The following is a 144,179-nucleotide window of genomic DNA, read 5'->3' on the forward strand; positions in this document are numbered from 1 at the left end:
AATCAGCAGCCCGTTGCATTTTTTAGTAGAACTTTAAATCAAACACAAAGAAATTATTCCGCGACTGAGAGAGAGGCACTTGCACTTCTGTTAGCAGTGCAAAAGTTCCGAGTCTATTTTGGAAAGGATCCAATAACAGTGTATTCTGATCATGCGGCGGGAACTAGATTGTACTCAGGGAAAAACTTATCCCCAAGGCTAATAAGATGGGCACTAAAGTTACAAGAGTATAATCTGGTAATTAAGCACACGCCCCGGAAACGAAAATATCGTAGCACATGCCCTATCCAGAATAAAAATAGATGAAGAAGGTAATACTGTAAAGGTGGCAATGCTCACAGCATGTAAGTTACATTCCCGAGAAACTGTGATAACCGAACTGAGTAAGGATCCTGAATTTAAAAATATTTATGATTATTTAAAGGATCCTGAAAATTTTAGCCACCAAGATATTGTGGCGATAAGAAATAGGGCGGCCTATTACGAACTAATAGATGGTCTATTATTTTATACAAAAACTACGAATTCTAAAAACGAATTTCGACCTGTTATCCTAGCTAGTCTTAGATTAAATATACTGCAGGATTTACACGACTCCCCTTTAGCTTCTCATGCTGTTATTCGAAAAGCCTTCCAACGCGTACGCGAAGCAGTTTATTTTCCTGAGCTGCAAAAGTTAACAAGGGCGTATGTCCAGTCCTGCCCAACATGTCAAGCAGTTAATTATATTAATTTCCGCCCGGCCGGGTTTCTAAATAGTATTAAATCGGAATTTCCAAATGAAATAATTGGCATCGATTTATTGGGCCCTTTCCCAAAAAGTCAGTTAAATAAATGTCGCTATCTCCTTGTTATGGTTGATCATTTTAGTAAGTGGATCGAAATTGTTCCTTAAAACGAGCCTCCGCGAAATTAGTTACTGATTCTATTTTAAATAAATATATTTTAAAATACGGGGCGCCCCTAAATGTAATATCGGATAATGGTCCTCAACTTGTAAGTAATATATTTGAAGACATGTGCCAAAAACTGGGCATACGTCATTTAAAAATGGTCCCGTATCGGCCGCAATCAAATATAGCGGAACGGGTCAATAGAAATATAATGAAAATTGTCCGTAGTTATGTTAAAAATTTTCATAAAAGCTGGGTTAACTATGTCAATGAATTAGGTTTCGCCCTTAGGACCGCAAAACATGATACGACGGGCAAAACTCCTGCTGAGTTATTTTTAGGCAGAAAGATTATAACGCCGTTAGATAAATTATTTTATGTTCAACAAAGAGCCCCAGAATTTAAAATGGGCAATATAGAAAAATAAATTAAAGAAGCAAAAAAGAACACTGAAGTAGCACAGAGAAAACAGAAGCTTTATTATGATATGAAACGACGGGGAGTAACTTATAAAGTAGGAGATGAAGTGTTAAAAATTAAGCATTAACTTTCTTCAGCACCAGAAGATAAAACTGCCAAATTTTATCCACGATTTGAAGGACCATATGTCATAGAAAAAGTAACTCAGGCTTAGTGGTGTTAAAAGCCAGGAATGGTGAAATCTGCACCGCAAACGTAGACCAGATAAAACCATTTTAGAATCGTAATAAAATGCCAATATTTCAAGATCTTTTGCAGGATCCGGCACGGCAGGCACAAGCTCCAGAGGTGGAACAACGACAATCCCAAGGGCAAACCATTAGTAGACAGGAGCAATTGAAAAGAAAGTTCCCCCGTTGGAAAACTGAAGGTAACAAGAAAAAGAAGTCGTTCCACCGACCAGAAAAGAGAGGGCACGACCACCCCCAGAATGAAGAAGGGAGAAGTACGACTAATGCAAAGAAAGCCAGGAGAAATGACAGCAACTATAACACGGCTCCAAAACAGAAGATCTACCCATCGGATAGGAGTCTACGCAGCAAATGTCGACGAACTGATGAAGGAAGACCAGCTGCAGATGCAAAGACACAAGAAAAATTTGAACAGCCAGCAACGAGATCCAGGCCACAACGAGAGACAGTTGTCCCGGTTCCGCCAAGACCAGCTGCCATCAAACGGCCGAGACCACAGGCAGATGCTAAAAAGAAGGTCTTAAAGGGTGACCGAACTGGAAGAAAAAGAAAGCTCATGGAGGAAGGAACCGAAGGGCGAACCCGCACAACAAGGAAGATCAACCAGACCGTAGTCTTCGCTACCTTCCAGGACTGGGCAGAAAAAAGGATGTCTGAATATCACAAAGATAAGTAAAACTTTATGTTACTTTGAAACCATAAGTTAATTTTTCAATCTTACTGCAAGTGACAGAATTCAAGAATTTTTACCTCATGTGAGTCCTACCTTTGTCGCCAAAAAGGCGAGAAAGGAGTTGTTACCTATTTTGGTATTGTTTTTCAATTACTCGCGAGTAAAACTAAAATTAATGTATAATAGGAATGTGTAAAAACTTGAATATTGAAAAAGCATTGATAATCTTTGAGAAAGGTACCTTAAGAAAATTGTAAAAATTATTGTATAAAATTTTATTTACAAGATTCTGGCAAGAAAGAAGTTTTAATCTGAAAGACTTTTGAAATGTAGAATTTCAATGCAGAAGAATTGGCACTTGCTTGGAAAAGAATAGAAGTTAACAATGTACTACTAATGTATGTTTTAAAATGCGTAAAATTAACGGCATGTTAATATGTCCTTATATACAATGTGAACTGTTATCTTAAAAGTTAAGAAATATTGTGATATGTTAAAAGTAAAAATATTAGAGTAATGCCAAAAATTTTAACTTATTCGTGTGACTGTAAAAAGAGCAAATTATTGTGAATATGTTATTAGGTTGAATGAATAAGGTTGAATGAATGTAGTTAGGCTCTCTGACGCTACACTTCAGAGTTAGCCACTTTTCAGAATAGTACCTCAGGGTTTAGAGATGAATATAAGGTGTGTTCTGAGGTCTTGTTATGTTGAATTTTAACACGTTAGAGTTTTGATTGCAGGCGGTAGTGTTGAACACTTGTACATAGACACGCTCGTGTTTGGTGTTTTTCTTTACAACACAAGTCAGAGAGCACGGGGAGATAATTAAATAACGTCATGAATGGAATAAGAATTTTAAAGGCGAAATATAAATATTCATGTTACTTGCCATTTGATTGTGTAACATTTCATTAAACTAGTTTTCCTTCCATAAGGAACCAGATTTCAACTAAGAAACTACTGTTTATAGATGCAGTACAGATGAAAATACTTGTCCATAGAGATGATAATGTAAAAACGACTTTTTAATATCCAGTTTCTAGAGAGAAATGTTTGTAAAAGATTGGCCTCGCGTTAGATTCTAGAGCTAAAAGTTTTCAACAAGGTCGTTTTAGACCTCAGTTTCAAACTAATTAACTCTGGCGGGTAGCATGTAAGGATCCTAAGTTTTACTAACGTTTTTGATGTCATTTAAAACGCTTAATTACAGGGCCGTAGTACAACACACAACCCCCCCAACCCCAGAAGTATAGCGATATACAATAGTGACGTGATCGAAGATTCTTTGGAAATAATCGTTGTCATCGTATGACATGCATATTCTATTTAAGTAATCGCAGTCATCGGCTTTTAATATTCTTTGCAAATGATCATTGTCATAAAATAATCATTGTAAAGAATCATTCTCATCGGATAATCATTGAAAATAATCCTTGTCGTTACATAAAGGGGCATAGTAGCTGATGTATAAAGAATTGTACTCAAATTCTAATCAAAAGAATCGCATATGTATGCAATTTATCATATGATCATTATTTACAGCAATGATTCTTATATGTTTTCGACCTACGGCTCCTAATGACGCCGCGGAAAACTTGCGCAACAGTGACAAAAAGAATATTTAAAAATACAATAAAAGCTTGAAAGCTAGGGAAAATGTGTGAATTTATTTTCCTTTTATTTAAATGAAGCTTAATGTTTTTAAAGGAAATTGAATATTGTAAACAGGAATCAGCAGTTTAAATATATGTGGGATTTTGCCTCTTTTTTTTTTTTTTTCTTCGTAACATCATATCCTCCGGAACGGGGGGGGGGAGATTTGAGTTTAAAAGGAGGTACCCTCGGATTTCAAAAATTCTTGGTAAAACTTTTCGACTATTGTTATCTTCCTACGACTATCACTCGAGATGTTATATAAAATTTCGGAAAGCGCTGGAGATCAAATTGCTTTATTTAGAAAAATGATGGCACTTCTCACTCTCAAATCGTATTGTTTAAGAGAAATTTTTAAGTTAAAAAAATATGAAATAAATAGTATTGCCAAACTCGAAACTTATTGTTATTATTTACGGTTATATTCTGAGTTGAAGAAAGCACGTGATTCCATATAACGTCACTGTATGTCGAAAAATATTTCGTTAATTTCAGTATTTTAAATGAATAGCTGCTTTTGGCAACTTTTATGTTTCACCTTTAGATACGTGACACGATATGCTATCGCTACGTTAATTCTTTTATTGAGATTTTGCAAATTTGTTATATAAAAATTAATTTAAATCATAACTTCAAATGTATTACCCCAAGTGTCAAAGGTCTTTGTTTCCTGACTTGGCAAGAAAAATTTATTTACGAATAGCTGGTTGCTAGGAAAGAATGAATACATTTTCTTCATAATGAAATGTTTCTATGCATTTTATGCTATTCTAATTTTATTTATAAAAATTTAATTTCTTTTATTGTATAATTCCATTCTGAGTAGAAGTTTAAACTTCTGTAGGTATTTAACATATTTTAGATGCAATGTTACTTTACTACAGTTACATATTTTTTTTTTCAATTTACTAAAATGTCTGAACGCAAGAAGACAGCACAAACGTTACAGCGAGCTACAGAAAAAATGAAGTAAATAGCACTAGGAGACTCAGCAGGCAAATACAAGAAATTTGTTGCAAGTAAACGAAGGATACAAGACTGCCGCGTCATCGTCAGATTCGACAGGAAATACCAGAACAGCTCAAGAAGCTGCATAAACAACTCAAGACGCTGCAGATTACGGACAATTTCGGTTCGAAGAGGCAGAGCTCATACGAGGAAACAAGCTTCGTATGAACCCATCACGACATACACGTAGTACTCTTCACAATGGAGGAAGTTTACTTTGAGCAAAACACTGTATACGTAGAGCTCGTAGACATGTATAGTAAAGATTTTGCTTTGTCAACAGCCCCCTAGTAAAATCTATGAAGTTTATATTGACATCTCACAATACCTGAAAGAAATTTTTCTATTTACTTCTTCATTTACTATTTTCTTAAATTTCTTATCAGTAATCCTGTCTATATATTATAGATATCAAAATCAGAAAAAATTAATTAATTATCTTTAAATGTATCTAAGTGATGAATACTTCGCCCCTGTTCGTATCGAAACAACACGATGTAATTGTAGATACCTAGAAAGTAAAATGTATTCAGCATGCTGTACAGCAAGTGACAACTATAAATGGTGATAACACAAGAATGTTATATAATGTTATATACTGGCAGAATTTAAAAAAAAGAACATATACATCGGTGTTTTAAAAATACGAATTTTGCATCAAATTGCAAAACAAATATCTTAAAATCTGCCTTTCCATGCATAAGAGTTCAGGATTTGGAAAATTATATTTTCGTAAACGGTTTAGCAAAAATAACAAAAATTATTGCCTTGAGAAATGGATAATCTTGGTATGAATACGAATTATGCCAAGACTACTCGTCAATGGTTGTTTTGAACACGCCCTTAATGTATATATATATAATCCTTAAAAAACGTAAAGTGAGTGAATCTCCTATTCGAGTGTGTCTTTATATCTTGAGTATTTAAGAAATAAGAATTGCATTTATCTATCTCGATAAAGCTAACGCTATTGCCCGAATAACAAAGTTTATTTAACACTTGATATAACCAACTTCATATATATCTTGAAATAAAACATAAATTTCCTAATCAGATACTACCAATTGCAGAAAAAATACAAAAATAATGGAATTTCTAATAACACTACAAGTAACATACCGAGGAATAAATTGCGCTGCAAAACTGATGCAATCTACAATATGTAAACCACAAAATTTATGTTACGCTATAGAAATGCAATAGAATGAGAAATGAAACTGTGATGAGATTTATAATGAAAAATTTACCATAAACTATTAGTATATGATATAAGTAAATATATACTTTTAATACTATTCATTTAAATATGTTCAAACGTTCATAATATTCATTACTTACAAACGCTTCTTCATCCATCGAAGCATAGCACAAGCCATTCTCAATTCAGTGCTGGTGCACGTCAATAAAATAAGGATAAATCCAAATTTTTACAAAAAATCAATCGCTTTGACTCGTTTCTCAAAAAACGTATATCTACAAATGCAGTATTAATATATCACATCAATATAATTCGGGATCATAAAATCACCAAACAACGCATTAAACGCAAAAAATCGCATTAAGACAGAATGAAGAATTTTCACTCTTACAATGACTTTTACAACAATATATAATAGAATCGAATTTCTAAACTAAGTGTTCATTGTTACACCATATTTCATTCTTGGGGAACCTTTCATGGTTGTTCAGTAATTCTAACTGTTAACTGGTATAAAAAGAATTATGATTTCATATATATGCACAGACTTATATATGTATTATATTAATACGTATCTGTAGTAACATACATCATCTTATATTATATGTATTCGCATAATTCTAAATTAATTATACTAGTCAACATAATTTGTATATTGATAGCAGCACAGTTTTAAAATTATTTATTACTATCTGCTTGCTAACGATTATATAATTAAGTACAGTGGTACCTCGACATACGAGTTTAATATGTTTCGTAACCTTGCTCGTATCTCAAAGCAATTTTCCGCATTGAAAGTAATCGAAATGCCATTAATCCGTTCCAGCTCCCAAAACACGACCTCAGCTGTTTTTTTAAGTGTTTTTGAATAAGAAAAATGTAGTTTCTTATTCAAAAACAAGAAGAAACATTTATTTATAAATAACAAATACATATTCTATAAAAACATAATTAAAAGAAAAAGTGCCTACGGAAGCGCTTAATTTTTGTCACTGGTCTTCGCTCTTTTTGTCATGATCTGCTCATTTTCACCCGCAGATCGTTTAAAAAAACTGTCCAAGGATGTTTGTTTCTTCCTACCTGTCAAGGTATTGCGGAATCGAGTTAGGCAAGTTTCGTTGAACAACTCCGATTTAGGACTAGATGCAACTTTTTCGCGGTCATTTTTATCCACGAACTCTACATCTTTATCCCACATTCTCAAGATGTGTTTTATATCTCTTGTAGGGATAACCTCCTCCATCTCTGCCTCCTCTTCAAAACTAATTTTTCGTTGAACCACCGTATGCTGCTGCAAATGCAGATCGTGTAACTCCTCGGTTGTCAGCTCCTGAGACTGTTCCTCTACGAGTTCGTTCACATCTCTCTCCTCCACCTCCAGACTCATGGATTTTCCCAAAGAAACAAGCTCCTCTACCACTGACACTTTGGGTTCCAATCCTTCGAATTCTCTTTCAGCTACAGCCTCAGGCCACAGCTTCTTCCATGCAGACGTTGTAACACCCAGCCAGGCCTGAACAATAATTCTTAGGCACATCACGATGTTAAAGTGGTTTTTCCAGAACTCTCGAATGGTAAGGTTTGTGTTCTCTGTCACCTCAAAGCAGCGGCGGAAAATGTGCTTGGTGTACAAATTCTTAAAATTAGAAATCTCCTGCTGATCCATGGGCTGCAGGATAGGAGTGGTGTTGGGTGGTAGGTAGGGAAATTTTATATACTTGAACTCTTCGAGTAAATCATCTTCGAGATTTGATGGGTGAGTAGGGGCATTGTCGAGGCCAACACCAGAACAGAACACCAGAATTATCCACTCCACAAAGAAGTTCATTCTGTCCCACGCCTTCGGATTTGCCCTCCACATATCTTCTTAAAATTATAACTGGCAGGTTTTCTTTTAAAATATTATATGACTTAAAGCCTCTGGGGTTTTCCGAATGGTATACTAGCGGAGGCTTGATTTTACAGTCGCCACTCGCATTGACGCAAATTGCTAGATTTAATCTATCCTTAATGGGTTTGTGACCTGGCATCTTCTCCTCTGCCGTTATGTAAGTTCTATTCGGCATCCTTTTCCAGAAAAGCCCTGTCTCCTCACAGTTGAGGACTTGCTGGGGGGGGATGTATCCTTTGGCTACTATCTGTTCGGAAAACATTTTGATGTAAACATCAGCTGCCTTTACATCCGGATTTGCTGCCTCACCATGCCTGACGACGGAGTGAAGGTCGGTCCTTTCCCTAAAGTTGTCAAACCAGCCCCGACTGGCTTTAAACGGGTGTTCCGATTCCACGTTTGTAGAAGTGTGTGGGATCTTCTTTAGAAAATAACCGTAAATCGCTCGTAAATAACTCGTAATAGTGCCTTCTCACATATGATGCTTTGTGTTAAGTTTCCTCCTTGAAGCTGTTTCTCTCTCACTCACACCATCAGTAGTTTCTCCATGTCTTGACGGAGAGAAGTCGGAGCTTAAAAGTTATTGTAACGCCCTTAGTTGGCGTTATACTTTATAAACTCCTTTTGTTCAAGCACAGTAAATATCATTGATGTGTTACGCCCGTACATCGTCCCCAAGTCAATTACTCGCACACCTTGCTCATGGTTTTCTATTATTTAACGCTTTAATTCAATAGACATCATCATCTTCTTTGGACCCAGGGTTATAAAAATAAATATGATAATGTTTTCTAAATGTACAAAAAGCAAAAAACGCGAACGCAACTTACAAAAAATGCTTCCAAAACGAGGGAAACAAGCACTCAGACTGAGGACTAGTCTGAGGTGGCAGAAACTGTTAGACGCTGCACACGACACCTACATGCGCGCGCATGTTGCGGTCGTGTACAGCGGTGTAGTGTGCGATTCCTCGTATCTCAAATCTTGCTCTCGTCTCAAAGCAAAAACATCGCTCGCTCGGTAGCTCCTGCCTCAAAACACTCGTATGTTGGGGTACTCGTATATCGAGGTACCACCGTAAATACAGTTTATAGTTTTTTTAATGTGACAATCATTATAAGCCATGTAGATTTTTCCTTGTGGCTTCATTTGTTTTCTCTTCCAAAATTTCGGACGTCCAACAGTTTTGTCAGTTTCGGGCTTTTGGTATGGAGAGTGAGAAAATGAGATAAGACCAGAATGAACTTCAGTTCTGAACTTTGCAGTTCAGCATAGAGTAAGGAGTATTGACAGATTTATGTTCGCTCTTTACGTGCGCTTTTCATCGTATTTTCTTCATCATTCTCAGCACATTAAAGTGATAACTACTAGCAGTGTTCCTTTATATTTCGTATATTTTTGGAATTATATTTTTTTACTCGTACTTTTCGAAAAACTCCAGAATTGTTTAGTGTTTTTTCGGGACAAATAAATTCTAACAAGCTACCAGCTCTTCCGCATGCTTTACGAACCTATGTGCCAGGAACAATTTTGGGTGTTAGAAGTAGGACAGAATGCTAGTGACAAGAACAATTGAGGAGCATCTGAGGCAGTTTGTGACAGTCTTTGCTGCGTTCCAGGAAGATATAAAAGGAGAGGTTGATTCCTTTACAGAAGAGATAAATGCGTCCAACAAAAGAGGGAAAGCTGAAATAATACCAGTTCAAGGAAAGATGGAATCTATCCAAATTTGATACTTAAGACTGTCAAGAAGAAATAAAAGACAACAGTAGAAGATTTTCGAGGATTTTGAAAGCAGAGATAACATGGTCGAAAGGAGAGTTAGAGAAACTGGAGAACGTGTTTCTGTTGTCAAACAGCAAATCAAAGAAAGAGTTAATGCTGTCAAACTACAAATGAAAGGAAGAGTTTCTGATGTCGAACAACAAATCGATGACAGAGTTTCTGCTGTTGTCGCCAAAGAATCTGACAGCTTGAACACATTCTTAATGCAACTGGAGACGATTCTGATACCTTTAAATTGGTACCTATGTTTTCCAACCCATTTCTCATGCTTTCCACGTGTGATGGAAAAAACATTTGGCATATGTACAAGGCTCAGTTCTGTATAGCTCCAAATGAAATGGGTAGCATTCCGAAGACAAACCTGTAATTTCGCAGCTTCTCTGAGAATAGAAGAAGACGATATCGATCCCACTCTTGTAGAAAACCAGAGGCTAGATTTTGATGCTGTACCCGGTACGCGAAAGCTCTACTAAGAAGAGTTTAAAAGGCTACAGAAGGCTGCAGTTAATATCTCGATAGCAGAAGCACACCAAAATAATCCAGATGCTCGCCACTGATATCGAAATGCTCTCCCATCTCTCCTTTTTTTACTGCTCAACAGAAATACGTGAAGTACAATCCATGAAATACTTCCTCGGTGGCATACGGGAACCTGAGGTACAGAAACAACTGCGAATAGTGGATATCAAGGATTTAAAAAACGCCTAGAGTGTACGCCATGAAAAACGTGGCAGTCCTTTCAGAAACTTGCACACACCATTGCCCAATCGGAACTACTCCAATCCAGAAGCTAGACGACAAGTGACAGCTCGTCCAGGCAGTCTACCCACTTAAGTAAGTGCCTTGAGGCGGAACAGACGTCAGACGAAAGCGACCTTAGTATGCTAGAACTGCAGTGGTAATGAACACTTACGAAAGAACTGCAAAACACATTAGGACACAGAAGATAATGCTTCTAATCAGCAAGAAGTCACGAAAACAAATCGTGGATGTTGAGCGGAATTTGCCAGAGATTGCCAGATATTGAGAAGTCCCACATAAAATCCTTTCAGATTTCGGTTATGGTTGGTGGCAATAACGGACTTTTCAATCATGAGGCATACAAATAGAGTTCCCTTAGTATAACAATCGATACATGAGTAATTTACCATCATTCAAAACCTCAAGTCGAGATGATAGAACCAGCATGAACAGAACTTTTCCTTCAAGGATTATAGCTGAAAACAGAAATTTCCGGTAAGGCATTATGAAATATGCTAAGAACGTTAAGAGCACGAAATGAGTACTAATAATATGTTTTTTCGTTGAATTATCAAGGCCGTCATTCCGGTGACGGTTGAAACGTAAGTGCCAAAGCTAAAGTCATTGGGGAATGCGAAGTGGTTGCATCACGTTCTCCATTGAACTACGTTAAGGGGTCTCGTACACCTTAGAACCCTCAAAACCTCTGAGTATGATCCTGTTGTAAGAATTGGGATAACATATTTATTTTTAAAGCTATTACTTCCAGTTTTTTACAGCTCACTACATAGCACAGCTGAATTAGTAAGCAAATAGTTTGTGTTGCCACAAATGCTTTTATAATTCATCTTCTTTGTGAGGTAATTTTTTATATGTTCACGTAATACTCCCACTTTGCGTGCACAATTTAAAACATTCTGTTATATATTTTAACTTCATAGTTAATATACAGCTTGTATAGCATCTAAAGACTACTGTGAACCAAAAATCTTAAGCATTTCATGTTAAATTCTCATTTTATTTTGAACTAAATTTATACAATGCATTTTAATAAAAAGTTTTTAATATTTCCATGCGTAAAATTTTTGACTATTAAAATATTCAATATATTTTTGGTTCAGTTAGATGATAATACTCATATAAAGAAGTCCATTAAATTTAAAGTGTGTAAGCAAGAACCGTTTTTTAAATATCATGCGCGCAACAGTGAAAATTTATGTTTTGAGATAATCAAGTTTTAATGTAAATATTTTTTTAAATACTTCTCTTGTTATAAAATATATAAAATGCTTATTTTCTGAGAGATATTGTAATATTATACAATTTCCAATAGTTGGTATAAGCATAATTAATGTAAAATAAGCTGCCATCATCAAAGTATAACATATCAACTAAAAATGATTTGAAACTTCTACGCTATCAATGATACAACTAAAATTTTTCTTACAAATTGGAACTTACTTATAGGCAAATGTTTCAAGTAAAGTTCTCTGTAATGTATTACTGTATATCAAACATATAAATCATTTAATAGTTCTTCCACAGGGTAACTTTAGCATACTCTAAATGCTATGTATACAACTGGGAAAAAATGCATTTTAAGAAAATCGAGTTTGGATGCAAATATTTCAGTATACAACTTTCTAATAATAAAGTGCATAGTATATTTATTTTCAAAATGATATATTTAAAAAGTATAAATCCTAATAAATTGCATAAGCTTTTGTCAATATGAAACACATTAAAATTACCATACTATATAAAATACCATGACAGAATGATAGCCGTGTATTAAAATACGTGTAGCATATTTGAACAAATAATTTATTTTTACATAACCACATCAGTTGAGTACTTTCAAGCATTTAAGCATATGATATGTATCATATTATGCAATATTATTTAAACATAGGTGGGAAAAAACCTTTACGACTTATTTGAAATTGTATGCTAAACTGCTACAGTCATCGAAGTATAACATATCGACTAAGAATGATAAAACTAAAACTTCCTTACAAATAAGAATTTACTTATAGCCAAATGTCTTAGCTAAAGTTCTCTGTAATATATTACTGTATATCAAACATATAAAACATTTAATAGTTCTTCCATAATGTAACTTTATCATACTTTAAATGCTATGTATAAAACTGCGAAAAACCGTATTTTAAGAAATTTGAGTTTTAATGCCAATACTTCAGTATATAACTTTCTAATAATAATGTGCATAGTATATTTATTTTCAAAATATATTTAAAAAGTATAAATCCTAATAAATTGCAGAAGCTTTTGTTAGTATGAAACACGTTAAATTTACCTTGCTATATACATTAGCATGACAGAATGATAGCCGTATATTAAAATACATGTGGCATATTTGCACAAAAATTTATTTTTACATAACCACTTTAGTTAAATAAACTCAAGCATTAAAGCATATGATATGTATTATATTGTATAATATACATACTGTTTAACATGGGTGAAAAAATCTTTTACGACTCACTTCAAATTGTATGCTTAACTGCTAAAATTTTATTTACAAATTAAAACGCACCAGCACAATAAACATCCCCATCATTTTTATGAAGGCCTGCACTTCTGACATTTTTTGCTGCCTTTCAAGCTTAGCTGTTGTTTTGTTTCTGACAAGCCTTTCTTTTCTGCGTTATCTATTCTCTTGTTATCAATTTGTAAAAATCCTTCAATAGAAAACTTACTTCTAAAAAGCTGTAGCTCATTCATTACAGAATGTCTACCAACAGACCTTTCGTTAAAAGTAATTACTGCTTCATTTCCAGCAATTTGAACTATCCTACTACCAGCACGACATGTCTTTGGACAAAATTTCCAAATTAAGGAATTAAATAATTCATTATTATTTTGTGTTTTGCCGCCAAGGCAACGTCTATATAACGAAGGTTGTGACAAATCTATAAAAACTGGCTTTATTGCCTCCATTACAGTGACTGGTTCAGAATTTATATGCTTATAATCAGCTTTATTTAGCTTAGCTTTACTGTATTTGCACCATGTGGTTTCATTTGTAGGACAAACGTCATGAATCGGCTTTTCATCACTCGATATTTTGTGGTAGTAAATTGCCCAAATGGCTTTTCTCATATCACTAACAGACTCATTATATTCTCTAATCACATTACCATAATACGAAGTTATTTCATTTATTAACTCATCTGTTAGTCTCCCTTTTCCAGACAGATTTTACCGTCATTTAATTTTACTTTTTTTCTTTCAAGTTTTAATTTGCGTAGGCATATTCCCATTCGTTTTTGAATATGTCCAACACACTCAATTTTTTCTATATTTAATGAACCATATGGTTTGGCGTCAGTTATACCTGCAAATGGTTTTGCATCACCTATGTAAGGATCTTAAGTTTTACTAACGTTTATTTTATTTTAAATCTTTACTATCACTTCTTATTTTCTACTTCCGGCCAGAATTAAAAGCGTTAACTTATTTATGCAAAATTTGTCTGGCGAAAGCCAAGTACTTAAGTTGTGGCTTTTTGCCAAGCGAGAGAGAGGATGGAGTTAGTCGAAGCAGGCCGCTTACCTTAGAAGTTTTACTCAGTTGCTGGTTGCCTTCCAGGCCAGAGTTTTAATCCTCGTGATAATTTTTAAACGTATTGTAGTGTTAACAGTTCTCTGTACTACATACGGCTTCCTGTTAATATAAGGCCAATCTTCCACGTTTATTATTCCAAAGTTAAGTTAGAGTTTAGTTAAATGTTTTTATATTCTTACGTTTAGACCACAAGTCGTGGGACTTTGTATTCCGAAATGCGGAAATTATTGTAAAGAGAGAAAAATAAAGGGTTTGTATACCTTTCTTGTGTATCCTGTCTACTTCCCACAGTTATTGAACATAGCTTTAGTAAGCTCTCTGTTCCGAGTCAGGTCCTTGCATATTCCCGAAGAAAGTAAGACGGAACATTGAACCTGATAGTGGCGCCCAACGAAGAAGAATAACCATGGCCGAGTTTCAAGAAGAACCTGTGCTGCCTGCAGAAGCGGCTCAGAATCCAGAAATGCCAGCTGCCGCCCTGGAAAGATTTGGTTACAACGTCCAGACCATGCGCGCTTCGATGAAACCAGAAGCAACATTTAATGCAAACTCACCGGTAACCTATTTTTTGGAAAAATTGGATGACCACTTCATGCTCTACCCCGTGCACGAATTTCAAAAAGTTACCTTAGCTACCAGCGTTTGAGGGGCCAAGCGCTTAATTGGTTCAAATGTATAGGCAGAAGTCTCTTGGGTCAAGCAGGAAGTCCCACCTATACTTACGAGAATTTCAAGACTGCCCTAGTAAAAGCCTTCCCTGTCGTAAGGGATCGTGCGAAATTAGAAACGGAACTTTTCAGCATATATCAGCAAAGAATCGAAAATCTCTCAAGCTGTATTTTAAGAAAAATTCACGTCTTCAAAATCTTGTATGGAAACCGTCCGGATCCTGAGATAATTCAAGTGATTTTACCGAGGTTACTGCCCGAAGTGCAAGACTTTATTGAATTAAGAAATCCGTCTACACTGGAAAAGTTATTTGAGCTAGCAATCCAGTTTGAAAGTAGAAGAACGGCGGACATTGAAAGAAGACGCCAATATCAACAGCGAAACCAATTTGGTGCGCCAAGACTACAGCAAACTCAAGCACACGGCTATGGAAGCAAAGCGAATCAGTGGGCAAGGAAACCCGAGCATTCAAAAAAAGCCGGCGAACGTCGACAGTTCAATAGCAATCCAGGAAAAAAGTCTCAAGGCCAGTGGAAAAAGAAGGAAAGCACGGAAATGAAAAATAATTTAAACTAAAACGGATTTCTGCTGATTGGAGGGTGCGAAAATCCGAAGGCCACGAAAAGCCCTATTCCTTCAAGTTAAATACAGTAATGGTGAAAAATTTGAAACTTCCGAAGATTGAAGTGTTGGTGAATAATATCCCAGCCACCGCACTCCTGGATACAGGCGCGCAGTGTTCCTCTGTGGCAGAAGATTTTTTTAGGAAGTATTTTCGTAAATATCGTATATATAATTCGGATAATACGACAGTGTTAGCTGCGCAAGGAGAAAGATGTAAGTGTATAGGTAAATTACCGCTGTATGTCCGTATCAAGGACGAAAAAGTAAAGGTTATGTTTTTCATAGTAAAGAATCTGCAAGCACATATTATCTTAGGAATAGATTTTCTTTCAGAGGCACAAGCAACGCTAGATTTTAATGAAGCGTCTCTTAAGCTGACAATGAAACCAGTTCGTGAAGAGAAGGCTGAACCGCCGATGTTAAACCATGACCACCTGCCTAATGAAGAGCAACAAAGAATCCGACAAGTGGTAAGTGAATTTGCTTCGTTATTTAGTGATATTCCAGGATTTACTCAGGTTACTAACCATAGTATTGAAACCGGAGATTCAATGCCAGTTCGCCACAAAGCATACCGGTATGATAAGAATAAGGAAAAAATTATAGAATGGCATATCACCGATATGCTACGTAAAAAGATCATAACGCCCATCTGAAATAGTTATGCTAGCCCGGTGGTTTTATGTAAGATAAATAATGACTATCCACTGACACATCCAAAAAGGAGGAGATTCGCAATTGACTACCGTATATTAAACTCCATAACTAAATATCCGGTATATCCGTTACCTATTATTGAAGAAATTCTAAGGAACATAACATCCACCAAATATATGTCGACTTTAGACTTAACGACTGGTTATTTTCAAATAGGGATTAGGCCTGAGGACGTGCCTAAGACTGCTTTTATAACCAAGTCTGGCACTTATGCATTTCTGGGCATGCCGTTTGGCCTTTCAGGGGCACCGGCAACATTTCAGCGATGCATGGACATTGTGTTAAGGACTGTTCATGGAAAGTCCACATTTATCTATTTAGAGGATATCATTATTGCTAGTGATAATCTCGACCAAAATGTACAGGATTTAAGACAGGTGTTTTCTTTATTAAATGAGGCCGGTCTAAAAGTTAATGTCGAAAAGTGCAAATTAGCAGCACTTGAATTAAAATATTTAGGTTACAAAATATCTCAGAAAGGAATAGAGACAGACGAATCAAAAATAATCGCTGTACAAACGTATCCGACTCCAAACACGGCGAAGAAGCTCTCTTCCTTTCTAGGACTTTGTTCATATTATAGGTCTTTTATAAAAGATTTTGCAGCTATTGCTGAACCATTGTTAAAATTAAAAAGGAAAAAGGCAAGATTCTCGTGGACGGCCGAAGCCAATAATGCTTTCGAAAAATTAAAACAAGCATTAACGCAAGCCCCTGTGCTGAAATTTCCTGAAAAGGATGAGAATTTAGAAATTTCAGCGGATGCTTCGGATTATGCGGTAGGAGCGCTACTTTCGCAAAATCAGCAGCCCGTGGCATTTTTTAGCCGAACTTTAAATCAAACACAAAGAAACTATTCCGCGACCGAGAGAGAGGCAATTGCAGGTCTGTTAGTAGTGCAAAAGTTCCGAGTCTATTTTGGAAAGGCGCCAATAACAGTGTACTCTGATCATGGGCGGTAACTAGATTGTACTCAGGGAAAAACTTATCCCCAAGGTTAATAAGATGGGCACTCAAGCTACAAGAATATAATCTGGTAATCAAGCATACCCCCGGAAAGGAACATATCGTAGCAGATGCCCTATCCAGAATTAAAATAGATGAAGAAGGTAATACTGTAAAAGTGGCAATGCTCACAGCATGTACAATAAATTCCCGAGAAACTGTCATAACCGAACTGGGTAAGGATCCTGAGTTTGAAAGCATTTATTAGTATTTAAAGGATCCTGAAAATTTTAGCCACCAAGATATTGTGGCGATAAGAAATAGGGCGGCCCATAACGAACTAATAGATGGTCTATTATTTTATACAAAAACTACGAATTCCAACAACGAATTTCGACCTGTTATCCCAGCTAGTCTTAGATTAAATATCCTGCAGGAGCTCCATGACAGCCCTTTAGCTTCTCATGCTGGTATTCGAAAACCTATCCAACGCGTACGCGAGGCAGTCTATTTTCCTGAACTGCAAAAGTTAACAAGGGCGTATGTCCAGTCCTGCCCAACATGTCAAGCAGTTAATTATATTAATTTCCGCCCGGCCGGGTTTCTAAATAGTATTAAATCCGAATTTCCAAATGAAATAATTGGCATCGATTTATTGGGCCCTTTCCCAAAAAGTCAGTTAAATAAAAGTCGCTATCTCCTTGTTATGGTTGATCATTTTAGTAAGTGGACCGAAATTGTTCCCTTAAAGCGAGCCTCCGCGAAATTAGTTACTGATTCTATTTTAAATAAACATATTTTAAAATACGGAGCGCCCCTATAAGTTATATCGGATAATGGTCCTCAATTTGTAAGTAATGTATTTGAAGACATGTGCCAAAAACTGGGCATACGTCATTTAAAAATGCTCCCGTATCGGCCGCAATCAAATATAGCTGAACGGGTGAATAGAAATATAGTGAAAATTATCCGTAGTTATGTTAACAATTTTCATAAAAGCTGGGATAACTATGTCAATGAATTTGCTTTCGCCCTTAGGACCGCAAAACATGATACAACGGGCAAAACTCCTGCTGAGTTATTTTTAGGCAGAAAGATTATAACGCCGTTAGATAAATTAATTTATGTGCAACAAAGAGCCACATAATTTAAAATGGGTGATATAGAAAAACTAATTAAAGAAGCAAAAAAGGATACTGAAGTAGCACAGAGAAAACAAAAGCTGTATTATGACTTGAAACGACGGGGAGTAACTTATAAAGTAGGGGATGAAGTGTTAAAAATTAAGCATTCACTTTCTTCAGCACCAGAAGATAAAACTGCCAAATTTTTTCCACGATTTGAAGATCCATATGTCATAGAAAAAATAACTCACGCTGTAGTAGTGTTAAAAGCCAGGAATGGTGAAACCTGCTCCGCAAACATTGATCAAATCAAACCCTACTATGATCGTAATAAAATGCAAATATTTACGGATCTTTTGCAGGATCCGGCACGGCAGACACGGCGGGCACAAGCTCCAGAGGTGGAACAACGACAAGTACAAGGGCAAGCCATTAAGAGGCAGGAGCAAGTGAAAAGAAAGTTTCCCCGCGGAAAAATTAAAGGTAACAAGAAAAAGAAGCCGTTCCACCGTCCAGAAAAGAGAGCTCACGAACACCCCCAGAATGAAGAAGGGAGAAGGACGACGTATGCAAAGAGAGCCAGGAGAAAAGACGGCAACTATAATCCGGCTCTAAAACAGAAGATCTACTCATCCGACAGGACTCTCCGCAGCAAATATCGCCGAACTGCGGAAGGGCCACCAGCGGCGGAGGAAAAGTTACAAGGAAAATTTGAACGGCCAGCAACGAGGTCCAAGCAGGAACGCGAAAGAAGTCTCCGGGTTCCTCCAAGACCAGCTACCATCAAACGGCCAAGACCACAGGCAGAGGCGAAAAAGAAGGTATTCAAGGGTGACCGAACGGGAGAAAAAAAGAAAGCTTCTAGAGGGAGGCACTGAAGGGCGAGCCCGCACAAGAAGGAGGATAAATCAAACGAGAATCTCTGCTACCTTCCAGGACTGGGCTCAGAAAAGAATGTCCGAATATAACAAAGATAAGTAAAATTTTATGTTACTTTGCAAACTTAAGTTAATCTTTCATTCTTACTGCAAGTGGCAGATTTCAAGAAGTTTTACGTCATGCGAGGTCTACCTTTATCGCCAAAAAGGCGAGAAATGAGTTGTTACCGATTTTGGTATTATGTTTTTCAATTACTCGCGCGTAAAACTAAAGTTGATGTATAATACGAATATGTAAAGACTTAAATATTGTAAAAGTTACTGTATAAATTTTATTTAAAACATTCTGACAAGAAAGAAGTTTTAGTCTGAAAGACTTTTTGAAATGTAGTATTTCAATGTAGAAGAATTGGCACTTGATTTGAAAAGAATAGAAGTTAACAATGTGTTACTAATGTATGTTTTCAAATGCGTAAAATTAACGGCATGTTAATATGTTCTTATATACAATGTGAACTGTTATTTTAAATGTTAAGAAATACCGTGATATGGTAAAAGTGAAATTAATGTTAAATTTTTTTTTTATTCGTGTGACTGTAAAAAGACCAAATCATGGTGAATATGTGTTAAAGGTTGAATGAATGTAGTTAGGCTCTCTGACGCTACACTTCAGAGTTAGCCACTTTCAGAATAGTACCTCAGGGTTTAGAGTTGAAGTTAGGGTGTGTTATGAGGTCTTGGTATGTTGAAGTTTTAACACGTTAGTGTTTTGATTGTAGGAGGAAGTGTTGAACACGTATACATAAACACATTCGTGTTTGGTGTTCTTTTACAAGACATGTCAGAGAGCACGGGGAGAGATAATTAAAATAAAGTCATGAATGAAATAAGAATGTTAAGAGAAATATAAATATGCATGTTACTTGCCATTTCATTGTGTAACATTTCATTAAACTAGTTTTCCTTCCAGATCTCTGGAAGGAACCAGATTTGAATAAAAGCTCCTATTTAGATGCAGTACAGATGAAAAATTGCGTGTCCTTGGAGCTGCTATTGTAAAAACAAATTTCTTTCTTTCTTTCTTTTTTTTTTTTTTTAATTTCTAGTTTCTAGTGAGAAATGTTTGTAAAAGACTGGCCTCGCGTTAGATTCTAGAGCTAAAAGTTTTCAACAACGTCGTTTTAGACCTCAGTTTAAAACTAATTAACTCTGGCGGGAAGTATGTAAGGATCTTAAGTTTTACTAACGTTTATTTTATTTTAAATCTTTACTATCACTTCTTATTTTCTACTTCCGGCCAGAATTAAAAGCGTTAACTTATTTATGCAAAATTTGTCTGGCGAACGCCAAGTACTTAAGTTGTGGCTTTTTGCCAAGCGAGAGAGAGGATGGAGTTAGTCGAAGCAGGCCGCTTACCTTAGAAGTTTTACTCAGTTGCTGGTTGCCTTCCAGGCCAGAGGTTTAATCCTCGTGATAATTTTTAAACGTATTGTAGTGTTAACAGTTCTCTGTACTACATACGGCTTCCTGTTAGTATAAAGCCAATCTTCCACGTTTATTATTCCAAAGTTAAGTTAGAGTTTAGTTAAATATTTTTATATTCTTACGTTTAGACCACAAGTAGTTTGTCTTTGTATTCCGAAGTACGGAAATTATTGTAAAGAGAGAAAAACAAAGGGTTTTGTATACTCTTCTTGTGTATCCTGTCTACTTCCCACAGTTATTGAACATAGCTTTAGTAAGCTCTCTGTTCCGAGTCAGGTCCTTGCATGTTCCCGAAGAAAGTAAGACAGAACATTGAACCTGATACCGTCACCAATATAAGAAGTATATTTTACACCTCTTTTTTCCATGGAACATGAAAAATTGTTTATCTTTCCATTCATTTCCATTTTTCCTGAAGAACGAGCATGATTGTCTAAACAGGCCTTGTGTTCACTTACGCCATTTCCTAGAAATGACTCGCAACCTTTGCAATATAAAGACAGTATTTCTGTATCGATTACTGTGTTGCTTTCTGACCCTATTACGGAACAGACTCCAACCAAAGACGTATGTCCTCGAGTCTTCCACGTACCGTCTCCACTTACAGTCACATATAACGACGAATTTGAAAGAACGATGTGCAATCACAGGAGGGAGATCCATAACGCAGCAGAATTTCTGCATAGCAGCTTTCCCTTGACCAAGAGTTCGCATTGCATACGTAAATCTTCTGTTTAGCTCTGATATATTTTTTCGGACACCCATCATATTAGAGTTTCTGAAAGTTCTTTTACATGAACACTTTGAGCATAGTAACTCAAATTTTGAGCTTAAACCATGATGAAATAGTTCACTTAAATGAACATTACAAATTTTACAACATAAATTATTTTCAATAAATTGAAATAGGATATCCAAATCAAATAGTCTATAACCACTAAAATTAGACTCTAAAGTTATCTTTATCTCTTGGTGGCAAAACAGTGTCACTATTTAATTTTTTAAACGAAGAACTGACACCACACTTCTTATTCATTGTATCATTATGCTGATTTCCCTGGAACTTTCTTTTCTTTGGTCGATGACCAAAAGATCTTTTATTTTTTACATCTTCCTCACAATTTTCCATAATTATCAGGTGATAAAAATACTAAAGAAAAACTGCAATGTTATAATAAAAACACCTTCAAAAAAGTCAAAAGAAATTTAGAAATCGCAAAAGAGCTTGTAAACAATCACGTTTCACGCTAATCCAAAGCTGGAGTAAGATTTCAACACATGCCTATGTTAGATGCCTATGTTAGAATAGTGCTATGTATAAATCTAATATATTCCTAAGTCGCGCTTTCGAGACATGAAAAACGCAGTTTGAGTTTTGTCAATCGGCCCAGTAGAACGGGAGATATAGCACAGTCCTCCCCCCCTTTTTTTTTTTAGCTTGATAACACATCAGCACTGTTTTTCCTCCATCTCAAAATAAATTATGAAGATTTGTGCTTTTGCAACTAGTTGAATTTCAACAGAAATACACGTTCATATGAAAACGTTGAAGCTCTTTTAAGGGGCCGGTTTTATACGTTTATGCAAATGTAATTCTACCGCATATAGCAGTACTTCCCTGTTAGCTGAATTACTTTCACACTGAGTCTTCCGATGAGAATTTTCCTAATTAAATACCAAAGGATGAATGATTATAAATTTCAAAGCATCTACTATCTTAACGATCGTTTCACTCAAAATCAAATATTCGAAAAGTGAGCAGAAAGGCAAAATAGACAATAGCTAAACATGGGAACATTGAATGTGAATAGCACTTTATTGTTGGTCTGCTGCCTTTTACCAGCTAAGATAGTACTTGCCAGAAACCGAAGATTATCCAACTGTGGGCATTGTGGTAAGAAGTCCTTTACTGAGTTCTCCAGCCGAGTAAATGTAAATGCGATTAACCTCTCGAAGCCGGCTCGTACAGCAGTTGTACAAGGAGAATGACTTTCTCAGACGCCAGCATTGGTACAACTGTCGTACCATCCATGCCCTCCCCATTTTAGAGAATCGCCTATCTGTAGATCTTTGGGTGGTCCATTGTCGCTGCTCAGAGTAGCCGCTGGCTACGCATTATTTCCCTCTTATTATCAGTTTAGCTACATTTTGGCAAAAACCGCAATTTTCGTCTCGCGCCAATATACTTGAAAGTTAAATAGAGGCCATCTCTTTCTCAATCTGTCTCATAATTTTAATGCTACATTTTTTAGTACTGACTTTTGCTATGATTAAAACGTCAGCGATTTTGCACGCTCTTTAAGCATACCATATTTAATGTTCTTTAATCATAACAAATAAGAATAGATTAATATTTTAGATTTAATGCCCTTCTAGAAAATAGGTAAAACCGTTTTTATCGTTTACTCGTTTACTTCATTTTCATACTTATGAATAATAAGATTTTATTTTGATATTGTTTTGTGGAGTGCATAAAACCCTTAAGAACTGTCAACTCTTTCAAAGTGCTTCTATTATGCAGGCAATTTTGTCTGATTTATCAGGAGATAAATAAGAGACAATTGTATGCATAATAGTTTTTCTGATTTTCATTCATTCAGTGATTGCTTTCAATGATTTTCATTGATTGTAAATTAAATAAAATCAATTTATCTTTACACCCTATTTTAGGATGAGATCTGCCAAAAAATATTTAAATATCAGTAAAGCTCACGTTACTTCTAAACTGAATCAAAACATCAGTTAAATGTTATAAAATTTTGGCCAGTTTTATTTGCTGAAATTCTTATACTCTTCAAGAGATAAAGGGAATTCAGAAAAGTTAATAAAAAAAATATCTTTAAAAAATGTTGTTATTTTGTCTGTAATAAGGTGTATGTCAACTTACTACTAAATGTATGAAAATTAGGATTGGATTACGGAAAAGCACGCGAACGCTATCTGCTTAAGGGAATGGATGCTTTCGTGTAAACCTTTTTAAGAGAAACTTGCTCGCATTTAAATTCCTGGTGGAAACCTCCACATGTAATCAACCCGTTCTTCGGTATTGATTGGATTGATTTGTTCGCTTACTGAATTACATCAAAGCACCCAACGATTACCTGTATAAGGGGAGTTATGTCTTCGCGGAGGACTTTCTAAGAGAAGCTGGCTTGCATTTACGTTACACAAAAACCATGAATCCAACTATTTATCCGGGATTCAAATCCAAGCGAGCTATAAGTGTTCAGCCACCTTTACCGCTTTACTGAAGAGCAGGTAAAAATATTGATAAAGGAAAAGTATTGAATTAACCGGTTTAATTTACTAACCTATATTTCTCAATCGGCAGTATATAAATTACGTATATGAGGGGGATTATTTGTGAATAAATAAACTGTATTGGACTTTTATCCACTATGTCATATTACAATGGAATTATTGCATTTCAAAGTTATTTCTCATGAATTAATTTTGCTCTTCATGATTTTTGATATTTTCAAAGAGAAAATTCCACACTTTAAATAAAAATATACACGAGAAGATACTTTATGCAAAATTTGGCGTAAACGGTTTTCTTAATTTTGCTTTGAAAATATTGCAGGGTAATCGTTTTCATTACTGGAAGAAATATAAAAAACAAATTTACTACATGGTATCAACACCCAATATTTCCTTATTCTTTTGAAAACGTGAAAGATTACTCTTTCTAAAATAAATTGGAAAATATATTATGTGCAAATAGAATATTCGTTGAAAATGAAATAGACTTCAACTTTTGGATATAACGATAGTTTTAGACGAAATTTCTACCTATGGAAAGAAATTGACGTATAATTAATTCTTCATGAACATTTAAAACTGTTCTCAAAATTCTTTTGATGATTGCATGTATAAGTCACGAATTTGTTTCTCGGCTAACATAAACAAAAGCCAATTTTACAAAGAAAAATTCTCGTTAAAGATATACCTTCTTTCCCTGATAGTCCAATGTAATAATTGTTAAAATTAATTATTAAACGCAACCAATGTATCTCGGATTTTGATTTTTATATTATAATAACAAAATTATCGAAAAAAGCAGATTTAAATCTCTGTTATTGTTATGTAAAGCTTTATTATTGCTGTCAGTTCATCTCAAAATCTATTTGTATTGAATCTCATTCTAATCATCTAATGGTAATAAATATTATTATTATTATTTCATTAAATTAGTCATACCATTATTTTATTAATGAAAATATGTTATTAAAAATCGCATTCCGGCCTGCAGACTTACAGATCTAGTCTGTATTTACTATATTTTGTTAAATTTTGTTCTCGCTTTCTAATTTCTAATACGAAAATACGCGAATATAAATGAAGAGTGAAAACAAAGTTAAAAAATTCACAAATTATTTACGAGATTAATTAGAAATAATGAATGAAATATAAACATTGCATACATTTTGTTCTAAATAAAGTGTGCACTGGATATGCATCCAGTACTGCACATTTATTTATGCACTATTTATTTAGAACTTTATTTAGAACTTCATTTAAATGAAAGAAAAATAATCATCGAAAAAATTGCAAATCTAGCAACTCCTCTACTATGGGACGTAAGCGTCCGACAAACATGTAAATTTTACTTCATCCATGGAGTCAACTGACGACTTTTCTCATTAGGAAAATGTCAAAGAGGGGGCAAAACTGTTTCGGATCGCGCTGGTCTGAAAGCTATAATATGAGAATTTCGGCTCGGTTTTAGAAGGTTAAGAGGGTAATGCTTGAGAACCTATTGTAATAATTTTGTGGAAACATTTATTTGGAAGAACGTTTATAAATGTATAAAGAAACATTACAATGAGAGAGAAAATATAAATTATTATCAGGTTTTAGTCAAATTATCTGTATATGAAACGTCGAAATGGTAATATGAGGAGGATTTTATTCATTTGTGTAAGCATTTTATTTACTTGCATACCAACGAGTTCTGACGAAAAGTCTGCATAGATTTATTACCTAATTATTGGCACTTCTTGCAGACGCAAATGAGATCTAATCAGAAAATAACCAAGCATCTGAATCAGTCAATCATCAACACGCACATTCTAAATCAGATTTCTGAATTACTTTCTTGAAGAGTTTACGGTCCAAATAAAACTGAAGAAACATTTTAAACACAAAACAAAGCAGCAGAAGTGTGAGAAGTATATATTACTATAAAGCCAACACTCTGTCAGTTAAAGACAAAGTAGTTTGATTAAATAAACAAGGTGAACAGAGACACAGTTGTAGCCGTTTGTAATTTTAAAGTACATAAAGCGCAGGAGTATATGAGAAAACCAGTGAGTAGCACATTGGTTACAATTTTTATTATAAACATGCTGAAACTGTGAATATAATTTCAAGCATCGGTGGCAACATCGAATGGAGACATGCTTCAGTGTCAGATGTATTTCATTAAAAGATATGAAATATTTTTAAACGTTTAAGAACACAGTTTCTGAAGTACTTGACAGCTCACACTGTATAAGCTTCATTCCTTTGTTTAAAAGTCGGTAAAGAGTTATCACAGATTTTCTTAAAAATTATCGGTGATCAATACTGGTATTGATCAATCATAACGACAATAACATACATTGTTATGGAAAGAGAGAAAGTACTTGTGAGGCTTTCTGAAAGACCGAGTCTCAGTTTTAATATTTTAATATTAATCTCTACAAGTCTGACCTAACTGACACTACTGAAATAGTTACGAAAAATTGATTCCCACTGTTAAAAAATTGATCTGCTTTTTTTTCGTAAATTTTATTTTTTTAAACAACATGTCTGTAATCAATGTGCGCACCGCATTGATGCTGGAAAAACACTAAAATTTGAATCATCGTTGTACAAGCTAAAGAAAAAAAAACAATATTTAATTGTGAGAATAAAATATTCTAACGACTATAATGATAAGTCAAGAATAAAATCAAATCTGTAGCTGCAAGCCTTTTTTAGCGTTATGGTGGTTAGGGAAAACTGAGTGCGATACCGAAGGGCTCGGGTTCGAATCCCGGAGAAGGCATGGATGTAAAATTGTATGTCCCTTCATAGGAGGCAATGATGGCCCGCCTACTAGGCGCTCCATGATAAAGAGACTACCGATCTGGCCTTAGGGCAGGACGATGCCGACATAGGCAAGTGCCAACCATAAGAAAAAAAATTTGATTGTAATTTTATTCAAAAATTCCTAATTATAAGACGCAAATTTTTAGACACCTTTCTCATGTTCGTTTTTAATGGTAATCAAACTAATATGAAAGTGGACTGAAAAGTCATTTTTAAATGAACTCCATAATCTTATACGTCTCTGTACATTTGCATAAATCCATAATAAGCCAGGTATTATTTTGTCGAAGGACAAGAGTCTAAATGGAACGATTACGTCGCTTGCTTGCGAGTGAATTCTAGGAGGTCCGACGAAGACATCGCGGACGAAAACGTAGCGGAGAAAACAACGTAAGACGGAAACTTCGTTGTAGAAAACATGTGGGAGAAAAGAAGGCAGGAAAACATATCGTAAGTCTAAAACATCATCGAAGAAAACAATCGTGGTACAAAACATCGACGAAGAACAGAAAGCGGTTGCAAAACTTCGCAGTTTAAAAATATCGTCGTGGAAAATATATTCCTATAAAAGAGAGTAAATAAAATAATCGCATGACGATTATTCTGCAGATATATCTTTTCTACTTTTAAAAGGTGCTGGTGCGTATTCGAATAATGAATTCTAGGTGCGAGTAAGAATGAGGAATATTTTTACCTCTATATTTCATATATTTCCTTTCATTAATAATTTTTTGCTAAAAATCCAAGAAGGAACTCTTGCATTGAAAAGTTGAAAGGAAGTAGAAAATTAATGATACGTATGGGAGTACTACGCAGTTTTTTATTTTTTATTTTAAGAGAATTTTAAATTTATTTACTTAACTATTAAACGTTATTATTTAATTAAGTCATTTCATAAAGTTGTATTGGCAGTTCTTCATGAACAATATATTTTTAAAAAATTAAAAAAGGGAAAAGGAGCATTTACTTTAGATTAAATGTATTTAAAAGTTTTATGCATGTCTGAAATTTCTAATATTATGTTCTTTGAATAAAATTAAGACTTCTTTTGTTCTTTTTCCTTCAGCTTCTTCAAAGTAATCCTTTTATATGAGTATCCTTTGCATGTTGCGATTCGTTAGTTGTGATGACACAAGTCAGGATGAACTACGTAATATTTCAGTACCGTATTTATATTTATTGGATTATTGGAAGAGCACGTTAGGGCTCGTTTCCTAAGGGGAGGGAAGCGTTTGGGGAGGACTTTCTCAGGAAAAGTTTCGTACGCACATTACACATTAGAAAAACCACAAAATTATCAAGCAGCGTGTTTTTGTGCTGGGTCTAGGTACCAGCGTTCAACGACTTTACCTCTGGACCACTGCAGCCAGATAGAGTTATTAACGGAATAGATTATTAACGGAAATGCATTCATTTTCACACTATTTTTTTGAGAAATATCAAATTTAAATTTAGATCTAGAAAATGTAAACGCAGAATTTTACAAAAAGAAAACATAGGTACAATAAATCCTCTTGTCGATTACCATCCTAAGATGACCGATGTTTCCGAGAAAATAAGTAAATATAGGTTTTTCACAATGTCTCACTAAGATGACCGCATCAACGGAAGACTAAAGAGATATGGAATCGTCAACGATCGCTTTGAAACGAATATTTTATATTTAACTTTACATTTATATATTTTTATAAATGATACTAAAATATGGTTCAGCTTTTGTGTCTCAGTGTGCCACTACATGGAACACCCAAATTGAATCGCTTCGAAAGCCTCTAAATTCAACCGTAAATAGATAAAAATTCTTTTATAATATACTTTGAACTTTTCTTTTTAAACCGTAGATAGCAGCATATCACAAGGAGACACATAACTTTAATTTATTATGTGTTATTAAAATCCATTTTTTCAAGTAATTTTCTCTATTTTTTTAATGATATAAAAATTTTATTTGGAGAAAAAATAGGCATAATTTTGCTGGCTGTACTCCAAATTATTTTTTTAATCTTTCATACAAAAATCATACGCAGAATCATTGAATAAAACCAGGTGTTCCATTAGCGGGAACACTGCGCCTTTAGCAATCTCATGCTCTTACTAATCAGAACATCTGTGCTCTTAGGAGAGAACATCCGTTGTTTTCGTTTTCTGTTTCCGTTGATTTTTTTTGGGGAGGGAATGAATTCAAACAAAGCAGCATTGAGGGGCGAGGTGGTTTTTGTGTTATGAAAGCATTAATATTGGCATCTCGAAATTTTTGGGGGCAATTTTTAGGCGGGAATTTCATTAGTAGCTTGACTCATCTTTACTTAGACCTACGCGAATTTTTTGCTGTCTTTTTAGTCTCATTCCCGTTTATTTTCAATAATTGTGTAGATATATTTCGTGTATCTCTATATTATAAGCTTATTTTTCTTTTTTGTTAATATTAATCGTAGTTAATTATTTTAATCTTAGTTGGTTTGTGCTTCCATCAAAAAGGTGTGACTTGCTTTGAACAATTTCACGAAGCTATGAAATAGGAAAATTTATAAACATTTTTGTATATAGGACTTGTGTATATAGATATGTATCTCATTTATCCGTATATATTCAAGAATATTGTGTATATCCAGGGAACCATGTATACAGCCATAATACAGAGTTTTTTCATTCTTATGCAAACGCTTCTACTCATTTTCGTGCTTCACTGCAATGCTCGCTTAGTCGCACTTTTAAAAGCTCTGGCGGCGCAGTGTTACACCTCATGGAACACCCACAGAATTAAAACGGTAAGTGCAATTTTTACAATATTTTACCTGTATACTTATTTAGGACTAAATAGACTGAATACAACGTTTCTTGCTGAAATTCCGACTTTAACGTATAGTGCGCCGCAAAGGATTAAATATTTTAGTTCTATGTTACGCAAATTGTATTTCTCTCTTTGTACCGAGGAGAGGCGCAGACACAAATTTGTTAGGATCGTAAAGCTCGGGTTTAGAGCTTTTAATTTGCGGTGAGTTTCAACTAAGACGAGGTTCTCCTGAATTTACTTGGTGAGCCGCTACTGAAGTCGGAGATTTCAAAGTGTTCTTCGCCGTTCCTCAGCCAACTTAATGTTTGAAAGCCAATAAAGTAGTTTCGGTCAACATTATGACTCTGAGGTTTCTTGGGTTCTACACTGAGGGAACATCAAGTGAATTTACAGTCCACTACTTTTGAACGACGGGACATACAGTTTTCACACACAATTTATTCGAAAATGTTTTAGTTATTGCTTGAATGTTTAGAACGAAGTTCTCAGCGAACCACTTTTTTTACGACCACTTCTTAAAACTATAGCTGTGGAATTCTGGTACTAATTCTCATCTTTTTAAGATTTCCCATTTAGGTAATATTTTATTACTGTATTTTACAATATAAAGGAAGTATTATAATTACGAAAATTTTTAAATATCACATTTCAGTGGAAATATCCATTTTGTCCATATCTGAATCCATTTGGATGATTTTTGTGCGACATCTCATACGGACAGAATAAAGACATCTTCCTTTTCATAATATATTTTATAATGCATTCAAAAGGGATTTTTTCGTGTTCTCGGTATGTATGTAGATATAATCTATGTGTGTATGTATCTCGCATAACTCAAAAACGTTTCGCCGAAGAATATTGAAATTTTATAAAGAGTAGGCTTGCTTCTCTCTTTATATTGCAGGTTAGCTGTACCAACCGTATATGTATATGCTCACGTATATGTACACCAACATCCTTTATCCGGCTTAAAAGTCCCTACACGACCTTTATTTTTGCAATCGTTGCTTGTAGTAATATACTTCCAGTTATCGAAATGTTTTTAAATCACGAAAATATTCATGTTTTGGCGATGTCAAATTTTAAAAAAAATTCTTTTTTGACAAATAAGTAAATCCAAATTTTAATACAGTCTCGCGGTTCGTATACTTACATTTGGGAAAGTTTCATACTTGTTATCTATATAGTATATAAAGAAGAAAGTTTGAGTGTTTGTCCTCTCATAACTAGGTCACTACTATAGCTATCAGCACCAAACTTTCTACAATTCTTTTATCGTTCCCGGAATAGGTCGACGTCACTTTTCTCCAAAAAAAAAAAAAAAAAAAAAAGAAAAAAAAAAAAAAAAGTAGCTAAAATCAGAGCTATAAATTAAAAACTCGGAAAAACGATAATTTTCTTTCTCATTTTTCGAGTGGCAACAGTCTCGCAAGCTGGAGACGAATATCTGCTTTATTTCGAAAGTTGTTACCATTGCTCTCTTTCAAATCCTCGAGTTTGTTAAAATACGAAAATAGACAAAAGATGAAATAAAAATAGCTTTCCCAAACATTAAATACGTTATTCCCGACTCCGAAAATTCGAGGGAAGCCATTTCGACTATTCTCATCTTAACCACTTTCATGAGTCAAAATACTAATTAAAAATTCTGAAAGTTCTAATTTTCGCACTCATTTTTCCTAGTGGTAACAGTCTCGGGCGTTGGAGATAGAATTGTTTTATTTCGAAAAGTGTTGGTACTGCTCGCTTGCAAATCGTACATTTTGTTAATAAAAAAATTTGTAAATTTTACATAACCTTTATATATAAAGAAGAATGTCTGTTTGTGTGTTTGTTTGTTTGTTTGCGTTATTGATTTCTGATCAATTATGATAAATATTTTGCGACATTGAATCGACTAAAGTCGAATATAGGTGAAAAATTGGATGGAACTTGAGCTGTTATGGCCATTTGATTAGAAAGACGAAAATCACTAAAAGCTGAGTGACATTGCTTCTGATACAATGAGAGAGAATTATATTTTTCTATCGAAATTTTTTATGTGGGGTTGCATATCGCACCAGACTGAAAAATGTATAACTATGAATCGTATTTTTTACATCGTTAGAGAAGGATTACAACGGTATCGTTCTCTCTGTTGTTAGATACATTGCTTTCAATCTAACTTAATTGACATCGGGTACTTCCGCTAATAAAGAAATAAAATTAGAAAAAATTCATAAACGCACGACCAAAATTGTGCAGTATACGTAATTTCAAAATCAGCAACTTTCTTTTAGGAATCGGGTATTCAAGTTTGAAAGAGCAATTCGAAGAAATAAATTTAAATGATCAGCAGCAAAAAGTGTGTATAATTTAATAGGCCTTATAAGGAAATTCACATAACTTATAAGGAACAACACATAAGGCCTTACAAGGCCTTATTTGTTGTTCGCCTGAGATTTTTCATTTTAGTAAGCACATAATTTTTCGATTTTTTTCATTCGAAAAAATATGCGTCTGTTTCTCGTACTTTTCTAATATACAGTGAATTATTTCATAAGGGCATTACGCGGAAGTTTCTAATTATTAGTTTATATATAGTATATAGACATTGTCAAACATTCGTTTCCTCCAGATGTAAACCATCTGTTTCTCGACCTGGCCCAAACAGCTTTTTACATATTGTTAACTGCAAACAATCATTCGATTTACTGCATAGTTAAATGGAATGTATTCTGAGAGCTGAAAAATGTCATCTAAGCAATTTGCAATTTGATTCATTACTAGTAAATCTGAAATCAGTTTCGTTCTTTTAACAAGAAAGGGTATTTTTATGCATAGTGCTGGAAATAGAATAAAGATTTAATAAAAATTAAATTTTAGGTTCGAGTTCCATTTGACGAAAATCAAAATGTTTTCCTTGAAATATTAATAAAAGTTTTTTGAAAATAGGAATGTAATTTTTAATTATTTTAAATCTATTTACTCTAAAGCAAAATGCCGTTACATTAAATATCAGAGGCACAAGTAGAAGATATAGAACTGGATATAGATGGCTAGAAGTAAGAAACAAACAGAAAAGAAAGATAGAGATCAGAGTAAAATTATTCATGTTAAATTCAAATGGAAAGAATTTGAAAATGCTATATTTCAATAGCTAAGATTTAGTTAACTCTAACAGGGAGAAGTACCTCATATGGGCATAGTATACATCATAAGTGAAGTGGTGAAAGCATACGGTATCGTGTTTTTACTATTTGAACACTTTCGAAGATCTGAATGATGAGTTTATATATGTCAAATACTCTATTAATTACTTATCTCTATCTATCTCTAATTTTACACGTACTGTCCACCAATGAATGCTCGATGTATAGGTCACAGCCACTATCCCACCAAAAGAGAAAACTTTCATTTATGAAACTTCCTAGTACGTCTGCCAGGGAAACGAAAACTGGCTTTACATCTAACATTATCCTGCACATTTTTATGAAACATTAACATTTTGATTCGACTCTTTTGTTTTATTTTGTTTTGAGTTTTGTTCAAGCAAACGTTTCGAAAATCATTCCTACTTGTAAATACCTGTTTGTTTCTTGTATGTTTGGGGCACCATTGGTCATGTGGTTAGGATTGCAGAATACTGAGAGTTTTATGGAACTTATCATCCCAATTGTAATTTCCATTATTTATATACAAAAACAATATAGGAGCATGAAAAACACCAATATGGATAGTTTAATAAGACGAAACTTCAGCTCGTAAGTGCTGATAAAAAACAATGTACAATAACTAAATGTTACTGTAGGATGTTTATTATAGCTTAAATAAACAATATTCTGTTTTTGCTCAAACACAGCGTTAAAAATATCAAGTGGTTGACACGAAGCCACATAAATTTCGTTTGACTAATTATTAATATATTATTATATCATAATATTAGTTAGCAGTGGTAAATCTAGGTATTAAAAAACCGTAAACACGAATTTTTGAAAATTTTAATATTTCTCCTTTGACCACGTTTGAATTATCCATTTGAAGGTGGCAAGGGGCCTTCATTTTCAAGGAATGATTTCTACCGGCAGTAATTTTACAATAATATTATAAGATTAGACATAATAAATCTGACAGCATGAATGCATTATATGAAAAAAACCAGGAATTTGCATTATTTTGCTGTAGAATGTTATACTAATTCTCGATTATCCGTGTGTGGAATACCCGTCTTGCAATTTGGAACTAGGTACCGTTGAAGCAATTTTAAGCGACCAGCGAATATATTTTTCATTTAGTCAATTTGTCGAAATTTTAATCTTTTTAATTGCAGTTTTACATATTTTGATTACCATTAAAAACGAACGTGAGTAACTCATCTGAAAATCTATAAGCTGTGAGAGAAATCATATTGAATGATCTGAGCATACAGAGGAGACTAATTATATGCCTTTGGCTTTACAATCCTTGTTAGAATATTTCATTTTCAGAGTTGTGTTTTTGTGTTTATTGCAGCTTGTAGGATGATGAGTGAAATTGCTTGGAACTCCGTGCATTAAATAAGTGCAAACATTGATTACAGACCTTGTTAATTAAAAAAAATAAACTTTACAAAAAATAATATTACAGAATACATATATTTCTTTTACATTCCGAATCAATTTTCCGTACCTAGTTGAGTCACATAAATTATGACAAACTTTGAGAAATGAATTTAAAAGAATTAAATATGAAAAAAAGAATTTAACAAAACAATTATAACTTGGCTGTGCGAGAAATCTCACAAATACTACGTTTATGTTTCTGAACAAATGCATAATATTCCCTTCATTTCTATCCATCAATTTTATCATTTATCTCTCACACACTTTTTTATAAAAATCTGTGATAACACTTTACAAACATTTAAACAAATAAATGAAACTTATACAGATTGGACTGTCAAATACCTCGAAAAATTAGTTGTTAAATTTCAAAAAATTTCAGATTTGATTACGAGATATATCTCATAGATATCTGACATCAAAACAGGTCTCAATTCGATGATGTCATGCATTTTTAGAATTATGTTTACAGTTTGAAATTATCCTCATTATACGAAAAATATTAAATAAATTTGTTAATTATTAGTTTCCTTGCACACTCTTGTGCTATATGTACTTTAACGTACAAAGAACGTTATAGAATAGTGTTATCAAGGGTTACTTAAATCAAACTGCTCTGCGTTTTAAGGCTGAGCGGTGGCTTTCCAATTAACACGCTGAGTTCGGCGCCGAATTTGCTGTCCTTTCCATTCAGCCGGCAGCGAGTGAAACCTTAAAGCTAAGCCGTATTGTTGTTTAGAATGTTTCAATACATTTCATTAAAGCTAAATTTGATCACATTTTATTGACACTATGTTTATTAACTTATACTGTCGGTCCCGTGGAACGACTCCAGGCAAACGAAAATTCCAGTGCCGGTCCCCAGGGACCGACGCCGGCCACACGGAAAGTTCACTGTCGGTCCCCAGAGAGCGGCGCCGCGATCAACGTGTTAAGAAACTTTCGGGCCGGTAAGTAAATATGTATTTAATTCAAATATATGAATTAATATGTAATCTATATATATGATTGATTGCATTTGAGTTCCATTTCGAATACTCAAAACTTAAACACAAAGAACTAGAGGCAGCAGATACATAAATCAGTTTATTGAACGCAATTTAACAGAATCGTTACAGGTGATGAGATGTGGGTAGCTCACTTCACCACAGAAACCAGCAACTCACGATTGATTGGCGTCACAGGGATCCACGCGCCGGACGATCCTCAGTCTATGCACGGTATTCTGGGATAGTAAAGGCATTCTGCTCATTGACGTATTGGCGAGTGGTGCTCCGGTGAAAGCTGATCTTTATTACGCTTTACTAGAGAACATCTGAAGAGCCATTCAGAACAAATGGCTTGGGATGTTCAGTGCTGGTGTTGTGGTGTCCTACGACAACATCGGACGCATACGGGGAATTCCACAAAATATATGTTGTAGACGTTTCGCTGGGAGATGTCTCACCATCATGGCTCCGATCTTGCTGTCAAGTACTTTCACGTGTTATTGCACCTGAAGACGTTCTTTTCTGGGCACACTTTCCTACAGGTGAAATGTTGCAGACAACTGTGACGGGCTTCCTTTCTTCCCAGGCGACAGACTTCTATGACACTCTAATGGAAATAGGTAACCGACGCTATGACAATTGGTATAGTTCCGATGTTTCTTATGCTGAGAAGTAGCAGAAATATAGCTGTATCTTTTGATATAGATCTTTCCAGGTAATAAGACTTTGTTTTTATGGTTTACGGCAAAGTAATTTTTCGGACGACCCTCTTATTGTTTAAATAATCATTATCAAATGAATATACCTTCATCTAAATAAATATCTAACTCATTGAAATCATCATCTATATAAATTTCCTTCTAAATCCAATCAACTTCATCTGCTAAATTTAAATCATCATCTAAGACATCTAACTAAGCATAACTACCCAAAACACATCTTCATGTTAAACCATCATATATATATTATCATCATCATCGTCATTGAAAATATCGCCAAATTAAGATAAATCATCATAGCTCAAATCAACTAAATAAAAAGCAGTATCATCTAAATCACCACCATCAACAATATGATTCTCATTTGATCATCGTCTTCATCACCTCAACCGTCTAAATCACCATCAAAATTGTTATCTGAATAACCAAGAAAGAAATTATAAAATTATCACCAGATAATTCAAAACCATCATTTAAATAATCATCATCATCGAAATCATACCTTCAGTTTAAACCGTCGTATGTGTCATCATCACCATTATCATCGTCGAGATAGATAAATCATAATCCTCCAGATCATCTTAATAGAAAGCAATATCAACCAAATCATCATCTTCTTCATCCTCATTTAATCATCGTCTTCATTGCCTAACTCCTCTAAATTATTATATAAATCACTCTCACATCATGTATAAAATCGTCATCAGTCAAAACTATGTCACCATCAAATTCATCTAAATATTTATTATCACTTAATACACATCGTCATTTTAACCATCATGTATATCGCGTCACCATGATCATCGTCAGAATAAGATAAACCATCATCACCCAAATCACAAAATTTTAAACCATCCTATGTATCATCTTCATCATCATCATTGAAGTCGTCGTCAAAATAAAAGATCTTCACCTAGATACAAAGCCCAATCACCTCAAGTTTTATTATCATCCTACTCAATTATTCATACTCTTCATCACTAAACCATATACTCACGATCACCTAAATAAAAAATCATCAGCAGTTAATCTAAATCCTCGTCCTTAAAATACCAGTTAAATTATTTAAATCATGATTTTTTAGTGTTTCGCTAGTGTGCCGTCAAAAAGAGCCAGTTTCGTTCAGGTACAGACAGAAGGATATCACCGGAAGTTCACTATCTTTGGTACAGGTGTAGTAACCAAACGCCCTCAGGAGATGCCAGAGGCTTGGGTACGTAGCCGAAACCTATGCCATCTTAGATAACGTGACACTCGGAAGTGACATAAGAGTTTGAATAACGTAATGTTTCAAAAAGTTTTGTTTTTGTGACAACGAAAATATTTTTTTAAGTTTCATGTCAAAACGACGAATTGTTTTCTTTTTTTTTAGGCAACGGCCTCTTGAATCTCTTGAAATCTTGTTTGTAATGACATTAAAAATTTCCCTTTTATCATTAAATCTGTATTTGATTTTAATTGAGCATCTCATTACTTACTGTTTGTTCATTTTGCATAATTTTAATATAATAATAATAAGCAAAATGCAAAATGTTAATCGTTAATGAAAAATGCGACCAGAGATATAAAATAAAAAATTAAAAGACAAAGAATTAAATTTATATATAAAGTTTTACCAGAATAGAAAAAAAAGAGAAAGGACTTTAAAGAATAGAATAGTTGAAGGGGTGTTGTTTATGTGAGTATCGTTTGCTTCATTTTATTGTTGCAAACAGCGTAAATTCCTTTTGCTTTTCTTCCTTTAGTTTTGAACTTTATGTGTGGCAACAAGATAATTGATTGATAGAATTGTGTTTGTGACAGCCATGTAGAATGGCTCGCTTATTTTGTATCAATTATTTTGCATCGCTGACAAGTGTAATTTAATAAAAGTGTAGGAATACAGTTCATTTGTTGATTGATTATAGTTTGTGAAACATAATAATTTAATAGAATACAGGTGTTGAAAGCCAAAACATTTCATAAAATGAGGATTTCTGATATTTGCATTTTCAAATTCTCTATAATTTTAGCTTTCTTAAAACACCATTCTTTAATCTCTATGAAAATTAGGACTGTACAAAATCTAGCTTTAATTTGTCATTGAATGCTTTGATAATTGAGAATTTTTACATAAAATCGCCTTTTTCGAACGTGATTTTTTTATACTCGATGTAGTACCTGTTCTCAAGAACTACTGCTCACAGGTATCCGAAATGTTTATACCTTATTTACTACGTTTCCAAATATTTGCCGAATTGAGCTTTTGATTATAATCAGTGCTAAATTTTACTATGCGTAACAAAATATTCTGTAAAATACTCTAAAATTTAAAATGATAAAAAAGCTCGTTTCAGGATATTCAGCTAGGTATTGTGATGTTCCTTCCCTTAGCGAAAGACGTTTCCAGAACATTTTATCCGCGAGGGGCGAAAGACGTTTCCAGAACATTTTATCCCCGAGGGGCGAAAGACGTTTCCAGAACATTTTATCCGCGAGGGGCGAAAGACGTTTCCAGAACATTTTATCCGCGAGGGGCGAAAGACGGTTAAAGGAAGGGACGTAGTTACGCCGGAAAACAGAGTGGAGGCAAGCTGGTGGGAAGAATACGAGACTTGTGACTTTTGCGGTTGGACCGGCAGTCATGCCGTGTGCAAAGAGGTAACTTAAGCTAAATGTATAGTAGTGGTATTTGTTTTATTGTGTATTGTGTAATAAATTAGTGGATAAAATTTCAAAGCTGATGGAGATTATTTTCCTATTATGGCGAGTGCATGAGAAATAGACGAACCCGCCTCGGAGTTGAAACGGCGCGAGGTGCAAATCGGCGCAGTCCATAGGATAAGATTGTGAAAAAGGAAATCACTGAATAGTGAAAATAATAAATAAATATTATCGTAAAAAGTTACTGAAAATTATAAAATGAAATTCGGTGATAGTTCACGAATGGATCTACGGTATGAGAAGATTTTTATGACGAAAGAAAATGGCGCGTTTAAGGCAATGTGTGCGAATAAATCATCAGATTTTGAAAGCGTGATGTGCTAAAACGTTCACAGCCAGTAAGTGGTAAAATGTGATCATCAGTGTTCATCATCCTAGTGAAATCGTGAAAAGTTAAATCAGGGTAACGTGAATTACCGTGTTGTAATCATGTCAAGTTACGTGCCAGTGCAGTGTGCTCATGATTAAAGTTTACAACGTCAAGTTGTGCTCTTCGTTCGACATTTTCACTATCGGGATCAAAGGTAAGTCCTTCTTAATTTATATATTAACCATATTAACTTGGAAAATTAAAATTGTTTTTATGTCTGGTAATAACATGATTCGAATGTCAGGCGTTAAAACCAGTAGACGCCGAGAAAGTATTTTTTATATGCAAATGAGAAATTAAGGTTCTTATTTTTATCAAGATATAGGAGATATTGATTGTTAAATGAAAGTTAAAATAGTTCGGAAATATGATATCAGAAGTGATTCTGAAGCATTTGATTGTTTACTCAGATTACTAAGCAAGGTCGAACGGACTTGTTTGTTGTCTTGTTTTACCAAAATGTTTTAGTCACTGAAGTTAATAAGTTGATTAAAAATTAATTCGTTTAACCATTTGAAACAATACGTTTAATATGTGTGTCAAAAAGAGCCAGTTTCATTCAGGTACAGACAGAAAGATATCACCGGAAGTTCACTATCGTTGGTACAGGTGTAGTAACCAACCGCCCTCAGGAGATGCCAGAGGCTTGGGTACGTAGCCGAAACCTATGCCATCTTAGATAACGTGACACTCGGAAGTGACATAAGAGTTTGAATAACGTAATGTTTCAAAAAGTTTGGTTTTTGTGACAACGAAAATATTTTTTAAAGTTTCAGGTCAAAACGACGAATTGTTTTCTTTTTTTTTAGGCAACGGCCTCTTGAACCTCTTGAAATCTTATGCTGCTGCATTGCCGTGCGCAATGCAGCAGTCAGTACAGGAATGCGTAAATGCGATACGGCGCAATGCAGCAGTATTCAAAACATTTTATTTTCAGGATAATTTAAAAGATTAGCATATTTCTTTTTGCATTTATGTGTTTAACAATATATGGTTAAATATATGTTAAAAGTTTAATATGAGAATCTATTATTCATTATTGTGTTCCCTAATGATATTGTATGCTAAGTGAATAATGGTAGTATTCAGTAGTAATGAAATATGTACGTTTGCCTATAATCAAGTGTTATTATTGTATTGCATGTGTAACGCTGTAAAACGGAAATATCACAGATTAATAAGGGTCTTAAAAGGAGAAATAGGGTGGCAGAAGAATCAGACGAAGTCATAAAATCCATGCAGACTTAAATTAAGTTAAAGGAAATGGGGCTACAGCTAGAAAAGTGTAAGTTGGAGGCAGATGCGGCTAAAAAGCGGTTAAAAGAGATGGGATTTAGGGAAACACAATTAGAGAGAGAGCGAGATAAAAATTAAAGAAATAGAGCGTAGGAAAATAGATAAAGAAGGAAGCGTATCGCAATCAGAGGAGGATGGGGTTTCAGATTCTTAGAGCAAGGGAAACGATTATTGAAACATTTGAAAATAATGAAAGGAGTTATGATTGACCCACCATCGAAAGCTGAGAAATGGCCGTTCTTTTTACATCATGCTGAAGTGATTCTTAATCTCTATAAAATTTCTGAAGAAGGGAAAATTATTTTGCAGAGTTTAAAAAAAAAAGTTAAAAATTTGATCGCGACTCTCGATGAAATGGATTTAAATAACTATATTATGATTAAAGACACCGTATTAAAAAAATTCGAGATTCCTCGGAAAAACCGATCGAGGCAGAGTGGTGGGGTGAATACGAGACTTGGTACATTAGCGATTGGACCGGCAGCCATGCCGTGTGGAAAGAGATTACTTAAAACATGTTTTGCGCGTCTTATATTATGTATATAGATGATATTACTTAAAACATGTTTTGCACGCCTTATATTATGTATATAATTGAATGTATACTATACTAGTGATATTTGTTTTATTGTGTATTGCGTACCGTTATGTATAATAAATTAGAGGATAAAATTTCAAAGATAGAGATTATTTTTTTACTATGGCGAGTGCATAGACGAACCTGCCTTGTGCTTGAAAGAGCGCGAGGTGATAGATGTACTTTAATTACGTAAAAACCTTAAAGCCTGTAAGAACAGTAGATTTTTCAGAAAAGGTAATCCAAAAATGGCCAATTTAACATTGTTGCTATAGGGTTTCCAACACCCCTTAATAAAAAGGAGTAAAATATTTTTAAAAAGTGGCATTTATGGAAATAAGAAAAAGAAATATGTTTAGCTTATAAGAGTATATAATATTTCTGTAAAATAAATAAAGTGAGCATTTAAAAGTAATTTTTTAAAATAAAAAACCAAAAGGAAATATTTATAGTTTTTAAAATCAGTATTACGTTTGTAAAATGAAAGAACTTAAAATCTTTTTAAAGTAAAAATAGCGAAAAGAAAAATTTAAATGAAAGTTTCACGTTAGTAAAGTTAAATATTAAATAGAAAAACATTTTTGACACGAGAAAGGGAAAATAAAAGAATTTTAAAGTCAAAATTACATTTGCACAAGTTGCAAATTTGATAAAGATTCGCGTTCCTTTAAGCCTCGGGCGCATCCCTATGACGGTCGGTTACTATTAAGCTTGTTATTGTAAACTGGCTATTCAAATTACAGTCGGTATGCGCAAAGGGGGCCTGAATCTTCATCCTGAAAAATAAACAAAATTATTGTTACACATCACATAAAAATATCAGTTAAAATGATAATTCAATTCTGAGTGACAAGCATGAGAATATTTGAGAAGGTTATATCGCATACGCAAATAACCAAAATGAAAGATACTCGAAACGGATGACTGTGCACTGTCTGCAAAATTTCAGACCGGATCTTGGTCGTTTGTGGTGGGCATTGACTTCCAAGTACAAAAGTGTTTTGAAAAACGTAAATGTTTGCGCTTTGGTACTTTTAAATTTAAAATAATTTGTTTTGTAAAAATTACGAAGCCTAGCTCTTCATATGTTTCTCCGACACTCATGATTTTATGAGGAAAAAGTTTGCACTCGTTATGAAATAATTTTGAACATAAGTATCTCCGTCTGATTTCGATGGACATCAGTCAATTGTTTTGTGATTTATTTCTTATAACCAAATACCTAGACAGAAGTCTAGGTATTGGAGGAAAAAATAATTAGTCAGATTTCGTACTTTGTGCAATAATAACCGTTTATTATTCGAAAAGACAAAAAGTTGCGTCATTTAAAACAGATTATTAATTGAAGTATATCCACGGTTGCACAAATAAAGAGCGAGTGAATATTTTGTGGACAGAGCGTGTACAATTTGATGAAAGGCATATGCAGTAGAAAAGTGCCCAAACTGGCGTAAATGGATAAAACGGCTTTTGTGGGAGTAAAATCTTTTTTATAATTAAATTTTAAATTAGTAAGTTATTTATTATGATATAAATAGTAAAATATAGATAACTGGTACTTTTATTTTCAGCTTTTTTGAAATAAACTCATTACGCATCGTGCCAAAAGAAAATAAAAAACTTCTTTCAAAATTTAATGCTTAACGTTCTTTTTTGGAAATGAAAACATCAATTAACAATAGACAAAACTCTTCCTTGACCTTGCAAATTATTCTAGAAATCCTTAACTTCCTTTAGCTGGTAAAAACCTGAAATCTGTTACTAAATTTGGCATGGAATATGCCAGTAAATTTCAAACGTAAAAATGTGCGCCATTTGTTTTTACATAAAATTTCTCATATAAATAACTCTTGGATTAGACTTTTTTTGAAAAGTATCTTGACCCAAAACGTCTAAACTGTTTTCTTAAAACATTCGTTTGCTATTGAAAATTTTATAAATATAACTAGACTGAGTTTTGAATAAATGAAATTACAACGCATAAGCACATTGTTGGAACATTTTGTATAAGAAAACGTAATCGCATATAAATCAAGTTCTTATATCGCTTTATTACAATGCATCAGGTCATTAGTAAATAAAGAAAGCAATAAAATACACATGGTGGTTTGGCAATACCAAAAACATCATATCCCGCAACAGCTCTTCTTGATTATTTCATACCTTAGGAAACACGAGCAAATATGTCAATTGCGGAAACATTGCAGTTTGGCAAGCGATAAGGTGGTGCGCAGGAGAAATGATTATCGGGGAAAATATTTCTGCAAGGTAGGAGGTGATTTGTATTCATTCTGGATGTGGAAGAGAATGTTATTCTAGGACATCGAGAAACAAGGAACATAATTTGGATAAGAGTGCACTTTCGACCAAAGTGAATTTGCGGAATTAGGAGTCATGTTCTTCTTTCTGTAGTCATTTGAAACCGTGGTTCTGATGTCAACATCAAAGACTTAACGATATCACATTTGATTTTAGTGAAGTGTAGTTCATCCAGTGCTTTCTTCAGCAGTAGTTATGGCTTTCGCCGAACGAAACAAACACAATGCAAGTTTCAAATGTTAAGTCATTCAGTTTGCGAAAGAAAATGGAAATCATGCAGTTTGGTTTTCGTGAGTGCTTCGTACACGAGTGGAGGAAACATGAAATTTTACAATGATTATTGCGCCAAAGAATAACTGTGCATTGCATAAAGAAGTAATGAAATAGCTTACCGTCGGCGAAAGTGTTGGAAACTGCATTGTAGAAAATCCCCATCATCGCTAGAATGAATTAATTGTAACAAGAAACAGCGTACGTTTCTTTGACTTAAAAATAGAAAAAAGGAGTGCAAATGGAAGTGAAAACTCTAAAGCAAACTGAGTTTGTGTTTTCGATTTACTTCACGGAATAATTCAGTTCTCCGAGAAAAAAAGACAAAATTTTTTCAAAGGCTTCGCAAATATAGAGATAAAACTTTGATGAGTTTTTAAAAATATGGAAAAATTTAATTACTATCACGTGTTGCAAATATGGATATCATTCCAGTAGTTTTTATACGGTAGGAGATAAATAAACAATGATATGAAAGAAAAATAACGGTTAACATAGAAACAATAGTCCAACGAGAAATCTCACCTCACCGTACTGATCTCCTGCTTAGCCGACCGTACGAAATTAAAATCCCATCGATATCTTTAAAAGAAAGATTTTGCAGAAGTGCAGTTTCCCGAAAGTGTTTTCATCCGTATTCAAGAGAAATGATCGGCGGAGAAAAATGTCGTGAAACTGTGGATAAGAAATATTTGGCAAAAGCTTCCTTTTGTCTCAGATAATCAAGAAAATCCAATACTTTGGGACATGTTCAGCCTCCATCTAACGGATAACACAAATATGTTGTTGAAATAATGTTATACAGATATGACAGTTTATCCAGGCGGATTATTGCCATTAGTTCAGATATTAGACATATATGTCAATATATCATCGATAGAATATTTTTAACGTCAGTGGAATACTCGAGCAAACGTGAAGATGAAAAAACTGGTTACAAATGGAGACCAAATACGTCATGCCAGTCCATAAATAGTGTGTCAGTAAATAATAAAAGCGCGGAATAAAATTAAACCCATTTAATATATGTGGTATATCTGACGGTCTAGTTGAAACGGAAGATGATTATTTATCTGTGGATCAGAGAAAAAGTGACGGCGAAAATGAAACAGAATCCGATGATGTGCTTGAAGATATAACTTAAGCCGAATATGAGGAACTTGGATCTATGGAAGTATGGATCAGATGTGAAGGTGAAAATGAAACAGAATTTTTATAACGAAAATTTTTAAGTACATAAACTGTGTTATTTCTTTTAAAGAAAACAAATTTAATTACACGCAGAAATCTAATTTTCGTATGCTCACTTTTTCCATATTTTCAAACATAAAATTTTTATAGCTGGCGTACAGCGCGCACGCATAAATTTCCATCTTACATTTTGTTTTAAAAGTGCGTCTTATACGCCTGAATATACTATAACAAACATAGCTGAAACTTAAGTGATAGAGATATTTACATGCTTGCTGAACCATTATATTCTGCTTTTTCCCTTCTATTAGTTTACAAATGTTTTCAAAATGTCGATGTTACGTTTTTCGATCTTTGTGTTGAGAAAAGAGATAAGGAATTAAAATTTTTATCTCGGAAAACAAAATTCCAAATCAGATTTCTAATGAAGAAGTGAAATTTTCTATAGCTTTACTTTCCGGATTATTTAAAATTAAGAAAAAGAAGAGAGGAAAAAAAGAACTGATTTGGGTAACCAGAATATTTAGCCATTGAGTATCTATTGATGGGAATGTATATAACTCTAATGAATAGTACAGAAATAAGATAAAGTTACGTTTCGGTTTGTAGGCCTTACATTTCAAAATGCCTTTATACATCTTAAAGCGCATAGCAAAAGATTAGGCTCTCAACCGCTTTTTGTGTAATAACGTCAGAGAATAATTCTTACAGTTACAAGGTTTTCAAATAATACATTCCTTCAAAAGTAATCTATTGTATTAATATAATGTGTTTTCGAGGGGGAAGAAAATGAAACAGAACGGCGAGATCCTTCAGAGTATGATCCTGTAATGCTTTAGCAAATCTTTCGCAGTCTAAAGTAATAGAGAAATGTGGTAGAGCTTCATCTTACACTATAGTAATGTAGTCAGATGTTTTATATTATGTGACTATGTGTCTCTATTCGATGTGTGGGAAAAAAACGTCTCCAACAGGTTTATATATACGATACCATTCAGATAAACGCAAAGCAAACCAACATTTCCATCTAATAATATTTATTTTATTTTAGTTATACCATTTTCTAGTTAGATAACCAATTTGTGAGCAAGAATTTGTATCGTAACAGTGAATCATATTGCTGCCAAATTCCAAATATAAAAAACTAAAGCTCACGAATCACAAACCGAGAGTTTCTGTGAGATTTGTGAGGTGCGAAGGAATCTCTATTTTGAAAGAAATCGAAATTGATATAAATTCGCTTTATAATATATTATTCAGTTTTTTCTCTAGTTATATTATGATTCTGATTTAATGTATACACACATTTTAGAAGTTATTTTTTCGCTCATTTTAATTTGTAATCTTGAATTTTTACACTAGAAAAATCCTGAGTAGAAACGGAAACTGTGGTATGTCAAACTACATTTAAACGAGGTGAAAGCAAATTAAAAGCTAATGTACATACTACAATAGCTTTTAATTTGTTTAGAATTACAATCTTGGTAATGCAACTCAAGCTGATTAACACATAATTAAAAGCGGATAAACATTCCTTTTTGAGCGTTTCTTTGAATCTTGATATAAAGTCCTATAAATATCTGCAGTTGGATAAGACAGCTCAGGGTCAAACAAATTTTAAAATGAAATCTGTATAAATTAATTTCATGAGTTCAATTATGAAAGATATGACGTGCAATATTTATTTGCACAATTTAAAGCCAGTAGCATAACATAAATTTATTGTTGAAAAATATTGTCATGTGACTATGTGTTAAAAAAGTCAATAAACTGTGACTTTCCAGGTAAAACCGGAAGACCTCGCAGCCATGAAAGGCACTGAAAACATAGATCTGAACTACGAAAGAGTGTACTTAGTTCCTGCTAAAATAATACTGGTATCTTAAAGTTAGCATGACTAATTACTATCTAATAATATATCAGTAGTTACACTTACCGAGCAAAATATTATCAAATGCTGTCCATATACTAAGAATACCATAAAGTTCTTCATAATAAAAATGTTATTGATAATAAATTTTGGTAAAATGAAGCAGGTGTATGATTTATTTGTTCTATTTTTCTTTTCCGGGTCTTGCTTCGTTTGATCATTAAATCAATCGTTCTACAGTTGTTATCGAGTTCTGGCTCTTTTCGCAGTTCATCCGGTTTCCTTTTCGGGTTTGACAGTTCTTTTCAGGTTCCAGCTTGTTTTTCAGATTAGGATTCTTTTCCGTTTTTTGCTTTTTTTCCAGGTATTGCGTCTTTTCTGACTCGTCTATATTTTCCAGTTCTGGCATCTTTTCCGGCTCTTGCTTCTTTTCCAGTTTTTGCATTTTTTCCAGTTTCTTATTCTTTTTCAGTTCTTCTTTGTTTTTTAGTTTTTGCATTTTTTCCAGTTTCTTTTGACTTTTCAGTTCTTCTTTGTTTACTAGTTTTTGTATCTCTTTCAGTTGTTTCTCCATTTTCAGTTCTTCTTTCTTTTCTAGTTTTAGTATCTCTTCCCGTTTTTTCTTCTTTTTCAGTTCTTCTTTCTTTTCTAGTTTTTGAATCCATTCTAGTGTTTGTTTCTCTTTCAGTTCTTGCTTCTTTTCTAGTTTCTGTTGCTTTTCCAGTTTTTGTTTGTTTTTCAGTTCTTCCTTCTTTTCCAATTTTTGCTTCTTTTTCTGCTCTTGTTTCATTTTCAGTTCTTGCTTCTTTTCCAGTTTTTGCTTCTTTTTCAGCTCTTGCTTCTTTTTCAGTTCTTGCTTCTTTTCTAATTCTTGTATCTTTTCCTGCTCTTGCTTTTTTTCTAGTTTTTGTATCTTTTCCAGCTTTTGCTTCTTTTTCAGTTCTTGCTTCTTTTCTAGTTTTTGTGTCAATTCCAGTTTTTTCTTGTTTTTCAGTTCTTGCTTCTTTTGCAGTTTCTCCTTCTTTTCATGTTCTTCCTTTTTATCCAGTTCTTGATTCTTTTCCAGTTTTTGCATCTTTTCGGGTTCTCGCTTTTTTTCCAGTTCTTTCTCGTTTTCCAGTTTTTGCTCCTTTTCATGATCACAAGGAGGGTTTTCCAATCTACAAAATAATCAGTATATCTTTATTTCAGTAGTAAAAAAGTGAAAGTAATGCAACGACTATCACGTTTAAGATGCACAACACTTCCATATTTAGATACTATATAACACTTTTGGCTCAGTTTCATAGGGAAAAATCTCCCCGTAGATTTATTGCCTGACAGAATGTTTTTCTACAAAACGCGAATTTGTTGCTTTTGTTCTTCTGACCTAAAGCCAAGCAGAAAAGTTAAAGCATTTGGCGTGATTTGTATGCAATAAGCGACCTCCATGAATCTCACGTAGAGCGTAATAATTTGCAAAGTTTCAGTGCCTTACTTTTCCTTACTTAATTTTTACATAAGTTGAAATAATAATAATAGTAATAATAAACAGGTGGCTTAAAACAGAGGGAAACAATGGCGAAAATTGCAAAATAGGAGGAAAAATGAAACTGAAATGAAAAATAAAACAACTACAAACAAAGGATGGAAAAAGCATTTTAGAAGATATACACGTAACGTTCTTTCTGAATCAGCAAAACCTGTATTTAAACGAGTATAAGTTTGAAAGCTTTGGATTCATTTATTTTTTGAATCAATTACTATTTCTTATGCATGCCAGATATTTTAAATTTCTTCAATTTTTGTATAATTTACTTACGTATTTTACCATTTCTTATTATTATCCAGTAGAGGTAACCTTACACATCATTAAAATATCTCCGAGTTTCCTCATTTAAGTCATCTTTCTCGCAGATCAATCTCTTTGCATCGCTGGCTGCACAGGTTTCAAATTTTCTCTCGTTATTCCGAATTCGGAACATAATGCTGGTCTATTTTGTCGTCCAGCAAGAAGCACTAGGATTTTTGCCATCATTTGTTTTCAATTGAAAAATTTATTCTCATCTTCAGTTGCATTCTTAAAGTTTTATTATTTATACAGGTATAAAGAAAGAAATCAAACAAAGCAAAACAAATTAGGAAAAGAAATATCTGTTTTCTCCTATATTTATTGTTCCCTGTAATTTCTTTTGCCTGTTCCATTAAATTTATTGAAGGAAAATTTGCTAAATCTTTCAAAATGTATTTCCTAAATCCTTATGCGTATTAAACCTTTCTGAGCGTTTCGGCTACACTTTAAAGGCTTTTACAATTTAATGTTTGAATGCTGACAGCTGCCTATGCTGAAATAATTTCTCCATTGACCTCGAAAAAAGAAGAATTAAAGTTCCAGGAGATTTTACAATGAAGGACACATATTTCTTATTTGAAGGGCAAGAGGATAAAAAAAAGATATTTTCGGATGGGAATATGTAGCATTTTAAACACCGTGTTTGTATATTTCATCATATAGTAGCAACACTTGAGTCATAAATATTTATGCACATATATGAGAGAGACGACGATGACGAAAAATGAAATGGCAAAACATGGCCGAAAACACTTTCCTGGCCGGTACAAACAACGCAAAACACAAGAAAGAACGGACACCAGTTATGCTTAGCGCAAGAGAAATTAAAAAATAGGAACAAAATTAGACACTTATGGACCTGAAAGAAGGTGTTCGAAATTACGACCTGCACCCTGATGCAGGTATCACATCTCTCGCACATCGAACATAAGATGTTCTCGAAAATACCGTGCATTTCCAGGACTTTCCCAGCAGCTGCCACGATATGTGTCACAAGTTCCTGTGTGACTTCTAACAGGTTTCGTGCAATAATGTGTTGACGTATCCCGAGAGGAAGTCACCGAAGGAACTTTCGAATACTTTCTTTGATGACGATCCCCTGTTTTTGTTCTTATTTCTTAGTTTCCGCTGCGCTAAGAATAATAAACAAATACCTTTACACTGTTCGTACGCTATTTTTCTTGTGTTGTGTCTCGTCACTATGGGGCCAGGAAAGCGTTTTCGATCATGAATTGCAATAAACGATTATATATATATATATACGGGAGTTGGTTTGTTGCCCTTGAAAAGTCAACTATTTTCCGATCAATGACAATGATTACATGTTTTTAATTTAATTTTTCCTTTTAAAATTGAAATTTTGTTCTTCATGATGATTTAATTCTAGTCCCCGTTAAAACATTATTAACAATTTACTTTCAAGTTACCTCAAAACATCTTTCAAAATATAACTTACCAGTATTGATTCACTATTTTAAAATAATTCTACTTTAAATAAACTTAGGAGACAATATAATCAATTAATCAATATTGTTTAGGAAATAAATTATATATATATAATCGTATATATATATATATATATGTTACCGTGAAAGATCGAAACTGGAGAATGTCGACTTTCACCGGAGAATGTCAACATTCACCAAATACGTCGGTGAATGATCGAATATTGCATTACATTTTTGTACATTCGGACCCTCACCGGTGTATGTCGACAATCACAGATATGCTCTGGTGTAGGTCAAAAAGAGAGGAGTATATGTACACGCTCTCGTTGCAAAAGGAAGTGTTCCACAAATAAATGCAGTTGTAAAAGCAAGGGCCTCTTGTGCAATTGAAAGTGTCCTAATAGTTTAAGTTGTTGCAAATAATAAGATTTGAATCACGTAATTTAGTAAATTTTTAACTTCTATTATTTTCCTTTCTCATTTTGAATGTACAGTGTGTTTCAAGTTCTTATATTCTTAAGTTCTTATTTTAAGTCCCAAGTGCGTTTTTTCGCGACCGAATTACGGAGAAGAAAATGTAATATTCTTATGTGTTCAACATTCACCATTAGTAGATGGTGAATGTCGACATTTACCGGTGTAAGTCAGAAATAAGTGTTTTTGAAAAATATTTCGGACATACAACAAGCGACTATGTGAATGTTGACATTCACCGGTGAAAGCCGACATTCTCCAGATTTCGGTGTTTCACCGTAACATATATACGATAAACGTATATATATAGATATATATGCATATGTGTGTGTGTGTGTGAATTAATGTTAGGAATTCTGATCGCACATATTGATCTCGTATAATACAGAGCAAATTTGGCAGATGAATAAGATAAAATATTTAGATTTATTTCAATTCATATTTGCGCCCCCAATTCATTTGAAATTCTAAACTTACCTATTTCTAGAATATTTATATTTCTCATATTGTTGGAATAGGAAGAAAGTAGCACGACAGAGATAGGAATACCGTGCCAGCGTTGACAGAGATAGAAAAAATATGCATAGTTCTACAATATTGTGGTTTAGTAAGAGAAATATTTGTTTCAGGAAAATTTATATTCCCACTTAGCTAAGTCATCATCTTTAACTGAAATCATGTGATGGGGATATATAATATTAGATTTTTTTTCATAGATAGATTTTGCACTTGATTTGCTTATGCTTCTGAATTTAAATGATATTGTAGATTAGTTCGAGAATTAAATCGTTTACATGTTTGCATATTTTTAAATTATTTTAAATTATTTGGCTTTTTTCCTTTTTTTAGAATTTAAATTTGCTTTTTTATATTTTTATTTTTTTACTTTTTTACTTTTATACGTATTTGTTAAGAATTTAAATTTGTTTAAATATATATATATATATATATATATATATATATATATACATACATATATTATATATATATAATAATTTATTTCCTAAACCGTATTGATTAATTGATTATATTATCTCCTAAGTTTAATTAAAGTAGAATTATTTTAAAAGTGTGCATCCATACTGGTAAGTTATATTTTGAAAGATGTTTTGAAGTAATTTGAAAGCAAAATGTTAATAATGTTTTAACGGGGACTGGAGTTAAATCATCACGAAGAATAATATTACAATTGCAGCAATTGCGCAAGTAATAATAACTTGTATTCGCACTAAATGGATTTAAGTTCATACAACATATTATATATATATATATATATATATAAATATACATAAACATATATTTTAATTAATTAATTTTTATTTTTTAATTTGTTATTAATTCAAAATTATTTAATATTATATATTAAAAAAATAATTGCAATGAAAAGTTAGAAAAAGTTAGAATCTCGAAATTTTTATTATGTTTGATGAGTAAATTCTCAAAACTATAGCTAAATAATATCATAAATCTCTGTAAATCTAGAAATATATAGTCTAACAGAAACAGGTGAAGAGAACAATTTATATGAGTTTTGTTCCGAATAGAGTATGGGATGGATTTCAGTGTTTACTTAATTTGTTTTACATACATATATATATGCATATTATTTATAAACATAAAGTCCTTTTTGTCTTTGTTACTCTAATTATACCAACTATTTCACACTTACTTCTCATTCACAAATTTTACAAACTGGCCGTTTAAACACGTGTATTTTGCATATTAGCTTTCTGTTTAGGTATTTCATTAGTTAATGCAATAAAGTTTCCTCATAATCAAAAGGTATTACAATAAATTTGAATTCTTCACAATGTGATTTTCCAACTTAAACATTTATAATCTATTTTTGTAATGAAGGAATGAAAAAACATTACGCATTATAAATCTGAAAACGTATTATTTTCCAGACCAGCGTTTTTGTCAAAAAATTATTAAACGTATAATTAAACTGGACCTGAAACATTATGTTTTGTTTTATTATTTTTTCCGAAATGACTTACGTCTCCGACACGTATTGCAATCTTAAACATTGCGGATCCAATTCTTCTAGTAATTGTTCGCTGAAGTATATTTTTGCTTCTTCTTCTTCTTCAAATATACGTCGATAATTATTTGCGCTGAAATATTTTTATTTTATTAAATATATATGTTCATATGTTTGAATTCATTAATTTAATAAATGATTATTTATACGTTTTTTGTCAAAAGTAGTAAGTCACATTTTGCGAGCATTTTTACATTACATTTTTACATTTTTGTCAAAGATTTTTAAAGGCGCTATGTTCCACGAAGAAAATAGCTTTACTTATTCAAAATCTTCAAAAAACAGTAAATATGGAAATGAATATTCGTCTTATTAGCCTAAATTCCATTATGAGGATATACAGGTATAATAGGAAATGAAGCTGCTGGCATCAGCAGCTCAGGATGCCATATTAGAAGGTCTGATTGACATCTATCATCTCAGATCAAACATTGCAATCAGGAAAAAAATTTCCAAACACGTTTTGATAAAATAACAAACAGGATGGGACGAGGCAGATACAAGAAGATTGCTCCACAGTTACTTTCCGCAAGTATCCCTATAAAGAATACATTTTTTTCTCCAATTAGATTGGCAACAAATCATGGAAAGTTTCCATTTTATTTCCAGAGATTCTTAAGAAGGCACGTAAAATGCGAGCGCGAAAAACCTGCAAATCTAGCAAAACCTAAGCTTTATAAATGGCACTCTCCATTACTTTCCATTCTTAGAAAAAGAAAACTAGGATTTGCATCAAAAATTCCAGAGAATTTTTTTTCTACAATATGAAGTGTGTGTCTGCACTTGAACAATTTATGAAATATATTATTGAAAGTGATAGAACTGTGACTATAAGTATCTAATCATATTACAAGAGTTAATAAGCAAGTATTTAAGAACATGTAAATTTTTTAAACCGTGGCTTCCGTTGACCAGGCTGATCAAATTTCCAGTCGAGCGCAACTAAGCAATGATTGGGCTCTCAACCTTATGGCTGCGTATGCTGAGCCGATGAATGATCAATCGTTTGGACAATTTCCGCACAGGATTAAAAATTGCCTTCCCACAGACTTCTTCACTTAACGGGCCATGTGTTCAAAACATAGATTTACACGTTAACTGAAATGTATAAAAATTTAGCGAAAAAAAAGAAATATTAAACGCACAATATCTCTTCGGATCTTCCTGATTATTACATCTGCTGAAAACAATTAAATACGTTTAAATGCAATTACGTTTCACTGAAGTAATCTATTAATTGTTTAACACTTTTCTGCTGTTGACTTCAATAAATTTATGATGTTTGGTATTTCATTTGTTTGCAGCAACACCTAGTCTCCTTTGCAACGAAAATTAATATGAACTTTTGCAATTAAGAAATGATTTAGATGAAAAATTAAATTGGATTGAATTTAATGTCTCGGTTGTTTCCGTTAAAAGAAGTTGGTGCTTTCCTAATTCGAAAAAATATCTCCATATATATACATAACATACATTTAATTAATTTGCACACTAAAAAAGGATTCTTCACATGGTATCTTCAAATGGGTAGATACGATAGCTGAAAAACAAGTGTCGGACAAAAGCCGAGCTGCAAAGAGCGATTTGTTGTACTGTTCTTTCCGTTTAAGTAATCCTGTTATTCGATGCATGTAATTTTGTTGAAATTCGTGTTACAAATTGCTTTATTTTCTGACGTAGAAGGAATTATCCCAAATTTTATTCAGAAGATTTAAATAACGGTTTCGATCCCAATACGCAGCAGTTACTAATAAAATATCTGGCTCAGTGGCTTTTTTGACGTCATTTAAAACGCTTAATTACAGGGCCGTAGTACAATTCCCAACCCCAGGAGTATAGCGATATACTACAATAGTGACGTGATCGAAGCGTTTTTGGAAAAAATCGTTGTCATCGCATATTCTATTTAAGTAATCATAGTCATCAGCTTTTAATATTCGTTGCAAATAATCATTGTCATCGAATAATCCTTGTAAAGAATCATTCTCATCGGATAATCATTGAAAATAATCTTTGTCATTACATAAAGGGGCATAGTAGCTGATGTATAAAGAATTGCACTCAAATTCTAATCAAAAGAATCGAATATGTATTGCAATTTATCATATGATCATTATTTACAGCAATGATTCTTAAATGTCTTCGACCTACGGCTCCTAATGACGCCGCGGAAAACTTGCGCAACACTGACAAAAAGAATATTTAAAAATACAATAAAAGCTTGAAAGCTAGGGAAAATGTCTGAATTTAATTTCTTTTTATTTAAATGAAGCTTAATGTTTTTAAAGGAAATTGAATATTGTAAAGAGTAATCAACAATATAAATATATGCGGGTTTTTGCCTCTTTGTTTTTTTTTTTTTTTCGTAACATCATATCCTTCGGAACGGGTGGGGGAATTTGAGTTTGGAAGGAGGTACCCTCAAATTTCAAAAATCCATGGTAAAACGTTTCGACTATTGTTATCTTCCTACGACTATCACTCGAGATATTATATAAAATTTCTTAAAACGCTAATTTTTCGCATTCATTTTTCCAAGTGGCCGATGTCTAGCGCGCTGGAAATCAAAATGCTTTATTTGGAAAAATGTTGGCCCTTCTCACTTTCATATCGTAGAGTTTGTTTAAGAGAAATTTTTAAGTTAAAAAAATATGAAATAAATAGCATTGACAAACGTGAAACTTATGGTTATTATTATTTACGGTTATATTCTGAGTTGAAGAAAGCACGTGATTCCATATAACGTCATTGTACGTCGAAAATCTTTCGTTAATGTAAGTATTTTAAATGAATAGCTGCTTTTGGCAACTTTTATGTTTCACCTTTAGATACGTGATACGATATGCTATCGCTACGTTAATTCTTTTATTGAGATTTTGAAAATTTGTTATATTAAAATAAATTTAAATCATGACCTCAAATGTATTACCTGAAGTGTCAAAGGTCTTTGTTTCCTGACTTGGCAAGAAACATTTATTTAAGAATCACTTTTTGCTTGGAAAGAATGAATACATTTTCTTCATAATGAAATGTTTTATGCATATTATGCTATTCTAAATTTATTTATAAAAATTTAATTTCTTTTATTGTACAGTTCCTTTCTGAGTAGAAGTTTAAACTTCTGTAAGTATTTAACGTTTTAGATGCAATGTTACTTTACTACAGTTACATAATTTTTTTTCAATTTACGAAAATGTCTGAACGCAAGAAGACAGCACAAATGTTACAGCGAGCTACAGAAAAAATGAAGTAAAAAGCACTAGGAGACTCAGCAGGCAAGTACAAGAAAACTTGCATGCTTCAAAAATGAATGAAGATACAACTAGAAACTCAGCAGGCAAGCATAGTGACAAGAAAGGTTACGCATTCAAGAAACTTAAGAAGAAACGAATAGGAGTTCCAGCAGACAAGCAACAACTCAAGAAACTTCGCTTGCTCAAACTGTATCAGAAACTAGTAGCAGACGCAAAAGACATTCAGAAAACCAAGAATCACTGCGTGCTCCGGAAAGGTAAGCGGAAGCGAAACGGAGGCCCACTAGGCAAGCGGAACGTCAAAAGAATATGCGCGATGACGGGAAGAAGTCGCAAGTAAACGAAGGATGCAAGACTGTCCGCGTCATCGTCAGATTCGACAGGAAATACCAGAACAGCTCAAGAAGCTGCATAAACAACTCAAGACTCTGCAGATTACGGACAATTTCGGTTCGAAGAGGCAGAGCTCATACGAGGGAACAAGCTTCGCATGAACGCATCACGACATACACGTAGTACTCTTCACAATGCAGGAAGTTTACTTTGAGCAACACACTGTATACGTAGAGCTCGTAGACATATATAGTAAAGATTTTGCTTTGTCAACAGCCCCCTAGTAAAATGTATGAAGTTTATATTGACATCTCACAATACCTGAAAGAAATTTTTCTATTTACTTCTTCATTTACTATTTTCTTACACTTCTTATCAGAAATCCTGTCTATATATTATAGATATCAAAATCAGAAAAAATTAATTAATTATCTTTAAATGTATCTAAGTGATGAATACTTCGCCCCTGTTCGTACCGAAACAACACGATGTAATTGTAGATACCTAGAAAGTAAAATGTATTCAGCAGGCTGTACAGCAAGCGACAACTATAAATGGTGATAACACAAAAATGTTATATAATGTTATATACTGGCAGAATTTTAAAAAAAGAACATATACAACAGTGTTTTAAAAATACGAATTTTGCATCAAATTGCAAAAGAAATATCTTAAAATCTGCCTTTCCATGCATAAGAGTTCAGGATTCGGAAAATTATATTTTTGTAAACGGTTTAGGAAAAATAACAAAAATTATTGCCTTGAGAAATGGATAATCTTGGTATGAATACGAATTACGCCAAGACTACTCGTCAATGGTTGTTTTGAACACGCCCTTAATGTATATATATAACCCTTAAAAAACGTAAAGTGAGTGAATCTACTATTCGAGTGTGTCTTTATATCTTGAGTATTTAAGAAATAAGAATTGCATTTATGTATCTCGATAAAGCTAACGCTATTGCCCGAATAACAACGTTTATTTAACACTTGATATAACCAACTTCATATATATCTTGAAATAAAACATAAATTTCCTAATCAGATACTACCAATTGCAGAAAAAATACAAAAATAATGGAATTTCTAATAACACTACAAGTAACATACCGAGGAATAAATTGCGCTGCAAAACTGATGCAATCTAGAATATGTAAACCACAAAATTTATGTACCGCTATAGAAATGCAATAGAATGAGAAACGAAACTGTGATGAGAATTATAATGAAAAATTTACCATAAACTATTAGTATATGATATAAGTAAATATATACTTTTAATACTATTCATTTAAATATGTTCAAACCTTCATAATATTCATTACTTACAAACGCTTCTTCATCCATCGAAGCATAGCACAAGCCATTCTCAATTCAGTGCTGGTGCACGTCAATAAAATAAGGATAAATCCAAATTTTTACAAAAAATCAATCGCTTTGACTCGTTTCTCAAAAAACGTATATTAATATATCACATCAATATAATTCGGGATCATAAAATCACCAAACAACGCATTAAACGCAAAAAATCGCATTAAGGCAGAATGAAGAATTTTCACTCTTACAATGACTTTTACAACAATATATAATAGAATCGAATTTCTAAACTAAGTGTTCATTGTTACACCATATTTCATTCTTGGGGAACCTTTCATGGTTGTTCAGTAATTCTAACTGTTAACTGGTATAAAAAGAATTATGATTTCATATATATGCACAGACTTATATATGTATTATATTAACACGTATCTGTAGTAACATACATCATCTTATATTATATGTATTCGCATAATTCTAAATTAATTATACTAGTCAACATAATTTGTATTGATAGCAGCACAGTTTTAAAATTATTTATTACTATCTGCTTGCTAACGATTATATAATTAAGTACAGTGGTACCTCGACATACGAGTTTAATATGTTTCGTAACCTTGCTCGTATCTCAAAGCAATTTTCCGCATTGAAAGTAATCGAAATGCCATTAATCCGTTCCAGCTCCCAAAACACGACCTCAGCTGTTTTTTTAAGTGTTTTTGAATAAGAAAAATGTAGTTTCTTATTCAAAAACAAGAAGAAACATTTATTTATAAATAACAAATACATATTCTATAAAAACATAATTAAAAGAAAAAGTGCCTACGGAAGCGCTTAATTTTTGTCACTGGTCTTCGCTCTTTTTGTAATGATCTGCTCATTTTCACCCGCAGATCGTTTAAAAAAACTGTCCAAGGAGGTTTGTTTCTTCCTACCTGTCAAGGTATTGCGGAATCGAGTTATGCAAGTTTAGTTGAACAACTCCGATTTAGGACTAGTTGCAACTTTTTCGCGGTGATTTTTATCCACGAACTCTACAACTTTATCCCACATTCTCAAGAACTGTTTTATATCTCTTGTAGGGATAACCTCCTCTATCTCTGGCTCCTCTTCAAAACTAATTTTTCGTTGAACCACCGTATGCTGCTGCAAATGCAGATCGTGTAACTCCTCGGTTGTCAGCTCCTGAGACTGTTCCTCTACGAGTTCGTTCACATCTCTCTCCTCCACCTCCAGACTCATGGATTTTCCCAGAGAAACAAGCTCCTCTACCACTGACACTTTGGGTTCCAATCCTTCGAATTCTCTTTCAGCTACAGTCTCAGGCCACAGCTTCTTCCATGCAGACGTTGTAACACCCAGCCAGGCCTTGTCAAACCAGCCCCGACTGGCTTTAAACGGGTCTTCCGATTCCACGTTTGTAGAAGTGTGTGGGATCTTCTTTAGAAAATAACCGTAAATCGCTCGTAAATAACTCGTAATAGTGCCTACTCACATATGATGCTTTGTGTTAAGGTTCCTCCTTGAAGCTGCTTCTCTCTCACTCACACCATCAGTAGTTTCTCTATGTCTTGACGGAGAGAAGTCGGAGCTTAAAAGTTATTGTAACGCCCTTAGTTGGCGTTATACTTTATCAACTCCTTTTGTTCAAGCACAGTAAATATCATTGATGTGTTACGCCCGCACATCGTCCCCAAGTCAATTACTCGCACACCTTGCTCATGGTTTTCTATTATTTAACGCTTTAATTCAATAGACATCATCATCTTCTTTGGACCCAGGGTTATAAAAATAAATATGATAATGTTTTCTAAATGTACAAAAAGCAAAAAACGCGAACCCAACTTATCAAAAATGCTTCCAAAACGAGGGAAACAAGCACTCAGACTGAGGACTAGTCTGAGGTGGGAGAAACTGTTAGAGGCTGCACACGACACCTACATGCGCGCGCATGTTGCGGTCGTGTACAGCGGTGTAGTGTGCGATTCCTCGTATCTCAAATCTTGCTCTCGTCTCAAAGCAAAAACATCGCTCGCTCGGTAGCTCCTGTCTCAAAACACTCGTATGTTGGGGCACTCGTATATCGAGGTACCACTGTAAATACAGTTTATAGTTTTTTTAATGTGACAATCATTATAAGCCATGTAGATTTTTCCTTGTGGCTTCATTTGTTTTCTCTTCCAAAATTTCGAACGTCCAACAGTTTTGTCAGTTTCGGGCTTTTGGTATGGAGAGTGAGAAAATGAGATAAGACCAGAATGAACTTCAGTTCTGAACTTTGCAGTTCAGCATAGAGTAAGGAGTATTGACAGATTTATGTTCGCTCTTTACGTGCGCTTTTCATCGTATTTTCTTCATCATTCTCAGCACTTTAAAGTGATAACTACTAGCAGTGTTCCTTTATATTTCGTATATTTCTGGAATTATATTTTTTTACTCGTACTTTTCGAAAAACTCCAGAAATGTTTAGTGTTTTTTCGGGACAAATAAATTCTAACAAGCTACTAGCTCTTCCGCATGCTTTACGAACCTTTATGCCAGGAACAATTTTGGGTGTTAGAAGAAGGACAGAATGCTAGTGACAAGAACAATTGAGGAGCATCTGAGGCAGCTTGTGACAGTCTTTGCTGCGTTCCAGGAAGATATAAAAGGAGAGGTTGATTCCTTTACAGAAGAGATAAATGCGTCCAACAAAAGAGGGAAAGGGGAAATAATACCAGTTCAAGGGAAGATGAAATCTATCCAAAATTGATACTTAAGCCTGTCAAGAAGAAATAAAAGACAACAGTAGAAGATTTTCGAGGATTTTGAAAGCAGAAATAACATGGTCGAAAGGAGAGTTAGAGAAACTGGAGAACGTGTTTCTGCTGTCAAACAGCAAATCAAAGAAAGAGTTAATGCTGTCAAACTACAAATCAAAGGAAGAGTTTCTGATGTCGAACAACAAATCGATGACAGAGTTTCTGCTGTTGTCGCCAAAGAATCTGACAGCTTTAACACATTCATAATGACAACTGGAGACGATTCTGATACCTTTAAATTGGTACCTATGTTTTCCGACCCATTTCTCATGCTTTCCACGTGTGATGGAAGAAACATTTGGCATATGTACAAGGCTCAGTTCTGTATAGCTCCAAATGGAAATGGGTAGGATTCCGAAGACAAACCTGTAATTTCGCAGCTTCTCTGAGAATAGAAGAAGACGATATCGGTCCCACTCTTCTAGAAACCCAGAGGCTAGATTTTGATGCTGACCCGGTACGCGAAAGCTCTACTAAGAAGTGTTTAAAAGGCTACAGAAGGCTGCAGTTAATATCTCGATAGCAGAAGCTCACCAAAATAATCCAGAAGCTCGCCACTGATATCGAAATGCTGTCCCATCTCTACTTTTTTGACTGCTCAACAGAAATACGTGAAGTACAATCCATGAAATACTTCCTCGGTGGCATACGGGAACCTGAGGTATAGAAACAACTGCGAATAGTGGATCTCAAAGATTTAAAAAATGCCTAGAGTGTACGCCATGAAAAACGTGGCAGTCCTTTCAGAAACTTGCACACACCATTGCCCAATCGGAACTACTCCAACCCAGAAGCTAGTGGACAAGTGACAGCTCGTCCAGGCAGTCTACCCACTTAAGTAAGTGCCTTGAGGCGGAACAGACGTCAGACGAAAACGACCTTAGTATGCTAGAACTGCAGTGGTGATGAACACTTACGAAAGAACTGCAGAACACATTAGGACACAGAAGATAATGCTGCTAATCAGCAAGAAGTCACGAAAACAAATCGTGGATGTTGAGCGGAATTTGCCAGAGATTGCCAGATATTGAGAAGTCCCACATAAAATCCTTTCAGATTTCGGTTATGGTTGGTGGCAATAATGGACTTTTCAATCATGAGGCATACAAATAGAGTTCCCTTAGTATAATAATCGATACATGAGTAATTTACCATCATCCAAAACCTCAAGTCGAGATGATAGAACCAGCATGAACAGAACTTTTCCTTCCAGGATTATAGCTGAAAACAGAAATTTCCGGTAAGGCATTATGAAATATGCTAAGAACGTTAAGAGCACGAAATGAGTACTAATAATATGTTCTTTCGTTGAATTATCAAGGCCGTCATTCCGGTGACGGTTGAAACGTAAGTGCCAAAGCTAAAGTCATTGGGGAATGCGAAGTGGTTGCATCACGTTCTCCATTGAACTACGTTAAGGGGTCTCATTATGAAATATGCTAAGAACGTTAAGAGCACGAAATGAGTACTAATAATATGTTCTTTCGTTGAATTATCAAGGCCGTCATTCCGGTGACGGTTGAAACGTAAGTGCCAAAGCTAAAGTCATTGGGGAATGCGAAGTGGTTGCATCACGTTCTCCATTGAACTACGTTAAGGGGTCTCGTAACCTTAAAACCCTCAAAACCTCTGAATATGATCCTGTTGTAAGGATTGGGATAACATATTTATTTTTAAAGCTATTACTTCCAGTTTTTTACAGCTCACTGCATAGCACAGCTGAATTAGTAAGCAAATAGTTTGTGTTGCCACAAATGTTTTTATAATTTAATCTTCTTTGTGAGGTAATTTATTATATGTTCACGTAATACTCCCACTTTGCGTGCACAATTTAAAACATTCTGTTATATATTTTAACTTCATAGTTAATATACAGCTTGTATAGCATCTAAAGACTACTGTGAACCAAAAATCTTAAGAATTTCATGTTAAATTCTCATTTTATTTTGAACTAAATTTATACAATGCATTTTAATAAAAAATTTTTAATATTTCCATGCGTAAAACTTTTGACTATTAAAATATTCAATATATTTTTGGTTCAGTTAGATGATAATACTCATATAAAGAAGTCCATTAAATTTAAAGTGTGTACCGAGAACCGTTTTTAAAATATCATGCGCGCAACAGTGAAAATTTATGTTTTGAGATAATCAAGTTTTAATGTAAATATTTTTTTTAAATACTTCTCTTGTCATAAAATATATAAAATGCTTATTTTCTGAGAGATATTGTAATATTATACAATTTCCAATAGTTGGTATAAGCATAATTAATGTAAAATAAGCTGCCATCATCAAAGTATAACGTATCAACTAAAAATGATTTGAAACTTCTATGCTATCAATGATACAACTAAAATTTTTCTTACAAATTGGAACTTACTTATAGGCAAATGTTTCAGGTAAAGTTCTCTGTAATGTATTATTGTATATCAAACATATAAATCATTTAATAGTTCTTCCACAGGGTAACTTTAGCATACTCTAAATGCTATGTATACAACTGGGGAAAAATGCATTTTAAGAAAATCGAGTTTTGATGCAAATATTTCAGTGTACAACTTTCTAATAATAAAGTGCATAGTATATTTATTTTCAAAATGATATATTTAAAAAGTATAAATCCTAATAAATTGCATAAGCTTTTGTCAATATGAAACACATTAAAATTACCATACTATACAAAATACCATGACAGAATGATAGCCGTGTATTAAAATACGTGTAGCATATTTGAACAAATAATTTATTTTTACATAACCACATCAGTTAAGTACTTTCAAGCATTTAAGCATATGATATGTATCATATTATGCAATATTATTTAAACATAGGTGGGAAAAAACCTTTACGACTTATTTGAAATTGTATGCTAAACTGCTACATTCATCGAAGTATAACATATCGACTAAGAATGATAAAACTAAAACTTCCTTACAAATAAGAATTTACTTATAGCCAAATGTCTTAGCTAAAGTTCTCTGTAATATTTCAGAAGTCAAACAACAAAAATCAGCGTTATATTTACCAAATTTTCACAGGACTAGTTTCGATGGTTTTACGGAACCACCGTCTTCAGCTGCAAAACCGCAAATGAAGCTGCAAAACCGCCATTTGCGGTTTTGCAGCTGAAGACGGTGGTTCCGTAAAACCATCGAAACTAGTCCTGTGAAAATTTGGTAAATATAACGCTGATTTTTGTTGTTTGACTTCTGAATTAGTATTTATTCGGCGTGTTATTGTGTCTTTCTCTGTAATATATTACTGTATATCAAACATATAAAACATTTAATAGTTCTTCCACAATGTAACTTTAGCATACTTTAAATGCTGTGTATACAACTGCGAAAAATCGTGTTTTAAGAAATTTGAGTTTTAATGCCAATACTTCAGTATATAACTTTCTAATAATAAAGTGCATAGTATATTTATTTTGAAAATATATTTAAAAAGTATAAATCCTAATAAATTGCAGAAGCTTTTGTTAGTATGAAACACGTTAAATATACCTTGCTATATACATTACCATTACAGAATGATAGCCGTATATTAAAATACATGTGGCATATTTGCACAAAATTTATTTTTACATAACCACTTTAGTTAAATAAACTCAAGCATTTAAGCATATGATATGTATTATATTATATACTATACATATTATTTAACATGGGTGAAAAAATCTTTTACCACTTACTTCAAATTGTATGCTAAACTGCTAAAATTTTATTTACAAATTAAAACGCACCAGCACAATAAACATCCCCATCATTTTTATGGAGGCCTGCACTTCTGACATTTTTTGCTGCCTTTCAAGCTTAGCTGTTGTTTTGTTTCTGACAAGCCTTTCTTTTCTGCGTTATCTATTCTCTTGTTATCAATTTGTAAAAATCCTTCAATAGAAAACTTACTTCTAAAAAGCTGTAGCTCATTTTTTACAGAATGTCTACCAACAGACCTTTCGTTAAAAGCAATTACTGCTTCATTTCCAGCAATTTGAACTATCCTACTACCAGCACGACATGTCTTTGGACAAAATTTCCAAATTAAGGAATTAAATGATTCATTATTATTTTGTGTTTTGCCGCCAAGGCAACGTCTATATAACGAAGGTTGTGACAAATCTATAAAAACTGGCTTTATTGCCTCCATTACAGCGACTGGTTCAGAATTTATATGCTTATAATCAGCTTTATTTTGCTTAGCTTTATTGTATTTGCACCATGTGGTTTCATTTGTAGGACAAACGTCATGAATCGGCTTTTCATCACTCGATATTTTGTGGTAGTAAATTGCCCAAATGGCTTTTCTCATATCACTAACAGACTCATTATATTCTCGAATCGCATTACCATAATACGAAGTTATTTCATTTATTAACTTATCTGTTAGTCTCCCTTTCCCAGACAGATTTTACCGTCATTTAATTTCACTTTTTTTCTTTCAAGTTTTAATTTGCGTAGCCATATTCCCATTCGTTTTTGAATATGTCCAACACACTCAATTTTTTCTATATTTAATGAACCATATGGTTTGGCGTCAGTTATACCTGGAAATGGTTTTGCATCACCTATGTAGGATATTAAGTTTTACTAACGTTTATTTTATTTTAAATCTTTACTATCACTTCTTATTTTCTACTTCCGGCCAGAATTAAAAGCGTTAACTTATTTATGCAAAATTTGTCTGGCGTACGCCAAGTACTTAAGATGTGGCTTTTTGCCAAGCGAGAGAGTGGAAGGAGTTAGTCGAAGCAGGCCGCTTACCTTAGAAGTTTTACTCAGTTGCTGGTTGCCTTCCAGGCCAGAGTTTTAATCCTCGTGATAATGTTTAAACGTATTGTAGTGTTAACAGTTCTCTGTACTACATACGGCTTCCTGTTAATATACGGCCAATCTTCCACGTTTATTATTCCAAAGGTAAGTTAGAGTTTAGTTAAATATTTTTATATTCTTACGTTTAGACCACAAGTAGTGGGTCTTTGTATTCCAAAGTACGGAAATTATTGTAAAGAGAGAAAAATAAAGGGTTTTATATACCTTTCTTGTGTATCCTGTCTACTTCCCACAGTTATTGAACATAGCTTTAGTAAGCTCTCTGTTCCGAGTCAGGTCCTTGCATATTCCCGAAGAAAGTAAGACGGAACATTGAACCTGATAGTGGCGCCCAACGAAGAAGAATAACCATGGCCGAGTTTCAAGAAGAACCTGTGCTGCCTGCAGAAGCGGCTCAGAATCCAGAAATGCCAGCTGCCGCCCTGGAAAGATTTGGTTACATCGTACAGACCCTGCGCGCTTCGATGAAACTAGAAGCAACATTTAATGGAAACTCACCGGTAATCAGTTTTTTGGAAAAATTGGACGACCAATGGAAGAAAAATTCACGTCTTCAAAATCTTGTATTTAAACCGTCCGGATCCTGAGATAATTCAAGTGATTTTGCCGAGGTTACTGCCCCAAGTGCAAGACTTTATTGAATTAAGAAATACGACTACACTGGAAAAGTTATTTGAGCTAGCAATCCAGTTTGAAAGTAGAAGAACGGCGGACATTGAAAGAAGACGTCAATATCAACTGCGAAACCAATTTGGTGCGCCAAGACTACAGCAAACTCAAGCACACGGCTACGGAAGCAAAGCGAATCAGTGGGCAAGGAAATCCGAGCATTCAAAAAAAGCCGGCGAACGTCGACAGTTCAATAGCAATCCAGGAAAAAGTCTCAAGGCCAGTGGAAAAAGAAGGAAAGCACGGAAATGAAAAATAATTTAAACTAAAACGGATTTCTGCTGACTGGAGGGTGCGAAAATCCGAAGGCCACGAAAACCCCTATTCCTTCAAGTTAAATACAGTAATGGTGAAAAATTTGACTCTTCCGAAGATTGAAGTGTTGGTAAATAATATCCCAGCCACCGCACTCCTGGATACAGGCGCGCAGTATTCCTGTGTGGCAGAAGATTTTTTTAGGAAGTATTTTCGTAAATATCGTATATATAATTCGGATAATACGACAGTGTTAGCTGCGCAAGGAGAAAGATGTAAGTGTATAGGTAAATTACCGCTGTATGTCCGTATCAAGGACGAACAAGTAAAGGTTATGTTTTTCATAGTAAAGAATCTGCAAGCACATATTATCTTAGGAATAGATTTTCTTTCAGAGGCACAAGCAACGCTAGATTTTAATGAAGCGTCTCTTAAGCTGACAATGAAACCAGTTCGCGAAGAAAAGGCTGAACCGCCGATGTTAAACCTTGACCACCTGCCTAATGAAGAGCAACAAAGAATCCGACAAGTGGTAAGTGAATTTGCTTCGTTATTTAGTGATATTCCAGGATTTACTCAGGTTACTAACCATAGTATTGACACCGGAGATTCAATGCCAGTTCGCCACAAATTATACCGGTATGATAAGAATAAGGAAAAAATTATAGAATAGTATATCACCGATATGCTACGTAAAAAGATCATAACGCACATCTCAAGTAGTTATGCTAGCCCGGTGGTTTTATGTAAGATAAATAATGACTATCCATTGACACATCGAAAAAGGTGGAGATTCGCAATTGACTACCGTATATTAAACTCCATAACTAAATATCCGGTATATCCGTTACCTATTATTGAAGAAATTCTAAGGAACATAACATCCACCAAATATATGACGACTTTAGACTTAACGACTGGTTATTTTCAAATAGGGATTAGGCCTGAGGACGTGCCTAAGACTGCTTTTATAACCAAGTCTGGCACTTATGCATTTCTGGGCATGCCGTTTGGCCTTTCAGGGGCACCGGCAACATTTCAGCGATGTATGGACATTGTGGTAAGGACTGTTCATGGAAAGTCCACATTTATCTATTTAGAGGATATCATTATTACTAGTGATAATCTCGACCAACATGTACAGGTTTTAAGACAGGTGTTTTCTTTATTAAATGAGGCCGGTCTAAAAGTTAATGTCGAAAAGTGCAAATTTGCAGCACTTGAATTAAAATATTTAGGTTACAAAATATCTCAGAAAGGAATAGAGACAGACGAATCAAAAATAATCGCTGTACAAAAGTATCCGACTCCAAACACGGCGAAGAAGCTCTCTTCTTTTCTAGGACTTTGTTCATATTATAGGTCCTTTATAAAAGATTTTGCAGCTATTGCTGAACCATTGTTAAAATTAAAAAGGAAACAGGCAAGATTCTCGTGGACGGCCGAAGCCAATAGTGCTTTCGAAAAATTAAAACAAGCATTTACGCAAGCCCCTGTGCTGAAATTTCCTGAAAAGGATGAGAATTTAGAAATTTCAGTGGATGCTTCGGATTATGCGGTAGGAGCGCTACTTTCGCAAAATCAGCAGCCCGTGGCATTTTTTAGCCGAACTTTAAATCAAACACAAAGAAACTATTCCGCGACCGAGAGAGAGGCACTTGCAGTTCTGTTAGTAGTGCAAAAGTTCCGAGTCTATTTTGGAAAGGCGCCAATAACAGTGTACTCTGATCATGCGGCGGTAACTAGATTGTACTCAGGGAAAAACTTATCCCCAAGGTTAATAAGATGGGCACTCAAGCTACAAGAATATAATCTGGTAATCAAGCATACCCCCGGAAAGGAAAATATCGTAGCAGATGCCCTATCCAGAATTAAAATAGATGAAGAAGGTAATACTGTAAAGGTGGCAATGCTCACAGCATGTACAATAAATTCCCGAGAAACTGTAATAACCGAACTGGGTAAGGATCCTGAGTTTGAAAGCATTTATTAGTATTTAAAGGATCCTGAAAATTTTAGCCACCAAGATATTGTGGCGATAAGAAATAGGGCGGCCCATAACGAACTAATAGATGGTCTATTATTTTATACAAAAACTACGAATTCCAACAACGAATTTCGACCTGTTATCCCAGCTAGTCTTAGATTAAATATCCTGCAGGAGCCCCATGACAGCCCTTTAGCTTTTCATGCTGGTATTCGAAAACCTATCCAACGCGTACGCGAGGCAGTCTATTTTCCTGAACTGCTAAAGTTAACAAGGGCGTATGTCCAGTCCTGCCCAACATGTCAAGCAGTTAATTATATTAATTTCCGCCCGGCCGGGTTTCTAAATAGTATTAAATCCGAATTTCCAAATGAAATAATTGGCATCGATTTATTGGGCCCTTTCCCAAAAAGTCAGTTAAATAAAAGTCGCTATGACCTTGTTATGGTTGATCATTTTAGTAAGTGGACCGAAATTGTTCCCTTAAAGCGAGACTCCGCGAAATTAGTTACTGATTCTATTTTAAATAAATATATTTTAAAATACGGAGCGCCCCTATAAGTTATATCGGATAATGGTCCTAATATTTGTAAGTAATGTATTTGAAGACATGTGCCAAAAACTGGGCATACGTCATTTAAAAATGGTCCCGTATCGGCCGCAATCAAATATAGCGGAACGGGTGAATAGAAATATAGTGAAAATTATCCGTAGTTATGTTAACAATTTTCATAAAAGCTGGGATAACTATCTCAATGAATTTGCTTTCGCCCTTAGGACCGCAAAACATGATACAACGGGCAAAACTCCTGCTGAGTTATTTTTAGGTAGAAAGATTATAACGCCGTTAGATAAATTATTTTATGTGCAACAAAGAGCCACAGAATTTAAAATGGCTGATATAGAAAAACTAATTAAAGAAGCAAAAAAGGATACTGAAGTAGCACAGAGAAAACAAAAGCTGTATTATGACTTGAAACGACGGGGAGTAACTTATAAAGTAGGGGATGAAGTGTTAAAAATTAAGCATTCACTTTCTTCAGCACCAGAAGATAAAACTGCCAAATTTTTTCCACGATTTGAAGATCCATATGTCATAGAAAAAATAACTCACGCTGTAGTAGTGTTAAAAGCCAGGAATGGTGAAACCTGCTCCGCAAACATTGATCAAATCAAACCCTACTATGATCGTAATAAAATGCAAATATTTACAGATCTTTTGCAGGATCCGGCACGGCAGACACGGCGGGCACAAGCTCCAGATGTGGAACAACGACAAGTACAAGGGCAAGCCATTAAGAGGCAGGAGCAAGTGAAAAGAAAGTTTCCCCGCTGGAAAATTAAAGGTAACAAGAAAAAGAAGCCGTTCCACCGTCCAGTAAAGAGAGCTCACGAACACCCCCAGAATGAAGAAGGGAGAAGGACGACGTAGGCAAAGAGAGCCAGGAGAAAAGACGGCAACTATAATCCGGCTCTAAAACGGAAGATCTACTCATCCGACAGGACTCTCCGCAGCAAATGTCGCCGAACTGCGGAAGGGCCATCAGCGGCGGAGGAAAAGTTACAAGGAAAATTTGAACGGCCAGTAACGAGGTCCAAGCAGGAACGCGAAAGAAGTCTCCCGGTTCCGCCAAGACCAGCTGCCATCAAACGGCCAAGACCACAGGCAGAGGCGAAAAAGAAGGTATTCAAGGGTGACCGAACGGGAGAAAAAAAGAAAGCTTCTAGAGGAAGGCACTGAAGGGCGAGCCCGCACAAGAAGGAGAATAAATCAAACGAGAATCTCTGCTACCTTCCAGGACTGGGCTCAGAAAAGAATGTCCGAATATAACAAAGATAAATAAAATTTTATGTTACTTTGCAAACTTAAGTTAATCTTTCATTCTTACTGCAAGTGGCAGATTTCAAGAAGTTTTACGTCATGCGAGGTCTACCTTTATCGCCAAAAAGGCGAGAAATGATTGGTTACCGATTTTGGTATTATGTTTTTCAATTACTCGCGCGTAAAACTAAAGTTGATGTATAATAGGAATATGTAAAGACTTAAATATTGTAAAAGTTATTGTATAAATTTTATTTAAAACATTCTGGCAAGAAAGAAATTTTAGTCTGAAAGACTTTTTGAAATGTAGTATTTCAATGTAGAAGAATTGGCACTTGATTTGAAAAGAATAGAAGTTAACAATGTACTACTAATGTATGTTTTCAAATGCGTAAAATTAACGGCATTTTAATATGTTCTTATATACAACGTGAACTGTTATTTTAAATGTTAAGAAATACCGTGATATGGTAAAAGTGAAAGTAATGTTAAATTTTTTTTTTATTCGTGTGACTGTAAAAAGACCAAATCATGGTGAATATGTGTTAAAGGTTGAATGAATGTAGTTAGGTTCTCTGACGCTACACTTCAGAGTTAGCCACTTTCAGAATAGTACCTCAGGGTTTAGAGTTGAAGTTAGGGTGTGTTACGAGGTCTTGGTATGTTGAATTTTTAACACGTTAGTGTTTTGATTGTAGGAGGAAGTGTTGAACACGTATACATAAACACATTCGTGTTTGGTGTCCTTTTACAAGACATGTCAGAGAGCACGGGGAGAGATAATTAAAATAAAGTCATGAATGAAATAAGAATGTTAAGAGAAATATAAATATGCATGTTACTTGCCATTTCATTGTGTAACATTTCATTAAACTAGTTTTCCTTCCAGATCTCTGGAAGGAACCAGATTTGAATAAAAGCTCCTGTTTAGATGCAGTACAGATGAAAAATTGCGTGTCCTTGGAGCTGCTATTGTAAAAACAAATTTCTTTTTTTTTTTTAATTTCTAGTTTCTAGTGAGAAATGTTTGTAAAAGATTGGCCTCGCGTTAGATTCTAGAGCTAAAAGTTTTCAACAAGGTCGTTTTAGACCTCAGTTTAAAACTAATTAACTCTGGCGGGAAGCATGTAAGGATCTTAAGTTTTACTAACGTTTATTTTATTTTAAATCTTTACTATCACTTCTTATTTTCTACTTCCGGCCAGAATTAAAAGCGTTAACTTATTTATGCAAAATTTGTCTGGCGAACGCCAAGTACTTAAGATGTGGCTTTTTGCCAAGCGAGAGAGAGGAAGGAGTTAGTCGAAGCAGGCCGCTTACCTTAGAAGTTTTACTCAGTTGCTGGTTGCCTTCCAGGCCAGAGTTTTAATCCTCGTGATAATGTTTAAACGTATTGTAGTGTTAACAGTTCTCTGTACTACATACGGCTTCCTGTTAATATACGGCCAATCTTCCACGTTTATTATTCCAAAGTTAAGTTAGAGTTTAGTTAAATATTTTTATATTCTTACGTTTAGACCACAAGTAGTGGGTCTTTGTATTCCAAAGTACGGAAATTATTGTAAAGAGAGAAAAACAAAGGGTTTTGTATACCCTTCTTGTGTATCCTGTGTACTTCCCACAGTTATTGAACATAGCTTTAGTAAGCTCTCTGTTCCGAGTCAGGTCCTTGCATGTTCCCGAAGAAAGTAAGACATACATTGAACCTGATACCGTCACCAATATAAGAAGTATATTTTACACCTCTTTTTTCCATGGAACATGAAAAATTGTTTATCTTTCCATTCATTTCCATTTTTCCTGAAGAACCAGCATGATTCTCTAAACAGGCCTTGTGTTCACTTACGCCATTTCCTAGAAATGACTCGCAACCTTTGCAATATAAAGATAGTATTTCTGTATCGATTACTGTGTTGCTTTCTGACCCTATTACGGAACAGACTCCAACCAAAGACGTATGTCCTCGAGTCTTCCACGTACCGTCTCCACTTACAGTCACATATAACGACGAATTTGAAAGAACGATGTGCAATCACAGGAGGGAGATCCATAACGCAGCAGAATTTCTGCATAGCAGCTTTCCCTTGACCAAGAGTTCGCATTGCATACGTAAATCTTCTGTTTAGCTCTGATATATTTTTTCGGACACCCATCATATTAGAGTTTCTGAAAGTTCTTTTACATGTACACTTTGAGCATAGTAACTCAAATTTTGAGCTTAAACCATGATGAAATAGTTCACTTAAATGAACATTACAAATTTTACAACATAAATTATTTTTAATAAATTGAAATAGGATATCCAAATCAAATAGTCTATAACCACTAAAATTAGGCTCTAAAGTTATCTTTATCTCTTGGTGGCAAAACAGTGTCACTATATAATTTTTTAAACGAAGAACTGACACCACACTTCTTATTCATTGTATCATTATGCTGATTTCCCTGGAACTTTCTTTTCTTTGGTCGATGAATAAAAGACCTTTTATTTTTTACATCTTCCTTACAATTTTCCATAATTATCAGGTGATAAAAATACTAAACAAAAACTGCATTGTTATAATAAATGCACCTTCAAAAAAGTCAAAAGAAATTTAGAAATCGCAAAAGAGCTTGTAAGCAATCACGTTTCACGCTAATCCAAAGCTGGAGTAAGATTTCAACACATGCCTATGTTAGATGCCTATGTTAGAATAGTGCTATGTATAAATCTAATATATTCCTAAGTCGCGCTTTCGAGACATGAAAAACGCAGTTTGAATTTTGTCAGTCGGCCCAGTAGAACGGGAGATATAGCACAGTCCTCCCCCCCCTTTTTTTTTTTTTAGCTTGATAACACATCAGCACTGTTTTTCCACCATCTCAAAATAAATTATGAAGATTTGTGCTTTTGCAACTAGTTGAATTTCAACAGAAATACACGTTCATATGAAAACGTTGAAGCTCTTTTAAAGGGCCGGTTTTATACCTTTATGCAAATGTAATTCTACCGCATATAGCAGTACTTCCCTGTCAGCTGAATTACTTTCACACTGAGTCTTCCGATGAGAATTTTCCTATTTAAATACCAAAGGATGAATGATTATAAATTTCAAAGCACCTACTATCTTAACGATCGTTTCACTCAAAATCAAATATTCGAAAAGTGAGCAGAAAGGCAAAATAGACAATAGCTAAACATGGGAACATTGAATGTGAATAGCACTTTATTGTTGGTCTGCTGCCTTTTACCAGCTAAGATAGTACTTGCCAGAAACCGAAGATTATCCAACTGTGGGCATTGTGGTAAGAAGTCCTTTACTGAGTTCTCCAGCCGAGTAAACGTAAATGCGATTAACCTCTCGAAGCCGGCTGGTACAGCAGTTGTGCAAGGAGAATGACTTTCTCAGACGCCGGCATTGGTACAACTGTCGTACCATCCATGCCCTCCCCATTTTAGAGAATCGCCTATCTGTAGATCTTTGGGTGGTCCATTTTCGCTGCTCAGAGTAGCCGCTGGCTACGCATTATTTCCCTCTTCTTATCAGTTTAGCTACATTTTGGCAAAAACCGCAGGTTTCGTCTCGCGCGAATATACTTGAAAATTAAATAGAGGCCATCTCTTTCTCAATCTGTCTCATAATTTTAATGCTATTTTTTTTAGTACTGACTTTTGCTATGATTAAAACGTCAGCGATTTTGCACGCTCTTTAAGCATACCATATTTAATGTTCTTTAATCATAACAAATAAGAATAGATTAATATTTTAGATTTAATGCCCTTCTAGAAAATAGGTAAAACCGTTTTTATCGTTTACTCGTTTACCTCATTTTCATACTTATGAATAATAAGATTTTATTTTGACATTGTTTTGTGGAGTGCATAAAACCCTTAAGAACTGTCAACTCTTTCAAAGTGCTTCTATTATGCAGGCAATTTTGTCTGATTTATCAGGAGATAAATAAGAGACAATTGTATGCATAATAGTTTTTCTGATTTTCATTCATTCAGTGATTGCTTTCAATGATTTTCATTGATTGTAAATTAAATAAAATTAATTTATCTTTACACCCTATTTTAGGATGAGATCTGCCAAAAAATATTTAAATATCAGTAAAGCTCACGTTACTTCTAAACTGAATCAAAACATCAGTAAAATGTTATAAAATTTTGGGCCAGTTTTATTTGCTGAAATTCTTATACTCTTCAAGAGATAGAGAGAATTCAGACAAGTTGATAAAAAAATATCTTAAAAAAGTTGTTATTTTGTCTGTAATAAGGTGTATGTCAACTTACTACTAAATGTATGAAAATTAGGATTGGATTACCGAAAAGCACGCGAACGCTATCTGCTTAAGGGAATGGATGCTTTCGTGTAAACCTTTTTAAGAGAAAATTGCTCGCATTTACATTCCTGGTGGAAAACTCCACATGTAATCAACCCGTTTTTCGGTATTGATTGGATTAATTTGTTCGCTTACTGAATTACATCAAAGCACCCAACGATTACCTGTATAAGGGGAGTTATGTCTTCGCGGAGGACTTTCTAAGAGAAGCTGGCTTGCATTTACGTTACACAAAAACCATGAATCCAACTATTTATCCGGGATTCAAATCCAAGCGAGCTATAAGTGTTCAGCCACCTTTACCGCTTTACTGAAGAGCAGGTAAAAATATTGATAAAGGAAAAGTATTGAATTAACCGGTTTAATTTACTAACCTATATATCTCAATCGGCAGTATATAAATTACGCATATGAGGGGGATTATTTGTGAATAAATAAACTGTATTGGACTTTTATCCACTATGTCATATTACAATGGAATTATTGCATTTCAAAGTTATTTCTCATGAATTAATTTTGCTCTTCATGATTTTTGATATTTTCAAAGAGAAAATTCCACACTTTAAATAAAAATATACACGAGAAGATATTTTATGCAAAATTTGGCGTAAACGGTTTTCTTAATTTTGCTTTGAAAATATTGCAGTGTAATCGTTTTCATTACTGGAAGAAATATAAAAAACAAATTTACTACATGGTATCTACACCGAATATTTCCTTATTCTTTTGAAAACGTGAAAGATTACTCTTTCTAAAATAAACTAGAAAATATATTATGTGCAAATAGAATATTCGTTGAAAATGAAATAGACTTCAACTTTTGGATATAACGATAGTTTTAGACGAAATTTCTACCTATGGAAAGAAATTGACGTATTAATAATTCTTCATGAACATTTAAAACTGTTCTCAAAATTCTTTTGATGATTGCATGTATAAGTCACGAATTTTTTTCTCGGCTAACATAAACAAAAGCCAATTTTACAAAGAAAAATTCTCGTTAAAGATATACCTTCTTTGCCTGATAGTCCAATGTAATATTTGTTAAAATTAATTATTAAACGCAACCAATGTATCTCGGATTTTGATTTTTATATTATAATAACAAAATTATCGAAAAAAGCAGATTTAAATCTCTGTTATTGTTATGTAAAGCTTTATTATTGCTGTCAGTTCATCTCAAAATCTAATTGTATTGAATCTCATTCTAATCATCTAATGGTAATAAATATTATTATTATTATTATTTCATTAACTTAGTCATTACCATTATTTTATTAATGAAAATATGTTATTAAAAATCGCATTCCGGCCTGCAGACTTACAGATCTAGTCTGTATTTACTATATTTTGTTAAATTTTGTTCTCGCTTTCTAATTTCTAATACGAAAATACGCGAATATAAATAAAGAGTGAAAACAAAGTAAAAAAATTCACAAATTATTTACGAGATTGATTAGAAATAATGAATGAAATATAAACATTGCATACATTTTGTTCTAAATAAAGTGTGCACTGGATATGCATCCAGTACTGCACATTTATTTATGCACTATTTATTTAGAATTTTGCTTTCATTTAAATATGAAAGCAAAATAATCATCGAAAAAATTGCAAATCTAGCAACTCCTCTACTATGGGACGTAGGCGTCCGACAAACATGTAAATTTTACTTCATCCATGGAGGAGAACTGACGACTTTTCTCATTAGGAAAATGTCAAAGAGGGGGCAAAACTGTTTCGGATCGCGCTGGTCTGAAAGCTATAATATGAGAATTTCGGCCCGGTTTTAGAAGGTTAAGAGGGTAATGCTTGAGAACCTATTGTAATAATTTTGTGGAAACATTTATTTGGAAGAACGTTTATAAAAGTATAAAGAAACATTACAATGAGAGAGAAAATATAAATTATTATCAGGTTTTAGTCAAATTATCTGTATATGAAACGTCGAAATGGTAATATGAGGAGTATTTTATTCATTTGTGTAAGCATTTTATTTACTTGCATACCAACGAGTTCTGACGAAAGTCTGCATAGATTTATTACCTAATTATTGGCACTTCTTGCAGACGCAAATGAGATCTAATCAGAAAATAATCAAGCATCTGAATCAGTCAATCATCAACACGCACATTCTAAATCAGATTTCTGAATTACTTTCTTGAAGAGTTTACGGTCCAAATAAAACTGAAGAAACATTTTAAACACAAAACAAAGCAGCAGAAGTGTGAGAAGTATATATTACTATAAAGCCAACACTCTGTCAGTTAAAGACAAAGTAGTTTGATTAAATAAACAAGGTGAACAGAGACACAGTTGTAGCCGTTTGTAATTTTAAAGTACATAAAGCGCAGGAGTATATGAGAAAACCAGTGAGTAGCACATTGGTTACAATTTTTATTATAAACATGCTGAAACTGTGAATATAATTTCAAGCATCGGTGGCAACATCGAATGGAGACATGCTTCAGTGTCAGATGTATTTCATTAAAAGATATGAAATATTTTTAAACGTTTAAGAACACAGTTTCTGAAGTACTTGACAGCTCACACTGTATAAGCTTCATTCCTTTGTTTAAAAGTCGGTAAAGAGTTATCACAGATTTTCTTAAAAATTATCGGTGATCAATACTGGTATTGATCAATCATAACGACAATAACATACATTGTTATGGAAAGAGAGAAAGTACTTGTGAGGCTTTCTGAAAGACCGAGTCTCAGTTTTAATATTTTAATATTAATCTCTACAAGTCTGACCTAACTGACACTACTGAAATAGTTACGAAAAATTGATTCCCACTGTTAAAAAATTGATCTGCATTTTTTTTTCGTGAATTTTATTTTTTTAAACAACATGTCTGTAATCAATGTGCGCACCGCATTGATGCTGGAAAAACACTAAAATTTGAATCATCGTTGTACAAGCTAAAGAAAAAAAAACAATATTTAATTGTGAGAATAAAATATTCTAACGATTATAATGATAAGTCAAGAATAAAATCAAATCTGTAGCTGCAAGCCTTTTTTAGCGTTATGGTGGTTAGGGAAAACTTAGTGCGATACCGAAGGGCTCGGGTTCGAATCCCGGAGAAGGCATGGATGTAAAATTGTAAGTCCCTTCATAGGAGGCAATGATGGCCCGCCTACTAGGCGCCTCCATGATAAAGAGACTACCGATCTGGCCTTAGGGTAGGACGATGCCGACATAGGCAAGTGCCAACCATAAGAAAAAAATTTGATTGTAATCTTATTCAAAAATTCCTAATTATAAGACGCAAATTTTTAGACACCTTTCTCATGTTCGTTTTTAATGGTAATCAAACTAATATGAAAGTGGACTGAAAAGTAATTTTAAATGAACCCCATAATCTTATACGTCTCTGTACATTTGCATAAATCCATAATGGGCCAGGTATTATTTTATCGAAGGACAAGAGTCTAAATGGAACGATTACTTCGCTTGCTTGCGAGTGAATTCTAGGAGGTCCGACGAAGACATCGCGGACGAAAACGTAGCGGAGAAAATAACGTAAGACGGAAACTTCGTTGTAGAAAACATGTGGGAGAAAAGAAGGCAGGAAAACATATCGTAAGTCTAAAACATCATCGAAGAAAACAATCGTGGTACAAAACATCGACCAAGAACAGAAAGCGGTTCCAAAACTTCGCAGTTTAAAAATATCGTCGTGGAAAATATATTCCTGTAAAAGAGAGTAAATAAAATAATCGCATGACGATTATTCTGCAGATATATTTTTTCTACTTTTAAAAGGTGCTGGTGCGTATTCGAATAATGAATTCTAGGTGCGAGTAAGAATGAGGAATATTTTTACCTCTATATTTCATATATTTCCTTTCATTAATAATTTTTTGCTAAAAATCCAAGAAGGAACTCTTGCATTGAAAAGTTGAAAGGAAGTAGAAAATTAATGATACGTATGGGAGTACTACGCAGTTTTTTATTTTTTATTTTAAGAGAATTTTAAATTTATTTACTTAACTACTAAACGTTATTATTTAATTAAGTCATTTCATAAAGTTGTATTGGCAGTTCTTCATGAACAATATATTTTTAAAAAATTAAAAAAGGGAAAAGGAGCATTTACTTTAGATTAAATGTATTTAAAAGTTTTATGCATGTATGAAATTTCTAATATTATGTTCTTTGAATAAAATTAAGACTTCTTTTGTTCTTTTTCCTTCATCTTCTTCAAAGTAATCCTTTTATATAAGTATCCTTTGCATGTTGCGATTCGTTAGTTGTGATGACACAAGTCAGGATGAACTACGTAATATTTCAGTACCGTATTTAAATTTATTGGATTATTGGAAGAGCACGTTAGGGCTCTTTTACTAAGGGCAGGGAAGCGTTTGGGGAGGACTTTCTCAGGAAAAGTTTCGTACGCACATTACACATTAGAAAAACCACAAAATTCTCAAGCAGCGTGTTTTTGTGCTGGGTCTAGCTACCAGCGTTCAACGACTTTACCTCTGGACCACTGCAGCCAGATAGAGTTATTAACGGAATAGATTATTAACGGAAATGCATTCATTTTCACACTATATTTTTGAGAAAGATCAAATTTAAATTTAGATCTAGAAAAGGTAAACGCAGAATTTTACAAAAAGAAAATATAGGTACAATAAACCCTCTTGTCGGTTACCATACTCAGATGACCGATGTTTTTGAAAAAATAAGTAAATATAGCTTTTTCACAATGTCTCTCTAAGATGACCGCATCAAAATGCTTTTATAATATACTTTGAACTTTTATTTTTAAACCGTAGATAGCAGCATATCACAAGGAGACACATAACTTTAATTTATTATGTGTTATTAAAATCCATTTCTTTCAAGTAATTTTCTCTATTTTTTAATGATATAAAAATTTTATTTGGAGAAAAAATAGGCATAATTTTGCTGGCTGTACTCCAAATTATTTTTTTAATCTCTCATACAAAAATCATACGCAGAATCATTGAATAAAACCAGGTGTTCCATTAGCGGGAACACTGCGCCTTTAGCAATCTCATGCTCTTACTAATCAGAACATCTGTGCTCTTAGGAGAGAACATCCGTTGTTTTCGTTTTCTCTTTCCGTTGATTTTTTTTTGGGGAGGGAATGAATTCAAACAAAGCAGCATTGAGGGGCGAGGTGGGTTTTGTGTTATGAAAGCATTAATATTGGCATCTCGAAATTTTTGGGGGTAGTTTTTAGGCGGGAATTTCATTAGTAGCTTCACTCATCTTTACTTAGACCTACGCGAATGTTTTGCTGTCTATTTAGTCTCATTCCCGTTTATTTTCAATAATTGTGTAGATATTTTTCGTGTATCTCTATATTATAAGCTTATTTTTCTTTTTTGTTAATATTAATCGTAGTTAATTATTTTAATCTTAGTTGGTTTGTGCTTCCATCAAAAAGGTGTGACTTGCTTTGAACAATTTCACGAAGCTAAGAAATAGGAAAATTTATAAACATTTTTGTATATAGGACTTGTGTACATAGATATGTATCTCATTTATCCGTATACATTCAAGAATATTGTGTATATCCAGGGAACCATGTATACAGCCATAATACAGAGTTTTTTCATTCTTATGCAAACGCTTCTACTCATTTTCGTGCTTCACTGCAAAGCTCGCTTAGTCGCACTTTTATAAGCTCTGGCGGCGCAGTGTTCCACCTCATGGAACACCCACAGAATTAAAACGGTAAATGCAATTTTTACAACATTTTACCTGTATACTTATTTAGGACTAAATAGACTGAATACAACGTTTCTTGCTGAAATTCCGACTTTAACGTATAGTGCGCCGCAAAGGATTAAATATTTTAGTTCTATGTTACGCAAATTGTATTTCTCTCTTTGTACCGAGGAGAGGCGCAGACACAAATTTGTTAGGATCGTAAAGCTCGGGTTTAGAGCTTTTAATTTGCGGTGAGTTTCAACTAAGACGAGGTTCTCCTGAGTTTACTTGGTGAGCCGCTACTGAAGTCGGAGATTTCAAAGTGTTCTTCGCCGTTCCTCAGCCAACTTAATGTTTGAAAGCCAATAAAGTAGTTTCGGTCAACATTATGACTCTGAGGTTTCTTGGGTTCTACACTGAGGGAACATCAAGTGAATTTACAGTCCACTACTTTTGAACGACGGAACATACAGTTTTCACACACAATTTATTCGAAAATGTTTTAGTTATTGCTTGAACTTTTAGAACGAAGTTCTCAGCGAACCACTTTTTTTTACGACCACTTCTTAAAAGTATAGCTGTGGAATTCTGGTACTAATTCTCATCTTTTTAAGATTTCCCATTTAGGTAATATTTTATTACTGCATTTTACAATATAAAGGAAGTATTATAATTACGAAAATTTTCAAGTATCACATTTCAGTGTAAATATCCATTTTGTCCATATCTGAATCCATTTGGATGATTTTTGTGCGACATCTCATACGGACAGAATAAAGACTTCTTCCTTTTCATAGTATATTTTATAATGCATTCAAAAGGGATTTTTTCGTGTTCTCTGTATGTATGTAGATATAATATATGTGTGTATGTATCTCGCATAACTCAAAAACGATTAGCCGAAGAATATTGAAATTTTCTAAAGAGTAGGCTTGCTTCTCTCTTTATATTGCAGGTTAGCTGTACCAACCGTATATGTATATGCTCACGTATATGTACACCAACATCCTTTATCCGGCTTAAAAGTCCCTACACGACCTTTATTTTTGCAATCGTTGCTTGTAGTAATATACTTCCAGTTATTGAAATGTTTTTAAATCACGAAAATATTCATGTTTTGGCGATGTCAAATTTTTAAAAAAATTCTTTTTTGACAAATAAGTAAATCCAAATTTTAATACAGTCTCGCGGTGTTTGTCCTCTCATAACTCGGTCACTACTATAGCTATCACCACCAAACTTTCTACAATTAGGTCGACGTCACTTTTCTGAAAAAAAAAAAAAAAAAAAAAAAAAAAAAAAAAAAAAAAAAAAGTAGCTAAAATCAGAGCTATAAATTAAAAACTCGGAAAAACGATAATTTTCTTTCTCATTTTCCTAGTGGCAACAGTCTCGCAAGCTGGAGAAGAAAATCTGCTTTATTTCGAAAGTTGTTACCATTGCTCTCTTTCAAATCCTAGAGTTTGTTAAAATACGAAAATAGATAAAAGATGAAATAAAAATAGCTTTCCCAAACATTAAATACGTTATTCCCGATTCCGAAAATTCGAGGGAAGCCATTTCGACTATTCTCATCTTAACCACTTTCACGAGCCAAAATACTAATTAAAAATTCTGAAAGTTCTAATTTTCGCACTCATTTTTCCTAGTGGTAACAGTCTCGGGCGTTGGAGATAGAATTGTTTTATTTCGAAAAGTGTTGCTACTGCTCGCTTGCAAATCGTACATTTTGTTAATAAAAAAATTTGTAAATTTTACATAACCTATATATATAAAGAAGAATGTCTGTTTGTGTGTTTGTTTGTTTGTTTGCGTTATTGATTTCTGATCAATTATGATAAATATTTTGCGACATTGAATGGACTAAAGTTGAATATAGGTGAAATATTGGATGGAACTTGAGCTGTTATGGCCATTTGATTAGAAAGACGAAAATCACTAAAAGCTGAGTGACATTGCTTCTGATACAATGAGAGAGAATTATATTTTTCTATCGAAATTTTTTATGTGGGGTTGCATATCGCACCAGACTGAAAAATGTATAACTATCAATCGTATTTTTTACATCGTTAGAGAAGGATTACAACGGTATCGTTCTCTCTGTTGTTAGATACATTGCTTTCAATCTAACTTAATTGACATCGGGTACTTCCGCTAATAAAGAAATAAAATTAGAAAAAATTCATAAACGCACGACCAAAATTGTGCAGTATACGTAATTTCAAAATCAGCAACTTTCTTTTAGGAATCGGGTATTCAAGTTTGAAAGAGCAATTCGAAGAAATAAATTTAAATGATCAGCAGCAAAAAGTGTGTATATTTTAATAGGCCTTATAAGGAAATTCACATAACTAATAAGGAACATTTGTTCGCTTGAGATTTTTGATTTTAGTAAGCACATAATTTTTCGATTTTTTTCATTCGAAAAAATATGCGTCTGTTTCTCGTACTTTTCTAATATACAGTGAATTATTTCATAAGGGCATTACGCGGAAGTTTCTAATTATTAGTTTATATATAGTATATAGACATTGTGAAACATTCGTTTTCTCCAGATGTAAACCACCTGTTTCTCCACCTGGCCCAAACAGCTTTTTACATATTGTTAACTGCAAACAATCATTCGATTTACTGCATAGTTAAATGGAATGTATTCTGAGAGCTGAAAAATGTCATCTAAGCAATTTGCAATTTGATTCATTACTAGTAAATCTGAAATCAGTTTCGTTATTTTAACAAGAAAGGGTATTTTTATGCATAGTGCTGGAAATAGATTAAAGATTTAATAAAAATTAAATTTTAGGTTCGAGTTCCATTTGACGAATATCAAAATGTTTACCTTGAAATATTAATAAAAGTATTTTGAAAATAGGAATGCAATTTTTAATTATTTTAAATCTATTTACTCTAAAGCAAAATGCCGTTACATTAAATATCAGAGGCACAAGTAGAAGATATAGAACTGGATATAGATGGCTAGAAGTAAGAAACAAACAGAAAAGAAAGAGAGAGATCAGAGTAAAATTATTCATGTTAAATTCAAATGGAAAGAATCTGAAAATGCTATATTTCAATAGCTAAGATTTAGTTAACTCTAAGAGGGAGAAGGCCGGCTCTTGCTTCTTTTTTAGTTTTTGCATGTTTTCCAGTTCCTTCTTCATTTTCAGGTCTCTCTTTTTTGGTTTTTGCAATTTTTCCCTCAACTTTTGCCTTTCCAGTTCATTTTTGTGTGCTTGTTTTAGCATCTCTTCAATATGTTTCTCCATTTTCAGTTCTTCTTTCTTTTCTAGTTTTTGTATTCCTTCCCGTATTTTCTTCTTTTTCAGTTCTTCTTTCTTTTCTAGTTTTTGAATCCATTCCAGTAATTGCTTCTTTTTCAGTTCTTTCTTCTTTTCTAGTTTCTGTTGCGTTTCCAGTTTTTGTTTGTTTTTCAGTTCTTCCTTCTTTTCCAGTTTTTGCTTCTTTTTCTGCTCGTGTTTCATTTTCAGTTCTTGCTTCTTTTCCAATTTTTGCTTCTTTTTCAGTTCTTGCTTCTGTTCTGATTCTTGTATCTTTTCCTGTTCTTGCTTCTTTTCTAGTTTTTGTATCTTTTCCAGCTTTTGTTTCTTTTTCAGTTCTTGCTTCTTTTCTAGTTTTTGTGTCAATTCCAGTTTTCTCTTGTTTTTGAGTTCTTGCTTCTTTTCCAGTTTCTCCTTCTTTTCCTGTTCTTCCTTTTTATTCAGTTTTTGATTCTTTTCCAGTTTTTGCATCTTTTCCGGTTCTCGCTTCTTTTCCAGTTCTTGCTCCTTTTCATGATCACAAGGAGGATTTTCCAATCTACAAAAAAATCGGTATATCTTTATTTCAGTAGTAAAATAGTGAAGGTAATGCAATGACGATTACGTTTAACATGTACAACACTTCCATATTTAGATACTATATAACACTTTTGGCTCAGTTTCATAGGGAAAAATCTCCCCGTAGATTATTGCCTGGCAGAATTGTTTTCTACAAAGGGTGAATTTGTTGTTTTCGTTGTTCTGACCTAAGGCCAAGCAGATAAGTTAAAGTATTTTGCGTTATTTGTATGCAACAAGCGGCCTCCATGAATCTCACGTAGAGCGTAATAATTTGCAAAGTTTCAGTGCCTTACTTTTCCTTACTTAATTTTTACATAAGTTGCAATAATAATAACAGAAATTATAAACAGGCGGCTTAAAAACAGAGGGAATAAATGGCAAAATAGGAGGAAAAAAGGAAACTGAAATGAAAAGGGAAACAACTATAAACAAAGGATGGAAAAAGCATTTTAGAAGATATACACGTAACGTTCGTTCTGAATCAGCAAAACCTGTATTTTAACGAGTCTCTTTGCATCGCTGGCTGCACAGATTTCAAATTTTCTCTCGTTATTCCAAATTCGGATCATATTGGTGGTCTTTTTCGTCGTCCAGCAGAGCCGCACTAGGATTTTTGCCACCATTTGTTTTCAATTGAAACTTTTATTCTCATTCTTCAGTTGCATTCTTAAAGTTTATTTATTTATACAGGAATAAAGAAAGTAATCAATCAAATCAAAGTAAATTAGGAAAAGATATAACTGTTTTCAACTATATTTATTGTTCCCTGTAATTTCTTTTGCCTGTTGCATTAAATTTATTGAAGAAAAATTTACAAAATCTTTCAAAATGTATTTCCTAAATCCTTATGCGAATTTAGCCCTTCTGATCATTTCGGCCACACTTTAATGGCTTTTACAATTTGATGTTTGAATATCGACAGGTGCCTATACTGAAATATGTTCTCCATTGTCCTCGAAAAAAGAAAAATTAAAGTTCCAGGAAATTTTGCAATGAAGGACACATATATCTTATTTGAAGGGCAAGAGGAAAAGAAAAATATATTTTCGGGTGGGAATATGTAGCATTTTAAACACCGTGTTTGTAAATGTCATCATATAGTAGCAACACTTGAGTCATAAGTAATTATACACATATATGAGAGAGACGACGATGACGAAAAATTAAATGGCAAAACATGGCCGAAAACACTTTCCTGGCCGGTGCAAACAACACAAAACACAAGAAAGATCGGACACCAGTTATGCTTAGCACAAGAGAAATTAAAAAGTAGCAACAAAATTAGACACTTATGGACCTCAAAAAAGGTGTTCGAAATTACGACCTGCACCCTGTTACAGGTATCCCATCTCTCGCACATCCAACATGAGATGTTCTGGAAAATACTGTGCATCCCCAGGACTTTCCGAGCACCTGCCACAATATGTGCCACAAGTTCCTGTCGGACTTCTAACTGGGGTTTCGTGCACTTATGTGTTGAAGTACCCCGAGACGAACTGATAATGCAAGTTAGGTCTCGTGATCTTGCTGAACAATGCACTGGACTATCCCTACCAAACCCATGTTTAGGATACGTTCCGAAGGAACTTTCGAATACTTTCTTTGATGGCGATCCCCTGCTTTTGTTCTTATTTCTTGGTTTCCGCTGCGCTAAGGAAAATAAACAAATATCTTTACAATGTTCGTACCCTATTTTTCTTGTGTTGTCTCTCGTCACTATGGGCCAGGAAAGCGTTTCCGACAATGCATTGCAATAAACGATTATATATATATATATATATAAAAACAATATATATATATATATATATATATATAAAATCTTATAAACATATGTTACCGTGAAAGACCGAAATTGGAGAATATCGACTTTCACCGGAGAATGTCAACATTCACCAAATACGTCGGTGAAAGATCAAATATTGCATTACATTCTTCTACATTCGGACCCTCACCGGTGTATGTCGATAATCACAGATATGATCTGGTGTAGATTGAAAAGAGCGGAGTATATGTACACACTGTTATTGCAAAAGGAAGTGTTCCACAAATAAATGCAGTTGTAAAAGCAAGGGCCTCTTGTGCAATTGAAAGTGTTATATATTATATACATATATATATATATATATATAATCGTATAAACATATGTTACTGTGAAAGACCGAAATTGGAGAATGTCGACTTTCGGTAGATTGAAAACAGAAGAGTATATGTACACACTGTTATTGCAAAAGGAAGTGTTCCACAAATAAATGCAATTGTAAATGCAAGGGCCTCTTGCGCAATAGAAAGTGTTATATATATTATATATATATATATATATGTATATAATCGTATAAAAATATGTTACCTTGAAAGACCGAAATTAAAGAATGTCGACTTTCACCGGAGAATGTTAACATTCACCAAATACGTCGGTAAAAGATCGAATATTGCATTACATTCTTCTACATTCGGACCCTCACCGGTGTATGTCGACTATCACAGATATGCTCTAGTGTAGATTGAAAAGAGAGGAGCATATGTACACACTGTTATTGCAAAAGGAAGTGTTCCACAAATAAATGCAGTTGTAGAAGCAAGGGCCTCTTGTGCAATTGAAAGTGTCATAACAGTTTAAGTTGTTACAATAAATAAGATCTGAATCACGTAATTTAGTAAACATAGCTTGAGTAAGCTCCCTGTTCCGAGTCAGGATAGTTCATGTTTCCAAAGCAAGTAAAGAGGAATACAAGTCCTGATAGTGGCGCCCGACGAAGAAGAATAACCATGGCCGAGTTTCAAGAAGAACCTGTGGTGCCTGCAGAAGCGGCTCAGAATCCAGAAATGCCAGCTGCCGCCCTGGAAGGATTTGGGTACATCGTACAGACCATGCGTGCACCGATGAAACCAGAAGCAACATTTAATGGAAACTCACCGGTAACCAGTTTTTTGGAAAAATTGGATGACCACTTCATGCTGTATCCAGTCCATGAGTTCCATAAAGTCACCTTAGCTACCAGCGCTTTGAGGGGCCAAGCGCTTAATTGGTTCAAATGTATAGGCAGAAGCTTCTTGGGTCAAGCGGGAAGTCCCACCCATACTTACGAAGATTTTAAGACTGCCTTAGTAAAAGCCTTCCCTGTCGTAAGAGATCGTGCAAGTTTAGAAACGGAACTCTTCAGCATATACCAGCAACGAATCGAAAATCTTTCCACCTTTATTTTACGGAAGCAAATCGAATCAGAGGGCAAGGAAACCTGAGTATCCAAAAACAACCGGCGAACGTCGACAGTTCAATAGTAAGCCAGAAAAAAAGTCTGAAGGCCAGCGGAAAAACAAGGAAGGCATGGAAAGGAAGAAAGAAAATTTAAACTAAAACGGATTTCTGCTGACGGGAGGGTGCGGAAATCCGAAGGCCAAGAAAAGCCCTCTTTCTTCAAGTTAAATACAGTTATTGTGAAAAATTTGACTCTTCCAAAGATTGAAGTTAGAGTTTTATAAAAGATTTTGCAGCTATTGTTGAACCATTGTTAAAATTAAAAAGGAAAAAGGCAAGATTCTCGTGGACGGCCGAAGCCAATAGTGCTTTCGAAAAATTAAAGCAAGCATTAACGCAAGCCCCTGTTTTGAAATTTCCTGAAAACGATGAGAATTTAGAAATTTCAGTGGATGCTTCGGATTATGCGCTAGGAGCGGTACTTTCGCAAAATCAGCAGCCCGTTGCATTTTTTAGTAGAACTTTAAATCAAACACAAAGAAATTATTCCGCGACTGAGAGAGAGGCACTTGCACTTCTGTTAGCAGTGCAAAAGTTCCGAGTCTATTTTGGAAAGGATCCAATAACAGTGTATTCTGATCATGCGGCGGGAACTAGATTGTACTCAGGGAAAAACTTATCCCCAAGGCTAATAAGATGGGCACTAAAGTTACAAGAGTATAATCTGGTAATTAAGCACACGCCCCGGAAACGAAAATATCGTAGCACATGCCCTATCCAGAATAAAAATAGATGAAGAAGGTAATACTGTAAAGGTGGCAATGCTCACAGCATGTAAGTTACATTCCCGAGAAACTGTGATAACCGAACTGAGTAAGGATCCTGAATTTAAAAATATTTATGATTATTTAAAGGATCCTGAAAATTTTAGCCACCAAGATATTGTGGCGATAAGAAATAGGGCGGCCTATTACGAACTAATAGATGGTCTATTATTTTATACAAAAACTACGAATTCTAAAAACGAATTTCGACCTGTTATCCTAGCTAGTCTTAGATTAAATATACTGCAGGATTTACACGACTCCCCTTTAGCTTCTCATGCTGTTATTCGAAAAACCTTCCAACGCGTACGCGAAGCAGTTTATTTTCCTGAGCTGCAAAAGTTAACAAGGGCGTATGTCCAGTCCTGCCCAACATGTCAAGCAGTTAATTATATTAATTTCCGCCCGGCCGGGTTTCTAAATAGTATTAAATCCGAATTTCCAAATGAAATAATTGGCATCGATTTATTGGGCCCTTTCCCAAAAAGTCAGTTAAATAAATGTCGCTATCTCCTTGTTATGGTTGATCATTTTAGTAAGTGGATCGAAATTGTTCCTTAAAACGAGCCTCCGCGAAATTAGTTACTGATTCTATTTTAAATAAATATATTTTAAAATACGGGGCGCTCCTAAAAGTAATATCGGATAATGGTCCTCAATTTGTAAGTAATATATTTGAAGACATGTGCCAAAAACTGGGCATACGTCATTTAAAAATGGTCCCGTATCGGCCGCAATCAAATATAGCGGAACGGGTCAATAGAAATATAGTGAAAATTGTCCGAAGTTATGTTAAAAATTTTCATAAAAGCTGGGTTAACTATGTCAATGAATTAGGTTTCGCCCTTAGGACCGCAAAACATGATACGACGGGCAAAACTCCTGCTGAGTTATTTTTAGGCAGAAAGATTATAACGCCGTTAGATAAATTATTTTATGTTCAACAAAGAGCCCCAGAATTTAAAATGGGCAATATAGAAAAATAAATTAAAGAAGCAAAAAAGAACACTGAAGTAGCACAGAGAAAACAGAAGCTTTATTATGATATGAAACGACGGGGAGTAACTTATAAAGTAGGAGATGAAGTGTTAAAAATTAAGCATTAACTTTCTTCAGCACCAGAAGATAAAACTGCCAAATTTTATCCACGATTTGAAGGACCATATGTCATAGAAAAAGTAACTCAGGCTTAGTGGTGTTAAAAGCCAGGAATGGTGAAATCTGCACCGCAAACGTAGACCAGATAAAACCATTTTAGAATCGTAATAAAATGCCAATATTTCAAGATCTTTTGCAGGATTCGGCACGGCAGGCACAAGCTCCAGAGGTGGAACAACGACAATCCCAAGGGCAAACCATTAGTAGACAGGAGCAATTGAAAAGAAAGTTTCCCCGTTGGAAAACTGAAGGTAACAAGAAAAAGAAGTCGTTCCACCGACCAGAAAAGAGAGGGCACGACCACCCCCAGAATGAAGAAGGGAGAAGTACGACTAATGCAAAGAAAGCCAGGAGAAATGACAGCAACTATAACACGGCTCCAAAACAGAAGATCTACCCATCGGATAGGAGTCTACGCAGCAAATGTCGACGAACTGATGAAGGAAGACCAGCTGCAGATGCAAAGACGCAAGAAAAATTTGAACAGCCAGCAACGAGATCCAGGCAACAACGAGAGACAGTTGTCCCGGTTCCGCCAAGACCAGCTGCCATCAAACGGCCGAGACCACAGGCAGATGCTAAAAAAAGGTCTTAAACGGTGACCGAACTGGAAGAAAAAGAAAGCTCATGGAGGAAGGAACCGAAGGGCGAACCCGCACAACAAGGAAGATCAACCAGACCGTAGTCTTCGCTACCTTCCAGGACTGGGCAGAAAAAAGGATGTCTGAATATCACAAAGATAAGTAAAACTTTATGTTACTTTGAAACCATAAGTTAATTTTTCAATCTTACTGCAAGTGACAGAATTCAAGAATTTTTACCTCATGTGAGTCCTACCTTTGTCGCCAAAAAGGCGAGAAAGGAGTTGTTGCCTATTTTGGTATTGTTTTTCAATTACTCGCGAGTAAAACTAAAATTAATGTATAATAGGAATGTGTAAAAACTTGAATATTGAAAAAGCATTGATAATCTTTGAGAAAGGTACCTTAAGAAAATTGTAAAAATTATTGTATAAAATTTTATTTACAAGATTCTGGCAAGAAAGAAGTTTTAATCTGAAAGACTTTTGAAATGTAGAATTTCAATGCAGAAGAATTGGCACTTGCTTGGAAAAGAATAGAAGTTAACAATGTACTACTAATGTATGTTTTAAAATGCGTAAAATTAACGGCATGTTAATATGTCCTTATATACAATGTGAACTGTTATCTTAAAAGTTAAGAAATATTGTGATATGTTAATTGCAAAAATATTAGAGTAATGCCAAAAATTTTAACTTATTCGTGTGACTGTAAAAAGAGCAAATTATTGTGAATATGTTATTAGGTTGAATGAATAAGGTTGAATGAATGTAGTTAGGCTCTCTGACGCTACACTTCAGAGTTAGCCACTTTTTAGAATAGTACCTCAGGGTTTAGAGATGAATATAAGGTGTGTTCTGAGGTCTTGTTATGTTGAATTTTAACACGTTAGAGTTTTGATTGCAGGCGGTAGTGTTGAACACTTGTACATAGACACGCTCGTGTTTGGTGTTTTTCTTTACAACACAAGTCAGAGAGCACGGGGAGATAATTAAATAACGTCATGAATGGAATAAGAATTTTAAAGGCGAAATATAAATATTCATGTTACTTGCCATTTGATTGTGTAACATTTCATTAAACTAGTTTTCCTTCCATAAGGAACCAGATTTCAACTAAGAAACTACTGTTTATAGATGCAGTACAGATGAAAATACTTGTCCATAGAGATGATAATGTAAAAACGACTTTTTCATATCTAGTTTCTAGAGAGAAATGTTTGTAAAAGATTGGCCTCGCGTTAGATTCTAGAGCTAAAAGTTTTCAACAAGGTCGTTTTAGACCTCAGTTTCAAACTAATTAACTCTGGCGGGTAGTATGTAAGGATCCTAAGTTTTACTAACGTTTTTGATGTCATTTAAAACGCTTAATTACAGGGCCGTAGTACAATACACAACCCCCCAACCCCAGAAGTATAGCGATATACAATAGTGACGTGATCGAAGATTCTTTGGAAATAATCGTTGTCATCGTATGACATGCATATTCAAGTAATCGTAGTCATCGGCTTTTAATATTCTTTGCAAATGATCATTGTCATAAAATAATCATTGTAAAGAATCATTCTCATCGGATAATCATTGAAAATAATCCTTGTCGTTACATAAAGGGGCATAGTAGCTGATGTATAAAGAATTGTACTCAAATTCTAATCAAAAGAATCGAATATGTATGCAATTTATCATATGATCATTATTTACAGCAATGATTCTTATATGTTTTCGACCTACGGCTCCTAATGACGCCGCTGAAAACTTGCGCAACAGTGACAAAAAGAATATTTAAAAATACAATAAAAGCTTGAAAGCTAGGGAAAATGTGTGAATTTATTTTCCTTTTATTTAAATGAAGCTTAATGTTTTTAAAGGAAATTGAATATTGTAAACAGGAATCAGCAGTTTAAATATATGTGGGATTTTGCCTCTTTTTTTTTTTTCTTCGTAACATCATATCCTCCGGAACGGGGGGGGGAGATTTGAGTTTAAAAGGAGGTACCCTCGGATTTCAAAAATTCTTGGTAAAACTTTTCGACTATTGTTATCTTCCTACGACTATCACTCGAGATGTTATATAAAATTTCGGAAAGCGCTGGAGATCAAATTGCTTTATTTAGAAAAATGATGGCACTTCTCACTCTCAAATCGTATTGTTTAAGAGAAATTTTTAAGTTAAAAAAGTATGAAATAAATAGTATTGCCAAATTCGAAACTTATTGTTATTATTTACGGTTATATTCTGAGTTGAAGAAAGCACGTGATTCCATATAACGTCACTGTATGTCGAAAAATATTTCGTTAATTTCAGTATTTTAAATGAATAGCTGCTTTTGGCAACTTTTATGTTTCACCTTTAGATACGTGACACGATATGCTATCGCTACGTTAATTCTTTTATTGAGATTTTGCAAATTTGTTATATTAAAATTAATTTAAATAATAATTTCAAATGTATTACCCCAAGTGTCAAAGGTCTTTGTTTCCTGACTTGGCAAGAAAAATTTATTTACGAATAGCTGGTTGCTAGGAAAGAATGAATACATTTTCTTTATAATGAAATGTTTCTATGCATTTTATGCTATTCTAATTTTATTTATAAAAATTTAATTTCTTTTATTGTATAGTTCCATGCTGAGTAGAAGTTTAAACTTCTGTAGGTATTTAACATATTTTAGATGCAATGTTACTTTACTACAGTTACATATTTTTTTTTTCAATTTACTAAAATGTCTGAACGCAAGAAGACAGCACAAACGTTACAGCGAGCTACAGAAAAAATGAAGTAAATAGCACTAGGAGACTCAGCAGGCAAGTACAAGAAATTTGTTGCAAGTAAACGAAGGATACAAGACTGTCCGCGTCATCGTCAGATTCGACAGGAAATACCAGAACAGCTCAAGAAGCTGCATAAACAACTCAAGACGCTGCAGATTACGGACAATTTCGGTTCGAAGAAGCAGAGCTCATACGAGGAAACAAGCTTGTATGTCGTGTTGCATGAACGTATCACGACATACACGTAGTACTCTTCACAATGCAGGAAGTTTACTTTGAGCAAAACACTGTATACGTAGAGCTCGTAGACATGTATAGTAAAGATTTTGCTTTGTCAACAGCCCCCTAGTAAAATCTATGAAGTTTATATTGACATCTCACAATACCTGAAAGAAATTTTTCTATTTACTTCTTCATTTACTATTTTCTTAAATTTCTTATCAGTAATCCTGTCTATATATTATAGATATCAAAATCAGAAAAAATTAATTAATTATCTTTAAATGTATCTAAGTGATGTATACTTCGCCCCTGTTCGTACCGAAACAACACGATGTAATTGTAGATACCTAGAAAGTAAAATGTATTCAGCATGCTGTACAGCAAGTGACAACTATAAATGGTGATAACACAAGAATGTTATATAATGTTATATACTGGCAGAATTTAAAAAAAAGAACATATACATCGGTGTTTTAAAAATACGAATTTTGCATCAAATTGCAAAACAAATATCTTAAAATCTGCCTTTCCATGCATAAGAGTTCAGGATTCGGAAAATTATATTTTCGTAAACGGTTTAGCAAAAATAACAAAAATTATTGCCTTGAGAAATGGATAATCTTGGTATGAATACGAATTACGCCAAGACTACTCGTCAATGGTTGTTTTGAACACGCCCTTAATGTATATATATAACCCTTAAAAAACGTAAAGTGAGTGAATCTCCTATTCGAGTGTGTCTTTATATCTTGAGTATTTAAGAAATAAGAATTGCATTTATCTATCTCGATAAAGCTAACGCTATTGCCCGAATAACAAAGTTTATTTAACACTTGATATAACCAACTTCATATATATCTTAAAATAAAACATAAATTTCCTAATCAGATACTACCAATTGCAGAAAAAATACAAAAATAATGGAATTTCTAATAACACTACAAGTAACATACCGAGGAATAAATTGCGCTGCAAAACTGATGCAATCTACAATATGTATACCACAAAATTTATGTTACGCTATAGAAATGCAATAGAATGAGAAATGAAACTGTGATGAGATTTATAATGAAAAATTTACCATAAACTATTAGTATATGATATAAGTAAATATATACTTTTAATACTATTCATTTAAATATGTTCAAACGTTCATAATATTCATTACTTACAAACGCTTCTTCATCCATCGAAGCATAGCACAAGCCATTCTCAATTCAGTGCTGGTGGACGTCAATAAAATAAGGATAAATCCAAATTTTTACAAAAAATCAATCGCTTTGACTCGTTTCTCAAAAAACGTATATCTACAAATGCAGTATTAATATATCACATCAATATAATTCGGGATCATAAAATCACCAAACAACGCATTAAACGCAAAAAATCGCATTAAGACAGAATGAAGAATTTTCACTCTTACAATGACTTTTACAACAATATATAATAGAATCGAATTTCTAAACTAAGTGTTCATTGTTACACCATATTTCATTCTTGGGGAACCTTTCATGGTTGTTCAGTAATTCTAACTGTTAACTGGTATAAAAAGAATTATGATTTCATATATATGCACAGACTTATATATGTATTATATTAATACGTATCTGTAGTAACATACATCATCTTATATTATATGTATTCGCATAATTCTAAATTAATTATACTAGTCAACATAATTTGTATATTGATAGCAGCACAGTTTTAAAATTATTTATTACTATCTGCTTGCTAACGATTATATAATTAAGTACAGTGGTACCTCAACATACGAGTTTAATATGTTTCGTAACCTTGCTCGTATCTCAAAGCAATTTTCCGCATTGAAAGTAATCGAAATGCCATTAATCCGTTCCAGCTCCCAAAACACGACCTCAGCTGTTTTTTTAAGTGTTTTTGAATAAGAAAAATGTAGTTTCTTATTCAAAAACAAGAAGAAACATTTATTTATAAATAACAAATACATATTCTATAAAAACATAGTTAAAAGAAAAAGTGCCTACGGAAGCGCTTAATTTTTGTCACTGGTCTTTGCTCTTTTTGTCATGATCTGCTCATTTTCACCCGCAGATCGTTTAAAAAAACTGTCCAAGGATGTTTGTTTCTTCCTACCTGTCAAGGTATTGCGGAATCGAGTTAGGCAAGTTTCGTTGAACAACTCCGATTTAGGACTAGTTGCAACTTTTTCGCGGTCATTTTTATCCACGAACTCTACAACTTTATCCCACATTCTCAAGATCTGTTTTATATCTCTTGTAGGGATAACCTCCTCCATCTCTGGCTCCTCTTCAAAACTAATTTTTCGTTGAACCACCGTATGCTGCTGCAAATGCAGATCGTGTAACTCCTCGGTTGTCAGCTCCTGAGACTGTTCCTCTACGAGTTCGTTCACATCTCTCTCCTCCACCTCCAGACTCATGGATTTTCCCAGAGAAACAAGCTCCTCTACCACTGACACTTTGGGTTCCAATCCTTCGAATTCTCTTTCAGCTACAGCCTCAGGCCACAGCTTCTTCCATGCAGACGTTGTAACACCCAGCCAGGCCTGAACAATAATTCTTAGGCACATCACGATGTTAAAGTGGTTTTTCCAGAACTCTCGAATGGTAAGGTTTGTGTTCTCTGTCACCTCAAAGCAGCGGCGGAAAATGTGCTTGGTGTACAAATTCTTAAAATTAGAAATCTCCTGCTGATCCATGGGCTGCAGGATAGGAGTGGTGTTGGGTGGTAGGTAGGGAAATTTTATATACTTGAACTCTTCGAGTAAATCATCTTCGAGATTTGATGGGTGAGTAGGGGCATTGTCGAGGCCAACACCAGAACAGAACACCAGAATTATCCACTCCACAAAGAAGTTCATTCTGTCCCACGCCTTCGGATTTGCCCTCGACATATCTTCTTAAAATTATAACTGGCAGGTTTTCTTTTAAAATATTATATGACTTAAAGCCTCTGGGGTTTTCCGAATGGTATACTAGCGGAGGCTTGATTTTACAGTCGCCACTCGTATTGACGCAAATTGCTAGATTTAATCTATCCTTAATGGGTTTGTGACCTGGCATCTTCTCCTCTGCCGTTATGTAAGTTCTATTCGGCATCCTTTTCCAGAAAAGCCCTGTCTCCTCACAGTTGAGGACTTGCTGGGGGGGGATGTATCCTTTGGCTACTATCTGTTCGGAAAACATTTTGATGTAAACATCAGCTGCCTTTACATCCGGATTTGCTGCTTCACCATGCCTGACGACGGAGTGAAGGTCGGTCCTTTCCCTAAAGTTGTCAAACCAGCCCCGACTGGCTTTAAACGGGTCTTCCGATTCCGCGTTTGTAGAAGTGTGTGGGATCTTCTTTAGAAAATAACCGTAAATCGCTCGTAAATAACTCGTAATAGTGCCTTCTCACATATGATGCTTTGTGTTAAGTTTCCTCCTTGAAGCTGCTTCTCTCTCACTCACACCATCAGTAGTTTCTCCATGTCTTGACGGAGAGAGGTCGGAGCTTAAAAATTATTGTAACGCCCTTAGTTGGCGTTATACTTTATCAACTCCTTTTGTTCAAGCACAGTAAATATCATTGATGTGTTACGCCCGTACATCGTCCCCAAGTCAATTACTTGCACACCTTGCTCATGGTTTTCTATTATTTAACGCTTTAATTCAATAGACATCATCATCTTCTTTGGACCCAGGGTTATAAAAATAAATATGATAATGTTTTCTAAATGTACAAAAAGCAAAAAACGCGAACCCAACTTACCAAAAATGCTTCCAAAACGAGGGAAACAAGCACTCAGACTGAGGACTAGTCTGAGGTGGCAGAAACTGTTAGACGCTGCACACGACACCTACATGCGCGCGCATGTTGCGGTCGTGTACAGCGGTGTAGTGTGCGATTCCTCGTATCTCAAATCTTGCTCTCGTCTCAAAGTAAAAACATCGCTCGCTCGGTAGCTCCTGCCTCAAAACACTCGTATGTTGGGGTACTCGTATATCGAGGTACCACTGTAAATACAGTTTATAGTTTTTTTAATGTGACAATCATTATAAGCCATGTAGATTTTTCCTTGTGGCTTCATTTGTTTTCTCTTCCAAAATTTCGGACGTCCAACAGTTTTGTCAGTTTCGGGCTTTTGGTATGGAGAGTGAGAAAATGAGATAAGACCAGAATGAACTTCAGTTCTGAACTTTGCAGTTCAGCATAGAGTAAGGAGTATTGACAGATTTATGTTCGCTCTTTACGTGCGCTTTTCATCGTATTTTCTTCATCATTCTCAGCACTTTAAAGTGATAACTACTAGCAGTGTTCCTTTATATTTCGTATATTTTTGGAATTATATTTTTTTACTCGTACTTTTCGAAAAACTCCAGAATTGTTTAGTGTTTTTTCGGGACAAATAAATTCTAACAAGCTACCAGCTCTTCCGCATGCTTTACGAACCTATGTGCCAGGAACAATTTTGGGTGTTAGAAGTAGGACAGAATGCTAGTGACAAGAACAATTGAGGAGCATCTGAGGCAGTTTGTGACAGTCTTTGCTGCGTTCCAGGAAGATATAAAAGGAGAGGTTGATTCCTTTACAGAAGAGATAAATGCGTCCAACAAAAGACGGAAAGCTGAAATAATACCAGTTCAAGGAAAGATGGAACCTATCCAAATTTGATACTTAAGCCTCTCAAGAAGAAATAAAAGACAACAGTAGAAGATTTTCGAGGATTTTGAAAGCAGAGATAACATGGTCGAAAGGAGAGTTAGAGAAACTGGAGAACGTCTTTCTGTTGTCAAACAGCAAATCAAAGAAAGAGTTAATGCTGTCAAACTACAAATCAAAGGAAGAGTTTCTGATGTCGAACAACAAATCGATGACAGAGTTTCTGCTGTTGTCGCCAAAGAATCTGACAGCTTGAACACATTCTTAATGCAACTGGAGACGATTCTGATACCTTTAAATTGGTACCTATGTTTTCCAACCCATTTCTCATGCTTTCCACGTGTGATGGAAAAAACATTTGGCATATGGACAAGGCGCAGTTCTGTATAGCTCCAAATGGAAATGGGTAGGATTCCGAAGACAAACCTGTAATTTCGCAGCTTCTCTGAGAATAGAAGAAGACGATATCGATCCCACTCTTCTAGAAAACCAGAGGCTAGATTTTGATGCTGTACCCGGTACGCGAAAGCTCTACTAAGAAGTGTTTAAAAGGCTACAGAAGGCTGCAGTTAATATCTCGATAGCAGAAGCACACCAAAATAATCCAGATGCTCGCCACTGATATCGAAATGCTCTCCCATCTCTCCTTTTTTTACTGCTCAACAGAAATACGTGAAGTACAATCCGTGAAATACTTCCTCGGTGGCATACGGGAACCTGAGGTACAGAAACAACTGCGAATAGTGGATATCAAGGATTTAAAAAATGCCTAGAGTGTACGCCATGAAAAACGTGGCAGTCCTTTCAGAAACTTGCACACACCATTGCCCAATCGGAACTACTCCAATCCAGAAGCTAGTGGACAAGTGACAGCTCGTCCAGGCAGTCTACCCACTTAAGTAAGTGCCTTGAGGCGGAACAGACGTCAGACGAAAGCGACCTTAGTATGCTAGAACTGCAGTGGTAATGAACACTTACGAAAGAACTGCAGAACAAATTAGGACACAGAAGATAATGCTTCTAATCAGCAAGAAGTCACGAAAACAAATCGTGGATGTTGAGCGGAATTTGCCAGAGATTGCCAGATATTGAGAAGTCCCACATAAAATCCTTTCAGATTTCGGTTATGGTTGGTGGCAATAATGGATTTTTCAATCATGAGGCATACAAATAGAGTTCCCTTAGTATAACAATCGATACATGAGTAATTTACCATCATCCAAAACCTCAAGTCGAGATGATAGAACCAGCATGAACAGAACTTTTCCTTCCAGGATTATAGCTGAAAACAGAAATTTCCGGTAAGGCATTATGAAATATGCTAAGAACGTTAAGAGCACGAAATGAGTACTAATAATATGTTCTTTCGTTGAATTATCAAGGCCGTCATTCCGGTGACGGTTGAAACGTAAGTGCCAAAGCTAAAGTCATTGGGGAATGCGAAGTGGTTGCATCACGTTCTCCATTGAAGAACTACGTTAAGGGGTCTCGTACACCTTAGAACCCTCAAAACCTCTGAATATGATCCTGTTGTAAGAATTGGGATAACATATTTATTTTTAAAGCTATTACTTCCAGTTTTTTACAGCTCACTACATAGCACAGCTGAATTAGTAAGCAAATAGTTTGTGTTGCCACAAATGTTTTTATAATTTATCTTCTTTGTGAGGTAATTTTTATATGTTCACGTAATACTCCCACTTTGCGTGCACAATTTAAAACATTCTGTTATATATTTTAACTTCGTAGTTAATATACAGCTTGTATAGCATCTAAAGACTACTGTGAACCAAAAATCTTAAGCATTTCATGTTAAATTCTCATTTTATTTTGAACTAAATTTATACAATGCATTTTAATAAAAAATTTTTAATATTTCCATGCGTAAAATTTTTGACTATTAAAATATTCAATATATTTTTGGTTCAGTTAGATGATAATACTCATATAAAGAAGTCCATTAAATTTAAAGTGTGTACCAAGAACCGTTTTTTAAATATCATGCGCGCAACAGTGAAAATTTATGTTTTGAGATAATCAAGTTTTAATGTAAATATTTTTTTAAATACTTCTCTTGTTATAAAATATATAAAATGCTTATTTTCTGAGAGATATTGTAATATTATACAATTTCCAATAGTTGGTATAAGCATAATTAATGTAAAATAAGCTGCCATCATCAAAGTATAACATATCAACTAAAAATGATTTGAAACTTCTACGCTATCAATAATACAACTAAAATTTTTCTTACAAATTGGAACTTACTTATAGGCAAATGTTTCAGGTAAAGTTCTCTGTAATGTATTATTGTATATCAAAGATATAAATCATTTAATAGTTCTTCCACAGGGTAACTTTAGCATACTCTAAATGCTATGTATACAACTGGGAAAAAATGCATTTTAAGAAAATCGAGTTTTGATGCAAATATTTCAGTATACAACTTTCTAATAATAAAGTGCATAGTATATTTATTTTCAAAATGATATATTTAAAAAGTATAAATCCTAATAAATTGCATAAGCTTTTGTCAATATGAAACACATTAAAATTACCATACTATATAAAATACCATGACAGAATGATAGCCGTGTATTAAAATACGTGTAGCATATTTGAACAAATAATTTATTTTTACATAACCACATCAGTTAAGTACTTTCAAGCATTTAAGCATATGATATGTATCATATTATGCAATATTATTTAAACATAAGTGGGAAAAAATCTTTACGACTTATTTGAAATTGTATGCTAAACTGCTACATTCATCGAAGTATAACATATCGACTAAGAATGATAAAACTAAAACTTCCTTACAAATAAGAATTTACTTATAGCCAAATGTCTTAGCTAAAGTTCTCTGTAATATATTACTGTATATCCACGTATAAAACATTTAATAGTTCTTCCACAATGTAACTTTAGCATACTTTAAATGCTATGTATACAACTGCGAAAAATCGTGTTTTAAGAAATTTGAGTTTTAATGCCAATACTTCAGTATATAACTTTCTAATAATAAAGTGCATAGTATATTTATTTTGAAAATACATTTAAAAAGTATAAATCCTAATAAATTGCAGAAGCTTTTGTTAGTATGAAACACGTTAAATTTACCTTGCTATATACATTACCATGACAGAATGATAGCCGTATATTAAAATACATGTGGCATATTTGCACAAAAATTTATTTTTACATAACCACTTTAGTTAAATAAACTCAAGCATTTAAGCATATGATATGTATTATATTGTATAATATACATATTATTTAACATGGGTGAAAAAATCTTTTACGACTTACATCAAATTGTATGCTAAACTGCTAAAATTTTATTTACAAATTAAAACACACCAGCACAATAAACATCCCCATCATTTTTATGAAGGCCTGCACTTCTAACATTTTTTGCTGCCTTTCAAGCTTAGCTGTTGTTTTGTTTCTGACAATCCTTTCTTTTCTGCGTTATCTATTCTCTTGTTATCAATTTGTAAATATCCTTCAATAGAAAACTTACTTCTAAAAAGCTGTAGCTCATTTTTTACAGAATGTCTACCAACAGACCTTTCGTTAAAAGCAATTACTGCTTCATTTGAAGCAATTTGAACTATCCTACTACCAGCACGACATGTCTTTGGACAAAATTTCGAAATTAAGGAATTAAATGATTCATTATTATTTTGTGTTTTGCCGCCAAGGCAACGTCTATATAACGAAGGTTGTGACAAATCTATAAAAACTGGCTTTATTGCCTCCATTACAGTGACTGGTTCAGAATTTATATGCTTATAATCAGCTTTATTTAGCTCAGCTTTATTGTATTTGCACCATGTGGTTTCATTTGTAGGACAAACGTCATGAATCGGCTTTTCATCACTCGATATTTTGTGGTAGTAAATTGCCCAAATGGCTTTTCTCATATCACTAACAGACTCATTATATTCTCTAATCACATTACCATAATACGAAGTTATTTCATTTATTAACTTATCTGTTAGTCTCCCTTTTCCAGACAGATTTTACCGTCATTTAATTTTACTTTTTTTCTTTCAAGTTTTAATTTGCGTAGCCATCTTCCCATTCGTTTTTGAATATGTCCAACACACTCAATTTTTTCTATATTTAATGAACCATATGGTTTGGCGTCAGTTATACCTGCAAATGGTTTTGCATCAACTATGTAAGGATCTTAAGTTTTACTAACGTTTATTTTATTTTAAATCTTTACTATCACTTCTTATTTTCTACTTCCGGCCAGAATTAAAAGCGTTAACTTATTTATGCAAAATTTGTGTGGCGAACGCCAAGTACTTAAGATGTGGCTTTTTGCCAAGCGAGAGAGAGGAAGGAGTTAGTCGAAGCAGGCCGCTTACCTTAGAAGTTTTACTCAGTTGCTGGTTGCCTTCTAGGCCAGAGGTTTAATCCTCGTGATAATTTTTAAACGTATTGTAGTGTTAACAGTTCTCTGTACTACATACGGCTTCCTGTTAATATAAGGCCAATCTTCCACGTTTATTATTCCAAAGTTAAGTTAGAGTTTAGTTAAATATTTTTATATTCTTACGTTTAGACCACAAGTAGTGGATCTTTGTATTCCGAAGTACGGAAATTATTGTAAAGAGAGAAAAATAAAGGATTTTGTATACCTTTCTGGTGTATCCTGTCTACTTCCCACAGTTATTGAACATAGCTTTAGTAAGCTCTCTGTTCCGAGTCAGGTCCTTGCATATTCCCGAAGAAAGTAAGACGGAACATTGAACCTGATAGTGGCGCCCAACGAAGAAGAATAACCATGGCCGAGTTTCAAGAAGAACCTGTGCTGCCTGCTGAAGCGGCTCAGAATCCAGAAATGCCAGCTGCCGCCCTGGAAAGATTTGGTTACATCGTCCAGACCATGCGCGCTTCGATGAAACCAGAAGCAACATTTAATGGAAACTCACCGGTAACCAGTTTTTTGGAAAAATTGGATGAGCACTTCATGCTCTACCCCGTGCACGAATTTCAAAAAGTTACCTTAGCTACCAGCGTTTGAGGGGCCAAGCGCTTAATTGGTTCAAATGTATAGGCAGAAGTCTCTTGGGTCAAGCAGGAAGTCCCACCTATACTTACGAGAATTTCAAGACTGCCCTAGTAAAAGCCTTCCCTGTCGTAAGGGATCGTGCGAAATTAGAAACGGAACTTTTCAGCATATATCAGCAAAGAATCGAAAATCTCTCAAGCTGTATTTTAAGAAAAATTCACGTCTTCAAAATCTTGTATGGAAACCGTCCGGATCCTGAGATAATTCAAGTGATTTTGCGGAGGTTACTGCCCCAAGTGCAAGACTTTATTGAATTAAGAAATCCGACTACACTGGAAAATTTATTTGAGCTAGCAATCCAGTTTGAAAGTAGAAGAACGGCGGACATTGAAAGAAGACGCCAATATCAACTGCGAAACCAATTTGGTGCGCCAAGTCTACAGCAAACTCAAGCACACGGCTACGGAAGCAAAGCGAATCAGTGGGCAAGGAAACCCGAGCATTCAAAAAAAGCCGGCGAACGTCGACAGTTCAATAGCAATCCAGGAAAAAAGTCTCAAGGCCAGTGGAAAAAGAAGGAAAGCACGGAAATGAAAAATAATTTAAACTAAAACGGATTTCTGCTGATTGGAGGGTGCGAAAATCCGAAGGCCACGAAAAGCCCTATTCCTTCAAGTTAAATACAGTAATGGTGAAAAATTTGACTCTTCCGAAGATTGAAGTGTTGGTAAATAATATCCCAGCCACCGCACTCCTGGATACAGGCGCGCAGTGTTCCTCTGTGGCAGAAGATTTTTTTAGGAAGTATTTTCGTAAATATCGTATATATAATTCGGATAATACGACAGTGTTAGCTGCGCAAGGAGAAAGATGTAAGTGTATAGGTAAATTACCGCTGTATGTCCGTATCAAGGACGAACAAGTAAAGGTTATGTTTTTCATAGTAAAGAATCTGCAAGCACATATTATCTTAGGAATAGATTTTCTTTCAGAGGCACAAGCAACGCTAGATTTTAATGAAGCGTCTCTTCAGCTGACAATGAAACCAGTTCGTGAAGAGAAGGCTGAACCGCCGATGTTAAACCATGACCACCTGCCTAATGAAGAGCAACAAAGAATCCGACAAGTGGTAAGTGAATTTGCTTCGTTATTTAGTGATATTCCAGGATTTACTCAGGTTAGTAACCATAGTATTGAAACCGGAGATTCAATGCCAGTTCGCCACAAAGCATACCGGTATGATAAGAATAAGGAAAAAATTATAGAATGGCATATCACCGATATGCTACGTAAAAAGATCATAACGCCCATCTGAAATAGTTATGCTAGCCCGGTGGTTTTATGTAAGATAAATAATGACTATCCACTGACACATCCAAAAAGGTGGAGATTCGCAATTGACTACCGTATATTAAACTCCATAACTAAATATCCGGTATATCCGTTACCTATTATTGAAGAAATTCTAAGGAACATAACATCCACCAAATATATGTCGACTTTAGACTTAACGACTGGTTATTTTCAAATAGGGATTAGGCCTGAGGACGTGCCTAAGACTGCTTTTATAACCAAGTCTGGCACTTATGCATTTCTGCGCATGCCGTTTGGCCTTTCAGGGGCACCGGCAACATTTCAGCGATGCATGGACATTGTGTTAAGGACTGTTCATGGAAAGTCCACATTTATCTATTTAGAGGATATCATTATTACTAGTGATAATCTCGACCAAAATGTACAGGATTTAAGACAGGTGTTTTCTTTATTAAATGAGGCCGGTCTAAAAGTTAATGTCGAAAAGTGCAAATTAGCAGCACTTGAATTAAAATATTTAGGTTACAAAATATCTCAGAAAGGAATAGAGACAGACGAATCAAAAATAATCGCTGTACAAAAGTATCCGACCCCAAACACGGCGAAGAAGCTCTCTTCTTTTCTAGGACTTTGTTCATATTATAGGTCCTTTATAAAAGATTTTGCAGCTATTGCTGAACCATTGTTAAAATTAAAAAGGAAAAAGGCAAGATTCTCGTGGACGGCCGAAGCCAATAGTGCTTTCGAAAAATTAAAACAAGCATTAACGCAAGCCCCTGTGCTGAAATTTCCTGAAATAGATGAGAATTTAGAAATTTCAGCGGATGCTTCGGATTATGCGGTAGGAGCGCTACTTTCGCAAAATCAGCAGCCCGTGGCATTTTTGAGCCGAACTTTAAATCAAACACAAAGAAACTATTCCGCGACCGAGAGAGAGGCAATTGCAGTTCTGTTAGTAGTGCAAAAGTTCCGAGTCTATTTTGGAAAGGCGCCAATAACAGTGTACTCTGATCATGGGCGGTAACTAGATTGTACTCAGGGAAAAACTTATCCCCAAGGTTAATAAGATGGGCACTCAAGCTACAAGAATATAATCTGGTAATCAAGCATACCCCCGGAAAGGAAAATATCGTAGCAGATGCCCTATCCAGAATTAAAATAGATGAAGAAGGTAATACTGTAAAAGTGGCAATGCTCACAGAATGTACAATAAATTCCCGAGAAACTGTCATAACCGAACTGGGTAAGGATCCTGAGTTTGAAAGCATTTATTAGTATTTAAAGGATCCTGAAAATTTTAGCCACCAAGATATTGTGGCGATAAGAAATAGGGCGGCCCATAACGAACTAATAGATGGTTTATTATTTTATACAAAAACTACGAATTCCAACAACGAATTTCGACCTGTTATCCCAGCTAGTCTTAGATTAAATATCCTGCAGGAGCTCCATGACAGCCCTTTAGCTTCTCATTCTGGTATTCGAAAACCTATCCAAGGCGTACGCGAGGCAGTCTATTTTCCTGAACTGCAAAAGTTAACAAGGGCGCATGTCCAGTCCTGCCCAACATGTCAAGCAGTTAATTATATTAATTTCCGCCCGGCCGGGTTTCTAAATAGTATTAAATCCGAATTTCCAAATGAAATAATTAACATCGATTTATTGGGCCCTTTCCCAAAAAGTCAGTTAAATAAAAGTCGCTATCTCCTTGTTATGGTTGATCATTTTCGTAAGTGGACCGAAATTTTTCCCTTAAAGCGAGCCTCCGCGAAATTAGTTACTGATTCTATTTTAAATAAACATATTTTAAAATACGGAGCGCCCCTATAAGTTATATCGGATAATGGTCCTCAATTTGTAAGTAATGTATTTGAAGACATGTGCCAAAAACTGGGCATACGTCATTTAAAAATGGTCCCGTATCGGCCGCAATCAAATATAGCTGAACGGGTGAATAGAAATATAGTGAAAATTATCCGTAGTTATGTTAACAATTTTCATAAAAGCTGGGATAAGTATGTCAATGAATTTGCTTTCGCCCTTAGGACCGCTAAACATGATACAACGGGCAAAACTCCTGGTGAGTTATTTTTAGGCAGAAAGATTATAACGCCGTTAGATAAATTAATTTATGTGCAACAAAGAGCCACATAATTTAAAATGGGTGATATAGAAAAACTAATTAAAGAAGCAAAAAAGAATACTGAAGTAGCACAGAGAAAACAAAAGCTGTATTATGACTTGAAACGACGGGGAGTATCTTATAAAGTAGGGGATGAAGTGTTAAAAATTAAGCATTCACTTTCTTCAGCACCAGAAGATAAAACTGCCAAATTTTTTCCACGATTTGAAGATCCATATATCATAGAAAAAATAACTCATGTTGTAGTAGTGTTAAAAGCCAGGAATGGTGAAACCTGCTCCGCAAACATTGATCAAATCAAACCCTACTATGATCGTAATAAAATGCAAATATTTACAGATCTTTTGCAGGATCCGGCACAGCAGACACGGCGGGCACAAGCTCCAGAGGTGGAACAACGACAAGTACAAGGGCAAGCCATTAAGAGGCAGGAGCAAGTGAAAAGAAAGTTTCCCCGCGGAAAAATTAAAGGTAACAAGAAAAAGAAGCCGTTCCACCGTCCAGAAAAGAGAGCTCACGAACACCCCCAGAATGAAGAAGGGAGAAGGACGACGTATGCAAAGAGAGCCAGGAGAAAAGACGGCAACTATAATCCGGCTCTAAAACAGAAGATCTACTCATCCGACAGGACTCTCCGCAGCAAATGTCGCCGAACTGCGGAAGGGCCACCAGCGGCGGAGGAAAAGTTACAAGGAAAATTTGAACGGCCAGCAACGAGGTCCAAGCAGGAACGCGAAAGAAGTCTCCCGGTTTCGCCAAGACCAGCTGCCATCAAACGGCCAAGACCACAGGCAGAGGCGAAAAAGAAGGTATTCAAGGGTGACCGAACGGGAAAAAAAAAAGAAAGCTTCTAGAGGAAGGCACTGAAGGGCGAGCCCGCACAAGAAGGAGGATAAATCAAACGAGAATCTCTGCTACTTTCCAGGACTGGGCTCAGAAAAGAATGTCCGAATATAACAAAGATAAGTAAAATTTTATGTTACTTTGCAAACTTAAGTTAATCTTTCATTCTTACTGCAAGTGGCAGATTTCAAAAAGTTTTACGTCATGCGAGGTCTACCTTTATCGCCAAAAAGGCGAGAAATGAGTTGTTACCGATTTTGGTATTATGTTTTTCAATTACTCGCGCGTAAAACTAAAGTTGATGTATAATAGGAATATGTAAAGACTTAAATATTGTAAAAGTTACTGTATAAATTTTATTTAAAACATTCTGGCAAGAAAGAAGTTTTAGTCTGAAAGACTTTTTGAAATGTAGTATTTCAATGTAGAAGAATTGGCACTTGATTTGAAAAGAATAGAAGTTAACAATGTGCTACTAATGTATGTTTTCAAATGCGTAAAATTAACGGCATGTTAATATGTTCTTATATACAATGTGAACTGTTATTTTAAATGTTAAGAAATACCGGGATATGGTAAAAGTGAAAGTAATGTTAAATTTTTTTTTATTCGTGTGACTGTAAAAAGACCAAATCATGGTGAATATGTGTTAAAGGTTGAATGAATGTAGTTAGGCTCTCTGACGCTACACTTCAGAGTTAGCCACTTTCAGAATAGTACCTCAGGGTTTAGAGTTGAAGTTAGGGTGTGTTATGAGGTCTTGGTATGTTGAAGTTTTAACATGTTAGTGTTTTGATTGTAGGAGGAAGTGTTGAACACGTATACATAAACACATTCGTGTTTGGTGTTCTTTTACAAGACATGTCAGAGAGCACGGGGAGAGATAATTAAAATAAAGTCATGAATGAAATAAGAATGTTAAGAGAAATATAAATATGCATGTTACTTGCCATTTCATTGTGTAACATTTCATTAAACTAGTTTTCCTTCCAGATCTCTGGAAGGAACCAGATTTGAATAAAAGCTCCTGTTTAGATGCAGTACAGATGAAGAATTGCGTGTCCTTGGAGCTGCTATTGTAAAAACAAATTTCTTTTTTTTTTTTTTTTAATTTCTAATTTCTAGTGAGAAATGTTTGTAAAAGATTGGCCTCGCGTTAGATTCTAGAGCTAAAAGTTTTCAACAAGGTCGTTTTAGACCTCAGTTTAAAACTAATTAACTCTGGCGGGAAGTATGTAAGGATCTTAAGTTTTACTAACGTTTATTTTATTTTAAATCTTTACTATCACTTCTTATTTTCTACTTCCGGCCAGAATTAAAAGCGTTAACTTATTTATGCAAAATTTGTCTGGCGAAAGCCAAGTACTTAAGTTGTGGCTTTTTGCCAAGCGAGAGAGAGGATGGAGTTAGTCGAAGCAGGCCGCTTACCTTAGAAGTTTTACTCAGTTGCTGGTTGCCTTCCAGGCCAGACGTTTAATCCTCGTGATATTTTTTAAACGTATTGTAGTGTTAACAGTTCTCTGTACTACATACGGCTTCCTGTTAATATAAGGCCAATCTTCCACGTTTATTATTCCAAAGTTAAGTTAGAGTTTAGTTAAATATTTTTATATTCTTACGTTTAGACCACAAGTAGTTTGTCTTTGTATTCCGAAGTACGGAAATTATTGTAAAGAGAGAAAAACAAAGGGTTTTGTATACCCTTCTTGTGTATCCTGTCTACTTCCCACAGTTATTGAAGATAGCTTTAGTAAGCTCTCTGTTCCGAGTCAGGTCCTTGCATGTTCCCGAAGAAAGTAAGACACAACATTGAACCTGATACCGTCACCAATATAAGAAGTATATTTTACACCTCTTTTTTCCATGGAACATGAAAAATTGTTTAGCTTTCCATTCATTTCCATTTTTCCTGAAGAACCAGCATGATTCTCTAAACAGGCCTTGTGTTCACTTACGCCATTTCCTAGAAATGACTCGCAACCTTTGCAATATAAAGATAGTATTTCTGTATCGATTACTGTGTTGCTTTCTGACCCTATTACGGAACAGACTCCAACCAAAGACGTATGTCCTCGAGTCTTCCACGTACCGTCTCCACTTACAGTCACATATAACGACGAATTTGAAAGAACGATGTGCAATCACAGGAGGGAGATCCATAACGCAGCAGAATTTCTGCATAGCAGCTTTCCCTTGACCAAGAGTTCGCATTGCATACGTAAATCTTCTGTTTAGCTCTGATATATTCTTTCGGACACCCATCATATTAGAGTTTCTGAAAGTTCTTTTACATGAACACTTTGAGCATAGTAACTCAAATTTTGAGCTTAAACCATGATGAAATAGTTCACTTAAATGAACATTACAAATTTTACAACATAAATTATTTTCAATAAATTGAAATAGGATATCCAAATCAAATAGTCTAAAACCACTAAAATTAGACTCTAAAGTTATCTTTATCTCTTGGTGGCAAAACAGTGTCACTATTTAATTTTTTAAACGAAGAACTCACACCACACTTCTTATTCATTGTATCATTATGCTGATTTCCCTGGAACTTTCTTTTCTTTGGTCGATGACCATAAGATCTTTTATTTTTTACATTTTCCTCACAATTTTCCATAATTATCAGGTGATAAAAATACTAAACAAAAACTGCAATGTTATAATAAAAACACCTTCAAAAAAGTCAAAAGAAATTTAGAAATCGCAAAAGAGCTTGTAAACAATCACGTTTCACGCTAATCCAAAGCTGGAGTAAGATTTCAACACATGCCTATGTTAGATGCCTATGTTAGAATAGTGCTATGTATAAATCTAATATATTCCTAAGTCGCGCTTTCGAGACATGAAAAACGCAGTTTGAATTTTGTCAATCGGCCCAGTAGAACGGGAGATATAGCACAGTCCTCCCCCCCTTTTTTTTTTAGCTTGATAACACAGCAGCACTGTTTTTCCTCCATCTCAAAATAATTTATGAAGATTTGTGCTTTTGCAACTAGTTGAATTTCAACAGAAATACACGTTCATATGAAAACGTTGAAGCTCTTTTAAGGCGCCGGTTTTATACCTTTATGCAAATGTAATTCTACCGCATATAGCAGTACTTCCCTGTTAGCTGAATTACTTTCACACTGAGTCTTCCGATGAGAATTTTCCTAATTAAATACCAAAGGATGAATGATTATAAATTTCAAAGCACCTACTATCTTAACGATCGTTTCACTCAAAATCAAATATTCGAAAAGTGAGCAGAAAGGCAAAATAGACAATAGCTAAACATGGGAACATTGAATGTGAATAGCACTTTATTGTTGGTCTGCTGCCTTTTACCAGCTAAGATAGTACTTGCCAGAAACCGAAGATTATCCAACTGTGGGCATTGTGGTAAGAAGTCCTTTACTGAGTTCTCCAGCCGAGTAAATGTAAATGCGATTAACCTCTCGAAGGCGGCTCGTACAGCAGTTGTACAAGGAGAATGACTTTCTCAGACGCCGGCATTGGTACAACTGTCGTACCATCCATGCCCTCCCCATTTTAGAGAATCGCCTATCTGTAGATCTTTGGGTGGTCCATTGTCGCTGCTCAGAGTAGCCGCTGGCTACGCATTATTTCCCTCTTATTATCAGTTTAGCTACATTTTGGCAAAAACCGCAGGTTTCGTCTCGCGCCAATATACTTGAAAGTTCAATAGAGGCCATCTCTTTCTCAATCTGTCTCATAATTTTAATGCTACTTTTTTTAGTACTGACTTTTGCTATGATTAAAACGTCAGCGATTTTGCACGCTCTTTAAGCATACCATATTTAATGTTCTTTAATCATAACAAATAAGAATAGATTAATATTTTAGATTTAATGCCCTTCTAGAAAATAGGTAAAACCGTTTTTATCGTTTACTCGTTTACCTCATTTTCATACTTATGAATAATAAGATTTTATTTTGACATTGTTTTGTGGAGTGCATAAAACCCTTAAGAACTGTCAACTCTTTCAAAGTGCTTCTATTATGCAGGCAATTTTGTCTGATTTATCAGGAGATAAATAAGAGACAATTGTATGCATAATAGTTTTTCTGATTTTCATTCATTCAGTGATTGCTTTCAATGATTTTCATTGATTGTAAATTAAATAAAATTAATTTATCTTTACACCCTATTTTAGGATGAGATCTGCCAAAAAATATTTAAATATCAGTAAAGCTCACGTTACTTCTAAACTGAATCAAAACATCAGTTAAATGTTATAAAATTTTGGCCAGTTTTATTTGCTGAAATTCTTATACTCTTCAAGAGATAGAGAGAATTCAGACAAGTTGATAATAAATATCTTTTATGTTATTTTGTCTGTAATAAGGTGTATGTCAACTTACTACTAAATGTATGAAAATTAGGATTGGATTACGGAAAAGCACGCGAACGCTATCTGCTTAAGGGAATGGATGCTTTCGTGTAAACCTTTTTAAGAGAAACTTGCTCGCATTTAAATTCCTGGTGGAAACCTCCACATGTAATCAACCCGTTCTTCGGTATTGATTGGATTAATTTGTTCGCTTACTGAATTACATCAAAGCACCCAACGATTACCTGTATAAGGGGAGTTATGTCTTCGCGGAGGACTTTCTAAGAGAAGCTGGCTTGCATTTACGTTACACAAAAACCATGAATCCAACTATTTATCCGGGATTCAAATCCAAGCGAGCTATAAGTGTTCAGCCACCTTTACCGCTTTACTGAAGAGCAGGTAAAAATATTGATAAAGGAAAAGTATTGAATTAACCGGTTTAATTTACTAACCTATCTTTCTCAATCGGCAGTATATAAATTACGCATATGAGGGGGATTATTTGTGAATAAATAAACTGTATTGGACTTTTATCCACTATGTCATATTACAATGGAATTATTGCATTTCAAAGTTATTTGTCATGAATTAATTTTGCTCTTCATGATTTTTGATATTTTCAAAGAGAAAATTCCACACTTTAAATAAAAATATACACGAGAAGATACTTTATGCAAAATTTGGCGTAAACGGTTTTCTTAATTTTGCTTTGAAAATATTGCAGGGTAATCGTTTTCATTACTGGAAGAAATATAAAAAACAAATTTACTACATGGTATCAACACCCAATATTTCCTTATTCTTTTGGAAACGTGAAAGATTACTCTTTCTAAAATAAATTGGAAAATATATTATGTGCAAATAGAATATTCGTTGAAAATGAAATAGACTTCAACTTTTGGATATAACGATAGTTTTAGACGAAATTTCTACCTATGGAAAGAAATTGACGTATAATTAAATCTTCATGAACATTTAAAACTGTTCTCAAAATTCTTTTGATGATTGCATGTATAAGTCACGAATTTGTTTCTCTAACATAAACAAAAGCCAATTTTACAAAGAAAAATTCTCGTTAAAGATATACCTTCTTTGCCTGATAGTCCAATGTAATATTTGTTAAAATTAATTATTAAACGCAACCAATGTATCTCGGATTTTGATTTTTATATTATAATAACAAAATTATCGAAAAAAGCAGATTTAAATCTCTGTTATTGTTATGTAAAGCTTTATTACTGCTGTCAGTTCATCTCAAAATCTATTTGTATTGAATCTCATTCTAATCATCTAATGGTAATAAATATTATTATTATTATTTCATTAAATTAATCATTACCATTATTTTATTAATGAAAATATGTTATTAAAAATCGCATTCCGGCCTGCAGACTTACAGATCTAGTCTGTATTTACTATATTTTGTTAAATTTTGTTCTCGCTTTCTAATTTCTAATACGAAAATACGTGAATATAAATGAAGAGTGAAAACAAAGTTAAAAAATTCACAAATTATTTACGAGATTGATTAGAAATAATGAATGAAATATAAACATTGCATACATTTTGTTCTAAATAAAGTGTGCACTGGATATGCATCCAGTACTGCACATTTATTTACGCACTATTTATTTAGAATTTTGCTTTCATTTAAATATGAAAACAAAATAATCATCGAAAAAATTGCAAATCTTGCAACTCCTCTACTATGGGACGTAGGCGTCCGACAAACATGTAAATTTTACTTCATCCATGGAGGGGAACTGACGACTTTTCTCATTAGGAAAATGTCAAAGAGGGGGCAAAACTGTTTCGGATCGCGCTGGTCTGAAAGCTATAATATGAGAATTTCGGCTCGGTTTTAGAAGGTTAAGAGGGTAATGCTTGAGAACCTATTGTAATAATTTTGTGGAAACATTTATTTGGAAGAACGTTTATAAAAGTATAAAGAAACATTACAATGAGAGAGAAAATATAAATTATTATCAGGTTTTAGTCAAATTATCTGTATATGAAACGTCGAAATGGTAATATGAGAAGGATTTTATTCATTTGTGTAAGCATTTTATTTACTTGCATACCAACGAGTTCTGACGAAACGTCTGCATAGATTTATTACCTAATTATTGGCACTTCTTGCAGACGCAAATGAGATCTAATCAGAAAATAACCAAGCATCTGAATCAGTCAATCATCAACACGCACATTCTAAATCAGATTTCTGAATTACTTTCTTGAAGAGTTTACGGTCCAAATAAAACTGAAGAAACATTTTAAACACAAAACAAAGCAGCAGAAGTGTGAGAAGTATATATTACTATAAAGCCAACACTCTGTCAGTTAAAGACAAAGTAGTTTGATTAAATAAACAAGGTGAACAGAGACACAGTTGTAGCCGTTTGTAATTTTAAAGTACATAAAGCGCAGGAGTATATGAGAAAACTAGTGAGTAGCACATTGGTTACAATTTTTATTATAAACATGCTGAAACTGTGAATATAATTTCAAGCATCGGTGGCAACATCGAATGGAGACATGCTTCAGTGTCAGATGTATTTCATTAAAAGATATGAAATATTTTTAAACGTTTAAGAACACAGTTTCTGAAGTACTTGACAGCTCACCCTGTATAAGCTTCATTCCTTTGTTTAAAAGTCGGTAAAGAGTTATCACAGATTTTCTTAAAAATTATCGGTGATCAATACTGGTATTGATCAATCATAACGACAATAACATACATTGTTATGGAAAGAGAGAAAGTACTTGTGAGGCTTTCTGAAAGACCGAGTCTCAGTTTTAATATTTTAATATTAATCTCTACAAGTCTGACCTAACTGACACTACTGAAATAGTTACGAAAAATTGATTCCCACTGTTAAAAAATTGATCTGCATTTTTTTTCGTAAATTTTATTTTTTTAAACAACATGTCTGTAATCAATGTGCGCACCGCATTGATGCTGGAAAAACACTAAAATTTGAATCATCGTTGTACAAGCTAAAGAAAAAAAAACAATATTTAATTGTGAGAATAAAATATTCTAACGACTATAATGATAAGTCAAGAATAAAATCAAATCTGTAGCTGCAAGCCTTTTTTAGCGTTATGGTGGTTAGGGAAAACTGAGTGCGATATCGAAGGGCTCGGGTTCGAATCCCGGAGAAGGCATGGATGTAAAATTGTATGTCCCTTCATAGGAGGCAATGATGGCCCGCCTACTAGGCGCCTCCATGATAAAGAGACTACCGATCTGGCCTTAGGGCAGGACGATGCCGACATAGGCAAGTGCCAACCATAAGAAAAAAAAGTTTTTGTAATTTTATTCAAAAATTCCTAATTATAAGACGCAAATTTTTAGACACCTTTCTCATGTTCGTTTTTAATGGTAATCAAACTAATACGAAAGTGGACTGAAAAGTCATTTTTAAATGAACCCCATAATCTTATACGTCTCTGTACATTTGCATAAATCCATAATGGGCCAGGTATTATTTTGTCGAAGGACAAGAGTCTAAATGGAACGATTACTTCGCTTGCTTGCGAGTGAATTCTAGGAGGTCCGACGAAGACATCGCGGACGAAAACGTAGCGGAGAAAACATCGTAAGACGGAAACTTCGTTGTAGAAAACATGTGGGAGAAAAGAAGGCAGGAAAACATATCGTAAGTCTAAAACATCATCGAAGAAAACAATCGTGGTACAAAACATCGACGAAGAACAGAAAGCGGTTCCAAAACTTCGCAGTTTAAAAATATCGTCGTGGAAAATATATTCCTATAAAAGAGAGTAAATAAAATAATCGCATGACGATTATTCTGCAGATATATCTTTTCTACTTTTAAAAGGTGCTGGTGCGTATTCGAGTAATGAATTCTAGGTGCGAGTAAGAATGAGGAATATTCTTACCTCTATATTTCATATATTTCCTTTCATTAATAATTTTTTGCTAAAAATCCAAGAAGGAACTCTTGCATTGAAAAGTTGAAAGGAAGTAGAAAATTAATGATACGTATGGGAGTACTACGCAGTTTTTTATTTTTTATTTTAAGAGAATTTTAAATTTATTTACTTAACTATTAAACGTTATTATTTAATTACGTCATTTCATAAAGTTGTATTGGCAGTTCTTCATGAACAATATATTTTTAAAAAATTAAAAAAGGGAAAAGGAGCATTTACTTTAGATTAAATGTATTTAAAAGTTTTATGCATGTCTGAAATTTCTAATATTATGTTCTTTGAATAAAATTAAGACTTCTTTTGTTCTTTTTCCTTCAGCTTCTTCAAAGTAATCCTTTTATATGAGTATCCTTTGCATGTTGCGATTCGTTAGTTGTGATGACACAAGTCAGGATGAACTACGTAATATTTCAGTACCGTATTTATATTTATTGGATTATTGGAAGAGCACGTTAGGGCTCTTTTCCTAAGGGGAGGGAAGCGTTTGGGGAGGACTTTCTCAGGAAAAGTTTCGTACGCACATTACACATTAGAAAAACCACAAAATTCTCAAGCAGCGTGTTTTTGTGCTGGGTCTAGCTACCAGCGTTCAACGACTTTACCTCTGGACCACTGCAGCCAGATAGAGTTATTAACGGAATAGATTATTAACCGAAATGCATTCATTTTCACACTATTTTTTTGAGAAAGATCAAATTTAAATTTAGATCTAGAAAATGTAAACGCAGAATTTTACAAAAAGAAAACATAGGTACAATAAATCCTCTTGTTGATTACCATCCTAAGATGACCGATGTTTCTGAGAAAATAAGTAAATATAGGTTTTTCACAATGTCTCTCTAAGATGACCGCATCAACGGAAGACTAAAGAGATATGGAATCGTCAACGATCGCTTTGAAACGAATATTTTATATTTAACTTTACATTTATATATTTTTATAAATGATTCTAAAATATGGTTAAGCTTTTGTGTCTCAGTGTGCCACTACATGGAACACCCAAATTGAATCGCTTCGAAAGCCTCTAAATTCAACCGTAAATAGATAAAAATTCTTTTATAATATACTTTGAACTTTTCTTTTTAAACCGTAGATAGCAGCATATCACAAGGAGACACATAACGTTAATTTATTATGTGTTATTAAAATCCATTTTTTCAAGTAATTTTCTCTGTTTTTTTAATGATATAAAAATTTTATTTGGAGAATAAATAGGCATAATTTTGCTGGCTGTACTCCAAATTATTTTTTTAATCTTTCATACAAAAATCAAACGCAGAATCATTGAATAAAACCAGGTGTTCCATTAGCGGGAACACTGCGCCTTTAGCAATCTCATGCTCTTACTAATCAGAACATCTGTGCTCTTAGGAGAGAACATCCGTTGTTTTCGTTTTCTGTTTCCGTTGATTTTTTTTGGGGAGGGAATGAATTCAAACAAAGCAGCATTGAAAGGCGAGGTGGTTTTTGTGTTATGAAAGCATTAATATTGGCATCTCGAAATTTTTGGGGGCAATTTTTAGGCGGGAATTTCATTAGTAGCTTGACTCATCTTTACTTAGACCTACGCGAATTTTTTGCTGTCTTTTTAGTCTCATTCGCGTTTATTTTCAATAATTGTGTAGATATATTTCGTGTATCTCTATATTATAAGCTTATTTTTCTTTTTTGTTAATATTAATCGTAGTTAATTATTTTAATCTTAGTTGGTTTGTGCTTCCATCAAAAAGGTGTGACTTGCTTTGAACAATTTCACGAAGCTAAGAAATAGGAAAATTTATAAACATTTTTGTATATAGGACTTGTGTACATAGATATGTATCTCATTTATCCGTATACATTCAAGAATATTGTGTATATCCAGGGAACCATGTATACAGCCATAATACAGAGTTTTTTCATTCTTATGCAAACGCTTCTACTCATTTTCGTGCTTCACTGCAATGCTCGCTTAGTCGCACTTTTAAAAGCTCTGGCGGCGCAGTGTTCCACCTCATGGAACACCCACAGAATTAAAACGGTAAGTGCAATTTTTACAATCTTTTACCTGTATACTTATTTAGGACTAAATAGACTGAATACAACGTTTCTTGCTGAAATTCCGACTTTAACGTACAGTGCGCCGCAAAGGATTAAATATTTTAGTTCTATGTTACGCAAATTGTATTTCTTTCTTTGTACCGAGGAGAGGCGCAGACACAAATTTGTTAGGATCGTAAAGCTCGGGTTTAGAGCTTTTAAGTTGCGGTGAGTTTCAACTAAGACGAGGTTCTCCTGAGTTTACTTGGTGAGCCGCTACTGAAGTCGGAGATTTCAAAGTGTTCTTCGCCGTTCCTCAGCCAACTTAATGTTTGAAAGCCAATAAAGTAGTTTCGGTCAACATTATGACTCTGAGGTTTCTTGGGTTCTACACTGAGGGAACATCAAGTGAATTTACAGTCCACTACTTTTGAACGACGGGACATACAGTTTTCACACACAATTTATTCGAAAATGTTTTAGTTATTGCTTGAACGTTTAGAACGAAGTTCTCAGCGAACCACTTTTTTTTACGACCACTTCTTAAACCTATAGCTGTGGAATTCTGGTACTAATTCTCATCTTTTTAAGATTTCCCATTTAGGTAATATTTTATTACTGTATTTTACAATATAAAGGAAGTATTATAATTACGAAAATTTTTAAATATCACATTTCAGTGGAAATATCCATTTTGTCCATATCTGAATCCATTTGGATGATTTTTGTGCGACATCTCATACGGACAGAATAAAGACATCTTCCTTTTCATAATATATTTTATAATGCATTCAAAAGGGATTTTTTCGTGTTCTCTGTATGTATGTAGATATAATCTATGTGTGTATGTATCTCGCATAACTCAAAAACGTTTAGCCGAAGAATATTGAAATTTTCTAAAGAGTAGGCTTGCTTCTCTCTTTATATTGCAGGTTAGCTGTACCAACCGTATATGTATATGCTCACGTATATGTACACCAACATCCTTTATCCGGCTTAAAAGTCCCTACACGACCTTTATTTTTGCAATCGTTGCTTGTAGTAATATACTTCCAGTTATCGAAATGTTTTTAAATCACGAAAATATTCATGTTTTGGCGATGTCAAATTTTAAAAAAAATTCTTTTTTGACAAATAAGTAAATCCAAATTTTAATACAGTCTCGCGGTTCGTATACTTACATTTGGGAAAGTTTCATACTTGTTATCTATATAGTATATAAAGAAGAAAGTTTGTGTGTTTGTCCTCTCATAACTAGGTCACTACTATAGCTATCAGCACCAAACTTTCTACAATTCTTTTATCGTTCCCGGAATAGGTCGACGTCACTTTTCTCAAAAAAAAAAAAAAAAAAAAAAAAAAAAAAAAAAAAAAAAAAGTAGCTAAAATCAGAGCTATAAATTAAAAACTCGGAAAAACGATAATTTTCTTTCTCATTTTTCGAGTGGCAACAGTCTCACAAGCTGGAGACGAAAATCTGCTTTATTTCGAATGTTGTTACCATTGCTCTCTTTCAAATCCTAGAGTTTGTTAAAATACGAAAATAGACAAAAGATGAAATAAAAATAGCTTTCCCAAACATTAAATACGTTATTCCCGACTCCGAAAATTCGAGGGAAGCCATTTCGACTATTCTCATCTTAACCACTTTCATGAGCCAAAATACTAATTAAAAATTCTGAAAGTTCTAATTTTCGCACTCATTTTTCTTAGTGGTAACAGACTCGGGCGTTGGAGATAGAATTGCTTTATTTCGAAAAGTGTTGCTACTGCTCGCTTGCAAATCGTACATTTTGTTAATAAAAAAATTTGTAAATTTTACATAACCTATATATATAAAGAAGAATGTCTGTTTGTGTGTTTGTTTGCGTTATTGATTTCTGATCAATTATGATAAATATTTTGCGACATTGAATCGACTAAAGTTGAATATAGGTGAAATATTGGATGGAACTTGAGCTGTTATGGCCATTTGATTAGAAAGACGAAAATCACTAAAACCTTAGTGACATTGCTTCTGATACAATGAGAGAGAATTATATTTTTCTATCGAAATTTTTTATGTGGCGTTGCATATCGCACCAGACTGAAAAATGTATAACTATGAATCGTATTTTTTACATCGTTAGAGAAGGATTACAACGGTATCGTTCTCTCTGTTGTTAGATACATTGCTTTCAATCTAACTTAATTGACATCGGGTAATTCCGCTAATAAAGAAATAAAATTAGAAAAAATTCATAAACGCACGACCAAAATTGTGCAGTATACGTAATTTCAAAATCAGCAACTTTCTTTTAGGAATTGGGTATTCAAGTTTGAAAGAGCAATTCGAAGAAATAAATTTAAATGATCAGCAGCAAAAAGTGTGTATAATTTAATAGGCCTTATAAGGAAATTCACATAACTTATAAGGAACAACACATAAGGCCTTACAAGGCCTTATTTGTTGTTCGCCTGAGATTTTTGATTTTAGTAAGCACATAATTTTTCGATTTTTTTCATTCGAAAAAATATGCGTCTGTTTCTCGTACTTTTCTAATATACAGTGAATTATTTCATAAGGGCATTACGCGGAAGTTTCTAATTATTAGTTTATATATAGTATATAGACATTGTCAAACATTCGTTTCCTCCAGATGTAAACCATCTGTTTCTCGACCTGGCCCAAACAGCTTTTTACATATTGTTAACTGCAAACAATCATTCGATTTACTGCATAGTTAAATGGAATGTATTCTGAGAGCTGAAAAATGTCATCTAAGGAATTTGCAATTTGATTCATTACTAGTAAATCTGAAATCAGTTTCGTTCTTTTAACAAGAAAGGGCATTTTTATGCATAGTGCTGGAAATAGAATAAAGATTTAATAAAAATTAAATTTTAGGTTCGAGTTCCATTTGACGAATATCAAAATGTTTACCTTGAAATATTAATAAAAGTTTTTTGAAAATAGGAATGTAATTTTTAATTATTTTAAATCTATTTACTCTAAAGCAAAATGCCGTTACATTAAATATCAGAGGCACAAGTAGAAGATATAGAACTGGATATAGATGGCTAGAAGTAAGAAACAAACAGAAAAGAAAGATAGAGATCAGAGTAAAATTATTCATGTTAAATTCAAATGGAAAGAATTTGAAAATGCTATATTTCAATAGCTAAGATTTAGTTAACTCTAACAGGGAGAAGTACCTCATATGGGCATAGTATACATCATAAGTGAAGTGGTGAAAGCATACGGTATCGTGTTTTTACTATTTGAACACTTTCGAAGATCTGAATGATGAGTTTATATATGTCAAATACTCTATTAATTACTTATCTCTATCTATCTCTAATTTTACACGTACTGTCCACCAATGAATGCTCGATGTATAGGTCACAGCCACTATCCCACCAAAAGAGAAAACTTTCATTTATGAAACTTCCTAGTACGTCTGCCAGGGAAACGAAAACTGGCTTTACATCTAACATTATCCTGCACATTTTTATGAAACATTAACATTTTGATTCGACCCTTTTGTTTTATTTTGTTTTGAGTTTTGTTCAAGCAAACGTTTCGAAAATCATTCCTACTAGTAAATATCTGTTTGTTTCTTGTATGTTTGGGGCACCATTGGTCATGTGGTTAGGATTGCAGAATACTGAGAGTTTTATGGAACTTATCATCCCAATTGTAATTTCCATTATTTATATACAAAAACAATATAGGAGCATGAAAAACACCAATATGGATAGTTTAATAAGACGAAACTTCAGCTCGTAAGTGCTGATAAAAAACAATGTACAATAACTAAATGTTACTGTAGGATGTTTATTATAGCTTAAATAAACAATATTCTGTTTTTGCTCAAACACAGCGTTAAAAATATCAAGTGGTTGACACGAAGCCACATAAATTTCGTTTGACTAATTATTAATATATTATTATATCATAATATAAGTTAGCAGTGGTAAATCTAGGTATTAAAAAACCGTAAACACGAATTTTTGAAAATTTTAATATTTCTCCTTTGACCACGTTTGAATTATCCATTTGAAGGTGGCAAGGGGCCTTCATTTTCAAGGAATGATTTCTACCGGCAGTAATTTTACAATAATATTATAAGATTAGACATAATAAATCTGACAGCATGAATGCATTATATGAAAAAAACCAGGAATTTGCATTATTTTGCTGTAGAATGTTATACTAATTCTCGATTATCCGTGTGTGGAATACCCGTCTTGCAATTTGGAACTAGGTACCGTTGAAGCAATTTTAAGCGACCAGCGAATATATTTTTCATTTAGTCAATTTGTCGAAATTTTAATCTTTTTAATTGCAGTTTTACATATTTTGATTACCATTAAAAACGAACGTGAGTAACTCATCTGAAAATCTATAAGCTGTGAGAGAAATCATATTGAATGATCTGAGCATACAGAGGAGACTAATTATATGCCTTTGGCTTTACAATCCTTGTTAGAATATTTCATTTTCAGAGTTGTGTTTTTGTGTTTATTGCAGCTTGTAGGATGATGAGTGAAATTGCTTGGAACTCCGTGCATTAAATAAGTGCAAACATTGATTACAGACCTTGTTAATTAAAAAAAAATAAACTTTACAAAAAATAATATTACAGAATACATATATTTCTTTTACATTCCGAATCAATTTTCCGTACCTAGTTGAGTCACATAAATTATGACAAACTTTGAGAAATGAATTTAAAAGAATTAAATATGAAAAAAAGAATTTAACAAAACAATTATAAATTGGCTGTGCGAGAAATCTCACAAATACTACGTTTATGTTTCTGAACAAATGCATAATATTCCCTTCATTTCTATCCATCAATTTTATCATTTATCTCTCACACACTTTTTTATAAAAATCTGTGATAACACTTTACAAACATTTAAACAAATAAATGAAACTTATACAGATTGGACTGTCAAATACCTCGAAAAATTAGTTGTTAAATTTCAAAAAATTTCAGATTTGATTACGAGATATATCTCATAGATATCTGACATCGAAACAGGTCTCAATTCGATGATGTCATGGATTTTTAGAATTATGTTTACAGTTTGAAATTATCCTCATTATACGAAAAATATTAAATAAATTTGTTAATTATTAGTTTCCTTGCACACTCTTGTGCTATATGTACTTTAACGTACAAAGAACGTTATAGAATAGTGTTATCAAGGGTTATTTAAATCAAACTGCTCTGCGTTTTAAGGCTGAGCGGTGGCTTTCCAATTAACACGCTGAGTTCGGCGCCGAATTTGCTGTCCTTTCCATTCAGCCGGCAGCGAGTTAAACCTTAAAGCTAAGCCGTATTATTGTTTAGAATGTTTCAATACATTTCATTAAAGCTAAATTTGATCACATTTCATTGACACTATGTTTATTAACTTATACTGTCGGTCCCGTGGAACGACGCCAGGCAAACGAAAATTCCAGTGCCGGTCCCCAGGGACCGACGCCGGCCACACGGAAAGTTCACTGTCGGTCCCCAAAGAGCGGCGCCGCGATCAACGTGTTAAGAAAGTTTCGGGCCGGTAAGTAAATATGTATTTAATTCAAATATATGAATTAATATGTAATCTATATATATGATTGATTGCATTTGAGTTCCATTTCGAATACTCAAAACTTAAACACAAAGAACTAGAGCCAGCAGATACATAAATCAGTTTATTGAACGCAATTTAACAGAATCGTTACAGGTGATGAGATGTGGGTAGCTCACTTCACCACAGAAACCAGCAACTCACGATTGATTGGCGTCACAGGGATCCACGCGCCGGACGATCCTCAGTCTATGCACGGAAATTGATGTGCACGGTATTCTGGGATAGTAAAGGCATTCTGCTCATTGACGTATTGGCGAGTGGTGCTCCGGTGAAAGCTGATCTTTATTACGCTTTACTAGAGAACATCTGAAGAGCCATTCAGAACAAATGGCTTGGGATGTTCAGTGCTGGTGTTGTGGTGTCCTACGACAACATCGGACGCATACGGGGAATTCCACAAAATATATGTTGTAGACGTTTCGCTGGGAGATGTCTCACCATCATGGCTCCGATCTTGCTGTCAAGTACTTTCACGTGTTATTGCACCTGAAGACGTTCTTTTCTGGGCACACTTTCCTACAGGTGAAATGTTGCAGACAACTGTGACGGGCTTCCTTTCTTCCCAGGCGACAGACTTCTATGACACTCTAATGGAAATAGGTAACCGACGCTATGACAATTGGTATAGTTCCGATGTTTCTTATGCTGAGAAGTAGCAGAAATATAGCTGTATCTTTTGCAATAGATCTTTCCAGGTAATAAGACTTTGTTTTTATGGTTTACGGCAAAGTAATTTTTCGGACGACCCTCTTATTGTTTAAATAATCATTATCAAATGAATATACCTTCATCTAAATAAATATCTAACACATTGAAATCATCATCTATATAAATTTCCTTCTAAATCCAATCAACTTCATCTGCTAAATTTAAATCATCATCTAAGACATCTAACTAAGCATAACTACCCAAAACACATCTTCATGTTAAACCATCATATATATATTATCATCATCATCGTCATTGAAAATATCGCCAAATTAAGATAAATCATCATAGCTCAAATCAACTAAATAAAAAGCAGTATCATCTAAATCACCACCGTCAACAATATGATTCTCATTTGATCATCGTCTTCATCACCTCAACCGTCTAAATCACCATCAAAATTGTTATCTGAATAACCAAGAAAGAAATTATAAAATTATCACCAGATAATTCAAAACCATCATTTAAATAATCATCATCATCGAAATCATACCTTCAGTTTAAACCGTCGTATGTGTCATCATCACCATTATCATCGTCGAGATAGATAAATCATAATCCTCCAGATCATCTAAATAGAAAGCAATATCAACCAAATCATGATCTTCTTCATCCTCATTTAATCATCGTCTTCATTGCCTAACTCCTCTAAATTATTATATAAATCACTCTCACATCATGTATAAAATCGTCATCAGTCAAAACTATGTCACCATCAAATTCATCTAAATATTTATTATCACTTAATACACATCGTCATTTTAACCATCATGTATATCGCGTCACCATGATCATCGTCAGAATAAGATAAACCATCATCACCCAAATCACAAAATTTTAAACCATCCTTTGTATCATCTTCATCATCATCATTGAAGTCGTCGTCAAAATAAAAGATCTTCACCTAGATACAAAGCCCAATCACCTCAAGTTTTATTATCATCCTACTCAAATATTCATACTCTTCATAATTAAACCATATACTCACGATCACCTAAATAAAAAATCATCAGCAGTTAATCTAAATCCTCGTTCTTAAAATACCAGTTAAATTATTTAAATCATGATTTTTTAGTGTTTCGCTAGTGTGCCGTCAAAAAGAGCCAGTTTCGTTCAGGTACAGACAGAAGGATATCACCGGAAGTTCACTATCTTTGGTACAGGTGTAGTAACCAAACGCCCTCAGGAGATGCCAGAGGCTTGGGTACGTAGCGAAACCTATGCCATCTTAGATAACGTGACACTCGGAAGTGACATAAGAGTTTGAATAACGTAATGTTTCAAAAAGTTTGGTTTTTGTGACAACGAAAATATTTTTTAAAGTTTCATTTCTTCCGGAAACGACGAATTGTTTTCTTATTTTTTAGGCAACGGCCTCTTGAACCCCTTGAAATCTTGTTTGTAATGACATTAAAAATTTCAGTTTTATCATTAAATCTGTATTTGATTTTGATTGAGCATCTCATTACTTACTGTTTGTTAATTTTGCATAATTTTAATATAATAATAATAAGCAAAATGCAAAATGTTAATCGTTAATGAAAAATGCGACCAGAGATATAAAATAAAAAATTAAAAGACAAAGAATTAAATTTATATATAAAGTTTTACCAGAATAGAAAAAAAAGAGAAAGGACTTTAAAGAATAGAATAGTTGAAGGGGTGTTGTTTATGTGAGTATCGTTTGCTTCATTTTATTGTTGCAAACAGCGTAAATTCCTTTTGCTTTTCTTCCTTTAGTTTTGAACTTTATGTGTGGCAACAAGATAATTGAGTGATAGAATTGTGTTTGTGACAGCCATGTAGAATGGCTCGCTTATTTTGTATCAATTATTTTGCATCGCTGACAAGTGTAATTTAATAAAAGTGTAGGAATACAGTTCATTTGTTGATTGATTATAGTTTGTGAAACATATTAATTTAATAGAATACAGGTGTTGAAAGCCAAAACATTTCATAAAATGAGGATTTCTGATATTTGCATTTTCAAATTCTCTATAATTTTAGCTTTCTTAAAACACCATTCTTTAATCTCTATGATAATTAGGACTGTACAAAATCTAGCTTTAATTTGTGATTGAATGCTTTGATAATTGAGAATTTTTACATAAAATCGCCTTTTTCGAACGTGATTTTTTTATACTCGATGTAGTACCTGTTCTCAAGAACTACTGCTCACAGGTATCCGAAATTTTTATACCTTATTTACTACGTTTCCAAATATTTGCCGAATTGAGCTTTTGATTATAATCAGTGCTAAATTTTACTATGCGTAACAAAATATTCTGTAAAATACTCTAAAATTTAAAATGATAAAAAAGCTCGTTTCAGGATATTCAGCTAGGTATTGTGATGTTCCTTCCCTTAGCGAAAGACGTTTCCAGAACATTTTATCCGCGAGGGGCGAAAGACGTTTCCAGAACATTTTATCCGCGAGGGGCGAAAGACGTTTCCAGAACATTTTATCCGCGAGGGGCGAAAGACGTTTCCAGAACATTTTATCCGCGAGGGGCGAAAGACGTTTCCAGAACATTTTATCCGCGAGGGGCGAAAGACGTTTCCAGAACATTTTATCCGCGAGGGGCGAAAGACGGTTAAAGGAAGGGACGTAGTTACGCCGGAAAACAGAGTGGAGGCAAGCTGGTGGGAAGAATACGAGACTTGTGACTTTTGCGGTTGGACCGGCAGTCATGCCGTGTGCAAAGAGGTAACTTAAGCTAAATGTATAGTAGTGGTATTTGTTTTATTGTGTATTGTGTAATAAATTAGTGGATAAAATTTCAAAGCTGATGGAGATTATTTTCCTATTATGGCGAGTGCATGAGAAATAGACGAACCCGCCTCGGAGTTGAAACGGCGCGAGGTGCAAATCGGCGCAGTCCATAGGATAAGATTGTGAAAAAGGAAATCACTGAATAGTGAAAATAATAAATAAATATTATCGTAAAAAGTTACTGAAAATTATAAAATGAAATTCGGTGATAGTTCACGAATGGATCTACGGTATGAGAAGATTTTTATGACGAAAGAAAATGGCGCGTTTAAGGCAATGTGTGCGAATAAATCATCAGATTTTGAAAGCGTGATGTGCTAAAACGTTCACAGCCAGTAAGTGGTAAAATGTGATCATCAGTGTTCATCATCCTAGTGAAATCGTGAAAAGTTAAATCAGGGTAACGTGAATTACCGTGTTGTAATCATGTCAAGTTACGTGCCAGTGCAGTGTGCTCATGATTAAAGTTTACAACGTCAAGTTGTGCTCTTCGTTCGACATTTTCACTATCGGGATCAAAGGTAAGTCCTTCTTAATTTATATATTAACCATATTAACTTGGAAAATTAAAATTGTTTTTATGTCTGGTAATAACATGATTCGAATGTCAGGCGTTAAAACCAGTAGACGCCGAGAAAGTATTTTTTATATGCAAATGAGAAGTTAAGGTTCTTATTTTTATCAAGATATAGGAGATATTGATTGTTAAATGAAAGTTAAAATAGTTCGGAAATATGATATCAGAAGTGATTCTGAAGCATTTGATTGTTTACTCAGATTACTAAGCAAGGTCGAACGGACTTGTTTGTTGTCTTGTTTTACCAAAATGTTTTAGTCACTGAAGTTAATAAGTTGATTAAAAATTAATTCGTTTAACCATTTGAAACAATACGTTTAATATGTGTGTCAAAAAGAGCCAGTTTCATTCAGGTACAGACAGAAAGATATCACCGGAAGTTCACTATCGTTGGTACAGGTGTAGTAACCAACCGCCCTCAGGAGATGCCAGAGGCTTGGGTACGTAGCCGAAACCTATGCCATCTTAGATAACGTGACACTCGGAAGTGACATAAGAGTTTGAATAACGTAATGTTTCAAAAAGTTTTGTTTTTGTGACAACGAAAATATTTTTTAAAGTTTCAGGTCAAAACGACGAATTGTTTTCTTTTTTTTTAGGCAACGGCCTCTTGAACCTCTTGAAATCTTATGCTGCTGCATTGCCGTGCGCAATGCAGCAGTCAGTACAGGAATGCGTAAATGCGATACGGCGCAATGCAGCAGTATTCAAAACATTTTATTTTCAGGATAATTTAAAAGATTAGCATATTTCTTTTTGCATTTATGTGTTTAACAATATATGGTTAAATATATGTTAAAAGTTTAATATGAGAATCTATTATTCATTATTGTGTTCCCTAATGATATTGTATGCTAAGTGAATAATGGTAGTATTCAGTAGTAATGAAATATGTACGTTTGCCTATAATCAAGTGTTATTATTGTATTGCATGTGTAACGCTGTAAAACGGAAATATCACAGATTAATAAGGGTCTTAAAAGGAGAAATAGGGTGGCAGAAGAATCAGACGAAGTCATAAAATCCATGCAGACTTAAATTAAGTTAAAGGAAATGGGGCTACAGCTAGAAAAGTGTAAGTTGGAGGCAGATGCGGCTAAAAAGCGGTTAAAAGAGATGGGATTTAGGGAAACACAATTAGAGAGAGAGCGAGATAAAAATTAAAGAAATAGAGCGTAGGAAAATAGATAAAGAAGGAAGCGTATCGCAATCAGAGGAGGATGGGGTTTCAGATTCTTAGAGCAAGGGAAACGATTATTGAAACATTTGAAAATAATGAAAGGAGTTATGATTGACCCACCATCGAAAGCTGAGAAATGGCCGTTCTTTTTACATCATGCTGAAGTGATTCTTAATCTCTATAAAATTTCTGAAGAAGGGAAAATTATTTTGCAGAGTTTAAAAAAAAAAGTTAAAAATTTGATCGCGACTCTCGATGAAATGGATTTAAATAACTATATTATGATTAAAGACACCGTATTAAAAAAATTCGAGATTCCTCGGAAAAACCGATCGAGGCAGAGTGGTGGGGTGAATACGAGACTTGGTACATTAGCGATTGGACCGGCAGCCATGCCGTGTGGAAAGAGATTACTTAAAACATGTTTTGCGCGTCTTATATTATGTATATAGATGATATTACTTAAAACATGTTTTGCACGCCTTATATTATGTATATAATTGAATGTATACTATACTAGTGATATTTGTTTTATTGTGTATTGCGTACCGTTATGTATAATAAATTAGAGGATAAAATTTCAAAGATAGAGATTATTTTTTTACTATGGCGAGTGCATAGACGAACCTGCCTCGTGCTTGAAAGAGCGCGAGGTGATAGATGTACTTTAATTACGTAAGAACCTTAAAGCCTGTAAGAACAGTAGATTTTTCAGAAAAGGTAATCCAAAAATGGCCAATTTAACATTGTTGCTATAGGGTTTCCAACACCCCTTAATAAAAAGGAGTAAAATATTTTTAAAAAGTGGCATTTATGGAAATAAGAAAAAGAAATATGTTTAGCTTATAAGAGTATATAATATTTCTGTAAAATAAATAAAGTGAGCATTTAAAAGTAATTTTTTAAAATAAAAAACCAAAAGGAAATATTTATAGTTTTTAAAATCAGTATTACGTTTGTAAAATGAAAGAACTTAAAATCTTTTTAAAGTAAAAATAGCGAAAAGAAAAATTTAAATGAAAGTTTCACGTTAGTAAAGTTAAATATTAAATAGAAAAACATTTTTGACACGAGAAAGGGAAAATAAAAGAATTTTAAAGTCAAAATTACATTTGCACAAGTTGCAAATTTGATAAAGATTCGCGTTCCTTTAAGCCTCGGGCGCATCCCTATGACGGTCGGTTACTATTAAGCTTGTTATTGTAAACTGGCTATTCAAATTACAGTCGGTATGCGCAAAGGGGGCCTGAATCTTCATCCTGAAAAATAAACAAAATTATTGTTACACATCAGATAAAAATATCAGTTAAAATGATAATTCAATTCTGAGTCACAAGCATGAGAATATTTGAGAAGGTTATATCGCATACGCAAATAACCAAAATGAAAGATACTCGAAACGGATGACTGTGCACTGTCTGCAAAATTTCAGACCGGATCTTGGTCGTTTGTGGTGGGCATTGACTTCCAAGTACAAAAGTGTTTTGAAAAACGTAAATGTTTGCGCTTTGGTACTTTTAAATTTAAAATAATTTGTTTTGTAAAAATTACGAAGCCTAGCTCTTCATATGTTTCTCCGACACTCATGATTTTATGAGGAAAAAGTTTGCACTCGTTATGAAATAATTTTGAACATAAGTATCTCCGTCTGATTTCGATGGACATCAGTCAATTGTTTTGTGATTTATTTCTTATAACCAAATACCTAGACAGAAGTCTAGGTATTGGAGGAAAAAATAATTAGTCAGATTTCGTACTTTGTGCAATAATAACCGTTTATTATTCGAAAAGACAAAAAGTTGCGTCATTTAAAACAGATTATTAATTGAAGTATATCCACGGTTGCACAAATAAAGAGCGAGTGAATATTTTGTGGACAGAGCGTGTACAATTTGATGAAAGGCATATGCAGTAGAAAAGTGCCCAAACTGGCGTAAATGGATAAAACGGCTTTTGTGGGAGTAAAATCTTTTTTATAATTAAATTTTAAATTAGTAAGTTATTTATTATGATATAAATAGTAAAATATAGATAACTGGTACTTTTATTTTCAGCTTTTTTGAAATAAACTCATTACGCATCGTGCCAAAAGAAAATAAAAAACTTCTTTCAAAATTTAATGCTTAACGTTCTTTTTTGGAAATGAAAACATCAATTAACAATAGACAAAACTCTTCCTTGACCTTGCAAATTATTCTAGAAATCCTTAACTTCCTTTAGCTGGTAAAAACCTGAAATCTCTTACTAAATTTGGCATGGAATATGCCAGTAAATTTCAAACGTAAAAATGTGCGCCATTTGTTTTTACATAAAATTTCTCATATAAATAACTCTTGGATTAGACTTTTTTTGAAAAGTATCTTGACCCAAAACGTCTAAACTGTTTTCTTAAAACATTCGTTTGCTATTGAAAATTTTATAAATATAACTAGACTGAGTTTTGAATAAATGAAATTACAACGCATAAGCACATTCTTGGAACATTTTGTATAAGAAAACGTAATCGCATATAAATCAAGTTCTTATATCGCTTAATTACAATGCATCAGGTCTTTAGTAAATAAAGAAAGCAATAAAATACACATGGTGGTTTGACAATACCAAAAACATCATATCCCGCAACAGCTCTTCTTGATTATTTCATACCTTAGGAAACACGAGCAAATATGTCAATTGCGGAAACATTGCAGTTTGGCAAGCGATAAGGTGGTGCGCAGGAGAAATGATTATCGGGGAAAATATTTCTGCAAGGTAGGAGGTGATTTGTATTCATTCTGGATGTGGAAGAGAATGTTATTCTAGGACTTCCAGAAACAAGGAACATAATTTGGATAAGAGTGCACTTTCGACCAAAGTGAATTTGAGGAATTAGGAGTCATGTTCTTCTTTCTGTAGTCATTTGAAACCGTGGTTCTGATGTCAACATCAAAGACTTAACGATATCACATTTGATTTTAGTGAAGTGTAGTTCATCCAGTGCTTTCATCAGCAGCAGTTATGGCTTTTGCCGAACGAAACAAACACAATGCAAGTTTCAAATGTTAAGTCATTCAGTTTGCGAAAGAAAATGGAAATCATGCAGTTTGGTTTTCGTGAGTGCTTCGTACACGAGTGGAGGAAACATGAAATTTTACAATGATTATTGCGCCAAAGAATAACTGTGCATTGCATAAAGAAGTAATGAAATAGCTTACCGTCGGCGAAAGTGTTGGAAACTGCATTGTAGAAAATCCCCATCATCGCTAGAATGAATTAATTGTAACAAGAAACAGCGTACGTTTCTTTGACTTAAAAATAGAAAAAAGGAGTGCAAATGGAAGTGAAAACTCTAAAGCAAACTGAGTTTGTGTTTTCGATTTACTTCACGGAATAATTCAGTTCTCCGGGAAAAAAAGACAAAATTTTTTCAAAGGCTTCGCAAATATAGAGATAAAACTTTGATGAGTTTTTAAAAATATGGAAAAATTTAATTACTATCACGTGTTGCAAATATGGATGTCATTCCAGTAGTTTTTATACGGTAGGAGATAAATAAACAATGATATGAAAGAAAAATAACGGTTAACATAGAAACAATAGTCCAACTAGAAATCTCACCTCACCGTACTGATCTCCTGCTTAGCCGACCGTACGAAATTAAAATCCCATCGATATCTTTAAAAGAAAGATTTTGCAGAAGTGCAGTTTCCCGAAAGTGTTTTCATCCGTATTCAAGAGAAATGATCGGCGGAGAAAAATGTCGTGAAACTGTGGATAAGAAATATTTGGCAAAAGCTTCCTTTTGTCTCAGATAATCAAGAAAATCCAATACTTTGGGACATGTTCAGCCTCCATCTAACGGATAACACAAATATGTTGTTGAAATAATGTTATACAGATATGACAGTTTATCCAGGCGGATTATTGCCATTAGTTCAGATATTAGACATATATGTCAATATATCATCGATAGAATATTTTTAACGTCAGTGGAATACTCGAGCAAACGTGAAGATGAAAAAACTGGTTACAAATGGAGACCAAATACGTCATGCCAGTCCATAAATAGTGTGTCAGTAAATAATAAAAGCGCGGAATAAAATTAAACCCATTTAATATATGTGGTATATCTGACGGTCTAGTTGAAACGGAAGATGATTATTTATCTGTGGATCAGAGAAAAAGTGACGGCGAAAATGAAACAGAATCCGATGATGTGCTTGAAGATATAACTTAAGCCGAATATGAGGAACTTGGATCTATGGAAGTATGGATCAGATGTGAAGGTGAAAATGAAACAGAATTTTTATAACGAAAATTTTTAAGTACATAAACTGTGTTATTTCTTTTAAAGAAAACAAATTTAATTACACGCAGAAATCTAATTTTCGTATGCTCACTTTTTCCATATTTTCAAACATAAAATTTTTATAGCTGGCGTACAGCGCGCACGCATAAATTTCCATCTTACATTTTGTTTTAAAAGTGCGTCTTATACGCCTGAATATACTATAACAAACATAGCTGAAACTTAAGTGATAGAGATATTTACATGCTTGCTGAACCATTATATTCTGCTTTTTCCCTTCTATTAGTTTACAAATGTTTTCAAAATGTCGATGTTACGTTTTTCGATCTTTGTGTTGAGAAAAGAGATAAGGAATTAAAATTTTTATCTCGGAAAACAAAATTCCAAATCAGATTTCTAATGAAGAAGTGAAATTTTCTATAGCTTTACTTTCCAGATTATTTAAAATTAAGAAAAAGAAGAGAGGAAAAAAAGAACTGATTTGGGTAACCAGAATATTTAGCCATTGAGTATCTATTGATGGGAATGTATATAACTCTAATGAATAGTACAGAAATAAGTTACGTTTCGGTTTGTAGGCCTTACATTTCAAAATGCTTTTATACATCTTAAAGCGCATAGCAAAAGATTAGGCTCTCAACCGCTTTTTGTGTAATAACGTCAGAGAATAATTCTTACAGTTACAAGGTTTTCAAATAATACATTCCTTCAAAAGTAATCTATTGTATTAAGATAATGTGTTTTCGAGGGGGAAGAAAATGAAACAGAACGGCGAGATCCTTCAGAGTATGATCCTGTAATGCTTTAGCAAATCTTTCGCAGTCTAAAGTAATAGAGAAATGTGGTAGAGCTTCATCTTACACTATAGTAATGTAGTCAGATTATTTATATTATGTGACTATGTGTCTCTATTCGATGTGTGGGAAAAAAACGTCTCCAACAGGTTTATATATACGATACCATTCAGATAAACGCAAAGCAAACCAACATTTCCATCTAATAATATTTATTTTATTTTAGTTATACCATTTTCTAGTTAGATAACCAATTTGTGAGCAAGAATTTGTATCGTAACAGTGAATCATATTGCTGCCAAATTCCAAATATAAAAAACTAAAGCTCACGAATCACAAACCGAGAGTTTCTGTGAGATTTGTGAGGTGCGAAGGAATCTCTATTTTGAAAGAAATCGAAATTGATATAAATTCGCTTTATAATATATTATTCAGTTTTTTCTCTAATTATATTATGATTCTGATTTAATGTATACACACATTTTAAAAGTTATTTTTTCGCTCATTTTAATTTGTAATCTTGAATTTTTACACTAGAAAAATCCTGAGTAGAAACGGAAACTGTGGTATGTCAAACTACATTTAAACAAGGTGAAAGCAAATTAAAAGCTAATGTACATACTACAATAGCTTTTAATTTGTTTAGAATTACAATCTTGGTAATGCAACTCAAGCTGATTAACACATAATTAAAAGCGGATAAACATTCCTTTTTGAGCGTTTCTTTGAATCTTGATATAAAGTCCTATAAATATCTGCAGTTGGATAAGACAGCTCAGGGTCAAACAAATTTTAAAATGAAATCTGTATAAATTAATTTCATGAGTTCAATTATGAAAGATATGACGTGCAATATTTATTTGCACAATTTAAAGCCAGTAGCATAACATAAATTTATTGTTGAAAAATATTGTCATGTGACTATGTGTTAAAAAAGTCAATAAACTGTGACTTTCCAGGTAAAACCGGAAGACCTCGCAGCCATGAAAGGCACTGAAAACATAGATCTGAACTACGAAAGAGTGTACTTAGTTGCTGCTAAAATAATACTGGTATCTTAAAGTTAGCATGACTAATTACTAGCTAATAATATATCAGTAGTTACACTTACCGAGCAAAATATTATCAAATGCTGTCCATATACTAAGAATACCATAAAGTTCTTCATAATAAAAATGTTATTGATAATAAATTTTGGTAAAATGAAGCAGGTGTATGATTTATTTGTTCTATTTTTCTTTTCCGGGTCTTGCTTCGTTTGATCATTAAATCAATCGTTCTACAGTTGTTATCGAGTTCTGGCTCTTTTCGCAGTTCATCCGGTTTCCTTTTCGGGTTTGACAGTTCTTTTCCGGTTCCAGCTTGTTTTTCAGATGAGGATTCTTTTCCGTTTTTTGCTTTTTTTTCAGGTATTGCGTCTTTTCTGACTCGTCTATATTTTCCAGTTCTGGCATCTTTTCCGGCTCTTGCTTCTTTTCCAGTTTTTGCATTTTTTCCAGTTTCTTATTCTTTTTCAGTTCTTCTTTGTTTGTTGTTTTTTGCATTTTTTCCAGTTTCTTCTTCTTTTTCAGTTCTTCTTTGTTTTTTAGTTTTTGCATTTTTTCCAGTTTCTTTTGACTTTTCAGTTCTTCTTTGTTTACTAGTTTTTGTATCTCTTTCAGTTGTTTCTCCATTTTCAGTTCTTCTTTCTTTTCTAGTTTTAGTATCTCTTCCCGTTTTTTCTTCTTTTTCAGTTCTTCTTTCTTTTCTAGTTTTTGAATCCATTCTAGTGTTTGTTTCTCTTTCAGTTCTTGCTTCTTTTCTAGTTTCTGTTGCTTTTCCAGTTTTTGTTTGTTTTTCAGTTCTTCCTTCTTTTCCAATTTTTGCTTCTTTTTCTGCTCTTGTTTCATTTTCAGTTCTTGCTTCTTTTCCAGTTTTTGCTTCTTTTTCAGCTCTTGCTTCTTTTTCAGTTCTTGCTTCTTTTCTAATTCTTGTATCTTTTCCTGCTCTTGCTTCTTTTCTAGTTTTTGTATCTTTTCCAGCTTTTGCTTCTTTTTCAGTTCTTGCTTCTTTTTTAGTTTTTGTGTCAATTCCAGTTTTTTCTTGTTTTTCAGTTCTTGCTTCTTTTGCAGTTTCTCCTTCTTTTCATGTTCTTCCTTTTTATCCAGTTCTTGATTCTTTTCCAGTTTTTGCATCTTTTCGGGTTCTCGCTTTTTTTCCAGTTCTTTCTCGTTTTCCAGTTTTTGCTCCTTTTCATGATCACAAGGAGGGTTTTCCAATCTACAAAATAATCAGTATATCTTTATTTCAGTAGTAAAAAAGTGAAAGTAATGCAACGACTATCACGTTTAACATGCACAACACTTCCATATTTAGATACTATATAACACTTTTGGCTCAGTTTCATAGGGAAAAGTCTCCCCGTAGATTTATTGCCTGACAGAATGTTTTTCTACAAAACGCGAATTTGTTGCTTTTGTTCTTCTGACCTAAAGCCAAGCAGAAAAGTTAAAGCATTTGGCGTGATTTGTATGCAATAAGCGACCTCCATGAATCTCACGTAGAGCGTAATAATTTGCAAAGTTTCAGTGCCTTACTTTTCCTTACTTAATTTTTACATAAGTTGAAATAATAATAATAGTAATAATAAACAGGTGGCTTAAAACAGAGGGAAACAATGGCGAAAATTGCAAAATAGGAGGAAAAATGAAACTGAAATGAAAAATAAAACAACTACAAACAAAGGATGGAAAAAGCATTTTAGAAGATATACACATAACGTTCTTTCTGAATCAGCAAAACCTGTATTTAAACGAGTATAAGTTTGAAAGCTTTGGATTCATTTATTTTTTGAATCAATTACTATTTCTTACGCATGCCAGATATTTTAAATTTCTTCAATTTTTGTATAATTTACTTACGTATTTTACCATTTCTTATTATTATCCAGTAGAGGTAACCTTACACATCATTAAAATATCTCCGAGTTTCCTCATTTAAGTCATCTTTCTCGCAGATCAATCTCTTTGCATCGCTGGCTGCACAGGTTTCAAATTTTCTCTCGTTATTCCGAATTCGGAACATAATGCTGGTCTATTTTGTCATCCAGCAAGAAGCACTAGGATTTTTGCCATCATTTGTTTTCAATTGAAAAATTTATTCTCATCTTCAGTTGCATTCTTAAAGTTTTATTATTTATACAGGTATAAAGAAAGAAATCAAACAAAGCAAAACAAATTAGGAAAAGAAATATCTGTTTTCTCCTATATTTATTGTTCCCTGTAATTTCTTTTGCCTGTTCCATTAAATTTATTGAAGGAAAATTTGCTAAATCTTTCAAAATGTATTTCCTAAATCCTTATGCGAATTAAACCTTTCTGAGCGTTTCGGCTACACTTTAAAGGCTTTTACAATTTAATGTTTGAATACTGACAGCTGCCTATGCTGAAATAATTTCTCCATTGACCTCGAAAAAAGAAGAATTAAAGTTCCAGGAGATTTTACAATGAAGGACACATATTTCTTATTTGAAGGGCAAGAGGATAAAAAAAAGATATTTTCGGATGGGAATATGTAGCATTTTAAACACCGTGTTTGTATATTTCATCATATAGTAGCAACACTTGAGTCATAAGTATTTATGCACATATATGAGAGAGACGACGATGACGAAAAATAAAATGGCAAAACATGGCCGAAAACACTTTCCTGGCCGGTACAAACAACACAAAACACAAGAAAGAACGGACACCAGTTATGCTTAGCGCAAGAGAAATTAAAAAATAGGAACAAAATTAGACACTTATGGACCTGAAAGAAGGTGTTCGAAATTACGACCTGCACCCTGATGCGGGTATCACATCTCTCGCACATCGAACATAAGATGTTCTCGAAAATACCGTGCATTCCCAGGACTTTCCCAGCAGCTGCCACGATATGTGTCACAAGTTCCTGTGTGACTTCTAACAGGTTTCGTGCAATAATGTGTTGACGTATCCCGAGAGGAAGTCACCGAAGGAACTTTCGAATACTTTCTTTGATGACGATCCCCTGTTTTTGTTCTTATTTCTTAGTTTCCGCTGCGCTAAGAATAATAAACAAATACCTTTACACTGTTCGTACGCTATTTTTCTTGTGTTGTGTCTCGTCACTATGGGGCCAGGAAAGCGTTTTCGATCATGAATTGCAATAAACGATTATATATATATATATACGGGAGTTGGTTTGTTCCCCTTGAAAAGTCAACTATTTTCCGATCAATGACAATGATTACATGTTTTTAATTTAATTTTTCCTTTTAAAATTGAAATTTTGTTCTTCATGATGATTTAATTCTAGTCCCCGTTAAAACATTATTAACAATTTACTTTCAAGTTACCTCAAAACATCTTTCAAAATATAACTTACCAGTATTGATTCACTATTTTAAAATAATTCTACTTTAAATAAACTTAGGAGACAATATAATCAATTAATCAATATTGTTTAGGAAATAAATTATATATATATAATCGTATATATATATATATATGTTACCGTGAAAGATCGAAACTGGAGAATGTCGACTTTCACCGGAGAATGTCAACATTCACCAAATACGTCGGTGAATGATCGAATATTGCATTACATTTTTGTACATTCGGACCCTCACCGGTGTATGTCGACAATCACAGATATGCTCTGGTGTAGGTCAAAAAGAGAGGAGTATATGTACACGCTCTCGTTGCAAAAGGAAGTGTTCCACAAATAAATGCAGTTGTAAAAGCAAGGGCCTCTTGTGCAATTGAAAGTGTCCTAATAGTTTAAGTTGTTGCAAATAATAAGATTTGAATCACGTAATTTAGTAAATTTTTAACTTCTATTATTTTCCTTTCTCATTTTGAATGTACAGTGTGTTTCAAGTTCTTATATTCTTAAGTTCTTATTTTAAGTCCCAAGTGCGTTTTTTCGCGACCGAATTACGGAGAAGAAAATGTAATATTCTTATGTGTTCAACATTCACCATTAGTAGATGGTGAATGTCGACATTTACCGGTGTAAGTCAGAAATAAGTGTTTTTGAAAAATATTTCGGACATACAACAAGCGACTATGTGAATGTTGACATTCACCGGTGAAAGCCGACATTCTCCAGATTTCGGTGTTTCACCGTAACATATATACGATAAACGTATATATATAGATATATATGCATATGTGTGTGTGTGTGTGTGTGTGAATTAATGTTAGGAATTCTGATCGCACATATTGATCTATAATACAGAGCAAATTTGGCAGATGAATAAGATAAAATATTCAGATTTATTTCAATTCACATTTGCGCCCCCAATTCATTTGAAATTCTAAACTTACCTATTTCTAGAATATTTATATTTCTCATATTGTTGGAATAGGAAGAAAGTAGCACGACAGAGATAGGAATACCGTGCCAGCGTTGACAGAGATAGAAAAAATATGCATAGTTCTACAATATTGTGGTTTAGTAAGAGAAATATTTGTTTCAGGAAAATTTATATTCCCACTTAGCTAAGTCATCATCTTTAACTGAAATCATGTGATGGGGATATATAATATTAGATTTTTTTTCATAGATAGATTTTGCACTTGATTTGCTTATGCTTCTGAATTTAAATGATATTGTAGATTAGTTCGAGAATTAAATCGTTTACATGTTTGCATATTTTTAAATTATTTTAAATTATTTGGCTTTTTTCCTTTTTTTAGAATTTAAATTTGCTTTTTTATATTTTTATTTTTTTACTTTTTTACTTTTATACGTATTTGTTAAGAATTTAAATTTGTTTAAATATATATATATATATATATATACATATATAATATATATATATATATATATACATAAACATATATTTTACTTAATTAATTTTTATTTTTTAATTTGTTATTAATTCAAAATTATTTAATATTATATATTAAAAAAATAATTGCAATGAAAAGTTAGAATCTCAAAATTTTTATTATGTTTGATGAGTAAATTCTCAAAATTATAGCTAAATAATATCATAAATCTCTGTAAATCTAGAAATATATAGTCTAACAGAAACAGGTGAAGAGAACAATTTATATGAGTTTTGTTCCGAATAGAGTATGGGATGGATTTCAGTGTTTACTTAATTTGTTTTACATACATATATATATGCATATTATTTATAAACATAAAGTCCTTTTTGTCTTTGTTACTCTAATTATATCAACTATTTCACACTTACTTCTCATTCACAAATTTTACAAACTGGCCGTTTAAACACGTGTATTTTGTATATTAGCTTTCTGTTTAGGTATTTCATTAGTTAATGCAATAAAGTTTCCTCATAATCAAAAGGTATTACAATAAATTTGAATTCTTCACAATGTGATTTTCCAACTTAAACATTTATAATCTATTTTTGTAATGAAGGAATGAAAAAACATTACGCATTATAAATCTGAAAACGTATTATTTTCCAGACCAGCGTTTTTGTCAAAAAATTATTAAACGTATAATTAAACTGGACCTGAAACATTATGTTTTGTTTTATTATTTTTTCCGAAATGACTTACGTCTCCGACACGTATTGCAATCTTAAACATTGCGGATCCAATTCTTCTAGTAATTGTTCGCTGAAGTATATTTTTGCTTCTTCTTCTTCTTCAAATATACGTCGATAATTATTTGCGCTGAAATATTTTTATTTTATTAAATATATATGTTCATATGTTTGAATTCATTAATTTAATAAATGATTATTTATACGTTTTTTGTCAAAAGTAGTAAGTCACATTTTGCGAGCATTTTTACATTACATTTTTACATTTTTGTCAAAGATTTTTAAAGGCGCTATGTTCCACGAAGAAAATAGCTTTACTTATTCAAAATCTTCAAAAAACAGTAAATATGGAAATGAATATTCGTCTTATTAGCCTAAATTCCATTATGAGGATATACAGGTATAATAGGAAATGAAGCTGCTGGCATCAGCAGCTCAGGATGCCATATTAGAAGGTCTGATTGACATCTATCATCTCAGATCAAACATTGCAATCAGGAAAAAAATTTCCAAACACGTTTTGATAAAATAACAAACAGGATGGGACGAGGCAGATACAAGAAGATTGCTCCACAGTTACTTTCCGCAAGTATCCCTATAAAGAATACATTTTTTTCTCCAATTAGATTGGCAACAAATCATGGAAAGTTTCCATTTTATTTCCAGAGATTCTTAAGAAGGCACGTAAAGCGAGCGCGAAAAACCTGCAAATCTAGCAAAACCTAAGCTTTATAAATGGCACTCTCCATTACTTTCCATTCTTAGAAAAAGAAAACTAGGATTTGCATCAAAAATTCCAGAGAATTTTTTTTCTACAATATGAAGTGTGTGTCTGCACTTAAACAATTTATGAAATATATTATTGAAAGTGATAGAACTGTGACTATAAGTATCTAATCATATTACAAGAGTTAATAAGCAAGTATTTAAGAACATGTAAATTTTTTAAACCGTGGCTTCCGTTGACCAGGCTGATCAAATTTCCAGTCGAGCGCAACTAAGCAATGATTGCGCTCTCAACCTTATGGCTGCGTATGCTGAGCCGATGAATGATCAATCGTTTGGACAATTTCCGCACAGGATTAAAAATTGCCTTCCCACAGACTTCTTCACTTAACGGGCCGTGTGTTCAAAACATAGATTTACACGTTAACTGAAATGTATAAAAATTTAGCGAAAAAAAAGAAATATTAAACGCACAATATCTCTTCGGATCTTCCTGATTATTACATCTGCGGAAAACAATTTAATACGTTTAAATGCAATTACGTTTCACTGAAGTAATCTATTAATTGTTTAACACTTTTCTGCTGTTGACTTCAATAAATTTATGATGTTTGGTATTTCATTTGTTTGCAGCAACACCTAGTCTCCTTTGCAACGAAAATTAATATGAACTTTTGCAATTAAGAAATGATTTAGATGAAAAATTAAATTGGACTGAATTTAATGTCTCGGTTGTTTCCGTTAAAAGAAGTTGGTGCTTTCCTAATTCGAAAAAATATCTCCATATATATACATAACATACATTTAATTAATTTGCACACTAAAAAAGGATTCTTCACATGGTATCTTCAAATGGGTAGATACGATAGCTGAAAAACAAGTGTCGGACAAAAGCCGAGCTGCAAAGAGCGATTTGTTGTACTGTTCTTTCCGTTTAAGTAATCCTGTTATTCGATGCATGTAATTTTGTTGAAATTCGTGTTACAAATTGCTTTATTTTCTGACGTAGAAGGAATTATCCCAAATTTTATTCAGAAGATTTAAATAACGGTTTCGATCCCAATACGCAGCAGTTACTAATAAAATATCTGGCTCAGTGGCTTTTTTGACGTCATTTAAAACGCTTAATTACAGGGCCGTAGTACAATTCCCAACCCCAGGAGTATAGCGATATACTACAATAGTGACGTGATCGAAGCGTTTTTGGAAAAAATCGTTGTCATCGCATATTCTATTTAAGTAATCATAGTCATCAGCTTTTAATATTCGTTGCAAATAATCATTGTCATCGAATAATCCTTGTAAAGAATCATTCTCATCGGATAATCATTGAAAATAATCTTTGTCATTACATAAAGGGGCATAGTAGCTGATGTATAAAGAATTGCACTCAAATTCTAATCAAAAGAATCGAATATGTATTGCAATTTATCATATGATCATTATTTACAGCAATGATTCTTAAATGTCTTCGACCTACGGCTCCTAATGACGCCGCGGAAAACTTGCGCAACACTGACGAAAAGAATATTTAAAAATACAATAAAAGCTTGAAAGCTAGGGAAAATGTCTGAATTTAATTTCTTTTTATTTAAATGAAGCTTAATGTTTTTAAAGGAAATTGAATATTGTAAAGAGTAATCAACAATATAAATATATGCGGGTTTTTGCCTCTTTGTTTTTTTTTTTTTTTTTCGTAACATCATATCCTTCGGAACGGGTGGGGGAATTTGAGTTTGGAAGGAGGTACCCTCAAATTTCAAAAATCCATGGTAAAACGTTTCGACTATTGTTATCTTCCTACGACTATCACTCGAGATATTATATAAAATTTCTTAAAACGCTAATTTTTCGCATTCATTTTTCCAAGTGGCCGATGTCTAGCGCGCTGGAAATCAAAATGCTTTATTTGGAAAAATGTTGGCCCTTCTCACTTTCATATCGTAGAGTTTGTTTAAGAGAAATTTTTAAGTTAAAAAAATATGAAATAAATAGCATTGACAAACGTGAAACTTATGGTTATTATTATTTACGGTTATATTCTGAGTTGAAGAAAGCACGTGATTCCATATAACGTCATTGTACGTCGAAAATCTTTCGTTAATGTAAGTATTTTAAATGAATAGCTGCTTTTGGCAACTTTTATGTTTCACCTTTAGATACGTGATACGATATGCTATCGCTACGTTAATTCTTTTATTGAGATTTTGAAAATTTGTTATATTAAAATAAATTTAAATCATGACCTCAAATGTATTACCTGAAGTGTCAAAGGTCTTTGTTTCCTGACTTGGCAAGAAACATTTATTTAAGAATCACTTTTTGCTTGGAAAGAATGAATACATTTTCTTCATAATGAAATGTTTTATGCATATTATGCTATTCTAAATTTATTTATAAAAATTTAATTTCTTTTATTGTACAGTTCCTTTCTGAGTAGAAGTTTAAACTTCTGTAAGTATTTAACGTTTTAGATGCAATGTTACTTTACTACAGTTACATAATTTTTTTTCAATTTACGAAAATGTCTGAACGCAAGAAGACAGCACAAATGTTACAGCGAGCTACAGAAAAAATGAAGTAAAAAGCACTAGGAGACTCAGCAGGCAAGTACAAGAAAACTTGCATGCTTCAAAAATGAATGAAGATACAACTAGAAACTCAGCAGGCAAGCATAGTGACAAGAAAGGTTACGCATTCAAGAAACTTAAGAAGAAACGAATAGGAGTTCCAGCAGACAAGCAACAACTCAAGAAACTTCGCTTGCTCAAACTGTATCAGAAACTAGTAGCAGACGCAAAAGACATTCAGAAAACCAAGAATCACTGCGTGCTCCGGAAAGGTAAGCGGAAGCGAAACGGAGGCCCACTAGGCAAGCGGAACGTCAAAAGAATATGCGCGATGACGGGAAGAAGTCGCAAGTAAACGAAGGATGCAAGACTGTCCGCGTCATCGTCAGATTCGACAGGAAATACCAGAACAGCTCAAGAAGCTGCATAAACAACTCAAGACTCTGCAGATTACGGACAATTTCGGTTCGAAGAGGCAGAGCTCATACGAGGGAACAAGCTTCGCATGAACGCATCACGACATACACGTAGTACTCTTCACAATGCAGGAAGTTTACTTTGAGCAACACACTGTATACGTAGAGCTCGTAGACATATATAGTAAAGATTTTGCTTTGTCAACAGCCCCCTAGTAAAATGTATGAAGTTTATATTGACATCTCACAATACCTGAAAGAAATTTTTCTATTTACTTCTTCATTTACTATTTTCTTACACTTCTTATCAGAAATCCTGTCTATATATTATAGATATCAAAATCAGAAAAAATTAATTAATTATCTTTAAATGTATCTAAGTGATGAATACTTCGCCCCTGTTCGTACCGAAACAACACGATGTAATTGTAGATACCTAGAAAGTAAAATGTATTCAGCAGGCTGTACAGCAAGCGACAACTATAAATGGTGATAACACAAAAATGTTATATAATGTTATATACTGGCAGAATTTTAAAAAAAGAACATATACAACAGTGTTTTAAAAATACGAATTTTGCATCAAATTGCAAAAGAAATATCTTAAAATCTGCCTTTCCATGCATAAGAGTTCAGGATTCGGAAAATTATATTTTTGTAAACGGTTTAGGAAAAATAACAAAAATTATTGCCTTGAGAAATGGATAATCTTGGTATGAATACGAATTACGCCAAGACTACTCGTCAATGGTTGTTTTGAACACGCCCTTAATGTATATATATAACCCTTAAAAAACGTAAAGTGAGTGAATCTACTATTCGAGTGTGTCTTTATATCTTGAGTATTTAAGAAATAAGAATTGCATTTATGTATCTCGATAAAGCTAACGCTATTGCCCGAATAACAACGTTTATTTAACACTTGATATAACCAACTTCATATATATCTTGAAATAAAACATAAATTTCCTAATCAGATACTACCAATTGCAGAAAAAATACAAAAATAATGGAATTTCTAATAACACTACAAGTAACATACCGAGGAATAAATTGCGCTGCAAAACTGATGCAATCTAGAATATGTAAACCACAAAATTTATGTACCGCTATAGAAATGCAATAGAATGAGAAACGAAACTGTGATGAGAATTATAATGAAAAATTTACCATAAACTATTAGTATATGATATAAGTAAATATATACTTTTAATACTATTCATTTAAATATGTTCAAACCTTCATAATATTCATTACTTACAAACGCTTCTTCATCCATCGAAGCATAGCACAAGCCATTCTCAATTCAGTGCTGGTGCACGTCAATAAAATAAGGATAAATCCAAATTTTTACAAAAAATCAATCGCTTTGACTCGTTTCTCAAAAAACGTATATTAATATATCACATCAATATAATTCGGGATCATAAAATCACCAAACAACGCATTAAACGCAAAAAATCGCATTAAGGCAGAATGAAGAATTTTCACTCTTACAATGACTTTTACAACAATATATAATAGAATCGAATTTCTAAACTAAGTGTTCATTGTTACACCATATTTCATTCTTGGGGAACCTTTCATGGTTGTTCAGTAATTCTAACTGTTAACTGGTATAAAAAGAATTATGATTTCATATATATGCACAGACTTATATATGTATTATATTAACACGTATCTGTAGTAACATACATCATCTTATATTATATGTA

This window comes from Stegodyphus dumicola, chromosome 7 (genome assembly GCF_044657685.1).
Source record: "Stegodyphus dumicola isolate Sdum_Otavi_A_Nest chromosome 7, ASM4465768v1".
Taxonomy (NCBI): Eukaryota; Metazoa; Arthropoda; class Arachnida; order Araneae; family Eresidae; genus Stegodyphus; species Stegodyphus dumicola.